This window comes from Ranitomeya variabilis, chromosome 1 (genome assembly GCF_051348905.1).
Source record: "Ranitomeya variabilis isolate aRanVar5 chromosome 1, aRanVar5.hap1, whole genome shotgun sequence".
Classification (NCBI taxonomy): domain Eukaryota; kingdom Metazoa; phylum Chordata; class Amphibia; order Anura; family Dendrobatidae; genus Ranitomeya; species Ranitomeya variabilis.
This window is the reverse complement of record NC_135232.1, coordinates 549,954,449-550,098,627: the sequence shown is the minus strand read 5'-3', so window position 1 is coordinate 550,098,627 and position 144,179 is coordinate 549,954,449. Positions and strand designations below refer to the sequence as shown.

At 48.9% G+C, this 144,179-nt stretch overlaps 1 protein-coding gene across 3 annotated transcripts; it reads right to left on the bottom strand.

Annotated features, from left to right (window-relative positions):
- Positions 1-59,783: 59,783 nt before the first annotated feature.
- On the bottom strand, positions 59,784-119,935 carry PBXIP1 (PBX homeobox interacting protein 1). Of its 3 annotated transcripts, none has more exons than XM_077255616.1 (10): positions 119,752-119,935; positions 102,519-102,609; positions 98,885-99,034; positions 98,679-98,796; positions 68,896-69,108; positions 68,745-68,765; positions 68,587-68,663; positions 66,740-66,865; positions 64,385-65,736; positions 59,784-63,686 (listed from the first exon to the last, which is right to left on the bottom strand). In XM_077255616.1, the coding sequence occupies exons 2-10, from the start codon at positions 102,576-102,578 to the stop codon at positions 62,657-62,659; spliced, it is 3,147 nt and encodes a 1,048-aa protein (XP_077111731.1). In that variant the 5' UTR covers positions 102,579-102,609; positions 119,752-119,935; the 3' UTR covers positions 59,784-62,656. The 3 variants fall into 3 exon arrangements, with proteins under 3 accessions (XP_077111731.1, XP_077111740.1, XP_077111749.1); XM_077255625.1 differs by having other exon boundaries at positions 102,519-102,606; XM_077255634.1 differs by having other exon boundaries at positions 63,544-63,705.
- Between the last annotated feature and the right edge of the window lie 24,244 nt (positions 119,936-144,179).

Genomic DNA, 144,179 nt, shown 5'->3' with positions numbered 1-144,179 from the left:
GTGCGGGAAGTAAGCAGATCAATGCACTCCTAGGTGTGCGGAATCCCCGCAATTCCGCATTTTTAATGAACATGTTGCTTTTTTTTCCGCAATGTGATTTTTTCGCGGAAAAAAATGCAACATTTGCACAAAAAATGTGGAATACACTGTAAATAGGAGGCATATGTTAGCGTTTTTTTCGCGTTTTTATCACGAAAAAATGCGAAAAAAAAACACGAAAAATACTGAATGTGTGCACATGGCCTAAAGTTAGGAAGGTACTGGGAGGAGGGTGTTTCCCAGACAAACCACTGAAAATAGAGAAATGAAACTAAGTGAGCTGCGCCTATCAGATCAGTTGCCCCTGACGGAGGGTTAAGTCTGGGTATGGTGTGCTCGGGTTTAGGAGCCAATTTAGCCTTTCCAAATAGAAATCCAACATGAGCTTCATTGTTATAGTCTATAATCTTCAAATACGCAACAGCTGCAATAGCTTCAGTAGAGGCATCAGAGAATATATGGGCCTCTTTGACTTGTAGCAAGGGATGCTGGAGTGTAACAACGTGGTATGTGGATCTTATCCAGGGCACAAAGAGATTCCCTCCATGACTTCCACTTTAGTTGTTTGTCAGCAGGGAGTGATACATCCCAGTCCTTAAAGGGAAGGTGCTACCAGTTTTCTTGTAGTTTGTTTTTTTGTCAAATTAAGCTTAAAATAGTAAATAAAATGTATTAATGCAATGTTTGCACTGTTTGCAAATATTTCTATATGAAAAATATTATATATATATATATATATATATATACCACTAGCATACCTCCCAACTTTTGAAGATGGGAAAGAGGGTCAAATTTTGCGGCGCGCTTTGCGCGCCGCTGCAAATTTTAGGCCACACCTCTGACCACACCCATTCATAATTAGTCACACCCATAGCCACGTCCCAACCACACCCATTTAGCACTGCTGATCACACTGTTTCATATACAATAGTTCTAAACAAAAAAATATGGCCACACAGTGCTCCATACCGTATAATGACCACACATGATGCCCCATACTGTATAATGGCCACACATGACGCTCCATACTGTATAATGGCCACACATGATGCTCCATACTGTATAATGACTGCACATGATGCTCCATACCGTATAATGGCCGCACATGACGCTCCATACTGTATAATGACTGCACATGATGCTCCATACTGTATAATGACCGCACATGATGCTCCATACTGTATGATGACCGCACATGATGCTCCATACTGTATGCTGGCTGCACATGATGCTGCATACTGTATAATGACCGCACATGATGCTCCATACTGTATAATGACCGCACATGATGCTCCATACTGTATGATGACCACACATGATGCTCCATACTGTATGCTGGCTGCACATGATGCTGCATACTGTATAATGACCGCACATAATGCTCCATACTGTATAATGGCCACAGTTCTCCATACTGTATAATGACATACAGGCACGCAGCTCACACACACGCTCACACACGCACACAGCTCACACACACACGCAGCACACACACAGCTCACACACGCATGCAGCTCACACACATGCAGCATCACACACACAGTATCACACATACACACGCAGCATCACAAACGCAGCTCACAAACACATGCAGCTTTGACACAAATGCATCACATACGCAGCCATCACACACACACACACACAGCCATCACACACACGCAGTCATCACACACACACACGCAGCCATCACACACACACACGCAGCCATCACACACACACACGCAGCCATCACACACACACATGCAGCCATCACACACACACACGCAGCCATCACACACACACGCAGCCATCACACACACGCAGCCATCACACACACACCCAGCCATCACACACACACCCAGCCATCACACACAGACACCCAGCCATCACACACACCAGATACCTCATACACACGACACACAAATGCAGCATCACACACACACAATGACACACACATGCAGTATCAGACACACACACACACATCTCACACACACACACACACACACACAATCTCCTCTGTGTTGCAGGGGCGGCCGATCTGTCCATGTGCAGCTCTTCAGTTTCTCCGGCTGCTCACAGCTCTGCACTGTCCCGGCACCTCCCCCGTCTCTCCTTCTCTGCCGGGATAGCAGATAAGAGCAGGAGAAGCCGGAGCTCCGTGCACACACAGGAGGAAGTGAGTCGCTGACCTCTCATCTTGATCGCTGCTGGCTCTCTGCCTCAGCGTGGCAGCGCAGCGCCGCACAGGGGGCGGGGGGGGGGGGCGTGATCGGTCGGGAGGAGACCCAGCATGTATAAGAAAAAAAAAACAGCCACAAACCTAAGCTACTCAGGTGCCGCCCCCTGCATTGTCCCCGCCCTAGGCACGTAGTGCGGGACATTAGTGTCCCGCCCGGGATCCCGGGGCTGACCGTCAAAATCAGGACAGTCCCGCGGGATCCGGGACGGTTGGGAGGTATGCACTAGGGGGAGCATTTTCCGTTTTAGACATCAAGCAGCTATAGTGAGACTTACCAGCTTTACTGTTAGCTGGAAAATTGGGGCAGTAAATGCTGACATCACCATTTCCCTCCCTTTTTGGGTGGTCTAATATCCCTGGGGCAGAATGAAGAGCAGCATCACAGGGCAGCGCCATTTTGTGTGTGACTGTTCTGTGTTCTGCTATCACCAGCAGTTACTGCATCAGAAGCACAGCTTGTTTACAGAGGAACAGAACACAGTGGACTCAGCAGCGTGGCGGACTGGAGGAAGAGTGAAGAAATGTGGTGTGTATGGAGCAGCCTTAGGCTACTTTCACACTAGCGTTGTACGACGCAATGCATCGTGCCGATGTACGACGCATGCTTTGAAAAAAGAGCACAACGGGGGCAGCGGATGCAGTTTTTCAACGCATCCGCTGCCCCATTGTGATGTCCGGGGAGGAAGGGGCGGAGTTCCGGCTGCGCATGCGCGGTCGGAAATGGCGGACACGATGAACAAAAAAAGTTACATGTAAGGTTTTTTTGTGCCGACGGTCCGCCAAAACATGACGGATGCGACGTGTGGCAATGCGTCGCAATGCGTCGCTAATGCAACCCTATGGAGAAAAAAATGCATCCTGCGGGCAACTTTGCAGGATGTGTTTTTTCTCCAAAACGACGCATTGCGACATGCGTCGTATGACGCTAGTGTGAAAGCAGCCTTATCTGAGCTGTCTGTGACTCATTCATCAGTAAGATAAAAAGGAGATCCAGGTCTGCAGTGAATGGGCAGGCATTGTGGAGGGAGGGGAGAGATACATTGGTATGGCTGAGAGAGACTTATGGGAGAGCGAGACATGTAGAATGATGAGTGAGACATATGGAGCGTGATGGTGAGAGAGATACACATGGAATAGCAGGGGTGAGACACTTGGAGCGTGATGGTGAGAGAGATACACATGGAATAGCAGGGGTGAGACACATGGAGAGTGATGGTAAGAGAGATACCATACCTCCCAACTTTAGGGGAAGGGAAAGAGGGACAAAGTCAGCGGCGCGCGTAGCGCGCCGCGGCAAATTTTAGGCCACACCCATTTCACAACTAGCCACGCCCCAACCACACCCATTTAGCACTTCTGATCACAATGTTTCGTTAACAATAATTATGAACAAAAAAATATGGCCACACACGACGCTCCATACTGTACAATGGCCATTGGCCACATTATGCTCCATACTGTATAATGGCCCCACATGATGCTGCGTACAGTATACTTGCCCCACGTGATGGTCCATACAGTATAATGGCGCCACATGATGCTTTGTACAGTATAATGGCCCCACACGATGCTGGGTATAGTATAATGGCCACACAATGCTGGGTACAGTATAATGGCCCCACACAATGCTGGGTGCAGTATAATGGCCACACATGGTTACCCCACCCCCATCATTGCCTTCTCCATCAGTACACACAAACACCTTTCACCGCGCTCCCTCGCAGCAGCCGGCAGCTTCCACTCCCACGGCGCTGAATGGTGTCATCCAGCTGCGCCGCTGACTGCTGTATCCAGCATTACAGCTCAGTCCCCATAGAATGTAATACAGCACAGCCCCATAGAATATAATGCTGCACAGCCCCCATAGAATGTAACGCAGGCAGGTGGCAGCCCCCATAGAATGTAACGCAGGCAGGTGGCAGCCCCCATAGAATGTAACGCAGGCAGGTGGCAGCCCCCATAGAATGTAACGCAGGCAGGTGGCAGCCCCCATAGAATGTAAGGGGTGCTGCACCAGGTTGGTGGAGAATCCGATGGATGGGTACCAGGGGGAGAGTGGGAGCGGGGTGCGCGCACCATGGGGAGACAAAGTTTAGTTTGTCAGTCCTCCTATGCTGTCAGAGTCTCTGCTGTAACCGCAGCAGGGCAGCGCTGCATGGAGAGGGGGAGAGACACATACATTCACTTACAGTCTGGAGATCCGCTCGCTGCTCCCGCGGTCACACAGACACGGAGTGTCTCACAACTCTGCCCCCGTGCCAGAAACCAGTCCGGGTGCTGCCGCTCTGTCCTCAGAGTCCGCCCACGTCTATAGTTGAGGAGGAAGCCGGAGGCGGGCGGTGAGGCAACTCAAGGGGGCGTGGCTACAACGCAGTCCCAGGGAACGGAACGAACAGCGGGTACTAGGGTTGAGCGACTTTCATTTTTTTAAGATCGAGTAGGGTTTTGGGAAACCCGATTTTGTCCAGAGTCGAGTCGAGTGCAGTCGGCCGATTATCGCTAAAAGTCGGGGATCGACCGAAACACGAAACCCAATGCAAGTCAATGGGGAAGCATAGTCGGCAGTGAGTGGAGGCCAGGAAAACACCTACAGTGCCCATTTTAATGCCAAAAACATCCATTCTTGTTTCTGAAGCTTGCCAATCTTAATTAACTGTATAATAATAGTTGGGCATAGGGAATTGGGGGAAAGTTGTGGGGGGAGTAGGGCTGGCTCAAGTTTTTCGTGGGCCCAGGAAATGCGGACTACGTCACGGCGGTGTTGCAGGGAAAGGTAAGTATTTAAACGTTGCAAGTGCTGTGATCCTGAGCAAGCAGGGGGGGGCCCACTCGTTCGCATTGGCACTGGCACAGGGCCCCTCAAAGTACGGCGGTGTGTTTGCATGGCGGGGGCGCCTCCCACCAGCAGCGACACTTTTGCGTACTCTGAGGGGCCCTGTGCCAGTGACGTCGCCAACGAGTATGCCCCCCCCACCTGATGAAGGAACCTGCACTTTCATCTGCACCTTCCTCTTTGTCCCTGTGTAAGGTGGTATAACATGCGGGAAGGGGAACCTTACTTTCAGCAGGGTCAGATTCTGGCTGTGTAGAGTACAAGGGGAATGTAGTGGTCTAGGTCAATGTACCAGCAGACTCATTTAGCAGTGGCTGGGCAATGGGCAGGATGAGGAGGAAACAGATATAGGGCCAAAGAATAAAGTAGGCTAAATGCAGTTCAAAATTGGTAACAGGACTAAACAGGCGGCATTGCTTTGTTCAGTGGAGTAGCAAACCCAAGAGCAGCAGACACTGTTTCAAGGGCCTAACCACACTAGTAGGCCAAATGCAGTTTAATATCTGATAGTATAGGGCGAAAGCCAGAATGTGGAAGCTCAGCTTTGTTCAGTTGAGGACAACACCAGGGAGGGGCAGACACCTTTAGTAGGCCGGAAAAGCCTATTGCATTTTTTAAAATGGTAATTTGGAGCAGAAGGTTGAAGCTCAGCTTTATTTAGTTGAGGGCAACACCAGGGAGGGGCAGAAGCCGTTAGTAGGCCCTAACCACCATTTTTTTTTTTAAAAAACACTTAATGAGAGCCGGAAGGTTGAAGCTCAGCTTTATTCAGTTGAGGACAACACCAGGCAGGGGCACACAGACAGACACCTTTAGTAGGCCGGAAAAGCCTATTGCATTTTTTAAAATGGTAATTTGGAGCAGAAGGTTGAAGCTCAGCTTTATTTAGTTGAGGGCAACACCAGGGAGGGGCAGAAGCCGTTAGTAGGCCCTAACCACCATTTTGTTTTTTAAAAACCACTTAATGAGAGCCGGAAGGTTGAAGCTCAGCTTTATTCAGTTGAGGACAACACCAGGCAGGGGCACACAGACAGACACCTTTAGTAGGCCGGAAAAGCCTATTGCACTTTTTAAAATGGTAATTTGGAGCAGAAGGTTGAAGCTCAGCTTTATTCAGTTGAGGACAACACCAGGCAGGGGCACACAGACAGACACCTTTAGTAGGCCGGAAAAGCCTATTGCATTTTTTAAAATGGTAATTTGGAGCAGAAGGTTGAAGCTCAGCTTTATTTAGTTGAGGGCAACACCAGGGAGGGGCAGAAGCCGTTAGTAGGCCCTAACCACCATTTTGTTTTTTAAAAACCACTTAATGAGAGCCGGAAGGTTGAAGCTCAGCTTTATTCAGTTGAGGACAACACCAGGCAGGGGCACACAGACAGACACCTTTAGTAGGCCGGAAAAGCCTATTGCATTTTTTAAAATGGTAATTTGGAGCAGAAGGTTGAAGCTCAGCTTTATTCAGTTGAGGACAACACCAGGCAGGGGCACACAGACAGACACCTTTAGTAGGCCGGAAAAGCCTATTGCATTTTTTAAAATGGTAATTTGGAGCAGAAGGTTGAAGCTCAGCTTTATTCAGTTGAGGACAACACCAGGCAGGGGCACACAGACAGACACCTTTAGTAGGCCGGAAAAGCCTATTGCATTTTTTAAAATGGTAATTTGGAGCAGAAGGTTGAAGCTCAGCTTTATTTAGTTGAGGGCAACACCAGGGAGGGGCAGAAGCCGTTAGTAGGCCCTAACCACCATTTTTTTTTTTAAAAACCACTTAATGAGAGCCGGAAGGTTGAAGCTCAGCTTTATTCAGTTGAGGACAACACCAGGCAGGGGCACACAGACAGACACCTTTAGTAGGCCGGAAAAGCCTATTGCATTTTTTAAAATGGTAATTTGGAGCAGAAGGTTGAAGCTCAGCTTTATTTAGTTGAGGGCAACACCAGGGAGGGGCAGAAGCCGTTAGTAGGCCCTAACCACCATTTTGTTTTTTAAAAACCACTTAATGAGAGCCGGAAGGTTGAAGCTCAGCTTTATTCAGTTGAGGACAACACCAGGCAGGGGCACACAGACAGACACCTTTAGTAGGCCGGAAAAGCCTATTGCATTTTTTAAAATGGTAATTTGGAGCAGAAGGTTGAAGCTCAGCTTTATTTAGTTGAGGACAACACCAGGCAGGGGCACACAGACAGACACCTTTAGTAGGCCGGAAAAGCCTATTGCATTTTTTAAAATGGTAATTTGGAGCAGAAGGTTGAAGCTCAGCTTTATTTAGTTGAGGGCAACACCAGGGAGGGGCAGAAGCCGTTAGTAGGCCCTAACCACCATTTTGTTTTTTAAAAACCACTTAATGAGAGCCGGAAGGTTGAAGCTCAGCTTTATTTAGTTGAGGACAACACCAGGCAGGGGCACACAGACAGACACCTTTAGTAGGCCGGAAAAGCCTATTGCATTTTTTAAAATGGTAATTTGGAGCAGAAGGTTGAAGCTCAGCTTTATTTAGTTGAGGGCAACACCAGGGAGGGGCAGAAGCCGTTAGTAGGCCCTAACCACCATTTTTTTTTTTAAAAAACACTTAATGAGAGCCGGAAGGTTGAAGCTCAGCTTTATTCAGTTGAGGACAACACCAGGCAGGGGCACACAGACAGACACCTTTAGTAGGCCGGAAAAGCCTATTGCATTTTTTAAAATGGTAATTTGGAGCAGAAGGTTGAAGCTCAGCTTTATTTAGTTGAGGGCAACACCAGGGAGGGGCAGAAGCCGTTAGTAGGCCCTAACCACCATTTTGTTTTTTAAAAACCACTTAATGAGAGCCGGAAGGTTGAAGCTCAGCTTTATTCAGTTGAGGACAACACCAGGCAGGGGCACACAGACAGACACCTTTAGTAGGCCGGAAAAGCCTATTGCATTTTTTAAAATGGTAATTTGGAGCAGAAGGTTGAAGCTCAGCTTTATTTAGTTGAGGGCAACACCAGGGAGGGGCAGAAGCCGTTAGTAGGCCCTAACCAAAGTTGAAGGCCAAATGCAGTTTAATTTCTGATACTATAGGCCGAAAGCCAGAAGGTGGAAGCTCCGATTTAGACAGTGGAGGACAATTTGAATTAGGGACTGCAGACAGACTTAGTAGGCTGTCCCCTGTGGACCATGCATCCAACACATTAACCCATTGCGCCGTAATGGACACGTAATCTTCCGTGGCCATGCCTACAGGTCCATGCGTCTGTTGTCAGGTGCACCTTTGTACTCACAGATTGCCAGAGTGCATGGACAATGCGGTCTTCTACATGCTGGTGGAGGGTTGGGATGGCTTTTCTCGCAAAAGAAGTGTCGACTGGTTAGCTTGTAGCGTGGTACAGCGTAGTCCATCATGGCCTTATTAATAGTAAATAAAATATATAACTAGGCTCTATGAACTTTTAAATAGGTTCCAGGGGTACACGGGCAGCATTGGTGTGGTCAGTGGAGGAGTATTGCAAGTAGGGGCTGCAGACAGGCTATCAAAGGCCTAAAATAACAAACAGTAGGCACTCATGGCAGTTTTACATCGGTTACATGGATACACAGGCAGGCACTCCAGGCAGCATTGTGGTCAGTGGAGGAGTATTGCAAGTAGGGGTCGCAGACAGGCTATCAAAGGCCTAAAATAACAAACAGTAGGCAGTCATGGCAGTTTTACATCGGTTACATGGATACACAGGCAGGCACTCCAGGCAGCATTGTGGTCAGTGGAGGAGTATTGCAAGTAGGGGCCGCAGACAGGCTATCAAAGGCCTAAAATAACAAACAGTAGGCAGTCATGGCAGTTTTACATCGGTTACATGGATACACAGGCAGGCACTCCAGGCAGCATTGTGGTCAGTGGAGGAGTATTGCAAGTAGGGGCCGCAGACAGGCTATCAAAGGCCTAAAATAACAAACAGTAGGCAGTCATGGCAGTTTTACATCGGTTACATGGATACACAGGCAGGCACTCCAGGCAGCATTGTGGTCAGTGGAGGAGTATTGCAAGTAGGGGCCGCAGACAGGCTATCAAAGGCCTAAAATAACAAACAGTAGGCAGTCATGGCAGTTTTACATCGGTTACATGGATACACAGGCAGGCACTCCAGGCAGCATTGTGGTCAGTGGAGGAGTATTGCAAGTAGGGGCTGCAGACAGGCTATCAAAGGCCTAAAATAACAAACAGTAGGCAGTCATGGCAGTTTTACATCGGTTACATGGATACACAGGCAGGCACTCCAGGCAGCATTGTGGTCAGTGGAGGAGTATTGCAAGTAGGGGCTGCAGACAGGCTATCAAAGGCCTAAAATAACAAACAGTAGGCAGTCATGGCAGTTTTACATCGGTTACATGGATACACAGGCAGGCACTCCAAGCAGCATTGTGGTCAGTGGAGGAGTATTGCAAGTAGGGGCCGCAGACAGGCTATCAAAGGCCTAAAATAACAAACAATAGGCTCATTGCAGTTTTACAGCGGTTACATGGATACACAGGCAGCTAGGTGGTGAGTGGAGGAGTATTTAAAGTAAGGACCGCAGACAGGCTATCAAAGGCCTAACATAACAAACAATAGGCTCATGGCAGTTTTACAGCGGTTACATGGATAGACGGGCAGGCAGCTTGGTGGTGAGTGGAGGAGTATTTAAAGTAGGGACCGCAGACAGGCTATCAAAGGCCTAACATAACAAACAATAGGCTCATGGCAGTTTTACAGCGGTTACATGGATACACGGGCAGGCAGCTTGGTGGTGAGTGGAGGAGTATTTAAAGTAGGGGCCGCAGACAGGCTATCAAAGGCCTAAAATAACAAACAGTAGGCAGTCATGGCAGTTTTACATCGGTTACATGGATACACAGGCAGGCACTCCAGGCAGCATTGTGGTCAGTGGAGGAGTATTGCAAGTAGGGGCCGCAGACAGGCTATCAAAGGCCTAAAATAACAAACAGTAGGCAGTCATGGCAGTTTTACATCGGTTACATGGATACACAGGCAGGCACTCCAGGCAGCATTGTGGTCAGTGGAGGAGTATTGCAAGTAGGGGCCGCAGACAGGCTATCAAAGGCCTAAAATAACAAACAGTAGGCAGTCATGGCAGTTTTACATCGGTTACATGGATACACAGGCAGGCAGCATTGTGGTCAGTGGAGGAGTATTGCAAGTAGGGGCCGCAGACAGGCTATCAAAGGCCTAAAATAACAAACAATAGGCTCATTGCAGTTTTACAGCGGTTACATGGATACACAGGCAGGCACTCCAGGCAGCATTGTGGTCAGTGGAGGAGTATTGCAAGTAGGGGCCGCAGACAGGCTATCAAAGGCCTAAAATAACAAACAATAGGCTCATTGCAGTTTTACAGCGGTTACATGGATACACAGGCAGCTAGGTGGTGAGTGGAGGAGTATTTAAAGTAAGGACCGCAGACAGGCTATCAAAGGCCTAACATAACAAACAATAGGCTCATGGCAGTTTTACAGCGGTTACATGGATAGACGGGCAGGCAGCTTGGTGGTGAGTGGAGGAGTATTTAAAGTAGGGACCGCAGACAGGCTGTCAAAGGCCTAACATAACAAACAATAGGCTCATGGCAGTTTTACAGCGGTTACATGGATACACGGGCAGGCAGCTTGGTGGTGAGTGGAGGAGTATTTAAAGTAGGGACCGCAGACAGGCTTCAAAGGCCTAACATAAGAAAATGGGCTGGCTGTAGGCACTTTATAATTGGTTCCAGGGGTACACGGGCAGCAGTGGTCTGGCCAGTGGAGGACTAGTGGAAGGAGGGACCGCAGACAGGCTTCAAAGGCCTAACATAAAAAAATGGGCTGGCTGTAGGCACTTTATAATTGGTTCCAGGGGTACACGGGCAGCAGTGGTCTGGCCAGTGGAGGACTAGTGGAAGGAGGGACCGCAGACAGGCTTCAAAGGCCTAACATAAAAAAATGGGCTGGCTGTAGGCACTTTATAATTGGTTCCAGGGGTACACGGGCAGCAGTGGTCTGGTCAGTGGAGGACTAGTGGAAGGAGGGACCGCAGACAGGCTTCAAAGGCCTAACATAAAAAAATGGGCTGGCTGTAGGCACTTTATAATTGGTTCCAGGGGTACACGGGCAGCAGTGGTCTGGTCAGTGGAGGACTAGTGGAAGGAGGGACCGCAGACAGGCTTCAAAGGCCTAACATAAAAAAATGGGCTGGCTGTAGGCACTTTATAATTGGTTCCAGGGGTACACGGGCAGCAGTGGTCTGGTCAGTGGAGGACTAGTGGAAGGAGGGACCGCAGACAGGCTTCAAAGGCCTAACATAAAAAAATGGGCTGGCTGTAGGCACTTTATAATTGGTTCCAGGGGTACACGGGCAGCAGTGGTCTGGTCAGTGGAGGACTAGTGGAAGGAGGGACCGCAGACAGGCTTCAAAGGCCTAAAATAACAAACAATAGGCTCATGGCAGTTTTACAGCGGTTACATGGATACACGGGCAGGCAGCTTGGTGGTGAGTGGAGGAGTATTTAAAGTAGGGACCGCAGACAGGCTATCAAAGGCCTAAAATAACAAACAATAGGCTCATGGCAGCTTTACAGCGGTTACATGGATACACAGGCAGCTTGGTGGTGAGTGGAGGAGTAGTGCAAGGAGTGTCTGTCCCAGTACTCCCAAAATATAAATAGATGTTAATGTCTCGCAAAACAACCAAAACAAAAAAAATAGGTGGCATACTTAGGTACAGGGGTGGGCTCATCTACTGAGTTTCTGACATTGTAATTTGGCAGTAACTATTTAATGGTGCCAATATAGGACACAGACACAGAGTACTTTAAGTTGCATCATAGATGTCTACAAATTTGTATTGTCAGTGCCAGACATTGAATGATGTCAGCGAATAGACTAAAGATTGGTGGAGCTGTGCGACATAATTTTGCACGTGGTAGAGCACATTTTGAGCTGGGGTAGGGGGGGAACTCTCTTGAGGCCGGCGGGACCGCCCCAGGGCCCCTCATGTTACAACGGTGTGTCTGACGTTGGGTGCGCACCACCACCGCCAGAGACACTACATTGTACTATGAGGGACCCAGTAGCAATGCCGTCAACCAAAAGCGAGCACACCCACCTCTTCAGACAAACAGCAGTCTCACGGGTGCTTGCGCCAAGTCACGATACCACGGCCCCGTGTGGGGAGTTTGGCCATTTAGGGAGGTGTAAACATGTCGTATGCTGTACAATCAGCTGCAGCAAATTAGACATTAGAAAAGTAATTCACAGGCAAGAGCCTTTCATAGGAAAGCTAGGTGTCGGCCGGGCAAGGTGGGGCAAAAGATTTCGAAATCCAGTTGTGGTTCATTTTAATGAATGTTAGATCGTCAACATTTTGGGTAGCCAGACGAGTCCTTTTTTCGGTTAATATTGAACCTGCAGCACTGAATACTCTTTCTGATAGGACACTTGCTGCCGGGCAAGCAAGCTCCTGCAATGCATATTCTGCCAATTCTGGCCAGGTGTCTAATTTGGAGGCCCAGTAATCAAATGGGAATGACGGTTGAGGGAGAACATCGATAAGGGATGAAAAATAGTTAGTAACCATACTGGACAAATGTTGTCTCCTGTCACTTTCAATTGATGCAGCAGTACCTGTCCTGTCTGCAGTCATAGCAAAATCACTCCACAACCTGGTCAGAAAACCCCTCTGTCCAACGCCACTTCTGATGTGTGCACCCCTAACACTCCTAGTCTGCTGCCCCCTGGAGCTCGTGTGAGAACGATCACGTGCGCTGTGTGCTGGGAATGCCTGAAGCAAATGGTCAACAAGAGTTGATTGTTTGGTTGCTAATATTAGTTCCAAGTTCTCATGTGGCATAATATTTTCCAATTTGCCTTTATAGCGTGGATCAAGGAGGCAGGCCAACCAGTAATCGTCATCGTTCATCATTTTCGTAATGCGTGTGTCCCTTTTTAGGATACGTAAGGCATAATCCGCCATGTGGGCCAAAGTTCCAGTTGTCAAATCTCCGGTTGTGATTGGTTGAGGGGCAGTTGCAGGCAAATCTACGTCACTTGTGTCCCTCAAAAAACCAGAACCCGGCCGTGACACGCAACCAATTTCCTGTGCCCCCGGGAAAGGTTCGGCATTAAAAATATACTCATCCCCATCATCCTCCTCGTCCTCCACCTCCTCTTCGCCCGCTACCTCGTCCTGTACACTGCCCTGACCAGACAATGGCTGACTGTCATCAAGGCTTTCCTCTTCCTCTGGTGCAGACGCCTGCTCCTTTATGTGCGTCAAACTTTGCATCAGCAGACGCATTAGGGGGATGCTCATGCTTATTACGGCGTTGTCTGCACTAACCAGCCGTGTGCATTCCTCAAAACACTGAAGGACTTGACACATGTCTTGTATCTTAGACCACTGCACACCTGACAACTCCATGTCTGCCATCCTACTGCCTGCCCGTGTATCCTCCCACAAATAAATAACAGCACGCCTCTGTTCGCACAGTCTCTGAAGCATGTGCAGTGTTGAGTTCCACCTTGTTGCAACGTCTATGATTAGGCGATGCTGGGGAAGGTTCAAAGACCGCTGATAGGTCTGCATACGGCTGGCGTGTACAGGCGAACGTCGGATATGTGAGCAAAGTGCACGCACTTTGAGGAGCAGGTCGGAGAACCCAGGATAAGTTTTCAATAAGCACTGCACCACCAGGTTTAAGGTGTGAGCCAGGCAAGGAATGTGTTTCAGTTGGGAAAGGGAGATGGCAGCCATGAAATTCCTTCCGTTATCACTCACTACCTTGCCTGCCTCAAGATCTACTGTGCCCAGCCACGACTGCGTTTCTTGTTGCAAGAACTCGGACAGAACTTCCGCGGTGTGTCTGTTGTCGCCCAAACACTTCATAGCCAATACAGCCTGCTGACGCTTGGCAGTAGCTGGCCCATAATGGGACAACTGGTGTGCAACAGTGTCATCTGCCGATGGAGTGGTTGGCAGACTGCGTTCTGTGGAAGAGCTGTAGCTTCTGCAGGAGGACGAGGAGGAGGAGGAGGAGGGGGTGCGAACGCCTACAGCCAACTGTTTCCTAGACCGTGGGCTAGGCACAACTGTCCCTAAATTGATGTCGCCTGTGGACCCTGCATCCACCACATTCACCCAGTGTGCTGTGATGGACACATAACGTCCCTGGCCATGCCTACTGGTCCATGCATCTGTAGTCAGGTGCACCTTTGTACTCACAGATTGCCTGAGTGCATGGACGATGCGCTGTTTAACATGCTGGTGCAGGGCTGGGATGGCTTTTCTGGAAAAAAAGTGTCGACTGGGTAGCTCGTATCGTGGTTCAGCGTACTCCATCAGGGCTTTGAAAGCTTCGCTTTCAACTAACCGGTAGGGCATCATCTCTAACGAGATTAGTCTAGCTATGTGGGCGTTAAAACACTGTGTACGCGGATGCGAGGATAAGTACTTCCTTTTTCTAACCAGAGTCTCATGTAGGGTGAGCTGGACTGGAGAGCTGGAGATCGTGGAACTTTCGGGTGTGCCGGTGTACATGGCAGACTGAGAGACGGTTGGAGACGGTATTGTTTCCGCCGGTGCCCTAGATGCAATATTTCCTCCTACAAAACTGGTGATTCCCTGACCCTGACTGCTTTTGGCTGGCAAAGAAACCTGCACAGATACTGCCGGTGGTGCGGAAAATGGTGGCCTTACAGTGACGGAAGGGATGTTGCATTGCTGACTAGCTTCATTGGCCGAGGGTGCTACAACCTTGAGGGACGTTTGGTAGTTAGTCCAGGCTTGAAAATGCATGGTGGTTAAGTGTCTATGCATGCAACTAGTATTTAGACTTTTCAGATTCTGACCTCTGCTTAAGCTAGTTGAACATTTTTGACAGATGACTTTGCGCTGATCAGTTGGATGTTGTTTAAAAAAATGCCAGACTGCACTCTTCCTAGACTCGGATCCCTTTTCAGGGATTGCAGACTGAGCTTTAACCGGATGGCAACGCTGTGCTCCAACAGGTTTTGGCTTTGACACGCGTTTTGGGCCAGATACGGGCCCGGCAGATGGAACCTGTTGCGATGTTGATGCCTGCTGCGGCCCCTCCTCCACCTCCGCTTCTGAACTACTGCCGCCTGCACCCTGTTCCCCCAATGGCTGCCAATCGGGGTCAATAACTGGGTCATCTATTACCTCCTCTTCGAGCTCGTGTGCAACTTCGTCTGTGTCACTGTGTCGGTCGGTGGTATAGCGTTCGTGGCGGGGCAACATAGTCTCATCAGGGTCTGATTGTGGATCTGTACCCTGAGAGGGCAATGTGGTGGTCTGAGTCAAAGGAGCAGCATAGTACTCTGGCTGTGGCTGTGCATCAGTGCACTCCATGTCAGAATCTACTTGTAATGGGCATGGCCTGTTAAATGTTTCACTTTCTAAGCCAGGGACGGTATGTGTAAAGAGCTCCATGGAGTGACCCGTTGTGTCGCCTGCTGCATCCTTCTCTCTTGTTGTAGTTTTTGCTGAGGAGGACAAGGAAGCGACTTGTCCCTGACCGTGAACATCCACAAGCGACGCGCTGCTTTTACATTTACCAGTTTCTGAAGAGGAGGCAAAAGAGCTAGAGGCTGAGTCTGCAATGTAAGCCAAAACTTGCTGTTGCTGCTCCGCCTTTAAAAGCGGTTTTCCTACTCCCAGAAAAGAGAGCGTTCGAGGCCTTGTGTAGCCTGACGACGAAACTGGCTCCACAGCTCCAGACTTAGGTGGAATATTTTTATCCCCACGACCACCTGATGCTCCACTACCACTACCATCATTACCAGCTGACAATGAACGCCCACGACGACCTCTTGCACCAGACTTCCTCATTGTTTTAAAATCTTAACCAAAGTAACTTTATTTGTTGCTGTCAAACAACTTACACGGTGAGCTATAACTTCAGTATGATTTCAATATCCCTTAACAGGTTGGTGAGACCACAAGGAAAATCAGGCACAATGTTACACACTCTGTTTTCTGTGGCACAAAATCACAGAGATGACACACACGCAGGACTGTCACTCAAGCACTAATGTCAATATTAATCTCCCACCTAATTTTTTTTTTTTTTTTCTCAGGGAGACTTTAGAAACCAAATAATATTAAAAAAAAAAAAAAAAGGCTTTCTATGGCCCACAATTAGAGAGAGAGAGGTGGCACACCCAGGAGTCAAGACTGGCGCACAAGCTGAAAGGGCAATATTACTCTCCCACTGTTTTTTTAAGTTTTTTTTTTATTTCAGGGAGACTTTAGAAACCAAATAATATTAAAAAAAACAAAAAAAAAAATAGCTTTCTATGGCCCACTGAATGAGAGAGAGGTGGCACACCCAGGAGTCAAGACTGGCACACAAGCTGAAAGGGCAATATTACTCTCCCACTGTTTTTTTATGTATTTTTTGTTTTTTAAGGGAGACTTTAGAAACCCAATAATATTTTTTAAAAAAAATAAATAGGCTTTCTATGGCCCACTGAATGAGAGGGAGAGAGGTGGCACACCCAGGAGTCAAGACTGGAACACAAGCTGAAAGGGCAATATTACTCTCCCACTGTTTTTTTATTTATTTTTTTTTTTTTTTCAGGGAGACTTTAGAAACCAAATAATAAGAAAAAAAATAAATAAATAAATAGGCTTTCTATAGCCCACTGAATGAGAGATAGCACACACAGCAGTGGCACACAAGCCCTGACTGAGGCCAATATTTTTCTCCCACTGATTGATGTAGTGTTTTTGTGTTGAGGTAGATTTTAGAACACAAATCAAGGAAAAAAAAAAAAAAATGCTTTCTATGGCCCACTGAATGAGAGAGAGGTGGCACACCCAGGAGTCAAGACTGGCACACAAGCTGAAAGGGCAATATTACTCTCCCACTGTTTTTTTATGTTTTTTTTTTTTTTTCAGGGAGACTTTAGAAACCAAATAATAAGAAAAAAACCAAAAAAAAAAAAAGGCTTTCTATGGCCCACTGAATGAGAGGGAGAGAGGTGGCACACCCAGGAGTCAAGACTGGCACACAAGCTGAAAGGGCAATATTACTCTCCCACTGTTTTTTTATGTATTTTTTGTTTTTTAAGGGAAACTTTAGAAACCCAATAATATTTAAAAAAAAAAATAAATAGGCTTTCTATGGCCCACTGAATGAGAGGGAGAGAGGTGGCACACCCAGGAGTCAAGACTGGCACACAAGCTGAAAGGGCAATATTACTCTCCCACTGTTTTTTTATGTTTTTTTTTTTTTTTCAGGGAGACTTTAGAAACCAAATAATATTAAAAAAACAAAAAAAAAAAATAGCCTTTCTATGGCCCACTGAATGAGAGAGAGAGGTGGCACACCCAGGAGTCAAGACTGGCACACAAGCTGAAAGGGCAATATTACTCTCCCACTGTTTTTTTATGTATTTTTTTTTTTTCAGGGAGACTTTAGAAACCAAATAATATTAAAAAAAACAAAAAAATAAATAGCCTTTCTATGGCCCACTGAATGAGAGAGAGAGGTGGCACACCCAGGAGTCAAGACTGGCACACAAGCTGAAAGGGCAATATTACTCTCCCACTGTTTTTTTAGGTATTTTTTTTTTTTTCAGGGAGACTTTAGAAACCAAATAATATTAAAAAAAAAAAAAAAATAAATAGGCTTTCTATAGCCCACTGAGTGAGAGATGGCACACACAGGAGTCAGGAGTGGCACACAAGCCCTGACTGAGGCCAATATTTTTCTCCCACTGATTGATGTAGTGTTTTTGTGTTGAGGTAGAATTTAGAACACAAATCACGGAAAAAATAAATAGGCTTTCTATGGCCCACTCAGTGAGAGATGGCACACACAGGGATGGCACTGTAGCAGAAATGCCAATCTTAATCTCCCACAAAAAAAAACAAAAAAAAAACAGGGACTGTCCTACAATTACTATCTCCCTGCAGTAATCTAAGCCAGGTATGGCAGGCAGCAATAGGAGTGGACTGATGCACAAATTAAATAAAAAGTGTGGACAAACAAAAAAGATAGCTGTGCAGAAAGGAAGGAACAAGAGGATATGTGCTTTGAAAAAAGCAGTTGGTTTCCACAGTGGCGTACACACAGCAATACAGCTATCACGGAGCCTTCTAGGGTAGCCCAATGAGCTACAGCGCTGAGGGGAAAAAAAAAAAAAAATAGCTTCCACAGTCCCTGCACACCGAAGGTGGTGTTGGACAGTGGAAATCGCTGCAGCACAAGCGGTTTGGTGGTTAGTGGACCCTGCCTAACGCTCTCCCTGCTTCTGACGAAGCGGCAGCAACCTGTCCCTAAGCTCAGATCAGCAGCAGTAAGATGGCGGTCGGCGGGAACGCCCCTTTATAGCCCCTGTGACGCCGCAGACAGCAAGCCAATCACTGCAATGCCCTTCTCTAAGATGGTGGGGACCAGGATCTATGTCATCACGCTGCCCACACTCTGCGTTCACCTTCATTGGCTGAGAAATGGCGCTTTTCGCGTCATTGAAACGCGACTTTGGCGCGAAAGTCGCGTACCGCATGGCCGACAAGCACAGGGGTCGGATCGGGTTTCATGAGACGCCGACTTAGCCAAAAGTCGGCGACTTTTGAAAATGATCGACCCGTTTCGCTCAACCCTAGCGGGTACTAATCGGGCTCTCTCTACGTCCCGGAAGTGGGCGGGGCTTCACCGGCGGCCGCAAATTCGGGATTTTAAATGCCCGAAGCGGGACAGCGGGACCCCGGTGCCAAAGCGGGACTGTCACGCTGAAATCGGGACGGTTGGGAGGTATGGAGATACACATGGAATAGCAGGGGTGAGACACATGGAGCGTGATGGGGAGAGAGATACACATTGAATAGCAGGGGGGAGACACATGGAGCGTGATGGGGAGAGAGATACACATGGAATAGCAGGGGTTAGACACACATGGAGCGTGATGGGGAGAGAGATACACATGGAACAGCAGGGGTGAGACACATGGAGCGTGATGGGGAGAGAGATACACATGGAATAGCAGGGGTGAGACACATGGATCGTGATGGGGAGAGAGATACACATGGAATAGCAGGGGTGAGACACATGGAGCGTGATGGGGAGAGAGATACACATGGAATAGCAGGGGTGAGACACATGGAGAGTGATGGGGAGAGAGATACACATGGAATAGCAGGGGTGAGACACATGGAATAGCAGGGGTGAGACACACGGAGCGTGATGGGGAGAGAGATACACATGGACAGCAGGGGTGAGACACATGGAGCGTGATGGGGAGATACACATAAAATAGCAGGGGTGAGACACATGGAGCATGATGGGGAGAGAGATACACATGGAATAGCAGGGGTGAGACACATGGAGCGTGATGGGGAGATACACATGGAATAGCAGGGGTGATACACATGGAATAGCAGGGGTGAGACACATGGAGCGTGATGGGGAGAGAGATACACATGAAATAGCAGGGGTGAGACACATGGAGCGTGATGGGGAGAGAGATACACATGGAATAGCAGGGGTGAGACACATGGAATAGCAGGGGTGAGACACACGGAGCGTGATGGGGAGAGAGATACACATGGACAGCAAGGGTGAGACACATGGAGCGTGATGGGGAGAGAGATACACATGGAATAGCAGGGGTGAGACACATGGAGCGTGATGGGGAGATACACATGGAATAGCAGGGGTGATACACATGGAGAGTGATGGGGAGAGAGATACACATGAAATAGCAGGGGTGAGACACATGGAGCGTGATGGGGAGAGAGATACACATGGAATAGCAGGGGTGAGACACATGGAGCGTGATGGGGAGATACACATGGAATAGCAGGGGTGAGACACACATGGAATAGCAGGGGTGAGACACATGGAGCGTGATGGGGAGAGAGATACACATGGAATAGCAGGGGTGAGACACACATGGAATAGCAGGGGTGAGACACATGGTGCGTGATGGGGAGAGAGATACACATGGAATAGCAGGGGTGAGACACATGGAGCGTGATGGGGAGAGAGATACACATGGAATAGCAGGGGTGAGACACATGGAGCGTGATGGGGAGAGAGATACACATGCATGGAATAGCAGGGGTGAGACACATGGAGCGTGATGGGGAGAGAGGTACACATGGAATAGCAGGGGTGAGACACTTAGAGCGTGATGGGGAGAGAGATACACATGGAATAGCAGGGGTGAGACACATGGAGCGTGATGGGGAGATACACATGGAATAGCAGGGGTGAGACACACATGGAATAGCAGGGGTGAGACACTTGGAGCGTGATGGGGAGAGAGATACACATGGAATAGCAGGGGTGAGACACATGGAGCGTGATGGGGAGAGATACACATGGAATAGCAGGGGTGAGACACACATGGAATAGCAGGGGTGAGACACTTGGAGCGTGATGGGGAGAGAGATACACATGGAATAGCAGGGGTGAGACACATGGAGCATGATGGGGAGAGAGATACACATGGAATAGCAGGGGTGAGACACATGTAGCATGATGGGGAGAGAGATACACATGGAACAGCAGGGGTGAGACACATGGAGCGTGATGGGGAGAGAGATACACATGGAATAGCAGGGGTTAGACACATATGGAGCGTGATGGGGAGAGAGATACACATGGAACAGCAGGGGTGAGACACATGGAGCGTGATGGGGAGAGAGATTCACATGGAATAGCAAGGGTGAGACACATGGAGCGTGATGGGGAGAGAGATACACATGGAACAGCAGGGGTGAGACACATGGAGCATGATGGGGAGAGAGATACACATGGAATAGCAGGGGTGAGACACATGTAGCATGATGGGGAGAGAGATACACATGGAACAGCAGGGGTGAGACACATGGAGCGTGATGGGGAGAGAGATACACATGGAATAGCAGGGGTTAGACACATATGGAGCGTGATGGGGAGAGAGATACACATGGAACAGCAGGGGTGAGACACATGGAGCGTGATGGGGAGAGAGATTCACATGGAATAGCAAGGGTGAGACACATGGAGCGTGATGGGGAGAGAGATACACATGGAACAGCAGGGGTGAGACACTTGGATGATTTTGATGCGTTTCTGAAGCGTTTTTGGATGCGCGGAATTGCATCAAATCTGCAGTGTTGTGCACAACCAATGTTAGTCAATGGGAAATTGACAATTGTTGTGCACATACTGCGAAAAAATATGCTTGAATTTGCAGGGTTTTATTTTCTGCAGCACGTCAATTCTTTTGCGGATCTGCAGCATTTCTGCACCCATTGACTACCATTGAGTTAGACAAATCCGCAATAAAACTGCAGGTGTAAAAATCTGAGGTATTGCTGCAGAGTTGCGTGCGATAAATGCTGCAGATAGGGAGGAGGAAGAGTGTGTGTGGAGACTTGTGTGTGCGGAGACTGTGAGCTGTGAATATGTGCGTGTCTGTGTGCAGGTGTCCGTGTGTATCTGCGTGTATGTGTGTGCGGGAACAGGGAGTATACTGCTGGTTTATTTTTTTTTCAGGAGACTGAGGGCGTTGCATGGTTAGCTGACTAATAAAGGTGAGAAACTGTAGTGTTTTATTTCATTAAAATACTTTATTCTTGCTGTGTGTTTATTTAACCCCTTAACAACTATAGGATTAGTAATGGATAGGTGTCTTATTGACGCCTCTCCATTACTAAGCCGGCTTGATGTCTTACAATACAAAGGTGATATTAACCCCACAAATATTACCCATATGACACCTCTACAGGGTAGTGGGAAGAGAGAGGCTAAGTGCCGGAATTTCTAATAAACTCTAAGATGCGCCATTTCAGGGGTGGCTTTGATCTGGTGTTTGTAGCCTGGGAAGGGGGGGGTGCAATATCCATGGCCCCTTCTTAGGCCATTAACATCAGCCCGCAGCTGTCTGCATAGCCTTTTCTATTTATTAGAAAAAGGTAAATTGCACGGCACTCCGTATGCTGTGAGGTGCGCGAATAGGGTACCACTCCCAATACTAGAAAAAGAGATTTCTGCACTCTCAAATATCATGCAGAAAAACAAAGTCAGTATTTTATTATTGATCCACTGTTGACAAAAAAATCGTTGACGTTTCGGCCAATACTTAGGCCTTCATCAGAACAGAACTCTAATAAATGAACATAAAAATACAAATCAGTATCATACACAAAGTATCGAGAAGCCACAGCAGTGGAAAGTCATAGAACTAAAGAGAACATAATATCAGAATAACTGAAGTAACTTATATATCGTGAAGTACTAACATAGGCAGATAGTGGGACATCATATACTATAAAAAGCAAAATATGGCCTTAAGCCATACAATAATACGAAAGTATAGCGTCTATAGAATAATAGGAAAGAATCATATCATGATGTATACATATATCATCACATTCATTTGTCTTCAGTGTGCATGGATCGCTTGTACAAGTGTTATCACTAGAAAGAAACATATACATATAAAGTCAATATAGTAAAACACACAGGCACATCAAGCACATTGCACGAAAAGTTCATAGAAATACATTGGGCCCTAATAGAGGATCAGACGCACCAGACGATGTCGCGTAGTGGTGTATGCTGAGTTATAGCACTGAGCGTGTTGGAGAAGATAGCGACATGTGTGAGGCATCAGTATGTCTGTTTAAATAGGAGACCTAGCTCTATACCCAATGCATCTGGCGCCATACGATCGCGAAACCAGAAGTTCTGAACGGTGTGACGTCATCGGAAGTGACGCGGCGGCGGGACCGTGCAGGGGAGAAAAGACTCCTCCATAGACAGCATGTTGCATGCAATGGTGCCGACTCAGTGACTACAACGAGTCACCGGAAATGATGTAATTGACTCCTGTATATTTACAAAAGACTAGGGGAAAAAAAAAGGGGGAGAAAGCTTCCCCAGAGATATGAATGAAGTACATACACAGTTGCGAACCACTACTGAAAAGGGAGATTTGGTGGTAAAATACAGAAAGGATATCTCTAAAGTAAAAATAAGATTCTAGAAAAAAATTATAGAACCAGGTTGGAACCACGAGGATTAAATAGAGATTATGAGATTTCTAGCTTTATTTGAGATACTTTGAGCCTTACCATTCTTATTTTTCTTTTATAGACACGGATTAATTAAGATTGTATGCTGCACTACATGGACAGGTATATTTTTTTCTATAATTTTTTTATATAATTGCTTTATTTCATTTTGATATTTTTTAATTTTTTTTATTATTATCTCTTTTTATTTTTATTTTTTAATTTTCTATTATTGGCTATTATTATTATTTTATTCTAATTTTTTAATAGTTTCTTTATTATTTTTATAATTTCTTAGTGATCTTCATTATTCTATTAGCATTATCTTATTTTTACTTTTTCTAGCCCCTTTGTTCTAAAGGATTCTTTTTGATAATCCCCTTGTTAGTTGCATATTATTAATCATCACCTATTTTTTCCTCTAGGTAAGTCGGCAGCTCTTCATTCATTAGAGATATCCTTTCTGTATTTTACCACCAAATCTCCCTTTTCAGTAGTGGTTCGCAACTGTGTATATGCAGCGCCCCAGAGTCCTGGTCGTTGCAGTGCTGTGGCTCCGCCACTAAGGGGAGCTATGGTGCGTCTGATGGCACTGAAGGAGTTCATCTGATCAGGTATCACAGACACCAATACATTTCACAGTCGGGCCTCCGGGGGGAGCTAAGGGTTCTATTCACTAGGCCACTCCCCACCATAGTGGGTAAACTGGGGGTCAGGCAGGAAGTTAGATCAGAAAGCTGACTGGGTTGGAACCAGGCAACACCTTGTGGCAGAGGGTGTTGTGGGGGAAGATACAGTAGGGTCTCTGTCAGGGGTGGGATCCTGACAGAGGCTTGGCAACTTGAACGAACGTAACTGGACCGTGCCTGCTCAGCATAGCGGCGGTGCCCAAGGAAGGACTAGAAGCGAGATAGATTGTGCTGAGTGAGAAACGAGATCACGCAAAAGGAGAAATACCAGTAGGGGTCGTGCTGTAAGACCGAGGCAACATCCTACTGAGGCGCACTACCGGTGGCCGGAACGCCGAGGGAGTATTATAACATTCAGCTTCAAGCAATACTTCAAACAGCGGCAGGACAGTCAGTCTAAGGCGGGCTGTCTAACTTAAATCACCTATGCAGTCTTGGGGGGCAACTTGTGGAGAGGGGCGACTCTAGGGTCCCGGAAGAGCTCCGAGCCTACCCGTCAAACGGGTGCCGTCCCAACCAGAACACCAGGGAGGGACGGAGAATTAGCAGAACATCATCTAATTGAGTTGTGAGGGAACTTAAGAAACAGACACAACAGTTGTGGGGACTTTCTGTAAGCACAGCAGGGAAGGACCGCAACACATAGTGCTAGAAGGAAGGCACCGATTTCCACCTGTGAAGAGAACTCTGGAGGTGCCATTGGACCGGCCGGACTTGCGCAGCCTGGTGAACCATATTCTGGACTGAGGACCCAGAGATCTTCAGTAAAGAGGTAAAGAGACTGCAACCTGGTGTCCTCGTTATTTACTGCACTGCACCACTACAGCCTCATCACCATCTACATCTGTCACATCATTCACTGTGCGCCCCTCGGCAGGGTCACGGATCGGGCCTAGCCACCGTGACAACCCCAGAGCAGCGACTCAGAGGCCCGGTACCGGGTACCCCTCGGCCCTGCGGCAGTGGGGGCGCTACAACTTGGCGTCACGAACAGGATCTACTTAAGCCTGAAGAATCAGGTCATGTGTGCCTTGGAACTGTGATTTGTTGTGCTTGGACTATACTTTATTACAAAGACTGTGCTGCGCCATTTACCGCCAAAATCCACCGCCATTACAGCGCTGAGGAGAGCGCAGGAGAAGAAGAGGGGCGTGGAGTGGGCGTAGGCAAGCTGAAGAGCGCGAAAAACAATGGCCGCCCAGTCTAAATATTTCTGCACCGTGAGGACGTGTCCGTCAGCAGCAGAGATCCGCCTCCTAATCCTCAATGGAGGGCGGAGACCGAGAAAACGACACCGCCCGCGAAGGAGAGAGCGGGAAAAAGACCAGGAAGTGACCCACGTGGAGGACGCTATGGCCAGCAGCTCCGAACCCGACAGTGGGGTTGAAGTGGAAGTCTCCCCCAACTACCCGGATGAGCATAGCAGCCCGTTCTCCGTGGACAGCACTGAATTTCTGCGGGTCGAGATGGAGAGCCTGATCGACCAACTCCTCCAACTGAGCATGAAGGCCCAGGCTCCACACCAGGCAGCGCCGGAAGAAGGTCCTCAGGCGTTGGATCCTGCACCGTCACCGGAGCAGCCGCTGAGATCCTCGTCGACACCGCCGGAGGAATCTGCCGCGGAGGAGGCCCCTGCATCGGCTGGTGAGTCCGCTGACCCCGTCCCACCGGCCGAGGGCTTACTAGTAGGCCCCGTTGCAGCACCCCCTCTCCCCGGGACCCATAGACTCCAACGCCTGTTACCCTGGGAGGAGGCCACGGGCATGGAACACCGCATGAAGGCCCCGATTGCGCCAACCACCCTGCTGTGTGAAGTCCGTGCGGAGCGCACAGTGTGTCGCTGGATGAACCCAGGCTCTAACCTTATGGGGTTCCCCGGGGTGGAGACCCAGGAAGGGGAGATGGTACAGGCCTTAAGCTGGGAGGAATACCGGGTCCAGCTAGAGCAACAATGGAAAGAGGAAGAGAAGACATACCAGGCCGGGCTGGAGGCTCACCATCAAAAAGACCTGGCGGTTAAAGACCGGGCCCGCAAGGATCCCGCTGCTCAGCAGGCCCCGCGCAGACAAGGCACCGTCATTGACTTTAAGCTTCGTGGAGGTTGGGGCTTTATAAAGGAACCGGGTCTATATGCCGAAGTTTTTGTTAACCGGCGGGATGTAGAGTCACATCTTAGAGAGGGCCACCCAGGCCGGGATCTTTATCCGGGGGATGATGTCGTTTACACCCGGCACCTTGGGGAGAAGGGGTGGTTTGCCCTGAACGTCCACAAGAGGCACAGTTCCATGACCCCCTTGCCTGGGGTGCCTGAAAAGTTGTCCCCCGTGGCCAGGGTGCCCCCTTGTGACCGGCCCACGGTTACCACTGAGACCACCGTGGTCACCCCAACAGGCACCATCGTGAAAACCACGACTTGCCGTGTCATGACCTCCACCGCTGTCGTGGCCACGCAGGCACCTCCTCCAGTGACCAGCGTGTCTACTGCCCGCACCGCTGCAGAACTGAAGACTGTGGGTACACAGACCCCCAGATGGGACGACAGACCCCCTTATGCAGTACCGGGCGGCTCGCAATACCCAAAGGGGTTGCCCCCGCCGGTGCTGCCTCCTGGGTGGTTTTGAGTAGATGTTCCCGTATAATGCTTTAACATGTAAATAGTTAACTGTTTCTCTGCTGTTTTGCTGCTAAGACCCGTCCAGGGTTAACTCTTAAGGGGATCCTTCTGTTGACCCGGGATCCCTATTGTTTTGTTTTTTTTTGTTTGATTTTTCCAAGTTTTTGCACAAAGTTTCCAGAACTGCTGAAATCATGAACAGTGCATGATCCGAACTTCTTGTACATAGTTTGCACCTTATTAAAGGCGCTCCCTACTGGTTTTACTTAAAGAAGGACTCTTTGTGAAGATACCACACTGGAACCTTTGCTGAGTATGGACTGGTAGCTTGAGAAGGCGTGCTACCTCATAGAGACTTGGTCCCCTCTTAAAGGGGATGTTCATTTGTTGCGCTTAAACCGTGATATTGCTTTAAGACTGGAAGCAATAATGTCTTGACCAAAGAAAGTGATGATAATGTTTGTGTGAGTAAGTTATATGTATTTAACTAGTTGATTGTGAAGAAATGCTGATAATGTTCTCTGAAAAGAAAAAGTGAAAGATAGAAGAAAGATGCAGTGGGCCCGTAGGGATAGACGTGATGTCCAGCATGCATGATAGAGAGAAAGATAATGAGAAGGCTTAATGTTCAATAGAAAATGTTTTAATAATGTTGATAGATAGTTAGGATAGAAGGTAAACCCTGAGTCCTCATAGGAGTCATGTAGAGATGGCTCAGTGCTCTTAAACTGAAAGTGTGTTATGTTCTATACTGTGTATAGTAGCTGAAAAGACAGAAGGCTCGGGCTGAAAGGAGCGGTCCTGTAAGAAAGGAGAGGCAGTAGGTCTGGCGCCGATAGGACAGGCGGTCCTGCAGATTTAAAGAAGGAGAATGAAAAAGTTAAATTACCTTATAATGTGATTATAGGAAGGTCTTTAGTGGATTTAGAGTGTATGTCCTTAAAGGCAATGTTAAATTATTGTTTAACAATGTTGCACTTAGTAGAATACCCGGTTGGGTAAGAAAAGTTATTTGTAGCATGTTGCTATGATATTTAACCACGTTTGTAACGTTCAAGTGTCCTTACCTCCCATAAAGGGAAGCCTGTTTAAATATGCTTATTGTTATTACACTCAACAAAATTGTATGTCTTTTTGCTGACTTGTATTGTTGTTTTCTTCCCAGTCCCGGAGTACTGTATTTAACCAGGGGTGAGTGCAGCGCCCCAGAGTCCTGGTCGTTGCAGTGCTGTGGCTCCGCCACTAAGGGGAGCTATGGTGCGTCTGATGGCACTGAAGGAGTTCATCTGATCAGGTATCACAGACACCAATACGTTTCACAGTCGGGCCTCCGGGGGGAGCTAAGGGTTCTATTCACTAGGCCACTCCCCACCATAGTGGGTAAACTGGGGGTCAGGCAGGAAGTTAGATCAGAAAGCTGACTGGGTTGGAACCAGGCAACACCTTGTGGCAGAGGGTGTTGTGGGGGAAGATACAGTAGGGTCTCTGTCAGGGGTGGGATCCTGACAGAGGCTTGGCAACTTGAACGAACGTAACGGGACCGTGCCTGCTCAGCATAGCGGCGGTGCCCAAGGAAGGACTAGAAGCGAGATAGATTGTGCTGAGTGAGAAACGAGATCACGCAAAAGGAGAAATACCAGTAGGGGTCGTGCTGTAAGACCGAGGCAACATCCTACTATGGCGCACTACCGGTGGCCGGAACGCCGAGGGAGTATTATAACATTCAGCTTCAAGCAATACTTCAAACAGCGGCAGGACAGTCAGTCTAAGGCGGGCTGTCTAACTTAAATCACCTATGCAGTCTTGGGGGGCAACTTGTGGAGAGGGGCGACTCTAGGGTCCCGGAAGAGCTCCGAGCCTACCCGTCAAACGGGTGCCGTCCCAACCAGAACACCAGGGAGGGACGGAGAATTAGCAGAACATCATCTAATTGAGTTGTGAGGGAACTTAAGAAACAGACACAACAGTTGTGGGGACTTTCCGTAAGCACAGCAGGGAAGGACCGCAACACATAGCGCTAGAAGGAAGGCACCGATTTCCACCTGTGAAGAGAACTCTGGAGGTGCCATTGGACCGGCCGGACTTGCGCAGCCTGGTGAACCATATTCTGGACTGAGGACCCAGAGATCTTCAGTAAAGAGGTAAAGAGACTGCAACCTGGTGTCCTCGTTATTTACTGCACTGCACCACTACAGCCTCATCACCATCTACATCCGTCACATCATTCACTGTGCGCCCCTCGGCAGGGTCACGGATCGGGCCTAGCCACCGTGACAACCCCAGAGCAGCGACTCAGAGGCCCGGTACCGGGTACCCCTCGGCCCTGCGGCAGTGGGGGCGCTACATATATACAGTCCAGACCAAAAGTTTGGGCAAACCTTATCATATAAAGATTTTTCTGTATTTTCATGACTATGCAAATTGTAAATTCACACTGAAGGCATCAAAACTATGAATTAACACATGTGGAATTATATACTTAACAAAAAAGTGTGAAACAACTGAAATTATGTCTTATATTCTAGGTTCTTCAAAGTAGCCACCTTTTGCTTTGATGACTGCTTTGCACATTCTTGGCATTCTCTTGATGAGCTTCAAGAGGTAGTCACCGGGAATGGTCTTCCACCAATCTTGAAGTTCCCAGAGATGCTTAGCACTTGTTGGCCCTTTTGCCTTCATTCTGTGGTCCAGCTCACCCCAAACCACTGTGAAGGCCTGGTCATCTGGCGTAGCACCCGATCACTCTCCTTCTTGGTCAAATAGCCCTTACACAGCCTGGAGGTGTGTTTGGGGTCATTGTCCTGTTGAAAAATAAATGATGGTCCAACTAAACGCAAACCGGATGCAATAGCATGCCGCTGCAAGATGCTGTGGTAGACATGCTGGTTCAGTATGCCTTCAATTTTGAATAAATCCCCAACAGTGTCACCAGCAAAGCACCCCCACACCATCACACCTCCTCCTCCATGCTTCACGGTGGGAACCAAGCATGTAGAGTCCATCCGTTCACTTTTTCTGCGTCGCACAAAAACACAGTGGTTGGAACCAAAGATGTCAAATTTGGACTCATCAAACCAAAGCACGGATTTCCACTGGACTAATGTCCATTCCATGTGTTCTTTAGCCCAAACAAGTCTCTGCTGCTTGTTGCCTGTCCTTAGCAGTGGTTTCCTAGCAGCTATTATACCATTAAAGCCTGCTGCACAAAGTCTCCTCTTAACAGTTGTTGTAGAGATGTGTCTGCTGCTAGAACTCTGTGTGGCATTGACCTGGTCTCTAATCTGAGCTGCTGCTAACCTGCGATTTCTGAGGCTGGTGACTCGGATAAACTTATCCTCAGAAGCAGAGATGACTCTTGGTCTTCCTTTCCTGGGGCGGTCCTCATGTGAGACAGTTTCTTTGTAGCGCTTGATGGATTTGCAACTGCACTTGGGGACACTTTCAAAGTTTTCCCAAGTTTTCGGACTGACTGACCTTCATTTCTTAAAGCAATGATGGCCACTCGTTTTTCTTTACTTAGCTGCTTTTTTCTTGCCATAATACAAATTCTAACAGTCTATTCAGTAGGACTATCAGCTGTGTATCCACCAGACTTCTGCACAACACAACTGATGGTCCCAACCCCATTTATAAGGCAAGAAATCCCACTTATTAAACGTGACAGGGCAAACCTGTGAAGTGAAAATCATTTCTGGTGACTACCTCTTGAAGCTCATCAAGAGAATGCCAAGAATATGCAAGTAGTCATCAAAGCAAAAGGTGGCTACTTTGAAGAACCTAGAATATAAGACATATTTTCAGTTGTTTCACACTTTTTTGTTAAGTATATAATTCCACATGTGTTAATTCAAAGTTTTGATGCCTTCAGTGTGAATTTACAATTTTCATAGTCATGAAAATACAGAAAAGTCTTTAAATGAGAAGGTGTGTCCAAACTTTTGGTCTGTACTGTACTTCATTCATATCTCAGGGGAAGCTTTCTCCCCCTTTTTTTTCCCCTAGTCCTTTGTAAATATACAGGAGTCAATTACATCACTTCCGGTGAAGCGTTGCAGTCACTGTGAGTCGGCACCATTGCATTCAACATGCTGTTTATGGAGGAGTCTTTTCTCCCCTGCACGGTCCCGCCGCGTCACTTCCGGTGACGTCACACCGTTGAGAACTTCCGGTTTCGCAATCGTATGGCGCCAGATGCATTGGGTATAGAGCTAGGTCTCCTATTTAAACAGACATACTGACGCCTCACACATGTCGCTATCTTCTCCAGCAAGTTCAGTGCTATAACTCAGCATACACCACTACGCAACATCGTCTGGTGAGTCTGATCCTCTACTATTAGGGCCCAATGTATTTCTATGAACTTGCCGTGCAGTGTGCTTGATGTGCCTGTGTGTTTTACTATATTGACTTTATATGTATGTTTCTTTCTAGTGATAACACTTGTACAAGCGATCCATGCACACTGAAGACAAATGAATGTGATGATATATGTATACATCATGATATGATTCTTTCCTATTATTCTATAGACGCTATACTTTCGTATTATTGTATGGCTTAAGGCCATATTTTGCTTTTTATAGTATATGATGTCCCACTATCTGCCTATGTTAGTACTTCACGATATATAAGTTACTTCAGTTATTCTGATATTATGTTCTCTTTAGTTCTATGACTTTCCACTGCTGTGGCTTCTCGATACTTTGTGTATGATACTGATTTGTATTTTTATGTTCATTTATTAGAGTTCTGTTCTGATGAAGGCCTAAGTATTGGCCGAAACGTCAACGATTTTTTTGTCAACAGTGGATCAATAATAAAATACTAACTTTGTTTTTCTGCATGATATTTGAGAGTGCCGAATCTCTTTTATTTTTCTATTTATTAATTATAGGGGGACCCCACATCGTTTTTTTTGGGGTCCCCCTATTTTAATAGCCAGTAAAGGCTAAATATACAGCTGTGGGCTGATATTCATAGCCTGGGAAGATCTATGGGTATTAACCCCTTCCTAGGCTATAAACATCATATAGTTCTCACATAATACCGCCATATAGATCACACATAATGGCTCCATATAGTTCTCATATAATACCATCATATAGATCACACATACCGCCATAGTGTTCTCATATAATACCGCCATATAGTTCTCACATAATACCGCCATACAGATCACACATAATACCGTTATATAGATCACACACAACAACAAAAATTAAGTGTGGTCCCCCTATAATAACCAGCAAAGGTTATGCAAACAGCTGCGGGATATTAATAGCCTAGGAAGGGGCCATGGATATTGCCCCCCAGGCTAAAAACCATCAGCTCTCAGCCGCCCCCGAAATGGCGCATCTATTAGTTGCGTCTTTTCTGGCACTTTGCCCGACTCTTCCCACTTGCCCTGTAGCAGTGGCAAGCTGGTTTCATATTTGTGGGGTTGATGTCACCTTTCTATTGTCAGGTGACATCAAACCCACAGCTTAGTAATGGAGAGGTGTATATAAGACACCTATCCATTACTAATCCTATAGTTGTATTGTAAATAAAGACACAGCTAGAATAAAGTCCTTTCTTAATCTTAATTAAACCATACTTACCGAACGCATAATCCCCGAATCCCTCGTCTCCTGCAACAAAAATAAAATAAACCACAAATATTCCTCACCTGCCCGCCGAGAAAATAATCCATAATGTCCCACGATGATCCTGATCACTTTGAGAGCAGTCACATCAGTGATATGACTGCTCTCAAACACAGCCGGTGATAGACTGACAGGATGAGATTGCCCCCTGCAGTGGATCACTGCGCCGCCGTGAGTATAATGTTTTTTTTTATTTTTATGTCAATGTGTATGTAATGTAACTTTTTTTTTTTCAAACTGTGAGCACAGGTAGCAGCAGATGATACTACTCTCCCATCAGACATAGCCCAATAGGATCAGTAGTCTCATCGGTCCGCGCCTGCTTTTTTACCGCAGGTCAGTCAGCTGCGGAATCACGCTGACATCTGCCAGCATGATCCCGCAGTGCTGTGACCGACAGTACCGGCGGTAGCATTACCGCAGGTGACAGTCACATCTGTGGGGGTCACGCTGACATGTGATAGCATGACCCCCACAGCTCCTGTTATCGCACGCACTGAGCTGTGTATGCAATGGCGAAAGACATGCAGGGGGAGAGGAGTGCATAGGAGGGAGAACGACCCATGGGGAGTGAGACATGCAGGGGGGAGAGGAGGGAGAGCGACCCATGGGGAGTGAGACATGCAGGGGGAGAGGGAGAGCGACCCATGGGGGGAGAGACATGCAGGGGGAGAAAAGTGCATAGGTGCGAGAGCGACCCATGGGGAGTGAGACATGCAGGGGGAGAGGAAGGAGAGCGACCCATGGGGAGTGAGACATGCAGGGGGAGAGCAACCCATGAGGAGTGAGACATGCAGGAGGAAAAGGGACCCATGGGGAGTGAGACATGCAGGGGGGAGAGGAGGGAGAGCGACCCATGGGGAGTGAAACATGTAGGGGGAGAGGGAGAGCGACCCATGGGGAGAGAGACATGCAGGAGGAGAGGAGTGCATAGTAGTGAGAGTGACCCATGGGGAGTGAGACATGCAGGGGGGAGAGGAGGGAGAGCGACCCATGGGGAGACATGCAGGGGAGAGGAGTGCATAGGAGCGAGAGCGACACATGGGGAGTGAGACATGCAGGGGGAGAGGAGCGAGAGCGACCCATGGGGAGTGAGACATGCAGGGGGGAGAGCAACCCATGGGGAGTGAGACATGCAGGGGGAGAGGGACCCATGGGGAGTGAGACATGCAGGGGGAGAGGAGCGACCCATGGGGAGTGATACATGCAGGGGGAGAGCAACGCATGGGGAGTGAGACATGCAGGGGGGAGAGGGACCCATGGGGAGTGAGACTTGCAGGGGGGAGAGGAGGGAGAGCGACCCATGGGGAGTGAGACATGCAGGGGGAGAGGGAGAATGACCCATGGGGAAACATGCGGGGGAGAGGAGTGCATAGCGACCCATGGGGAGTGAAACATGCAGGGGGGAGAGCAACCCATGGGGAGTGAGACATGCAGGGGGAGAGGAGGGAGAGGGACCCATGGGGAGTGAGACATGCAGGGGGGAGAGGGAGAGCGACCTATGGGGAGACATGCGGGGGAGAGGAGTGCATAGGAGCGAGAGCGACCCATGGGGAGTGAGACATGCAGGGGGAGAGGAGCGAGAGCGACCAATGGGGAGTGAGACATGCAGGGGGGAGAGGAGGGAGAGCGACCCATGGAGAGTGAGACATGTAGGGGGAGAGGGAGAGCGACCCATGGGGAGAGAGGCATGCAGGGGGAGAGGAGTGCATAGTAGCGAGAGCGACCCATGGGGAGTGAGACATGCAGGGGGGAGAGGAGGGAGAGCGACCCATGGGGAGACATGCAGGGGAGAGGAGTGCATAGGAGCGCGACCCATGGGGAGTGAGACATGCAGGGGGAGAGGAGCGAGAGCGACCCATGGGGAGTGAGACATGCAGGGGGGAGAGCAACCCATGGGGAGTGAGACATGCAGGGGGAGAGGGACCCATGGGGAGTGAGACATGCAGGGGGAGAGGAGCGACCCATGGGGAGTGATACATGCAGGGGGAGAGCAACGCATGGGGAGTCAGACATGCAGGGGGGAGAGGGACCCATGGGGAGTGAGACTTGCAGGGGGGAGAGGAGGGAGAGCGACCCATGGGGAGTGAGACATGCAGGGGGAGAGGGAGAATGACCCATGGGGAGACATGCGGGGGAGAGGAGTGCATAGCGACCCATGGGGAGTGAAACATGCAGGAGGAGAGGAGTGAAAGCGAGCCATGGGGAGTGAGACATGCAGGGGGGAGAGCAACCCATGGGGAGTGAGACATGCAGGGGGAGAGGAAGGAGAGGGACCCATGGGGAGTGAGACATGCAAGGGGGAGAGCGACCCATGGGGAGTGAGACATGTAAGGGGAGAGGGAGAGCGACCCATGGGGAGAGAGACATGCAGGGGGAGAGGAGTGCATAGTAGCGAGAGCGACCCATGGGGAGTGACACATGCAGGGGGGAGAGGAGGGAGAGCGACCCATAGGGAGTGAGACATGCAGGGGGAGAGCAACCCATGAGGAGTGAGACATGCAGGAGGAAAAGGGACCCATGGGGAGTGAGACATGCAAGGGGGAGAGCGACCCATGGGGAGTGAGACATGTAAGGGGAGAGGGAGAGCGACCCATGGGGAGAGAGACATGCAGGGGGAGAGGAGTGCATAGTAGCGAGAGCGACCCATGGGGAGTGAGACATGCAGGGGGGAGAGGAGGGAGAGCGACCCATGGGGAGACATGCAGGGGAGAGGAGTGCATAGGAGCGAGAGCGACCCATGGGGAGTGAGACATGCAGGGGGAGAGGAGCGAGAGCGACCCATGGGGAGTGAGACATGCAGGGGGGAGAGCAACCCATGGGGAGTGAGACATGCAGGGGGAGAGGGACCCATGGGGAGACATGCAGGGGGGAGAGGGAGAGCGACCTATGGGGAGACATGCGGGGGAGAGGAGTGCATAGGAGCGAGAGGGACCCATGGGTAGTGAGACATGCAGGAGGCGAGGAGCGAGAGCGACCAATGGGGAGTGAGACATGCAGGGGGGAGAGCAACCCATGGGGAGTGAGACATGCAGGGGGGGAGAGGAGGGAGAGGGACCCATGGGGAGTGAGACATGCAGGGGGGAGAGGAGGGAGAGCGACCCATGGGGAGTGAGACATGCAGGGGCAGAGGGAGAGTGACCCATGGGAGACATGCGGGGGAGAGGAGTGCATAGGAGCGAGAGCAACCTATGGGGAGTGAGACATGCACAGGGAGAGGAGCGAGAGCGACCCATGGGGAGTGAGACATGCAGGGGGAGAGCAACCCATGGGGAGTGAGACATGCAGGAGGAAAAGGGACCCATGGGGAGTGAGACTTGCAGGGGGGAGAGGAGGGAGAGCGACCCATGGGGAGTGAGACATGCAGGGGGGAGAGGGAGAGCGACCCATGGGGAGACATGCGGGGGAGAGGAGTGCATAGGAGCGAGAGCGACCCATGGGGAGTGAGACATGCAGGAGGCGAGGAGCGAGAGCGACCAATGGGGAGTGAGACATGCAGGGGGGAGAGCAACCCATGGGGAGTGAGACATGCAGGGGGGGAGAGGAGGGAGAGGGACCCATGGGGAGTGAGACATGCAGGGGGGAGAGGAGGGAGAGCGACCCATGGGGAGTGAGACATGCAGGGGCAGAGGGAGAGTGACCCATGGGAGACATGCGGGGGAGAGGAGTGCATAGGAGCGAGAGCAACCTATGGGGAGTGAGACATGCACAGGGAGAGGAGCGAGAGCGACCCATGGGGAGTGAGACATGCAGGGGGAGAGCAACCCATGGGGAGTGAGACATGCAGGAGGAAAAGGGACCCATGGGGAGTGAGACTTGCAGGGGGGAGAGGAGGGAGAGCGACCCATGGGGAGTGAGACATGCAGGGGGGAGAGGGAGAGCGACCCATGGGGAGACATGCGGGGGAGAGGAGTGCATAGGAGCGAGAGCGACCCATGGGGAGTGAGACATGCAGGGGGAGAGGAGCGAGAGCGACCCATGGGGAGACATGCAAGGGGGAGAGCAACCCATGGGGAGTGAGACATGCAGGGGGGAGAGGGACCCATGGGGAGTGAGACATGCAGGGGGGAGAGGAGGGAGAGCGACCCATGGGGTGTGAAACATGTAGGGGGAGAGGGAGAGCGACCCAAGGTGAGAGAGACATGCAGGGGGAGAGGAGGGAGAGCGATCCATGGGGAGTGAGACATGCAGGGGGAGAGGAGTGCATAGTAGCAAGAGCGAACAGGCACAGGGGGATGGAGAGCACACATGGGGAGAGAGACAGCACCCAAAGGGAGAGAGTCACCTCCAGGGTCACATAGGGAGATATATGGGGGAAGGAACAGGGTGACTGCAGCACAGAGTATTTCAGGAGAGCAGTGTGCTGGTGCAGCGCCCCAGAGTCCTGGTCGTTGCAGTACTGTGGCTCCGCCACTATGGGGAGCTATGGTGCGTCTGATGGCACTGAAGGGGTTCATCTGATCAGGTATCACAGACACCAATACATTTCACAGCCGGGCCTCCAGGGGGAGCTAAGGGTTCTATTCACTAGGCCACTCCCCACGATAGTGGGTAAACTGGGGGTCAGGCAGGAAGTTAGATCAGAAAGCTGACTGGGTTGGAACCAGGCAACACCTTGTGGCAGAGGGTGTTGTAGGGGAAGAGACAGTAGGGTCTCTGTCAGGGGTGGGATCCTGACAGAGGCTTGGCAACTTGAACGAACGTAACGGGACCGTGCCTGCTCAGGATAGCGGCGGTGCCCAAGGAAGGATTAGAAGCGAGATAGATTGTGCTGAGTGAGAAACGAGATCACGCAAAAGGAGAAATACCAGTAGGAGTCGTGCTGTAAGACCGAAGCAACATCTTACTGAGGCGCACTACCGGTGGCCGGAACGCCGAGGGAGTATCATAACATTCAGCTTCAAGCAATACTCCAAACAGCGGCAGGACAGTCAGTCTAAGGCGGGCTGTCTAACTTAAATCACCTATGCAGTCTTGGGGGGCAACTTGTGGAGAGGGGCGACTCTAGGGTCCCGGAAGAGCTCCGAGCCTACCCGTCAAACGGGTGCCGTCCCAACCAGAACACCAGGGAGGGACGGAGGATTAGCAGAACATCATCTAATTGAGTTGTGAGGGAACTTAAGAAACAGACACAACAGTTGTGGGGACTTTCTGTAAGCACAGCAGGGAAGGACCACAACACATAGCGCTAGAAGGAAGGCACCGATTTCCACCTGTGAAGAGAACTCTGGAGGTGCCATTGGACCGGCCGGACTTGCGCAGCCTGGTGAACCGTGTTCTGGACTGAGGACCCAGAGACCTTCAGTAAAGAGGTAAAGAGACTGCAACCTGGTGTCCTCGTTATTTACTGCACTGCACCACCACAGCCTCACCACCACTATCTACATCTATCAGATACTGTGCGCCCTTCGGCAGGGTCACGGACCGGGGCCTAGCCACCGTGACAACCCCAGAGCAGAGACTCAGAGGCCCGGTACCGGGTACCCCTCGACCCTGCGGCAGTGGGGGCGCTCCACTGGCCTATGGGAGATCACAGAAGAGATATATGAGGGAAGGCTATATGATCCCTGCTGTGTGCATGCTACTTCTCTCCTGTTTTGTGACTAACATTCTTGCCATCCCCCTTCCCCCACCTTAATCCCTGTCCTGTCAGCTATCCTGCTCTCTCTCCAGGTGTCAGCTCCCTCTCTGCAGGCTGTGAATGCAGCTTACCGGAGATCACCGGGACTGTGTGTGAGTGGGGAGGCAGAGACAGAGCAGGAGAAGGACACAGGGCAGCATGTGAGCTGGAGCAGAGGATGTCTGCTCAGGACGTGCAGTGCCTGGACTGGAGTACAGAGGAGCACGGAGATAAATCACCCGCACTCCCCACTCTCCATCCTCCGGCTCCAGTGAGCGCTTCTGTCCTGCGATAGAGAGTAAGTGGAGCTGGGCAGATAGCACTGGGCTATAATAAAATGGCGGCCAGTCACACCTACAGCAGTGAGTTGTGCAGCCCACAGAGGCATGCCCAGCTCACTGCTAATGCTGCTGCAATGTTAGAGATAGACCGCCCGCTGGCCCTATTATCTCCTATGTCCATGGGGTGCCGTAATATGACACTGATTGTGTCATGCTACTGCTGTGAACACAAGATGTCAGCCCCCAGTGCCTTCTTTAAACTCATATAACACACGAAATCTGTTTCTCATGCATTCAAAACTTGGTTATAACAGCATGTTATGCTACATTACAGTGATTTTCTAATGATCTATAAATGCGGTACCTTCCCTTTAATAGACTCTGAGAGTTTCAAAGACATACTGATAGGGAATTTAGATTGTGAGCCCCAAAGGGGACAGCGATGATAATGTGTTCAAACTGTAAAGCGCTGCGTAATATGTTAGCGCTATATAAAAAATAAAGATTATTATTATTATTATTATTAATAGAAGCTTGCCTTGTATAGTCAAGGGTGCAACAAACCCGAGTGGACCATATAGACTGTTCATCACTGACAGAACCCCAACGCTTAGTAAATGGTTTTTCTGCACCACTAACCTGAAAGCTGAAGGAGTCCTTTAACAAGTTCCATCTCAAGCCCAGACTTCTCTGTACTGATGGTTTGTCTTGAGCCTAGATCCAAGTCCCTGAATTCTGCGGCATGACCAGTAGGGTGAAAGTTCTTCATGATAGCAGCACTATTGGAGGCAATTTTATGCAATCTTAAATGAGCTTAAGAAAGCATACCTTGTGTCCGTTTGAGCAGATCTATGGCTTCTTCTGGTGTCGGCAGGGATTTGAGACAGTCGTCTACATAGAAGTCCTTTTCAACTAACTGTTGGGCATCCTTCCTGAACTCTGTTTTGCCATCAGAGGCAGTCCTACATAGGCCGTATGTAGCAACTGCAGGAGAAGGACTGTTTCACGAACACGTGCACCTTCATGCAGTATTCAACTATTTCCTTGTCAAGGTCGTTGTCTCTGTGCCACAGAAAACAGATAATTTCTGTGGTCTTGCCGAACGATGAAACAATGGAACATTTGTTCAATGTCAGCAGTAATAGCGACTGGCTCTTTCCTGAATCTCATGAGTACTCCCACCAGGTTATTAGGTTGGGACCAGTGAGAACATCGTTCAGAGATACACCATGATTCTTGGCGCTTGAATCGAACACCACTCTGATTTGTTTAGGTTTTCTCAGATGATAAACTTCAAAACAAGGTAGATACCAGCATTCTTCATTCTCTTGCAAGGGTGAAGCTGGCTCTGAATGGTCATTGTGAAATATCTTGTCCATAAAGGCTACAAAATGGACCTTAATTTCAGGCTTGTTTCTTAATGTTCTCTGCAATGAAGTGAACCTGGATAAGGCCTGTTTTCAGTTGTTAGGAAGCTTGGTCCTTGTAACCTTGAAGGGTAAGAGAGCAACACAGTGGTCAGATTCATTCTTGAAGAATTCATGGTCCATTATTTTAATAAATTCCTTGTCTTCTATGGATAAGGCAATTTTGTTGTCCTCTTGTGTTGTGTGAAACACTGTTCTTCCGAAGTCATCACCATAGGGAGTAGGAATGTTGTCAGGCTCTTGGATGACGTTGGTGAACTTTTCTTTCACTTCATAGTGATGAGAGCATAGTTTGAAGTGAGTTGTGTGACCATTTTGGAGTACATAAGTTTTAAAAGATTTTACTTCGGATGCCTTGTGACTTTTATCCAGACATACATCGCCCACGATTACCCAGCCTAGATCGAGTCTTTGGGCATGTAGAGCATGATCTGGGCCGCTGCATTGTTGGTGCACCTTGTGGACCCTCAGAATGACTCTCTCGAGTAGGATTAGAATATCTGCATTTGTGTCCAGAGGAGGAATCCGGTTAGGTGCCTCAAGTGGGGATGATGAAGCGCAGCGTCTGGAGTGGGAATTTCTTCTGTCATGGTTTGCCTAGGAAGATTAGGTCTGGAGCTGTTGGGGTTAATTTTGGGAGCCTCCCTTTGGTTCCAGTGAGGCTTTTTATAGCCTCTTTGTGGATCTAGGCGTCGTCGGTTATACTTTTGCCCTCAGCTGAGAATGTCGACCCATGTGTGCCTGTGCCTTTGTGCCGGAGTCCTCTTCTGTATGTTGGTTTTCGTCTGGTTTGTTCTCCGTTGTAATTTTGCCTACTGATTCTGTACCTCATCTGCTTCTCTGGTTTCTGACTTCGGCTGTGTTCAAGGGTTTTGCTTCTTGTCTTCTGATTCTGTACTTCCTCGTCCGACCCGGCTTTTCTGACCTCGGCTAGCCCTGACTACCCTTTCCCTGTGTTCTTGCCTCCCTGGTGTCCTATGGTTACCGTTCCCCTCTGAACCTCGGGAATCTGCTGTGCACTCCGCTGTCTCCTCCTGCAGTTTTGGGCTAGGCCCAGCCCCCTTTCCTCATGACCTGCGGTCACGTGATTGCAGGTCCTGTTCCTGCATTCTACTTACTCTCCCAGCAGCTCTGCCTGCACCGTGGCCCTCAGTTCCTGGACATCCTGGATGCCGTCCATCCTGGGGCATCTGTGACTCTGATCTCCCGCAGCTCGGACCGCTCAGGCTCCTGGTGAGTGTTCGCCTGGCCAGTCCTGATATCTTCCCTTTTATCAGGTATCTGATCACATTCAATTAAAGTTGGCAAGGGCATGTGCACGTTCCTTTTGATTGAAGAGACAATGTACCCAGAAGCTCTTCTGCAAGAAGTCTTAATACAACCAGAGCAGATGTTGAGGGTGTATGGAGTCATTTGTCCCTTTATATTAAAGATCTCAAAGAGTTTTGGCTTTGCTAGAGACCTGTTGCTCTGCTCCTCTATTATGGCATACATTCTGGAGGCCTTGTCGTGTTGTCCTTCTGGATAGACATCGACCAGACATACCTTGGCACAGCATTTAAGTCCATTTCCTTCTCCACATACTTCAATACATGAGGAAACAGCAGTTGCACTAGGATCAGGAACTTGTGGCTCCCAGCTATGCTTTTGTGCAGGATTGGATAATGCTGAAGGTTGTGGAGTGTGTGGAGCTGGTGTGGGATGCATAGATGTAACGTGTCTGTCACTACTACCTTCAGTGGATTTAATAACGGCCTTACAGTCCTTAGTAAGGTGGTCTGAGGAGAAGGTGGTCTGAGGAGGCGCAACACTTTTAACATATCCCAAGCTCCTTGAAAGTATCTCTGCGCTCCTGCAAAGTCTTTGCCCTGAGTCCACAACATTTCTTAAGTGGGTGAGGTCTTTTGTGGATAAGGCACATACAGTTAGTCCATAACCTTAGGAGCAACAGCATTAGTTTTAGTGAAGGCGGGTGCTGTAAGTGGAACATCAGTCTTTCTCACGTATACTGTGCCCCTTAACTCTCTACGTTTGGTGGTAATGTTATCATATCTTGTAGATGATGACGATAAAGCTGGTGGCATAGATTCCGTGAAATCAAAGCTGGGATCATTCTTCAGAGTTTGATCACTGCCAAATCTGGAAAAATGTGAAAAGGGAGGAAAACACACATTATGCTGTCTTTTATACCGGGAGCCGTAGTCTGCCCATTTATCCTGCATGCCATATGGCAACTTGGACACTACTGGATTCACGCCATGAGCAGTATCAAGGTAACTCAGTCCTGAAAGTTGTGGGTCTAATTTTGCCAATTCTAATTCCTTTAGCAGGTCGCTCAGGTCTTGAAGTTTTCGGTTGTCTTTGTTAGGCCGGTTTCACATTTGCGGTTGTGTCCGCAGCGTTTCTTCCGCAATTATCCGCATGTGTTGTGTATTCCTATCTTTAACATTAGGGACGCCTAATCTGCGGTTTGGTGCGGTAAACGCTACATGTAGTAATTTTAGAGGCGTCAATTTGCCGCCTAGAAACATGCGGCTGTTAGCGGATGGAATGCAGCAAAAAAACGCATTGCTGTCTATGTGAACGCATGCAGCCGCAAGCACATGCGTTTGCTTGCGCTTGTGAACGCATGCGTTGCACCAGAGAAAAACATGTCTAGACACTAATTAGCCACCCCCCACATACAAGGTGATAAAGGGAGGGAGTGGACATTTGCAGGTCACTACTCAGCAGACAGAGAAGCAGAGCAGACAGACAAAAGCACCTTGGAGGAAACAAGACTGAACAATGTGAGTATATCCTAGCCAATGCCTTTATTTTCTATTTTCTGTCTCTACATGTCCTAATTTCAGCCATTTCTTTCTTTCTGCATGCATCAGAATGTCATCTTCTTCTGATGAGGAGCAACGTCATGGGCCTTCTCAAGTCGAACATGTCAGAGAAGTGAGTACTCAACTCCTCAGATTGGTAAGTATTCACTGTCACATCTACACGTGACAATTTTTTTGTCCTTTTTTGAGAGCACTTCTTCCACTGCGGCAGAGGGTGAGCAGGAGCAGCGGCGTCACGGTCGGGTAGCAAGGCGGCAGCATGTAAGTATACCTGGCTGACTGTTTACTGTATCCTCACTTTAGTATTCTTGAATCTTCCTTTCTTTACTTTCCTCTTTCTTTACATTTTTCTTCTGGACTCCTTTTTCATCTTGACTTTCATTATTCCTGCCATTTCTCAGCCTCTGTTTTCTTTCTTTTCCTTATGTTAATATATCCAACATTAATGTCTTCATTTATTTATTAGGTTCCAGAACGGGATGAGGACCTCATTGACAACGATATCCTCATCTCCTTGGTCCATGAGCGAGTCCCGTTGTGGGACACCCTGGTTCCACAGCACTCGGACAACGTGACGATCCGGCGGCTATGGAATGAGGTGGCCAAAGCGATGTGGGATGGCTGGGACAACGCCCCGACTCGGGTCCGAAATGCATTTTGTAAGTATTGCAATGCAGTGTGAAGCAGCAGAGACTTTGGCCGTGCTCACACAACTGTATGTGATGACACAAACTCTCAGGAGTTTCTGTCATCACACATAGTTGTGTGAGCACGGCCAAAAGTCCATTGTCTAACCGTTATTTTTTGTTTTTTCACCAGTGCTCAAAGTCAAAACACGTTGGCATTCGATGAAGGACCGCTTCAACAAGGACCTGCATCAAGAGAGCCGTGTTTCCAGTGATTCTGGAGCAAGGATCCGAAAGTATAAATACCACCGCATTCTGGCATTTTTAAGACCGGTCCTTGCCCAGAGAACGTAAGTATTTTTCCTGTGTATTAGGTTGTGTTGTCTTGCCATAATCTGTATGTTTCTATTCAACAGGAGTAGGCATTTTTTTAGTTTTTGGTATTAATTTTTTTTTACTTTTTTCACAGCACATGGAGCAGAACTGTTGACCCAGGTTCTGGAGCGGTCCTTCATCAGACAGCCACGGACCCGTCCCAGCCATCCTGCAGCACTGCAGCAAGTGGGCCTGCCACACTAACTGGAGACCAGGAAGCTGGTCTATCAGGTGTTCCCCTTTCACAGTCCTCTGCCCCTTTTTTTGGGCTCCTCCCGGCAGCGGCAGAGGGCATCGGACAGGTCACTCATGCCCGAGTTTTTGGACTTGAGCTCGGTTTTTCACGATGGACTCAAGGCTTTGGTGACCGACTGGATACTGCCATTAGCCATATGAATACACGTATCCAGGAAGCCACCAAAAGCCTTGACCAAGTAAAAGCCGACCTCCAGAGGCCAGCACATCATTTTTTTATCCAAACTGAACAGGGCATGTCAGAACACCTTACTCCTTATCTCAAGCGTAGTGTCATGCAGGCCTGCAATGCTGCTTACGTGCAGGCTATGCAGCAGAGTCGGTATTTTCAGGAGACAGTGGCGGCATATCCATCTGTGCCTACACTGTCATGCCTTACCTCAATGCCGACCTCTGCTGCATACCACTGTACGGCCACCTCCATTCCTAGCACTGCCGGACACCACTACAGCACCACCACCATGCCGAGTGCTGTTGGACAGCCCACCGCCACCATGGTGCTCCACATGGTGCGCCACAACTGCTGCTCCTGCTTGGACTTCCTCCAATGCCGCCACCATGCAGCAGCAGGACCCTGGCATGGCCTTCTGCTCCACCACCACGATGCAGCAGGACCCAGGCATGGCCTTCTGCTCTACCACCACCATGATGCAGCAGGACCCAGGCTTGGCCTTCCGCTCTACGAGCACAATGGACCCTGGCATGGCCTTCCGCTCTATGAGCACTATGGACTCTGATATGGCTGCCCACTCTACGAGCACAATGGACCCTGGCATGGCCTTCCGCTCTACGAGCACTATGGACTCTGCTGGCATGGCTGCACGCTCTACAAGCACTATGGACTCTGGCATGGCTGCACGCTCTACGAGCACTATGGACTCTGGCATGGCTGCACGCTCTACAAGCATAGTGCAGCCGGACCCTGACAGGTCACCCACCACGACCATGCTGCGACAAATGAGCCCACCGAGGCTTCCCAGAACACGTCGATCCCAGAAAGGGAAAAAAAATAGAGAAATGCGTACTATCAGTATTCCTCCCCTCTCACCTCCCAGTGTGTCTGTAATGTCAGGTTTGTCTCACCCTTCCAGTGCGTCTCAGGCCTCTCATGTGTCAAGCCCCATCCCCGCACTACCAGACCCCACTAGTTTAATTGCCCTTTCTCCTGCCACCCCTGCGTCGTCCACACTTAGCCAGGCCTCACAGCTACACACCCCCAATTTCCATCACTCTACCCCAAGCAGGTGCAGTTAAATAAAGAATTTGTTTGTAATAAAATAAATACTATTGTTTTTTGCCCCCAATTATGTGTGGTTAATTGTGTATTTCACCGCCGGCAACACACACCGTGTGCCAAATAAAACACTGCGCCGCACACTTTATTTTATGGCCACATCATAGCTCCAGTGGTTAGCAAGTACAACACTGCAGCTTTGTGTGTCTGTAGTATAGAGATATGAGGTGGGCCAAAAAATGTATACTTGTATTTTCTCCATAATCTCTTCGTTCTGCTAAGGGTACTGTCACACAGTGGCACTTTTGTCGCTACGACGGTACGATCCGTGACGTTCCAGCGATATCCATACGATATCGCTGTGTCTGACACGCAGCAGCGATCAGGGACCCTGCTGAGAATCGTACATCGTAGCAGATCGTTTGGAACTTTCTTTTGTCGCTGGATCTCCCGCTGTCATCGCTGGATCGTTGTGTGTGACAGCGATCCAGCGATGCGTTCGCTTGTAACCAGGGTAAACATCGGGTTACTAAGCGCAGGGCCGCACTTAGTAACCCGATGTTTACCGTGGTTACCAGTGTAAAAGTAAAAAAAAACCAAACAGTACATACTTACATTCCGGTGTCTGTCCCCCGGCGTTCTGCTTCTCTGCACTGTGAGCGCCGGCCAGCCGGAAAGCGAGCACAGCGGTGACGTCACCGCTGTGCTTTCCGGCTGGCGCAGACACAATGCAGAGAAGCAGAACGCCGGGGGACAGACACCGGAATGTAAGTATGTACTGTTTGGTTTTTTTTACTATTACGCTGGTAACCACAGTAAACATCGGGTTACTAAGCGCGGCCCTGCGCTTAGTAACCCGATGTTTACCCTGGTTACCCGGGGCCCTCGGCATCGTTGGTCGCTGGAGAGCTGACTGTGTGACAGCTCCCCAGCGACCACACAACCACGGCCAGGTCGTATCGCTGGTCGTGATCGTTGGTAAATCGTTTAGTGTGACAGTACCCTAAGTCTGTGACTAGTGTTGCAGACTGAAGAGAAAATGGTGGCATTACAATGCAGAACTCTACTCAACAGGTCATGTGTCCAAAAACTAATTAGTTAGGACACCTGACCTGATGAGTAGAGAACTGCCTTGTATAACCTCCATTTTCTCTTCTGTGTACGTAATCTATTTCACACAAAGTGAAGGGACGATGGCGGTCATACAAGGCATATCTATGCTAACCTGGACATGTGTCAGAAATAGTGAATTCATGAGGCGGTTATATGTGCATCATGAATTCATTATTTCTGACACCTGACTTGATGAGTATAGATCTGTTTTGTATTAAACAGTCATCGTCTCTTCAGTCTGCATCCCATGGATACTGCAGAACAGAATCAGGACGTAATGACGTCAACAACCTTACCACTAACAACCTGGCTGCCGTCACACTAGCAGTATTTTACATCAGTATTTGTAAGCCAAAACCAGGAGTGGAACAATTAGAGGAAAAGTATAATATAAACATATTTAGCACTTCTGCATTTATCACCCACTCCTGGTTTTGGCTTACAAATACTGATAAAATACTGACCAAATACTGCTAGTGTGACGGCAGCCTTGGTTTGTAGAGGAAATACATAGGAGACACGGTCAAGATACCAAAAAATAAAGTTTATTAACAACAAATATTAGTAACATTTAAAAAAATAACTGGTACAGCCCAAATCCCAACAGGACATTTACACAACATTGTCCTGCCATGACACAAGTCCAATATCTGAATCAAAAAAGGCAGCAAATTGGTCCCTCATGTGGCTAACTTCAGCAGTTGACCGCAGCGGGTGATGCTGGTAATCTGGCAATGGGTTTCCAACTGGTTCATCCAGTTCAATGTTGGGTCGCTCCTTAGCCATTATGTAATTGTGGAGAACCACACAGGCTTTGACCACCTCATCGACTGTCTCCATATTTAGATTAATGGCTGTTGCAAGAATGCACCATTTTGAGAATCCCAAAGGTACACTCTACTGTTCTTCGGGCCCTGGTCAGTCTGTAGTTAAAGATCCTTTTAGTGTGGTTCAAGTCCCGACTGGCATATGGCTTCAGTAGGTTTTCACACATCTGGAAGGCCTCATCCCCAACCATAACAAATGGCATTGGTGGGCCTTGAGTGTTGGGGAGAGGTCGTGGCAGTGGAAAATTAAAATTTTTGCCATACACACGGCACTCCATATACGAGTTCTTGAAAACCTGGGAATCGTTGCCACAGCCAAAAGCTCCAATGTCCACGGCGATGAAGCGACAGTCCACATCTGCTATTGCCATGAGCACAACAGAAAAATATTTTTTATAGTTGAAGTACTCCGATCCTGTTCAGGCTGGTTTGATAATGCGGATGTGCTTTCCATCCACCGCTCCCAAACAGTTGGGAAAATCGCACACACTCCAGAATTTTTCAGCTATTTCAATCCACATGTCCGGCGGTGGGTAGGGGTATAAACTCATCCCGGAGAACATTCCACAAAGCCCAGCAGGTGTCCGCAACTATTCCGGACAGGGTGAAAATTCTAAGCCGGTATTGGAAGTGGAGGGATGATAAACTCTCTCCAGTTGCCAGAAATCTGAAATAAAATAAATAAAAATAAAAATTACAATCAATTCTATTTATTGTGTTGTTCTGCTAAAGATATAAAGCAAAATACAAAGAATACATGTCAAAACACCCAAAATTAGCACTGGCATTTGACAATTAGAATTGTTATGTACCTTAATGTAACCAGCAGACGTTCCTCTTGTGGAATCGCTCTACGGAGCTGAGTGTCCTGTCTCCGGATGGCTCCTTGGACACGAGCAAGCAAATCCCAGAAAGAGTCTTGTGACATCCTTGTATATTCCGGGAATTTGTCCGGGTTGGCATTAAGCTCGCCATACAGCGTGTGATAGGCTCCACGGCTCTCACATAGTTCGATAATGGGGTGTCGCCAAAAACGCCTACACCGTGTCCTTCTCCATCTTTCGCGATTTCTGTGTTGTTCCCAAGCAAACGCACAGGCAAGAAACAGCTTGATGCTTAAATCCAGCTTGAAATAAAAGCTCTTGTCATTATCCATTCCGAAGTTTAGTCCTGTCTGCTCTTTCTCTGGGTGGATCATGTCTAGGGTTAACTTTGCTCTGCCTCATTCTGGGCTCGGGTTTGCTATTTAGCTCCCAGGTATCCTGAGGGTGGTGTCAGCTATAGCTCTGTCTTTGGTGTGTGAACCTGACTCTGGAAGCTCTTGATTTGTCCTGCTGTGAACCCTGACTTGCCCTGTGTCTGTTATCTCCCCCTGCCTGCCCTTTCCCAGTGTCTCTTTGTTTGTCTGTAGATCTGCTTGACTCCCTGGTTCTGACCTCTTGGCCTGGCGTTTTGACTCCGTTTCAGTTGGTCCCTATTGTACCGTATTTTGCCCGTCCTGACTATCCATTCTGTCTAAATCATTTTGTATTGTAGTGCTATCTTGTGTTCTGACTCGGCTATCCTGACCTCTCTCTCTCACCACTAGGTGGCGTCTGTTCAGCTGCTCTGTGTGTGCAGTCTCGCTTCTCTACCAAGCTCTCCCTGGTGGAGGTTGCGCTGTACTGCACTGCAGCTGCATGACATTATAGCTGACCACACATTTGAAGGGATTTCTGCATTTTTTTTTCCTGCTGTTTGCTATGGATCCGCTCCATACCTTGGCGGATCAAATGGATAGTTAGACAGTTATGATACAAAACCTGTTTGTGGAACAGAGGGCCTTGTCCTCGTCTCATAACCACCTGCAAAGGGAGTTTTCTGATACAGTTAAATCTTTGCACATTGACTGTAAGCATTCTGACACTGTTGATATCTCTTTGCACTCTCCTGAACCTACAGTCAAGCTCCCAGATACCTTCTCTGGGGAGAGGGAGAGATTTTTTACTTTAAAGGAGAGTTGCAAGCTTTTTTTTTCTCTTAGACCCAGATCTTCTGGAGATGAGAGTCAGCGGGTGGGGATAATCATTTCCTTACTGCGGGAGAGACCTCAGTCATGGGCCTTCTTTTTACCTGCTTCTGCCCCTGAACGTTTGTCTGTGGACAGATTCTTTGAGGCTTTGGGACTGATTTATGACGAACCAGACCGGGTCAGGGTAGCAGAGGACATTATCATGAGTCTCTCCCAGAATGAACTCACTGCTGAACAGTATTGTTCTGAGTTTAGGCGGTGGTCCGTTGAGGTGTCTTGGGGTGACTCTGCTCGGAGACGCCTGTTTGAGAGAGGACTTTCAGATCATCTCAAGGATGCGCTAGCCCTTCATACATCACCCAGTTCCCTGGTAGAGGCCATGACCCAGGCCATTTGTATGGACCAGAGGTTACGGGAGAGAAGAATTTTCCAGCGTGAGATTCCTGTTTTGCCTGCCAAGTCTGAGGCGATGTCATTCAAGGAGACAATGGAAGTTGGTGCCACCAATTTCAAGGAGAAGGAAAGGAAACGGCGACATGATGGGAAATTATGTTTTTATTGTGGAGATCCGGGACATTGGAAGAAGGACTGCCCCTCCTGTCCATCGAGTAACAAGCTGCTGAGTCTGGGTGATGGTCTTGGAGGCCATCCAGACTCTAAGGTACCATTTTCATCATTTCAAAAAGTTTTGTTAGAGGTGGAACTGTGTTATGGAGGGGTTTTTGCATCCACTTCAGCGTTTGTGGACTGTGGATCTTCCATGAACTTCATTGACTCTAGTCTGGTGTCCAAGTTAAAGTTAGGGACAGTTAGGCTAGAGGCTCCCATCCATATCATTGCCATTGATAAGACACCATTGGCTCAAAATGTCCTTAAATTTGTCTGTGAGGAGTTCCTCCTCAAGGTGGGGTCCTTGCACCAGGAACGAATTTCATGTTATGTTATGAGTAATCTTCCTGTGGGACTGCTGTTGGGGTTCCCCGGCTGCAGAGGCATAATCCTGTTATAGACTGGGGATCTCGTGATATTGTTAAATGGGGTCCTAATTGTTCCAATGGTTGTCTTTCTGCTGTGTTTGTGTCCGCCATTAGTCCGGAGGGTATTCCGGAGTACCTAAAGGACTTTGGGGACGTGTTCTCCGAAAAAGAGGCTGAGGTCTTACCACCCCATCGTTCTTATGATTGTACTATCAATCTTATTCCGGGTGCTAAATTGCCCAAAGCCCGTTTGTACAATCTTTCTGGCCCGGAACGTATTGCCATGAAAAACTATATCTCTGAAAGTCTTCGCAAAGGTCACATCCGTCCCTCTGTCTCACCTGTGGCCGCGGGATTTTTTTTGTCATGAAGAAAGATGGTGGTTTACGTTCATGCCTCGATTTCCGGGAACTAAATAAAATTACGGTGAGAAATACCTACCCTCTCCTACTCATTCCTGATCTCTATAACCAATTGTCTGGGGCTAAGTGGTTTTCCAAACTGGATCTTAGGGGAGCATATAACCTTATCCGTATTCAGGAGGGGGATGAGTGGAAAACGGCATTTCTCACCTCCGAGGGTCTGTTTGAGAACTTGGTCATGCCCTTCGGTCTCACTAATGTGCCTGCAGTGTTTCAAAATTTCATGGATGTATTTTCTGATTTTATCGGGCGCTTTATGGTTGTATACCTGGATGATATCCTCGTTTTCTCGCCTGACAAGGAATCCCACATTGGTCATTTACGTGCTGTTCTTCTCAGGTTACGGGGAAATTCTCTGTTCGCTAAACCTGAGAAATGTTTGTTTTGTGTCCAGGAGCTTTCTTTTCTGGGAATCATCCTTTCTGCTAATGGGTTTCGGATGGATCCCGGAAAGGTACAGGCCATTGTTGATTGGGTGCAACCCAGAGACCTCAAGGGGTTGCAGCGTTTTCTGGGTTTCGCCAATTATTATCGGAAATTCATTAAGGGGTTTTCTCAGATTGTCAAGCCTCTCACCGATCTCACTCGCAAAGGGGCTGATCTCAAAGTATGGTCATCCTTGGCAGTTGAAGCATTTATTACATTAAAAAAGCGTTTTATGACTGCTCCTGTATTAGTTCAGCCCGATCCATCTGAACCATTCATTGTGGAGGTGGACGCATCAGAGGTGGGAGTAGGGGCGGTGTTGCCTCAGGGACCCATTACTTTGACCAATTTAAGACCATGTGCCTTTTTCTCCCGGAAGTTTTCTTCTGCTGAGAGGAACTATGATGTTGGGAACGGGGAGTTATTGGCCATAAAATTGGCTTTTGAAAAATGGAGGCATTTTTTTTGGGGGGGGGGGGCGTTTCATCGGATCACGGTTATTACTGATCACAAGAACTTGTCTTATATTGAAACCGCCAAACGGTTAACTCCTAGACAGGCTAGGTGGTCGCTTTTTTCCCTCTCGTTTTCATTTTTCTATCACTTTTCGGCCTGGTTCCAAGAATGTCAATGCTGATGCCTTATCTCACAGTTTTGATCCGATATCACCCCCCAAACCTCCTTCCTCCATTCTTCAGCACGGGGTGGTTGTTGCAGGGGTATCCTCTGAATTGGAGCAGGAGATTCGAAAGGCTCAGTCTCTTGCTCCTCCCTCTTTGCCTGACAATAAGCTTTTTGTCCCAGTTCAGTACCGATTGAGGGTTCTCCAGAAGTTCCACGATTCTGCTCTCAGTGGACACCCGGGGATCTCTGCCCCCCGGAAAGCCATCGCTAGGCTGTTTTGGTGGTCCTCCATGACCTCTGATGTCACTGTTTGTGTCTGCTTGTGATACCTGTGCCCGTGCTAAGAGCTCCCATAACCGGCCGGCCGGGGAATTTGTGCCATTGCCAATTCCGGATAGACCTTGGACTCATTTGTCCATGGATTTTATCACAGACCTCCCTTCTTCTAATGGCAAAACTGTAATCTGGGTAGTGGTTGACAGATTCAGTAAACAGGCGCATTTTGTACCTCTGGCAGGATTGCCTAATGCTGAAACATTAGCTAAGCTGTTTCTTGAGCATGTTGTACGGTTGCATGGTGTGCCTTTGAATGTGGTTTCTGATAGAGGGGTAGAATTTGTGTCCAAATTTTGGAGGGCTTTTTGTAAAAAATTGGGTGTTTGTTTGACATTCTCCTCTGCTTACCTGTTATGATCCTTAGTGGTTGAGGATCACAAAATACTCCAGCTAAGTAACAAAACATAGGACAAGCTCTAGAGAGGTGGTAAACTGGACTGACCGCAAATCTGAACCTATCCAACACACTAAAGGTAGCCGGTGAACGTGTCTAAAATCCTAGATGTCTCGAGCCAGCCTGAGGAACTAACTACCCCTAGAGAGAAAGAAAGACCTCACTTGCCTCCAGAGAAATAATCCCCAAAGATATAGAAGCCCCCAACAAATAATAACGGTGAGGTAAGAGGAAGGCACATACACAGGGGTGAAAGCAGATTCAGCAAATGAGGCCCACTAATACTAGATAGCAGAAAATAGAAAAGGGGTCTGTGCGGTCAGTAAAAAACCCTTACAAAATATCCACACTGAGATTTCAAGAACCCCCGCACCAACTAACAGTGTGGGGGGAGAAACTCAGTCCCCTAGAGCAACCAGCAAGCGAGGAAATCACATTTTAGCAAGCTGGACAAGAAACATGATGAATGCTGATAATCAAAAAATAAACAAACAAAAACTTGTCTTGGAGAGACTAAGAGCAAGGTAGTCACAAGGAATCTGAAGAGCACTGAATACATTGAGAGCAGGCAAGGAACTGAGTATCCAGGTGAGCTAAATAGGAAACCAACCAAGGATAACGAACAAGCTGATGCTGCCAACCTGCAGAAAGACAACACTACACAGTACCGCTTGAGACCACTAGAGGGAGCCCAAAAATAGAGTTCACAACACTTACCATCCTGAGACTAACGGTCAGACCAATCAGTCTCTTGAACAGATTTTGAGGTGTCTTGCTACGTCTCGGCAGGATGATTGGTGTTCTTCGTTGCCCCTGGCTGAGTTTGCAGTTAACAATCGGATTAACCAGTCCACGGGCACCTCCCCATTCTTCTGTAACTACGGTTTTCACCCTCATTTTGGTGAATTTTCTAGGCTGGATTCAGGATGTCCAGGGGCTGATACAGCAGTGCAACGATTGGGGGAGGTGTGGAGGGAAGTCCAGAAGAACATTGGAGAGGCTCAGGGCAAACAAACTTTTTGCGCATAAGCGACGGTCTGTGGGACCTATGTTCCTGGTGGGAGATGAAGTGTGGTTGTCTACCAGGAACATTCGTCTCAAGGTTCCTTCGGCTAAGCTAGGTCCAAGGTTTATTGGTCCTTATGAGATCATTGAGGTGATCAATCCAGTTGCCTTTCGCTTACGACTTCCTCCAACGCTTCGGATTCCCAATGTGTTCCATAAGTCCCTTAAGTCATTTTTACCATCCTCTGCTGGGCCTCCATCCCCTCCGCCTCCTGTCTCTGTGGATGGTCAGACCGAGTATGAAGTGGAACAGATTGTAGATTCTCACATGGTCCGTAGTTCTATTCAGTACTTGGTCCATTGGAGGGGTTACGGTCCTGAGGATCGATCTTGGGTCCCGGCACGATCTGTCCATGCTAATCGACTGGTCCGGGCATTTCATGCACGTTATCCTGGAAAACCTGGGGGTCCGGTGGCCCCCCTTGAGAGGAGGGTACTGTCATGATCCATTCCGGAGTTTAGTCCTGTCTGCTCTTTCTCTGGGTGGATCATGTCTAGGGTTAACTTTGCTCTGCCTCATTCTGGGCTCGGGTTTGCTATTTAGCTCCCAGGTATCCTGAGGGTGGTGTCAGCTATAGCTGTCTTTGGTGTGCGAACCTGACTCTGGAAGCTCTTGATTTATCCTGCTGTGAACCCTGACTTGCCCTGTGTCTGTTATCTCCCCCTGCCTGCCCTTTCCCAGTGTCTTTTTGTTTGTCTGTAGATCTGCTTGACTCCCTGGTTCTGACCTCCTGGCTTGGCGTTTTGACTCCGTTTCAGTTTGTCCCTATTGTACCGTATTTTGCCCGTCCTGACTATTCATTCTGTCTAAATCATTTTGTACTGTAGTGCTATCTTGTGTTCTGACTCGGCTATCCTGACCTCTCTCTCTCACCACTAGGTGGCGTCTGTTCAGCTGCTCTGTGTGTGCAGTCTCGCTTCTCTACCAAGCTCCCCCTGGTGGAGGTTGCGCTGTACTGCACTGCAGCTGCATGACAGCTCTCCATCCAAAGATCCATCATGACACAGGATACAGTAGCACACTTAAGATTTCAGCAGTCCTAGGGTCTATATATAGATATCCCATAATACACGCCCTCTGTAGTCCCATTGGCGGTGTCTGGTTATCTAGATTTTTCTCCTGTAAAATTTTCCACCATGTGCACAAAAAATGCAAACGCATGACAAAACGCATGCAAAAGCGGCGTTTTATTAACCGCATGCGTTCCCGTATGCGTCTAAAAAACGCTGCGTTTGTATGTGTTTCTATGCGTTTTTTCCTGCACTTGCGGATGCGGATTAAACGCTGCGGATTCAAATGCAAATGTGAAACTAGCCTTAGTTATTTTTGGGAAGGTTTGCAGTCTCTTAAACAAGGCACACTATGTATTCTGAGCTGCCTTAGGTTTGCTCCAGTATCTCCCATGCTGCAATAAGACCGGCAACTGAATGGTCCAAGTGAACTGTCCTTATTGACTTGATATGCTCCGCTGATTCACGGCCTAACCAGTTAACAAGCAAATCTAGTTATACCTTGCCGGTGAGGTTAAGGTCTTGAATTACTGCTTGAAAGGTCGACTTCCAGGCTCTATAATTTTCGGCATGATCATCAAACTTTGAGAGACTGATGTTTATTAACTCCCTGCCAATCTTGTATCTGGCGAAGTCAGACATGTCCGATCTTCCGGTCATAGTTGCAGGATTAACTTGTAGTATCCCTGGAGAATGTAAGTCCTCTGGCTTATATGACTGAAAGGAATCAGGACGAAATGATGCGGCATGAGGGTTAAGCTGTGGTTTAGTCTCTATAGGGTCTGGTGGCTGCGGCCTAAATTGTGACATCTCTTGGCTTGTGGGTGCGTCCATGTGGGAGAACGGAAGTGGCACTGATATGGGTGTTAAACATCTTAGCACGTAGTGAACAGTGCGATCAGCTGGGTCCTCCACCTCTTCTGGAGCAAGGCAGTACATATCAGCATCTGGACCTAGTGCTTGTTCAAGGACCTTCAGTTTTGCAAAGGTTGTTACTTCTTCCCTTTCTGCTTGGAGTATTTTCAATTGGACCTCCGCAGGAACGGAGCCGTGTCTGTACGAGCCTCAGGAGCCGTGACCTCTCTGTACGAGCTGCAGGAGCCGTGACCTCTGTACGCCGCAGGAGCCGTGACCTCTCTGTACGAGCAGCAGGAGCCGTGACCTCTCTGTACGAGACGCAGGAGCCGTGACCTCTCTGTACGAGACGCAGGAGCCGTGACCTCTCTGTATGAGCCACGACATGCCTGTATAAGCCTTGAATGTATGAACCTGCTGGAGCGGTGACGTGCCTGTATGTGCTGCAGGAGAGGGGATGTGCCTGTATGAGCCGCGGCCCGCGACGTCCCTGTACGAGCCGCAACGTTCTTGTACGAGCCACAGGAGCCGCAACGTTCTTGTACGAGCCACAGGAGCCGTGACATGCCTGTGTGAGCCACAGTAGCTGCGACGTGCCTGTATAAGCTGCAGGAGCTGCGAAATGCCTTTACAAGCCACAGGAGCCGCGACGTACCTGTACGAGCCGCAGGACGTACCTCTACGAGCGGCGACTTGCCTGTACGAGCCGCAGGAGCCGTGACATACCTGTATGAACCACAGGAGCCGTAACCTCTCTGTATGAGCCGCAGGAGCCGTGACCTCTCTGTATGAGCCGCAGGAACCGTGACCTCTGTGTGAGCCGCAGGAGCCGTGACGTGCTTCTATGAGCCGCAGGAGCCATGAATGTATGAACCTGCTGGAGCACATCACATCACATCACACCACATGAGCGGCGACGTGCCTGTACGAGCTGCAGGAGCCGTGACGTGCTTCTATGAGCCGCAGGAGCCATGACTTTGGCTACGTTCACATTTGCGTTGTGCGCCGCAGCGTCGGCGCCGCAACGCACAACGCAAATAAAACCGCAGCAAAACGCATGCACAACGCTGCGTTTTGCGCCGCATGCGTCGTTTTTTTCATTGAATTTGGACGCAGCAAAAATGCAACTTGCTGCGTCCTCTGCGCCCGGACGCGGGCGCCGCAGCGACGCATGCGGCGCAAAACGCAAGTGCGCCGCATGTCCATGCGCCCCCATGTTAAATATAGGGGCGCATGACGCATGCGGCGCCGCTGCGGCGAGGACCGCAAATGTGAACGTAGCCTTTTCTGTACGAGCCGCAGGAGCCGTGACTTCTCTGTACGAGCCGCAGGAGCCGTGACTTCTCTGTACGGCTACGTTCACATTTGCGGTCAGCGCCGCAGCGTCGGGCGCCGCAGCGGCGCCGCATGCGTCATGCGCCCCTATATTTAACATGGGGGCGCATGGACATGCGTTGTGCTGCGTTTAGCGCCGCATGGCCGCAAGCGTTGGACGCAAGAAACGCATCAAGTTGCATTTTTTTTGCGTCCAACTTGCGGCCAAAAACGACGCATGCGGCGCAAAACGCAGCGTTTTAGCGTGCGTTTTGCCGCGTTTTTGTTTGCGTTGTGCGCTGCGGCGCACAACGCAAATGTGAACGTAGCCTAAGAGCCGCAGGAGCCGTGACTTCTCTGTACGAGCCGCAGGAGCCGTGACTTCTCTGTACGAGCCGCAGGAGCCGTGAACTCTCTGTACGAGCCGCAGGAGCCGTGACCTCTCTGTATGAGCCACAGGAGTTGTGACGTGCCAGTACGAGCCATGACGTGCCTGTACGAGCCATGAATGTATGAACCTGCTGGAGTGTTGACGTGCGTGTACGAGCCGCAGGAGTGGCGATGCGCCCGTAGGAGCCGCAGGAGTGGAGACGTGCCTGTACGAGCCTGCTGGAGCAGTGACGTACCTGTACGAGCGGTGACGTGCTCTGTACGAGCCGCAGGAGCCGTGACCTCTCTGTATGAGCCGCAGGAGCCGTGACCTCCCTGTATGAGCCGCAGGAGCCGTGATGTGCCTGTACTAGCCATGACGTGCCTGTACGAGTCATGAATGCATGAACCTGCTGGAGTGTTGCCGTGCGTGTACGAGCCGCAGGAGTGGCGATGCGCCCGTAGGAGCCGCAGGAGTGGAGACGTGCCTGTACGAGCCTGCTGGAGCAGTGACGTACCGCCGCAGGAGCCGTGACCTCCCTGTATGAGCCGCAGGAGCCGTGATGTGCCTGTACTAGCCATGACGTGCCTGTACGAGTCATGAATGCATGAACCTGCTGGAGTGTTGCCGTGCGTGTATGAGCCGCAGCCTCTCTGTATGAGCCGCAGGAGCCGTGACCTCTCTGTATGAGCCGCAGGAGTTGTGACGTGCCTGTACGAGCCATGAATGTGTGAACCTGCTGGAGTGTTGACGTGCGTGTACGAGCCGCAGGAGTGGCAACGTGCCCGTAGGAGCCGCAGGAGCAACGACGTGCCTGTAGAAGCCACAGGAGTGGAGATGTGCCTGTACGAGCCGCAAGAGCCGTGACCTCTCTGTACGAGCCGCAGGAGCCGTGACCTCTCTGTATGAACCGCAGGAGCTGTGACGTGCCTGTACGAGCCATGAATGTATGAACCTGCTGGAGTGTTGACGTGTGTGTACGAGCCGCAGGAGCAACGACGTGCCTGTACGAGCCGCAGGAGCAACGTCGTGCCTGTACGAGCTGCAGAAGTGGAGACGTGCCTGTACAAGCCGGAGGAGCGGTGACGTGCCTGTATGAGCCGCGACGTGCCTGTATGAGCCGCGACGTGCCTGTATGAGCCGCAGGAGCAGTGACATGCCTGAACGAGCCTGCTGGTGCGGTGACGTACCTGTACGAGCCATGACGTTCCTGTATGAGCCGCAACGTGCCTGTACGAGCTGCAGGAGCGCAGACATGCCTGTACAAGCCGCAGGAGCAGTGACGTGCCTGTATGAGCCGTGACGTGGCTGTACGAGCTGCAGGAGCCACGACGTGCCTGTACGAGCCGCAGGAGCGGAAACGTGAATGTACGAACCTGCTGGAGCGGTGACGTGCCTGTACGAGCCACTACGTGCTTGTATGAGCCGCAGGAGCCGTGACGTGCAGCAGGAGCTGCAACGTGCCTGTACGAGCCACGACGTGCCTTTACAAGCTGTAGGAGCCGTGACTTGCCTGTACAAGCCGCAGGAGCGGAAACATGCCTGTACGAGCCGCAGGAGCGAAGTGAATGTATGAACCTGCTGGAGCGGTGACATGCCTGTATGAGCCGCAGGAGTGGTGACGTGCCTGCAAGAGCCGCGTTGTGCTTGTACGAGCCGCAGGAGCGGAGACGTGAATGTATGAACCTGCTGGAGCTGCGACGTGCCGGTACGAGCCGCAGAAGCGGCAACGTGCCTGTATGAGCCGCAGAAGCGGTGACGTGCCTGTACAAGCCTGCTGGAGCGGTGACGTGCCTGTACCAGCCGCAGGGTTCCTGTACCAGCCGCAGGAGCCGCGATGTGCCTGTACGAGCCGCAGGAGCGGAGACATGCCTGTACAAGCCGCAGGAGCGGTGACGTGCCTGTACGAGCCGCGACGTGGCTGTACGAGCCGCGACGTGCCTATATGAGCCGCAGGAGCGGAAACGTGAATGTATGAACCTGCTGGAGTGGTGATGTGCCTGTACGAGCCGCAGGAGTCACGCCGTGCTTGTATGAGCCGCGACGTGCCGCAGGAGCCGCAACGTGCCTGTACGAGCCGCGACGTGCTTGTACAAGCCACAGGAGCGGCAACGTGCCTGTACGAGCCACAGGAGAGGAGACGTGCCTGTACGAGCCGTAGGAGTGGCGACGTGCCTGTACGAGCTGCGACATGTCGGCACGAGCCGCAGGAGCGGTGACATGCCTGTACGAGCCGCGTCGTGCTTGTACGAGCAGCAGGAGCGGAGACGTGCATGTATGAACCTGTTGGAGCGGTGACGTGCCTGTACGAGCCGCGACGTGCCTGTACGAGCCGCAACGTGTCTGTACGAGCCGCAACGTGCCTGTACGAGCTGCAGGAGTGGAGCCGTGAATGTATGAACCTGCTGGAGCGGTGAAGTGCCTGTACGAGCCACGATGTGCCAGTACGAGCCGCAGGAGCAGCGACATGCCTGTAGGAGCGGAGACGTGCCTGTTGTACGGGCCACAGGAGCCGCGACATGCCTGTACGAGCCGCAGGAGTGGAGACGTGTCTGTACGAGTCGCAGGAGTGGTGAGGTGCCTGTACAAGCCGTAGGAACCGTGACGAGCCTGTACGGGTCGCAGGAGCCGCAAAGTGCCTGTATGAGCCGTGACATGCCTGTACGAGCCACAGGAGTGGTGACATGTCTGTACAGGCCGCAGGAGCCGCGACGTGCCTGTACGAGCAGCAGAAGCGAAGACATGCCTGAACGAGCCACGATGTGCCTGTACGAGCCACAGGAGCGAAGAGGTGTCTGTATGAGCCTTTCCTCTCCTGGTTTCGGCTACGTTCACACTGTTGCGTATTTCTGCAGCATCAAACCCTGACCGCCACTGCCCCTAGAACTGAGGGATTAACGGCTGCCACCTCTCCTCGCTTCGGCAACTACTGGTCAACCCTTGTACCAGGGACTCCCAGCCGCCGCCTCTCTTCGTAGTGGAGACTCCTGGCTTCCGCTTCTCCTTGCATTGGTGATAACCAGTTGCCACTGCCCCTCGCAACAAAGACTCCCGGCTACCACTGCCCCTCGCAAGGGAGACTCCCCACCTTCGTCTCTCAGTATACCAAAAATTCCTGGTTGTTCCCACCCCTCGTACTTGGGATGTCTGGCTACCTCCAACCTTAGGACTCGGGACTTCTGGTCACTTCTCATCCCAAGCAACTGCTTGCACTGCCCAGGATGCCGCCCTGTCCTTTTGAATGCCAGCTGAGTGCTCCAACTGTGCATTGGTACACCCACCTCTGCTCACTCTGGAGAGGGCCCCTCTTAGTTTATAATAAAAAAAAAAACTGCAACATTTTACAACTTTTATTTCCAAAATGCATTAGATCAGTGAGAATTAAATTAAAACAGCAAACCACAACAAACACACAAAAAGATAAAAAGCAACCCAGTGAGTGGACGAGAAGAGCAGCGATGACCAGCTCTAAAACAACCGGGAGAGGAGCAGCCATCGGGGCCACATCACCAATACCTGCACAGAGGACAGACTCGGCACCAAGGCTAGAAGAGAAGAAAACACTAGAAGTACAAGTCTACAGCACGGAGAGAGGCAAGAAAAAAGCTCAAAGGTGGGAAAAAAAAAAAAAAAAAAAAGAGGCAGAAAGAAGGAAAGATAGAAGGACAAAGAAAAATAAAACAGGATAGGGATGGAGGTGCGGGAAGAAGTAGACACCAAGGAGAGAAACAATGGACGGAGCAGCCTGAAAAAGGAAAGGATGGAGAGGCGTAAAAGACAGAGAATCACGGAAGTAGAAGACAAAGGAAGAAGCCTGACAGAAGAGGAAAACGGAGTACATAGAAAGGTAGAGGAATAAAGACTGGGATAGCGTTAAGAAAGGAGACGGAAGGAGCAAGATACAGACATTCTTTCAGATCCACCTCTGGCTTTGGCTAACCCCACTTTTCCCGCTGCTGCCTTGTGAGGGTTTGTCCTTGCTGCCAATTTCCCAACTCCATGGCGGAGAGGACTGTGCAGATTTTAGGCATTAGAGGACTGATCAAGCTTCAGGCGATTTTGCTAAATTTATTGGAGAAGGTGTAAAAATATATAAAATGCTAATAAAAAAGACAGCATAGCAGTAATGCGTTACAAATGCACACGGCGTTCTTTGTTAGAGCTGCGGTCATCCACCAATAGACGTACACATTGATCATGTGATGTTCTATCTAAAAACAACTATCTTCAGGTGTGAATAAAATACAGAAAGGACATTTCATTGGATAGAACCCCCCATGCCAATATATGACCCCATAATGACACAAGGAAATGGAGAAAACAAATCGTAAATGATTTTTTCTATAGTGGAACATAAGTTCTTTGCGAGTGTCCAGACCCTTGGGGCTGCAGGTGTTTAGATGGTTCATCCAATCTGCCTTAGTGTCCCAAGGATAGCCTGGCTGGACCCTTCACAAAGCTAAAAGTATCGTGCAGACTAAACAATACCATTGTAGCAGTGACAATGTTTTATACGTAATCAACTGTACATTATGCAACTGTATGTAGTCCGCACCACCGGGAGTGCGAAAGCTCAACTCCCCTAACATCTCACCACGAGTGTGAAAGAGAGCCTCTCCAAATAATCTTACCACCAGGAGTGTGAAAGAGCTCCTCACCAAACAGCTCACCATCAGGAGTGTGAAAGAGCACCTCACCCAATATCTCCAGGGTATCTGCAGTTTTGCGATACTAATCGTTCCAAGTCTCACGCTTCTAGGCATTTTGTCCAGTCACATCATGGCGAGACATCTATGTTTTTCGGGTCAATAAGATAGAAAAGGTTTTCTCCACATTGAAAGGTGGGGACACTGGAAAGCGGCTCGGCGACCATGAGGCATATTGATTTGTTTTCATTTCCATGTGTCATTATGGGGTCATATACTGGCATGGGTGGTTCTATCTAATGAAATGTCCTTTCTGAATTTTATTCACACCTAATGATTGTTGTTTTTAGGTTGATTACGTGATGTTCTATGTGTACGTCTATTGGTGGATGACCACAGCTCTGACAAAGAACGCTGTGTGCGTTTGTAACGCGTTGCTGCTATGATGTCTTTTTATTAGCACTTTATATATTTTTACACCTTCTCCAATAAATTTTGCAAAAATTGCTGGACGCTTGATCAATCCCTTTTTTGCCTCCATTGGATTACATCTAGTCCCATGGATTCGGTGCCTCTAGCGGCCTAGGGGTGGGCTGGTGTTTTTTCTTATTGCATAGTGTGGATTTTAGACAGCCATTCTACTACTTGACAATTTGGGATGATCGGTAAAAATTCCAGAAGAAACCCAAGATCTCTGCCTCCATCTGTGACCTGGACAGCACTTCTATTAATTGGACCTGCATCTGCAGTGAATCTGGAACATCTGTCCCAGTAAGAGCAGTGACTGCCGCTGAAATAATGTGGACCCTTTCCTCTGATAACTGCCTTGGTGACACGATTCATGGCAGTCTACACGTATGAACAGCTTTCATTCATCTACAAACTTAAGGCCAGGAGCACAAGTGATAAACCATATGGACTTCTTTTAGGTTTACATCATGAACGGATTGGCCACTTCTCTGTGGGCCGGATACTGAGCCTCTCCACAATCTGACCCTTCCTAGTCTCCTAACAGGTTACTGGTAAGAACTGCTATTACCCTACTTTCTATTGTCTACATATACAGAAGATCAAAGAGAAAAAAAACACAGCAAAGTTGTAACAAGATGGAAAACTGGAAGGGGACAACCTAAATGTGGAAAGGAGTGCCAAATCCATGCTGAAGGCAGGAGGGGCAAAACCATCAAAAAGTGCAAATGTCCTAAGCAAACCAAATCCTGAAAGACGTCATGTGGTCATAAACAGTAGGAACTATGCAAACGTGAGACTAAAATAGCAATGAGCCACACAAAATCTTCCCGATTCTACCATCTCCTTATCGTAAACACTCCTCACCCCAGACCATGGAAACGGTGGAAAATTGTCTAATACTTCCTGGGGGGATTATGGTGGTCATCGTGCTTCTGGTGGTAGTCCCTTGGTCTTCTCTCATCATCTTATTTGTAGCAGTTACTATGTTTATTCTTGCAATCTCCATGCTTATGGTGGTCTTTGTCATTCTTGCGATAGTCCCTATCCTTCTTGTTTCCATGCTTGTGGTCTTTGTCCCCATCCCTGTCATCTTAATGCTTATGATAATCCCAATCCCTGTCGCCTCCATGCTTATGGTATTTCTCGTGCTTGTTGTAATTTCCATCCCTGACGTTTCCATGCTTATAGGTTTTGTCGTGCTTGTGGTAATCCCCATCCCTGTTGTCGCCATTCTTGTGGTCTTTGCCCTGCTTGTTGTGGTAGTCCCAATGCCGATCCTTGGCCACATCATGTTTTTTAAGGTAATTTCCATGTTTGTCCTTGCAATGGTTCTGGTAATTCTCTTGCCCATTCTCAGGTTCATCATATTTGTAGTGGTAGCCTCTACATCTGCCATCGATTTCATGCTTCTGGTAGTAACTCTTTGAAGGGTAATGTTGACTGTGTCCTTGATAAAATTTGTGATTAGAGTCAGGCTGTCCATGTCTGTGGTCACCATCTCTCCATGGTTTGTGATCATGATGGTCTCCATAACTCTGGGATGACAGATGCCGTTTGTTGTTGTAATCTTTCTCATGTTTCCTAGGCCAGTGTTTACGTTCTATGTCTTCCTTAGATTTATTGGGATTCTTACCTTTATACTTGTAAGAATCCATTTTAAACCCCTCATCAGGATACTTATTCCTCTTGTAAGACTCGGAGTTGTGCTTCTGCCAGTCTCCATCTTCCTCATCTGGTATGTGAAAGTGGCGATCATTGTGTTTGCCAGCACCAGACTTGTGGGGGTATTTGGATTTCTTCTCAGAATGGTGGCCAGTATGATGAAAAGAACCATCGTTCTCAGCATGGTCATTGTATATGGGTGGTCGGTGATGGGTTTTGGGATTGTGTTGCATCTCAAATTTGTGATCAGATTTGTCTTTGTTTGGAGTGTTTGTAGGCCACTTTGTGTGCATTTTCATATGATTGAAATCACAGGAGTCTACATGGTGATCAGTCCTCAAGGGCTGATTTTCCATGAGATGTCGGTCATCGGAAATGTTAAGGGCTTGGCCATAATTCACCAGTTTTCCAGATTGTTTGTGGTGCTTGGTCTTCCACTGCTCATCCTTCTTGGCAAATCTAGAAGAGGAATTAAGACCTAGAAGATGTTATTAGAGGAAGTGCCAGTGACTGGTGACAGAACAAAAGATAATCAGATAATGTACAAGTATTGCTGCCCTCCAACTCATGCTACAAGGGAAAAGGAAGAGGTGGCTGAGCCGGAACGGCTGAAGGTCTCATGACTGAAGATGGCTAAATTAGACAATGTGGAAACGTATTCCCCACTAATGTCTGATTACAAAGGGTTAACTACTCATTAACGTGCTGTGTGCATACTGTCTATGGAGGCATCAAGATGGTGCAGACATGATTCTAGTTAGATAAAAAGGTGGCTTACAGCCACTCCCACATTGGACAATAACAGAGGGCACACAGGCCCAAATAGTGAATGCACCGTTAGAGTCCTAAGTAGCCCATTTGGAAAAACTCAATAGAAGAAAGGCCACGTCCAGTTAAAGTGAAACAATTTTTCAAAGCTCCATTTATTCTGCCTAGATGCATATATGGCAGAACATATGGAGCGTTGAAATTTTTTTTCACCTGAACTGGATGCTGTCTCTTTCTATTATAGGATTCTAACCGAAGTCAAGGGATTGACGACAACCAATATGGCCTCTAAAGACTACCAAATTCCCGTGGGTGCCATAATGGCAGATGTACTGGTTGAAACAGGTACACAGTTAACCACATTTATGGTCATGCGCATATAGACTCACCTTTTCTTGGTGGCAGCTTCACCGAAAAAGCTGATATAGACATATTTTTCAAAGTCGTCCACAATATCATCATCTCCTGTCTCTTTTCTGGCCAGATCCTCCAGGAAATCCTCCACATCATCCACAAAGTCCGTAAAGCGGATCTTGTCGTGGGAGAAGAGAGGACCCTCAAAGAAGCCATCCAGAAGAGGTGTGAGCTCAGGGAGGTGTTGTGACAGTTGGGACTTGGTCAAGAAATTCAGTAGAATCTCCTCAAAGTGCTTCCTCTGCACCGGCTTCAGCTCCACATTGAATAAATCCACACCGTCCTTGCGGGCGCAGTCTTCTAGGCTAGAGCATCCTTCAGGAACCCTGTACTGATGGTCTGAGAGCTTCTTCCAGAACTTGTTATGTTCATGATGCCGATGATCTTTTCCTTTATCGCCACCCTCCCGTCTCTTGTAACTGTCTGTGAAGTCCCTCTGCCCCTTGCGAGGATGGAACCCTTCGCCAGATTCTCCCTGATTATGTCGGTAGTGCGCAGAGTCCTTGCTCTTGTGTTCTCTGGCCTTGTCCTTCCAGTTCTCTCTGTCCTCTGGGACCCCATCTCCAGCTTTCTCCCCCTCCCAATGCCGATGCTTCTTGTCCTGCCAGAGCCTGTCATCCTGCTTTTTGCTTTTCCATTCTTCATGCTGTGACTCTCTGAGGCTCTCTTCCGTCCATCGCTTGCCGTGCTTGTAATGTGGCTTTTTCAAGTCTCCAGGACTGGAGATGTTTGCGGATTTGCCAAACTTGTCCGCCTTCTTCCACTCCTTATGGTGATGGTCCCTTCTTTTTTCTCCCACTTGCTCTGTCCTTCTTTGTGCATGTTCCACATACTTCTTCTCCCACGTTTCGGACCTCTGAGCCTCCATGGCCAGCTTGCTGCTCATCTCCGAGATCCTCTCTCGGAGTAACTTCTCATTCTCACCTTCAGAGCTTTTTGTTACTAGGTTGTCTAGATCTTGTCTAATGGAGGTCACCAGCAGCCGCTGTTTATCCAGTTCTTGCCGCAGCATTTGAGACTCAGCCACTAGGGTCTCCTTCTGAGGTAAAAAGCCTTCAATCTGCCTCCGGAGGGCATCCAGCTCCACCTTCAGCTGGGAATTCTCCACCACCAGAGACTTCTTCTCCATACCGATGCTCTCCATGGCCTCCAGCTTCTGCTGTATGTTCTGCAGCTCCTCCTTAGCGGACAAGTGTGTGGTCTCCTCTTTGAGGAGGGCTTCTTTCAGTCTGATGTTCTCTTTTGTCACTGCTGTATCTTGGGGTCCTGAAGTCACGTTCACCCCATCACTGACAGATAGCAGATCTTCTAACTCCTCTTTCTGCGCCTATAGATGGAAACATAGGGTCACGCAGAGTCCACCATCTACACAAACTCACCAAACTCCTTGGTAATCGACCAATGAGAAGACTCAAAAAATGTCCCTCTCTATTGCATGTACAGGACACACAAGATTTCCATTATGGGGGTAATTACATAATCTGTATCACCTACATTGTCATATGTCCCAGAGCAATTAGTTACAGTGTGTCAGCTGAGCTACAGTGCATGGCAAAGAGGACTGGACTGGAGGATAAGACATGATGTAATGACACGTGATGTAAGAGCAGAATGGTGACTGCAGCTCTGGAGGATAAGACAAGATGTAGTTCAGGTGACAAATGTGATTTGGATGAGACACAAAACTAGGGCTGTGGGGTTGGTAAGCCAAACCTACGACTCCTCAATTTCCGACTCACAGCTCCGACTCCACAACCCCGATCACTACTGAGCATGGATATAAAGTGCAGCACAGATTCATCTCCACCAAAAGCCGAGATCCTGAGATCAGGAACAGAACAACCATTTATAGGACATTTCAGAACTTTCCTAAATTATGAAAACATCTACAGCGCATCCTGCACTGAACTACTGTACCAATTGATTATTTATAATAATTATTTATAGGGAAAGCAGCACTGGAGTCCTGGGTTCAACTAAGGACAACAAAGAGTCCTGGGTTCAAGCCCCACTAAGGACAACAAAGAGTTTGTATGTTCTCTCTGTGTTTGCGTGGGTTTCTCTGGTTTCAGCCACCTTTTGCAGAAGTGACATTCCAAAGACATACTGATAGGGAATTTAGATTGTGAGCCGCAACGGGGACAGCGACGATAATGTGTGCAACCTGTAAAGCGCTGCGGAATATGTTAGCGCTATATAAAAATAAAGATTATTATTATTTATTTTAGGCATGGGAGTCAGTCCATTTTATACCGACTGACTCCACCAAAATGGACACTGACTCCAAAGCCCTGCACATATCAGTGAAGTATATTTTGGACTTCGGTCACCTGGAGCTTGGCTTGCATGTGCCGAATATCCTGGTTTTCCTTAGCAACCTTGTCTAGGAGGCCACTCATAACCTGCAGGCTGCTCGTATCCCCAGTGAACTGGTCCACGTGCTGCTCGATCCACTCCTAGCCGAAGATACGAGGTGAAAGACAATCATACAGAAGCAACAATGAAAATATGTACCGCCTTAGAACACATGCTGAAGCTCCGTACCTGAAAAAGAGGTGGCACACAGGAGCACCGTACCTGAACGCAGGGCGTAGCGCACAGGAGCACCGTAACTGAAGACAGGGGGTGGCACACAGGAGAACAGTACCTGAACACGGGGTGGCACACAGGAGAACCGTACCTGAACACAGGGGGTGGCACACAGGAGAACCGTACCTGAACACAGGGGGTGGCACACAGAAGCACCGTACCTGAACACAGGGGGTGGCACACAGAAGCACCATACCTGAACACAGGGGGTGGCACACAGGAGAACTGTACCAGAACACAGGGGGTGGCACACAGAAGCACCGTACCTGAACACAGGAGCACTGAACCTGAACACAGGGGGTGGCACACAGTAGCACAGTACCTGAACACAGGAGCACCGTACCAGAACACAGGAGGTAACACACAGGAGCACCATACCTGAACATGTTACGCGGTACACAGGAGCACCGTACCTGAACACAGGGAGTGGCAAACAGGAGCATGGTACTTGGACACGGGGTTGCACGCAAGAGCACCATACATGAACACAAGAGGTGACACACAGGAGCACGGTACCTGAACACAGGGGGTGGGACACATGAGCACCATACCTGAACCCAAGAGGTGACACACAGGAGCACCGTAACTAAACACGTGACGCGGCACACAGGAGCACGGTACCTGAACACAGGGAGTGGCACACAGGAGCATGGTACCTGAGCACAGGGTGGCACGTAGGGGCACGGTACCTGAACACAGGGGGTGGCACACAGGAGCACCGTACCTGAACATGCAACGCGGCACACAGTAGCACCGTACCTGAACACAAGAGGTGACACACAGGAGCAGCATACCTGAATACAAGAGGTGAAACAGAGGAGCACCGTATCTGAACACAAGAGGCGGTACAAACGAGCACCGTACCTGAACACAAGAGGTGGCACAAAGGACCACGATACCTGAACACGGGGTGGCACACAGGAGCACGGTCCACAAGAGCACCGTAACAGAACACAAGAGGTGGAACACAGGAGCATCGTACCTGAACACATGATGCGGCAAACAAGAGCACTGTACCTGAACACATGATGCGGCACACAGGAGCACCGTACCTGAACACAGGGGGTGGCACACAGGAGCACCGTATCTGAACACAGGGGGTGGCACACAGGAGCACCGTACCTGAACACAGGAGCATGGTCCACAAGAGCACTGTACCAGAACACAAGAGGTGACACACAGGAGCACCGTACCTGAACACATGATGCGGCACACAGGAGCACCGTGCCTGAACACAGGGGGTGGCACACAGGAGCACCGTACCTGAACACAGGAGCATGGTCCACAAGAGCACCGTACCAGAACATAAGAGGTGACACACAGGAGCACCGTACCTGAACACATAACGCGGCACACAGAAGCACCGTACCTGAAGACAGGGAGTGGCACACAAGAGCATGGTACCTGGACACGGAGCGGCACGCAAGACCACCATAACTGAACATAAAAGGTGACACACAGGAGCACCGTACCTGAATACGCGATGCAGCACACAGGAGCACTGTACCTGAACGCAGGGGGCCACACACAGAAGTACTCTATATAAATATGGATCCCCCTTCAACCCACGTAAGATGGAAACACTCACCTGAATGTCAGAGATGACTTGTAAAGGCTGCTTATCTCCTCCATTCACACTTCGAGACACAACAGTCTGCAGAGGATCTGGGGAGGAAGAACACTCAGATAAGCCTACATCCTACAACCAGCCCTGTACTCACTGGATATGGAGGAGGCTGAACTCACCCTCAGTGTTGAAGATGCTGCCTGCAGATAAGAAAGAGACCATGAGCTACAGATTAGAAACCTGGCCCCCCATTACCCATTCCCAGGATCAGACACGGATTGCTGAATAGATGGGAGGCAGGCAGAAGGGGTAGCTCTGGTCAAATCTTACCGGAGAATACAAGAAGACTAATGCAGATGAGGCCAATGGCTGCAATGAAAAATGCATTGAGGTTCGTGGAAGAGCCAGCATCGGTGTCCTGCTGTACAGCCTCTCTTGCGCAGTCACCAAAAGTGATAGGAGCAACTCCACGGCCCATGCGCTTCCTGAGACCCTCTACATCATCATCACTACTGGAGCAGCTCACTTCTTCCAGATCCCCTCCTGCAGAGGCAGAATATTTGGGGGCATGAGAGACAAGGAGGAACGCAGGTGTCATGAAGAATTATATCTAAGTGATATGGGGGACGGGGATCCTAAGTAGAAGCCATTCTTTAAAACGCCTTGTGTAGGAGGTGGCAGAACGAGCTTATCCTATGTAGGTGCAGTATAAGGCCTTGTGCACACGTTCAGTATTTTTCGCGTTTTTCGCTATAAAAACGCGAAAAAAACGCAAAAAAAACCGCTTACATATGCCTCCCACTATTTTCAGTGTATTCCGCATTTCTTGTGCAAATGTTGCATTTTTTTCCGCGAAAAAGATCGCATCGCGGAAAAAAGAGCAACATGTTCATTAAATTTGCGGTATTGCGGGGATTCCGCACACCTGGGAAAGCATTGATCTGCTTACTTTCCGCATGTGGCTGTGCCCACCATGCGGAAAGTAAGCAGATCATGTGCGGTTGGTACCCAGGGTGGAGGAGAGGAGACTCTCCTCCACGGACAGGGCACCATATAATTGGTAAAAAAAAAAAAAAAGAATTAAAATAAAAAATAGTCTTCCCGCCTCTCAGGTGCACGCTGCCGCTTCCGTTCCTATAGCTGGTGTGTGTGTGAAGGACCTGCGATGACGTCGCGGTCACATGACCGCGATGACGTCGCGGTCACGTGACTGCGACGTCATCGAAGGTCCTGCACACACACACCATCTATAGGAACGGAAGCCGCTGAGGAGATCGGCTGTCTGCAGAAGGTGAGTATAGCCTTTTTTTTTTTTTTTTTTTATTAAACACTATCTTTTACTATTGATGCTGCATAGGCTGCATCTATAGTAAAAAGTTGGTCACACTTGTCAAACACTATGTTTGACAAGTGTGACCAACCTGTCAATCAGTTTTCCAAGCAATGCTACAGATCGCTTGGAAAACTTTAGCATTCTGCAAGCTAATTACGCTTGCAAAATGCTAAAAAAAAACGCGAAAAAAACGGGGAAAAACGCAAAAAAAAGAAATTTCTGCAAGAAATCCTGACGTGTGCACATACCCTAAGGGTATGTGTCCACGTTCAGGATTGCTTCAGGCTTTGGTGAGGATTTTATGCAGGTAAAATCCTGACCAAAAATGCACCTGAGGTCACTGGCAGGTCACCTGCGGTGTTCCTGCGTGTTTTGCTCATTGTAGCAACATGCTGCGTTTTGAAAAAAAAAGCACCGCATGTCTGTTTTCGCGGCAAAAACGCATGCGCTTTTTAACGCATAGTGGAGTCGGGATTTCATTAAATCCCCTCCACTATGCTGTAACATCTGGACGCTGCGTTTTTGACGCTGCGGCTCAGCGCTGCGTCAAAAACGCAGCGTTTCCTGAACGTGGACACATACCCTAACAGTGCCATGCTGTAGTAAGCATTGTGTCAGGAGGGGGCAGCACGAGCCTCTCCTATGTAGGTGCCGTATAACAGTGCCATGCTGTAGTAAGCCTTGTGTCAGGAGGGGGCAGCACGAACCTCTCCTATGTAGGTGCCGTATAACAGTGCCATGCTGTAGTAAGCCTTGTGTCAGGAGGGGGCAGCACGAGCCTCTCCTATGTAGGTGCAGTATAACAGTGCCATGCTGTAGTAAGCATTGTGTCAGGAGGGGGCAGCACGAGCCTCTCCTATGTAGGTGCAGTATAACAGAGCCATGCTGTAGTAAGCCTTGTGTCAGGAGGGGGCAGCACGAACCTCTCCTATGTAGGTGCAGTATAACAGTGCCATGCTGCAGTAAGCCTTGTGTCAGGAGGGGGCAGCACGAGCCTCTCCTATGTAGGTGCAGTATAAAAGAGCCATGCTGTAGTAAGCCTTGTGACAGGAGGGGGCAGCACGAGCCTCTCCTATGTAGGTGCAGTATAACAGTGCCATGCTGCAGTAAGCCTTGTGTCAAGAGGGGGCAGCACGAGCCTCTCCTATGTAGGTGCAGTATAACAGAGCCATGCTGTAGTAAGCCTTGTGACAGGAGGGGGCAGCACGAGCCTCTCCTATGTAGGTGCAGTATAACAGAGCCATGCTGTAGTAAGCCTTGTGTCAGGAGGGGGCAGCACGAGCCTCTCCTATGTAGGTGCAGTATAACAGTGCCATGCTGTAGTAAGCCTTGTGTCAGGAGGGGGCAGCACGAGCCTCTCCTATGTAGGTGCCGTATAACAGAGCCATGCTGTAGTAAGCCTTGTGTCAGGAGGGGGCAGCACGAGCCTCTCCTATGTAGGTGCAGTATAACAGAGCCATGCTGTAGTAAGCCTTGTGTCAGGAGAGGGCAGCACGAGCCTCTCCTATGTAGGTGCAGTATAACAGAGCCATGCTGTAGTAAGCCTTGTGTCAGGAGGGGGCAGCACGAACCTCTCCTATGTAGGTGCCGTATAACAGAGCCATGCTGCAGTAAGCCTTGTGTCAGGAGGGGGCAGCACGAGCCTCTCCTATGTAGGTGCAGTATAACAGTGCCATGCTGTAGTAAGCCTTGTGTAAGGAGGGGGCAGCACGAACCTCTCCTATGTAGGTGCAGTATAACAGAGCCATGCTGTAGTAAGCCTTGTGTCAGGAGGGGGCAGCACGAACCTCTCCTATGTAGGTGCCGTATAACAGTGCCGTGCTGCAGTAAGCCTTGTGTCAGGAGGGGGCAGCACGAGCCTCTCCTATGTAGGTGCAGTATAATAGTGCCGCGCTGTAGTAAGCCTTGTGACAGGAGGGGGCAGCACGAGCCTCTCCTATGTAGGTGCAGTATAATAGTGCCGCGCTGTAGTAAGCCTTGTGACAGGAGGGGGCAGCACGAGCCTCTCCTATGTAGGTGCAGTATAACAGAGCCATGCTGTAGTAAGCCTTGTGTCAGGAGGGGGCAGCACGAGCCTCTCCTATGTAGGTGCAGTATAACAGTGCCATGCTGTAGTAAGCCTTGTGTCAGGAGGGGGCAGCACGAGCCTCTCCTATGTAGGTGCAGTATAACAGAGCCATGCTGTAGTAAGCCTTGTGTCAGGAGGGGGCAGCACGAACCTCTCCTATGTAGGTGCCGTATAACAGAGCCATGCTGCAGTAAGCCTTGTGTCAGGAGGGGGCAGCACGAGCCTCTCCTATGTAGGTGCAGTATAACAGTGCCATGCTGTAGTAAGCCTTGTGTAAGGAGGGGGCAGCACGAGCCTCTCCTATGTAGGTGCCGTATAACAGTGCCATGCTGTAGTAAGCCTTGTGTCAGGAGGGGGCAGCACGAACCTCTCCTATGTAGGTGCCGTATAACAGTGCCCTGCTGCAGTAAGCTTTGTGTCAGGAGGGGGCAGCACGAGCCTCTCCTATGTAGGTGTGTCAAGGTGAAAATATATTTCTTATATATCTTTTTGTACTTTTATACTCTTATACTGTGAAACAATAAGTTTTTCCTATCTGCTAGCTAATGCAAATGTAATTGTATTTAAAGATGGCCGCCAGTGTTCATTTTTCATTTCAGTTTAGAATGTGAAGAGTTAAGTTTATTTCTCTTGAAAAAGATAACTCTGGAATGTGAAGAAAGAAGTAACCATCGAAGATGTCCTGACGAATCAGAGAGAGACTGAGCACTAGATGTATGCTGCTTAAACTCCGCCTAATGCATTCCTTTTTCCTAAACAATAGTACTGTGTATTCAAGAATAAAGTTAGTTGCTGCTCGGCTCCTCACTGAGGTGAACGCAAGAGCATTAGCAAAGATTGAATCAGCTACGTGTCTGAATCATTTCTTTTTCCGGTACCAGAAGTTCTGCGCTCACATTACAATTTGGAATGACTGGTGAATGAGGATAAATTGTCGTTTTACGACCCCGACAATTTTGGCAGCCCAACGGGGGGCGTGGCCAGCGATCCGAGACCCCCTGGACCCATGCCTGGATGTCTGTGGATGATACCCGTAGTGGCTGACCTCGAGGACTGATCACCCTCCGAACACGGTAAGTGGCGATCATGTACACTGTATATGTCACACTTGCTAGTGTCTCAGCCGTTATTGGTTTGTCTGTAGTCTCCTTGGGTCCGGGAGGTGAATGATCGAGTGGTGAGATCAAACGTGATCCTGTGCCACGCTCTGAACCAGCAACTGAGAGACGTCGCATCCTGTGCGACCTCTGTACACCACACCTCCTCCATCGGTCATTGTACTCCATTCAACCATCCTACCCGTGACTATTGTCTAGTAGTGAAGTGGAGTGAAAAATTGTGCCAGTTGTAGATTGTGGGGCAGCTTAGAGAAAGGGATAGGAGACGCAGCCTCTGTGATATTGTACTAACCGGTAATTAAGACGTCCCAAGTGGGGGACCACCAGAATTTTGAGTACAAATAGGTAATTAAGACGCCCCGTATGGAGCCACCAGAAATAGGTAATTAAGACGTCCCGGAACAGGACCACCAGAAACAGGTAATTAAGACGCTCCGTATGGGACCACCAGAATTTTTGTGGAGGGGTCTCATTAGGAGGCTGCCTCCCGACTGTTTGGGATATCGTGGCAGGATAGTCTGTTAATCACTGTTGTTCAGGTTAGGGATGGAAATATTGAGCGCGAGGCTCTTTTTCTTATACGTTGAGCGAGAGGCTCCGTGTTTTTAGAATATCAGTGTTGAAGATCGCTGCCAGTGGTTTTACTGCAGAAAACCATAGTATCCTGGGAGCCAAGCTGCGTATCTTACAGCAAAAGAAGTCTGTGCCCCACAAGTTAGATGAGGATGCCGTGGAAGTCAAGACAATGGTCACGGGAGGGCAAGAGACAGTCAAGAAGCTTATCTGCGAGTTGCGCGAGGCTTAAAGAACAAAGGATGAAAATAGGTTGAGAGGAAGGATCAGAGAATACAGAACCCGTATTTGGTTATAAAATGCCTTTGAACTGTGATCTTACAGAGTGTAAAATGGCCGCCGTGCCACTGATGATGAAAATGCAGTCTCAGCCAGCGCCCTGTAATGGCGGCGGAAAGAGATCTCCAGAAGTGAAGGTGTGTCCTGTTTGTGTTGTGCAGAATCCAATCTGGGTGGAGACCTGCCTTGTGTGTGCGTACGGACCGTCCTTGGGGCTCCGCCCAGACCACGGAGGATTATAGGAAAGTTTTGTAGAAATTTAGTCTGAAAACTGCTGTAATTTGTGACTTTGTAGAGGATACGGAGCTTTGTATCAGTGCTATGTAGTGTAGGGGAGGGGCTGAGCAGACCGCTGCGAGATTTCTTTGTCAGTTCTTCTTCTTCTTTCTCCTTATCTGCGCTACGTGCTGGAGTAAGGGGGGCAAAGAGCTGGGTTTTTGTGTTCTCCCTTCTGTGCTGACTCGCTGAGGAATGCAGTGCTGGATGGGAGGGGCTGTGTGTGCCCCTGCGCGACCTGCTTGCAATTTTTCCCCTCGGTGCTGTGGGCTACAGAAAGGGGGGCAATGTATTGCATTCCAAAGTTTTCTCTGTCCTTGGTTTAGTACACACTGAGAGATTTAAGTACTGTATGAAATTGAAAGTGAAATAGACCTGCCTAGTCTTAGATGAAAACTTGTAAGTAATTGAAAGATTGGTAAAAGGCACCAATATATCCTGGACTGCCGAGAAGTTCTATGGGTGTCTTATGGTAGTATTTAAAGATCTGGGATTCCCATTGTAATAAAAAGCCCATTCATACCTTTTTGTAGTAGATCCGATATTGAAATTTCCACTCCGGATGATGTATTGAAAATAGTAAAAAGTTTCCAAAATAATTTAGCCCAGCAAGAAAGGCAGGGGTTAAATCACTAGCCGTAGTGATTCTTGCTCGCTCACTGGCCCCCACCGCTGCAGCTGCGAGGTCAGTGTTTCTTATCTCCATGTAACAGACTCCAGCTTCTGCCCCCTCCTATCGTACATGTGAGTCCAGCTTCACACTCCAATACGCCTTTAACCCTGTATAGGAATCTAACTCCCTCCCTAGCCCCATGTCAATTTTCAGACCAAGAGCTTGCTTTAATCGGTGTAAATGCCAGACCTCCCAGCCCGGAAAGGCCTCTACATCTCCTCTTCCCGTGAAACCTTCACACTTACAAGGCCAGACTTTCTAGGAATCTGAAGTTTGGTTCCCCTGTCATTCACGCTACTATATCACACCTCAGGAATCCCAGGTTCTTTTCTCAGTAGGGTATGGGGACATAATTACCCACCAGGTAGGAGCCATAGTGAACCCAGCTAACTCTACCCTGTCACATAGAGGTTGTTTGGCTCAACAGATAGCTAGAAAAAGGAAGCCCAGTTATAGCCCAAGAGTGTCAGGCCTACCTTGCCGCTCATGGCCCCTTGCATCCAGGAGACGCTATGTCCACCCAAAGAGGGAATTTGCCCTGTGATATAGTGTTACACATTGCAGGCCCCGTATATGATTGCAAGACACCCGAGCACTGCCGTACAGTATTGCAGACAGAGCTCACCTGCAGGACATGCTACAGGTGTGCTGATTCAGCTTCATGGAGACAAACAGAGATCTGTTGTTTATTACAGCGGCCGCCAGGATAAAGTGGCAAGAGGGAAGTTTCTCATGTGTTTGGGCTGTGTTGTCTGTCCAGCTATTGCTACACAAATCTTCAGAGATTGTTTTGGATTATCCACTGATGGTCCACACCCTACACAATGTATATAGTATCCTTAACCAAGTACAACCTAGCCACATGTCCATGGCTGGACAGCTGCGACTTCGGTGTGCTATTCTCATGCCTACTAATGTGACTTTGAAAAGGTGCACTGTCCTGAACCCCGCTACTCTTCACCTAGTTCCCCTGGATCCAAAGGGGGGAGGAGTAGGTGACATAAGGAGTAGGTGACATGAGCAAGGACACTCTTTTTCTTTCTAGAATGGATCCAGAGGAACAAGATTAGGTTTCCAAACCACATGATTGTCTAGAATTGATGTCTCAGGAAACGGCTGGTTTCTAGTGTGCCTATTCTAATGCTGATTTTGAGCTTTTTGTAGATGGATCCCGTCACCAAGATGACCGAGGACGCTACTGTACCAGATATGCTGTGGTCTCAGAACATGAGGTAATCAAGGCAGAGTCAATGCCAGCTCATATGTCTGCACAAGAAGCAGAAGCTCAAGGCGCTTACAGAAGCGTGCAAACTAGCAGAAGGTAAGACTGTAAATATCTACACTGATTGTAGGTATGCTTTTGGCATTGCACACGATTATGGGCCTATCTGGAGAGCCAGGGCTTTCCTGACAGCAAATGGCCACCCCTTTAAACATGCTGAGGCAGTCCAGCAACTTATGAATGCACTACAGTTTCCCACCCAATCAGGCATCATAAAGGTAAAGGCACATACCAAAGGCACTGATGGACGGACAAAAGGGTAACGCACTGGCAGACCAGGCTGCCAAGAAAGCAGCAAGCACTCCTGTAGCCTCTCAAGTACATCACCTAGACACCCCACCATCTCCACTTGTGTTGAAAGACATCTTAGCCCAGTTACAAGAACAGGCAAGTAAGGAGGAGAAAAATAGGTGGCAAAAGATAGGGGCTTGCTCTGATACCGTCACTGGACTATGGGGGAGGGGTGAAAAGGTCTGCCTACCACAGGTACTGTACCCAATGATGGCACAGGTTCTGCACGGGAATGTGCACCACTCGAAGACGGCCATGTGTGACACCCTACAGAAACAATGGATTGCCCCCGGGTTTTCCACCTGCGCAGAAAGGCAGGTACAGAGCTGCATGATATGTGCCACACATAATCAGGGTAGGACAGTGAAAACTCCATCCAAACACACTCCCCGGCCCCTTTAACCAATTCCAGAGACTGCAGATTGATTATATTCAGTTACCCAGGGTAGGGACGTATGAGTATGTGTTGGTCTGCATTGATTTATTTTCAGGTTGGCCAGAAGCCTACCCAGTTGCCAAAGCTACGGCTAAGACAACGGTGAAGAAATTGATGGCTGAGATCATATGCAGGTATGGAGTTCCTGAAGTCATTGAAAGCGATCAGGGTTCCCATTTTGCTGGAGAGATCATGTCAGAGGTAATTGCAGCACTGGGGGTAAGTCAAGCATTGCATAGTCCATACCATCCGCAGAGCAGTGGAAAAGTGGAGAGACTAAATGGAAGTCTTAAGTTTAAAATCCAGAAGGCAATGACAGAGACTGGTAAACCATGGACAGAATGCCTTCCTCTAGCTTTGTTTTCAGTAAGATATACCCCAAACAGGAAGACAGGACTGTCACCGTATAAGATTCTGTTTGGCAGGAGCCCCAATCTTGAATGTTTCTTTCCACAACAGTTGTAGCTCAAGTACCAGGACTTGACTAGCTATGTGCAGGCCTTACATGGACACCTTGCCAAAGTGCATTTAACTGTCTTCAGTTCTCTTCCAGACCCAGACAAGGTTCCTGAACACCATCCCTTTGTGCCAGGAGACCTGGTGTATGTGAAAAAGTTTGTGGGCAGAGATTGTCTTCATCCGAGATTTGAAGGACTTCACACGGTGATCCTGGTCACCCCCACTGCAGTAAAACTTGAAGGAAAGAGCACCCGGATCCACGCCTCACATTGTAAAAGAGACCGAACCAGTGTTTAGTCACAGTAGTGACTGAAGGGAAATGTTGCTGTTGTTTTTGATCCTGGAAATGGGGGCCATCCTCGCCCCTACCTTCTCGGCCCCTAATGTAAATGAAAATACTAAGGTCCCACTATTCTCTGGGTAAACCTGACAGCCCCGGTGAATATCTGACGATTTGATTTCTGTGATGTAGTCAAGTGCCTTGAGACTGGACGGGTGGTAGAGAGGATCATCCAGTTTTATATATGTGTTACCAGAAATGACAACAATAACTGTTATTATTAGACAGATGCTGCCTGGAATACGGGAGATGATTGGGGATATAAACCTAGTGAAGCCATGTTCCCAAGGATGGGACGGGTAGGAGTCTTCGTGGGAGAATGCATCTAACAGCCCTTCTGCAACCACTTAGGGGCTGTAAATGGGGTAAAAGCTGTCACCCCCTCCTCCTAAATCTTGAAAGCCCCCAATCTGCTGACCTGCAGACATTTGTACTGGGAAGGCATTATAATTATGTATTTAGTAGTGGATACCATGGGAATTTAGGCCATATACAGCTCCAGGATATTAGCTTCAGACCAACCAAAGCCCCTGTTACCAGTACAGCTAAGACAGGCCCAGGTGAGCGTTTGAAGAATGTAGTCAATGAAGTGATACCCATTCCAGGTCTCAGTTGGCAAGAGGTTTTCTCCATAGAAACACAAACAGCCCCAAGGAAAAAAATCTATGGTTAGAATGGGTGAGATATAATGTAAGAGTCCAGAATATCTTTGTAGGATGTATTGCTTGTGCTGCTGCGAATACACACCTATACACACATGCATTGCTTTTTCCTGATGACGACACCACTGCCTGTGTCATGAATCTGCTGAAAGGTTTGAAGCCCACTGATTGCCCAGATTATGTCCCACTATTTCATAAGGAACCCAAACTAAAGGTTCCAGGAGAAAGTAACCGTATTAGCTGACAATTACACCTGCTATAATTCCCACGACACCACAGGTACACTAGTAGGGATCTTCAAGACAGGTTTCTGCAAAGGGAACAGTTCTCTAGATACTGATTTGCTAATTAAATATACACAATATATGTACACCAAAGATACCTGATGAACCTACAGAAAGAGGAGAAGCCTTGATCAGCGCCACATGAGTTATGAAGAAGATCCACTAATATATATTGATACCATTGGAGTGCCAAGGGGAGGTGCCTGACCAGTTTTAAAGCCCAGAACCAGATTTATGCCGGCATTGCTTCTATAATCCCACAGGTGCAGATTAATAAAAATGTTGAATGGATCAAATATATATATTACAGTGAACAAAGATTTGTCAATTATAGCTGTGATGCCTTCCAGGGTATAGTTGAGGATTTGGGCCCTAACACTTGTATGACCCGTGCTGCAACCCGACCTAAGAGAATTACACTGAATCCTGTCCAGACAACATCACATGCAGTGATATAAGAAGCTGACACAGGATTGTGGTTGGTGGATAGTGGGGACATTAACTTTTAGGAGTAGGCTGACAGTAATCCTTTTGGGAAGGAGCTGTAGACCAGCATGTCATGTCGCCCCCACCACCAGAGAACCAACCACATCAGGTAGGGTAAGACAGATACAGGAGTATTATCCCTGGAGGCCCACTGACTAGCTAGCTACGCAAAAACAATTGGCTGACCCTGAGAACCAACCCTTCTCATTCTACAGACAAATAATGACCATATGATAGATGTATAAATCCACCTAGGCAGGCCTAGGTAGTTAGTGAGCACAAAAACAGGTGACGTGCTAGGACGCAAATTAAGATTTTCTACAAATGTGACAAAGGAGAGAGTGTAGAGCTATACTTTGGACGGTTACAGCTGAAATGGGAAGACATGGGGTACAGTCCCATAAACCCACTTGATGTTAAAGTATTGGTAAATACATTCATTGACGGTATGACCAAAGACTTACGAGACGAAATATAGACAGCCAGACCTGAATGGCGAAATGTAGATCCGAAAGACCTGAAGGTTTCTAAAGAAGTTGAACAAATTAGGACAATAAGACGATGTGTCATGTATGCTGGAATAGACACATCTTTCTTCTCCAGTTGGTTAGGTGGGATCGAGGGATTCCTTCAACAAGCTTGTTTAGTACTGATTGCCCTCCTTGTAATTGGATCGATAATCCTCTGTTGTGTTATTCCCTTGTACAAAAAGGTTATTGCCAAAGCAACTCCGACTGACACCTTCCTCAATCAAGAAGTAGACCCACCAGAGTACGATGGTACTGATCCAGGGGAGATCCCGAAGTATATTCCTCTCAAGAGAGTAGACAAAACCCCCCATTCTCAGATGATGCTAAGAGATTTAGTTTAGGGACAGTGGGAGAACTCCATGTGAGGTTAGTGAAGGGTTCAGCTGCCTGGAGGCCTCTCGCTAGGGGAGAGTTTCTGAGGTGTCTGGATGAAGAAATCCACCTCCCCTTTTCCCATCACATGGACAGTCTCGAAGGATCTTTCTTTAAGGGAAAAACTTAGTGTTTAGGGGGGATTGTCAAGGTGAAAATATATTTCTTATATATCTTTTTGTACTTTTATACTCTTATACTGTGAAACAATAAGTTTTTCCTATCTGCTAGATAATGCAAATGTAATTGTATTTAAAGATGGCCGCCAGTGTTCATTTTTCATTTCAGTTTAGAATGTGAAGAGTTAAGTTTATTTCTCTTGAAAAAGATAACTCTGGAATGTGAAGAAAGAAGTAACCATCGAAGATGTCCTGACGAATCAGAGAGAGACTGAGCACTAGATGTATGCTGCTTAAACTCCGCCTAATGCATTCCTTTTTCCTAAACAATAGTACTGTGTATTCAAGAATAAAGTTAGTTGCTGCTCGGCTCCTCACTGAGGTGAACGCAAGAGCATTAGCAAAGATTGAATCAGCTACGTGTCTGAATCATTTCTTTTTCCGGTACCAGAAGTTCTGCGCTCACATTACAATTTGGAATGACTGGTGAATGAGGATAAATTGTCGTTTTACGACCCCGACAGGTGCAGTATAACAGTGCCATGCTGTAGTAAGCCTTGTGACAGGAGAGGGCAGCACGAACCTCTCCTATGTAGGTGCAGTATAACAGTGCCATGCTGTAGGGAGCCTTGTGTCAGGAGGGGGCAGCACGAGCCTCTCCTATGTAGGTGCAGTATAACAGAGCCATGCTGTAGTAAGCCTTGTGTCAGGAGGGGACAGCACGAGCCTCTCCTATGTAGGTGCCGTATAACAGAGCCATGCTGTAGTAAGCCTTGTGTCAGGAGGGGGCAGCACGAGCCTCTCCTATGTAGGTGCCGTATAACAGAGCCATGCTGTAGTAAGCCTTGTGTCAGGAGGGGGCAGCACGAGCCTCTCCTATGTAGGTGCCGTATAACAGTGCCGTGCTGTAGTAAGCATTGTGTCAGGAGGGGGCAGCACGAGCCTCTCCTATGTAGGTGCAGTATAACAGAGCCATGCTGTAGTAAGCCTTGTGTCAGGAGGGGGCAGCACGAGCCTCTCCTATGTAGGTGCAGTATAACAGAGCCATGCTGTAGTAAGCCTTGTGTCAGGAGGGGGCAGCACGAGCCTCTCCTATGTAGGTGCAGTATAACAGAGCCATGCTGTAGTAAGCCTTGTGTCAGGAGGGGGCAGCACGAGCCTCTCCTATGTAGGTGCAGTATAACAGAGCCATGCTGTAGTAAGCCTTGTGTCAGGAGAGGGCAGCACGAGCCTCTCCTATGTAGGTGCCTTATAACAGAGCCATGCTGTAGTAAGCCTTGTGTCAGGAGGGGGCAGCACGAGCCTCTCCTATGTAGGTGCAATATAACAGAGCCATGCTGCAGTAAGCCTTGTGTCAGGAGGGGGCAGCACGAGCCTCTCCTATGTAGGTGCAGTATAACAGTGCCATGCTGCAGTAAGCCTTGTGTCAGGAGGGGGCAGCACAAGCCTCTCCTATGTAGGTGCAGTATAACAGTGCCGTGCTGTAGTAAGCCTTGTGTCACGAGGGGGCAGCACGAGCCTCTCCTATGTAGGTGCAGTATAACACAGCCATGCTGTAGTAAGCCTTGTGTCAGGAGGGGGCAGCATGAGCCTCTCCTATGTGGGTGCAGTATAACAGTGCCATGCTGTAGTAAGCCTAAAGGGGCAGAACGGCGTACTGGGACCCGCACCTGACCCTGCCACAATAATGGGGCCCTGGCTTTCCCTTATCTCAGGGGTACCTATGATGGTTAGGAGGCGTGAGCCGCCAGCGTATCCCTGTCTCCTGAGTTTACCCTATCAGGGGCCCCCTCTCCCCCCAAAAGGAGGTGGACTGCACCAGTGTAACTATAACAAACCACAGGGTAAACAGACAAGGTAACTAAGGCTACTTTCACACTAGCGTTTACCTGATCTGCGGCAGGCTGCGGTCTTCCTCCGTGAAGCCCCGCCCTCGGCCGCTAGCTCCGCCTACTTCTGCATGCGGCCTGCATGCGACCTCCGTACCTATCTTTAACATTAGGTACGCAGGTCGTGCGGCTGTATGCGGATGCTGCCGCATGCGTCGTTTTGACGATGCGGCGACCAGCGTAGGATGCAGCCTGTAGCATTTTTTTTTTCCGCATCGTCAAGACGACGCATGCGGCAGCATCCGCATACAGCCGCACGACCTGCGTACCTAATGTTAAAGATAGGTACGGAGGTCGCATGCGGGGCGCATGCAGAAGTAAGCGGAGCTAGCGGCGGAGGTGCGGCCGAGGGCGGGGCTTCACAGAGGAAGTCCGCAGCCTGCCGCAGATCAGGTAAACGCTAGTGTGAAAGTAGCCTAAAAGTCTCAAACTCACCAAATGCTCACACAACCACAGAGGAAACACAGAGAAGGGAAGAGAAGGAATAAACTAGGAAGGAAAACAGGTTTTACATGCAACCAAAACAGCAGACACCAATCTCTGTAAATAAACCTCCAACTCCAACACTACGCTCCTTCAACCTTCAAGCCAGGCAGTAGAACTGATCACTGACAATAGCTGAAGTCAGGACTGGGTCTATATAGAGGATCAGATTACAAGATCCACTTCAGCTGAGAGACCCAGCTCTCAGCAACTCAGCAATAAGGTTAACTCCTGCACTGCTAGCACAAAGCAGCCAGGTTAGAATACAGGTGAAGAGCTTCTGTTCACTGTGTGTGAACGAGGCCCAGAGCGCTGCGGTTCTCTGGAACCTCTCTGTCGCGGAAGCCCCGTGACACCTTGTGTCAGGAGGGGTGTGGTGAAATATGTGTATATATATCTATATGTGTGTAGTGGCCTATGTCTAGGGTTATATGTGTGACTAGTGATGAAGTAACATCTGTCCTGAAGGCAAGTCGCACCTAGGTGTTAATAGGTACTTCCTTGGGACGAGTAGGAATTGTGTCTCCATATCTCACCAGGAGGTCTAGCTAAGGCCAAGAAGAAAAGGAACATTTGGCACCTTCTAGGTCTTGGAGGGGAGATGCTAATTGCGGCCGGAGGGCAGCTATTCCTGAGAACCTTTTCACACGTATCTCAAGAGAAAATAATGTATTCATTGGGGGTGCGGCCGTGGCCCAATCAAACAGGCAGCAGTTATGATATTGACCTGAGGGGCCGGTGTTGTGAAATTGGATTTTGGGCTCCCCCGGTGGCCACTGGTGGAATTGAACTGGTGTGCATCATCCCCTCTGTTCACCTGTTTCCATCAGGATGTGGGAGTCGCTATTTAGCCTTGCTCCTCTGTCACTTCCATGCCGGTCAACATTGTAATCAGAAGCCTTTCTGTGCATGTTCCTGCTGCTAGACAACTCCCAGCTAAGTTGGACTTTAGTCCTTGTTTGTTTTTGCATTTTGTTCCAGTTCACAGCTGTAGTTTCGTTTTGGTGTTTTGATAGGGTTTTCAGCTGACCATGAAAGTGCCCTTTCTGTCTTCCTGCTATCTAGTAAGCGGACCTCAATTTTGCTAAACCTATTTTCATACTACGTTTGTCATTTCATCTAAAATCACCGCCAATATATGTGGGGGCCTCTGTCTGCCTTTCGGGGAAATTTCTCTAGAGGTGAGCCAAGACTATATTTTCCTCTGCCAGGATTAGTTAGTCCTCCGGCCGGCGCTGGGCGTCTAGGGATAAAACGCAGGCAACGCTACCCGGCTACTGTTAGTTGTGCGGCAGGTTTAGTTCATGGTCAGTTTAGTTTCCATCCTTCCAAGAGCTAGTTCTTATGTTTGCTGGGCTATGTTCTCTTGCCATTGAGAACCATAACAGTTTGACCGGCCCCGAAGGGTTAAATTAATTGACAGAGAAAGGAGAGAAAAGAGAAGTCTGCTGAAGATTTTTTTTTTTTTTTTTTCCCTTCAGTTCTGAGTGTGCTTGTAGTTGAATCTCTTGCAAGTCTGCCTATATTGCAGCCTTTCTCTCTCTCTCTCCTTCTAATCCTGGAATGGCTCTGTGTTCACCTGTTTAAAATGGATATTCAGAGTTTAGCTGCAGGTTTGAATAATCTCACCACGAAAGTTCAAAATTTACAAGATTTTGTTGTTCAGGTTCCTATATCTGAACCTAGAATTCCTTTGCCTGAATTTTTCTCGGGGAATAGATCTTGCTTTCAAAATTTCAAAAATAATTGCAAGTTGTTTTTGTCCCTGAAATCTCGCTCTGCTGGAGATCCTGCTCAGCAGGTCAGGATTGTGATTTCCTTGCTCCGGGGCGACCCTCAGGATTGGGCTTTTGCATTGGCTCCAGGGGATCCTGCGTTGCTCGATGTGGATGCGTTTTTTCTGGCCTTGGGGTTGCTTTATGAGGAACCTCAGTTAGAACTTCAGGCGGAAAAGGCCTTGATGTCCCTATCTCAGGGGCAAGACGAAGCTGAAATATACTGCCAGAAATTCCGTAAATGGGCTGTGCTTACTCAGTGGAATGAGTGCGCCCTGGCGGCGAATTTCAGAGAGGGTCTCTCTGATGCCATTAAGGATGTTATGGTGGGGTTCCCTGTGCCTGCGGGTCTGAATGAGTCCATGACAATGGCTATCCAGATCGATAGGCGTCTGCGGGAGCGCAAACCTGTGCACCATTTGGCGGTGTCTACTGAGAAGACGCCAGAGAATATGCAATGTGATAGAATTCTGTCCAGAAGTGAACGGCAGAATTTTAGACGAAAAAATGGGTTGTGCTTCTATTGCGGTGATTCAACTCATGTTATATCAGCATGCTCTAAGCGTACTAAGAAGCTTGATAAGTCTGTTTCAATTGGCACTTTACAGTCTAAGTTTATTCTATCTGTGACCCTGATTTGTTCTTTATCATCTATTACCGCGGATGCCTATGTCGACTCTGGCGCCGCTTTGAGTCTTATGGATTGGTCCTTTGCCAAACGCTGTGGGTATGATTTGGAGCCTCTTGAAACTCCTATACCCCTGAAGGGGATTGACTCCACCCCATTGGCTAGCAATAAACCACAATACTGGACACAAGTAACTATGCGGATTAATCCGGATCACCAGGAGATTATTCGCTTTCTTGTGCTGTATAACCTACATGATGTGTTGGTGCTTGGATTGCCATGGCTGCAATCTCATAACCCAGTCCTTGACTGGAAAGCTATGTCTGTGTTAAGCTGGGGATGTAAGGGGACGCATGGGGACGTACCTGTGGTTTCCATTTCATCATCTATTCCCTCTGAGATTCCTGAATTCTTGACTGAATATCGTGACGTTTTTGAAGAACCTAAGCTTGGTTCATTACCTCCGCACCGGGAGTGCGATTGTGCCATAGATTTGATTCCGGGTAGTAAATACCCTAAGGGTCGTTTATTTAATCTGTCTGTGCCTGAACATGCTGCTATGCGAGAATATATAAAGGAGTCCTTGGAAAAGGGACATATTCGTCCTTCGTCATCTCCCTTAGGAGCCGGTTTTTTCTTTGTGGCTAAGAAAGATGGCTCTTTGAGGCCGTGTATTGATTATCGGCTTTTGAATAAAATCACGGTTAAATATCAATATCCGTTGCCACTGCTGACTGATTTGTTTGCTCGCATAAAGGGGGCCAAGTGGTTCTCTAAGATAGATCTCCGTGGGGCGTATAATTTGGTGCGAATTAAGCAGGGGGATGAGTGGAAAACCGCATTTAATACGCCCGAGGGCCACTTTGAGTATTTGGTGATGCCTTTTGGTCTTTCAAATGCCCCTTCAGTCTTTCAGTCCTTTATGCATGACATTTTCCGTGATTATTTGGATAAATTTATGATTGTGTATCTGGATGATATTTTGATTTTTTCGGATGACTGGGACTCTCATGTCCAGCAGGTCAGGAGGGTTTTTCAGGTTTTGCGGTCTAATTCCTTGTGTGTGAAGGGTTCTAAATGCGTTTTTGGGGTTCAAAAGATTTCCTTTTTGGGATATATTTTTTCCCCCTCTTCCATCGAGATGGATCCTGTCAAGGTTCAGGCTATTTGTGATTGGACGCAACCCTCTTCTCTTAAGAGTCTTCAGAAATTTTTGGGCTTTGCTAACTTTTATCGTCGATTTATTGCTGGTTTTTCTGATGTTGTTAAACCATTGACTGATTTGACTAAGAAGGGTGCTGATGTTGCTGATTGGTCCCCTGCTGCTGTGGAGGCCTTTCGGGAGCTTAAGCGCCGCTTTTCTTCCGCCCCTGTGTTGCGTCAGCCTGATGTTGCTCTTCCTTTTCAGGTTGAGGTCGACGCTTCTGAAATCGGAGCTGGGGCGGTTTTGTCGCAGAGAAGTTCCGATTGCTCCGTGATGAGACCTTGTGCTTTTTTCTCGCGTAAATTTTCGCCCGCCGAGCGGAATTATGATGTTGGGAATCGGGAGCTTTTGGCCATGAAGTGGGCTTTTGAGGAGTGGCGTCATTGGCTTGAGGGGGCTAGACATCAGGTGGTGGTATTGACTGACCACAAAAATCTAATTTATCTTGAGTCCGCCAGACGCCTGAATCCTAGACAGGCGCGCTGGTCGTTGTTTTTCTCTCGGTTTAATTTTGTGGTGTCCTACCTGCCGGGTTCTAAGAATGTTAAGGCGGATGCCCTTTCTAGGAGTTTTGAGCCTGACTCCCCTGGTAATTCTGAACCTACAGGTATCCTTAAGGATGGAGTGATATTGTCTGCCGTTTCTCCAGACCTGCGGCGGGCCTTGCAGGAGTTTCAGGTGGATAGACCTGATCGTTGCCCACCTGGTAGACTGTTTGTTCCTGATGATTGGACCAGTAAAGTCATTTCTGAGGTTCATTCTTCTGCGTTGGCAGGTCATCCTGGAATCTTTGGTACCAGGGATTTGGTGGCAAGGTCCTTCTGGTGGCCTTCCCTGTCTCGAGATGTGCGAGGCTTCGTGCAGTCTTGTGACGTTTGTGCTCGGGCCAAGCCTTGTTGTTCTCGGGCTAGTGGATTGTTGTTGCCCTTGCCTATCCCGAAGAGGCCCTGGACGCACATCTCGATGGATTTTATTTCGGATCTTCCTGTTTCTCAGAAGATGTCTGTCATCTGGGTGGTGTGTGACCGTTTCTCTAAGATGGTCCATTTGGTTCCCCTGCCTAAGTTGCCTTCTTCTTCCGAGTTGGTTCCTCTGTTTTTTCAAAATGTGGTCCGTTTGCATGGTATTCCGGAGAATATCGTTTCTGACAGAGGTACCCAATTCGTGTCTAGATTTTGGCGAGCATTCTGTGCTAGGATGGGCATAGATTTGTCTTTCTCGTCTGCTTTCCATCCTCAGACTAATGGCCAGACCGAGCGGACGAATCAGACCTTGGAGACATATTTGAGGTGTTTTGTGTCTGCAGATCAGGATGATTGGGTTGCTTTTTTGCCTTTAGCGGAGTTTGCCCTCAATAATCGGGCCAGCTCTGCCACCTTGGTGTCTCCCTTTTTCTGTAATTCGGGGTTTCATCCTCGATTTTCTTCTGGTCAGGTGGAATCTTCGGATTGTCCTGGAGTGGATGCTGTGGTGGAGAGGTTGCATCAGATTTGGGGGCAGGTAGTGGACAATTTGAAGTTGTCCCAGGAGAAGACTCAGCTTTTTGCCAACTGCCGGCGTCAGGTTGGTCCTCGGCTTTGTGTTGGGGACTTGGTGTGGTTGTCTTCTCGTTTTGTCCCTATGAGGGTTTCTTCTCCCAAGTTTAAGCCTCGGTTCATCGGCCCGTACAAGATATTGGAGATTCTTAACCCTGTGTCCTTCCGTTTGGACCTCCCTGCATCTTTTTCTATTCATAATGTTTTTCATCGGTCATTATTGCGCAGGTATGAGGTACCGGTTGTGCCTTCCGTTGAGCCTCCTGCTCCGGTGTTGGTTGAGGGCGAGTTGGAGTACGTTGTGGAAAAAATCTTGGACTCCCGTGTTTCCAGACGGAAACTCCAGTATCTGGTCAAATGGAAGGGATACGGTAAGGAGGATAATTCTTGGGTGACTGCCTCTGATGTTCATGCCTCCGATCTGGTCCGTGCCTTTCATAGGGCTCATCCTGATCGCCCTGGTGGTTCTGGTGAGGGTTCGGTGCCCCCTCCTTGAGGGGGGGGTACTGTTGTGAAATTGGATTTTGGGCTCCCCCGGTGGCCACTGGTGGAATTGAACTGGTGTGCATCATCCCCTCTGTTCACCTGTTTCCATCAGGATGTGGGAGTCGCTATTTAGCCTTGCTCCTCTGTCACTTCCATGCCGGTCAACATTGTAATCAGAAGCCTTTCTGTGCATGTTCCTGCTGCTAGACAACTCCCAGCTAAGTTGGACTTTAGTCCTTGTTTGTTTTTGCATTTTGTTCCAGTTCACAGCTGTAGTTTCGTTTCTGTGTCTGGAAAGCTCTTGTGATCTGAAATTGCCACTCTGATGTTATGAGTTAATACTAGAGTCTTAAAGTAATTTCAGGATGGTGTTTTGATAGGGTTTTCAGCTGACCATGAAAGTGCCCTTTCTGTCTTCCTGCTATCTAGTAAGCGGACCTCAATTTTGCTAAACCTATTTTCATACTACGTTTGTCATTTCATCTAAAATCACCGCCAATATATGTGGGGGCCTCTGTCTGCCTTTCGGGGAAATTTCTCTAGAGGTGAGCCAGGACTATATTTTTCTCTGCCAGGATTAGTTAGTCCTCCGGCCGGCGCTGGGCGTCTAGGGATAAAACGCAGGCAACGCTACCCGGCTACTGTTAGTTGTGCGGCAGGTTTAGTTCATGGTCAGTTTAGTTTCCATCCTTCCAAGAGCTAGTTCTTATGTTTGCTGGGCTATGTTCTCTTGCCATTGAGAACCATAACAGGCCGGTCTAGAAACCTGACCTCCAAACCAAAGTTATAAATTTAGGCTGCAGACAGAGAATTGTGTTCACATGTGAGGGCAGCCTGAGAAGCTGGTGTGTTCCACCAACTCCATTCACCCCCCCTCAGGGAGCAGAAAGCAACTACCAGTTAGATAATTTCTGTAAATTTCTCCTGTTTATTTTATACTGCTTTGCATAAGTTGTATGTCTTTTTATTATCATATTTTTATACCTTTTTCTTATTGTAAGCATTGACCCTTTTGTTATTAAAGTATAAAACTATAACAAGTTGAACCTTGAATGTTCTAAAAGAATCCATAGCCTAAGGTGTGTGAGCCTTGTGAGTGATAGACATATTTTTATTAGTATTATTATTTCTGGGACTCATCGCCCATGTATTCGATGAGTGGTGGCAGCGTGTATGAGCGGGTGTGTGGCCTGGGTCGGTGTGTGATTTATGCTCCCATTACAGCATAGGACAGAGGTTGAATGCTGGACTGAGAGTGGGGAGATAGATTAACCATTGCAGGCAGAACCCCAAGTCACGTGTGAGAGCAGGCACGTGACGAATAAGTGACATCACGGAGAAGGGATCCGTGACAATGTGCAATACAACATTGCTATGCTGTAGTAAGCCTTGTGTCAGGAGGGGGCAGCACGAGCCTCTCCTATGTAGGTGCAGTATAACAGAGCCATGCTGTAGTAAGCCTTGTGACAGGAGGGGGCAGCACAAGCCTCTCCTATGTAGGTGCAGTATGACAGAGCCATGCTGTAGTAAGCATTGTGTCAGGAGGGGGCAGCACGAGCCTCTCCTATGTAGGTGCAGTATAACAAAGCCATGCTGTAGTAAGCCTTGTGTCAGGAGGGGGCAGCACGAGCCTCTCCTATGTAGGTGCAGTATAACAGTGCCATGCTGTAGGGAGCCTTGTGTCAGGAGGGGGCAGCACGAGCCTCTCCTATGTAGGTGCAGTATAACAAAGCCATGCTGTAGTAAGCCTTGTGTCAGGAGGGGGCAGCACGAGCCTCTCCTATGTAGGTGCCGTATAACAGAGCCATGCTGTAGTAAGCCTTGTGTCAGGAGGGGGCAGCACGAGCCTCTCCTATGTACGTGCAGTATAACAGTGCCATGCTGTAGTAAGCCTTGTGTCAGGAGGGGGCAGCACGAGCCTCTCCTATGTAGGTGCCGTATAACAGTGCCATGCTGTAGTAAGCCTTGTGTCAGGAGGGGGCAGCACGAACCTCTCCTATGTAGGTGCAGTATAACAGAGCCATGCTGTAGTAAGCCTTGTGTAAGGAGGGGGCAGCACGAGCCTCTCCTATGTAGGTGCAGTATAACAGAGCCATGCTGTAGTAAGCCTTGTGTCAGGAGAGGGCAGCACGAGCCTCTCCTATGTAGGTGCCGTATAACAGAGCCATGCTGTAGTAAGCCTTGTGTCAGGAGGGGGCAGCACGAGCCTCTCCTATGTAGGTGCCGTATAACAGAGCCATGCTGTAGTAAGCCTTGTGTCAGGAGGGGGCAGCACGAACCTCTCCTATGTAGGTGCAGTATAACAGAGCCATGCTGTAGTAAGCCTTGTGTCAGGAGAGGGCAGCACGAACCTCTCCTATGTAGGTGCAGTATAACAGAGCCATGCTGTAGTAAGCCTTGTGTCAGGAGGGGGCAGCACGAGCCTCTCCTATGTAGGTGCAGTATAACAGAGCCATGCTGTAGTAAGCCTTGTGTCAGGAGGGGGCAGCACGAGCCTCTCCTATGTAGGTGCAGTATAACAGAGCCATGCTGTAGTAAGCCTTGTGTCAGGAGGGGGCAGCACGAGCCTCTCCTATGTAGGTGCAGTATAACAGAGCCATGCTGTAGTAAGCCTTGTGTCAGGAGGGGGCAGCACGAGCCTCTCCTATGTAGGTGCAGTATAACAGAGCCATGCTGTAGTAAGCCTTGTGTCAGGAGGGGGCAGCACGAACCTCTCCTATGTAGGTGCCGTATAACAGAGCCATGCTGTAGTAAGCCTTGTGTCAGGAGAGGGCAGCACGAGCCTCTCCTATGTAGGTGCAGTATAACAGAGCCATGCTGTAGTAAGCCTTGTGTCAGGAGGGGGCAGCACGAGCCTCTCCTATGTAGGTGCAGTATAACAGAGCCATGCTGTAGTAAGCCTTGTGTCAGGAGGGGGCAGCACGAACCTCTCCTATGTAGGTGCAGTATAACAGTGCCGTGCTGTAGTAAGCCTTGTGACAGGAGGGGGCAGCACGAGCCTCTCCTATGTAGGTGCAGTATAACAGAGCCATGCTGTAGTAAGCCTTGTGTCAGGAGGGGGCAGCACGAGCCTCTCCTATGTAGGTGCAGTATAACAGAGCCATGCTGTAGTAAGCCTTGTGACAGGAGGGGGCAGCACGAACCTCTCCTATGTAGGTGCAGTATAACAGAGCCATGCTGTAGTAAACCTTGTGTCAGGAGGGGGCAGCACGAGCCTCTCCTATGTAGGTGCCGTATAACAGAGCCATGCTGTAGTAAGCCTTGTGTCAGGAGAGGGCAGCACGAGCCTCTCCTATGTAGGTGCAGTATAACAGAGCCATGCTGTAGTAAGCCTTGTGTCAGGAGGGGGCAGCACGAGCCTCTCCTATGTAGGTGCAGTATAACAGAGCCATGCTGTAGTAAGCCTTGTGTCAGGAGGGGGCAGCACGAGCCTCTCCTGTGTAGGTGCAGTATAACAGTGCCATGCTGTAGTAAGCCTTGTGTCAGGAGGGGGCAGCACGAGCCTCTCCTATGTAGGTGCCGTATAACAGAGCCATGCTGTAGTAAGCCTTGTGTCAGGAGGGGGCAGCACGAGCCTCTCCTATGTACGTGCAGTATAACAGAGCCATGCTGTAGTAAGCCTTGTGTCAGGAGGGGGCAGCACGAGCCTCTCCTATGTAGGTGCAGTATAACACAGCCATGCTGTAGTAAGCCTTGTGACAGGAGGGGGCAGCACGAGCCTCTCCTATGTAGGTGCAGTATAACAGTGCCATGCTGTAGTAAGCCTTGTGTCAGGAGGGGGCAGCACGAGCCTCTCCTATGTAGGTGCAGTATAACAGTGCCATGCTGTAGTAAGCCTTGTGACAGGAGGGGGCAGCACGAGCCTCTCCTATGTAGGTGCAGTATAACAGTGCCATGCTGTAGTAAGCCTTGTGTCAGGAGGGGGCAGCACGAGCCTCTCCTATGTAGGTGCCGTATAACAGAGCCATGCTGTAGTAAGCCTTGTGTCAGGAGGGGGCAGCACGAGCCTCTCCTATGTAGGTGCAGTATAACAGAGCCATGCTGTAGTAAGCCTTGTGACAGGAGGGGGCAGCACGAGCCTCTCCTATGTAGGTGCAGTATAACAGTGCCATGCTGTAGTAAGCCTTGTGTCAGGAGGGGGCAGCACGAGCCTCTCCTATGTAGGTGCCGTATAACAGAGCCATGCTGTAGTAAGCCTTGTGTCAGGAGGGGGCAGCACGAGCCTCTCCTATGTAGGTGCAGTATAACAGAGCCATGCTGTAGTAAGCCTTGTGTCAGGAGGGGGCAGCACGAGCCTCTCCTATGTAGGTGCCGTATAACAGAGCCATGCTGTAGTAAGCCTTGTGTCAGGAGGGGGCAGCACGAGCCTCTCCTATGTAGGTGCAGTATAACAGAGCCATGCTGTAGTAAGCCTTGTGTCAGGAGGGGGCAGCACGAGCCTCTCCTATGTAGGTGCAGTATAACAGAGCCATGCTGTAGTAAGCCTTGTGTCAGGAGGGGGCAGCACGAGCCTCTCCTATGTAGGTGCAGTATAACAGAGCCATGCTGTAGTAAGCCTTGTGTCAGGAGGGGGCAGCACGAACCTCTCCTATGTAGGTGCAGTATAACAGAGCCATGCTGTAGTAAGCCTTGTGTCAGGAGGGGGCAGCACGAGCCTCTCCTATGTAGGTGCAGTATAACAGAGCCATGCTGTAGTAAGCCTTGTGACAGGAGGGGGCAGCACGAGCCTCTCCTATGTAGGTGCAGTATAACAGAGCCATGCTGTAGTAAGCCTTGTGTCAGGAGGGGGCAGCACGAACCTCTCCTATGTAGGTGCCGTATAACAGAGACATGCTGTAGTAAGCCTTGTGTCAGGAGGGGGCAGCACGAGCCTCTCCTATGTAGGTGCAGTATAACAGTGCCATGCTGTAGTAAGCCTTGTGTCAGGAGAGGGCAGCACAAGCCTCTCCTATGTAGGTGCAGTATAACAGAGCCATGCTGTAGTAAGCCTTGTGTCAGGAGGGGGCAGCACGAGCCTCTCCTATGTAGGTGCAGTATAACAGAGCCATGCTGTAGTAAGCCTTGTGTCAGGAGGGGGCAGCACGAGCCTCTCCTATGTAGGTGCAGTATAACAGAGCCATGCTGTAGTAAGCATTGTGTCAGGAGAGGGCAGCACGAGCCTCTCCTATGTAGGTGCAGTATAACAGAGCCATGCTGTAGTAAGCCTTGTGTCAGGAGGGGGCAGCACGAACCTCTCCTATGTAGGTGCAGTATAACAGTGCCGTGCTGTAGTAAGCCTTGTGTCAGGAGGGGGCAGCACGAACCTCTCCTATGTAGGTGCAGTATAACAGTGCCATGCTGCAGTAAGCCTTGTGTCAGGAGAGGGCAGCACGAGCCTCTCCTATGTAGGTGCAGTATAACAGAGCCATGCTGTAGTAAGCCTTGTGTCAGGAGGGGGCAGCACGAACCTCTCCTATGTAGGTGCAGTATAACAGTGCCATGCTGTAGTAAGCCTTGTGACAGGAGGGGGCAGCACGAGCCTCTCCTATGTAGGTGCAGTATAACAGAGCCATGCTGTAGTAAGCCTTGTGTCAGGAGGGGGCAGCACGAGCCTCTCCTATGTAGGTGCAGTATAACAGAGCCATGCTGTAGTAAGCCTTGTGACAGGAGGGGGCAGCACGAACCTCTCCTATGTAGGTGCAGTATAACAGAGCCATGCTGTAGTAAGCCTTGTGTCAGGAGGGGGCAGCACGAGCCTCTCCTATGTAGGTGCAGTATAACATTGCCATGCTGTAGTAAGCCTTGTGTCAGGAGGGGGCAGCACGAGCCTCTCCTATGTAGGTGCAGTATAACAGAGCCATGCTGTAGTAAGCCTTGTGTCAGGAGGGGGCAGCACGAGCCTCTCCTATGTAGGTGCCGTATAACAGAGCCATGCTGTAGTAAGCCTTGTGTCAGGAGAGGGCAGCACGAGCCTCTCCTATGTAGGTGCAGTATAACAGAGCCATGCTGTAGTAAGCCTTGTGTCAGGAGGGGGCAGCACGAGCCTCTCCTATGTAGGTGCAGTATAACAGAGCCATGCTGTAGTAAGCCTTGTGTCAGGAGGGGGCAGCACGAGCCTCTCCTGTGTAGGTGCAGTATAACAGTGCCATGCTGTAGTAAGCCTTGTGTCAGGAGGGGGCAGCACGAGCCTCTCCTATGTAGGTGCAGTATAACAGAGCCATGCTGTAGTAAGCCTTGTGTCAGGAGGGGGCAGCACGAGCCTCTCCTATGTAGGTGCAGTATAACAGAGCCATGCTGTAGTAAGCCTTGTGTCAGGAGGGGGCAGCACGAGCCTCTCCTGTGTAGGTGCAGTATAACAGTGCCATGCTGTAGTAAGCCTTGTGTCAGGAGGGGGCAGCACGAGCCTCTCCTGTGTAGGTGCAGTATAACAGTGCCATGCTGTAGTAAGCCTTGTGTCAGGAGGGGGCAGCACGAGCCTCTCCTATGTAGGTGCAGTATAACACAGCCATGCTGTAGTAAGCCTTGTGTCAGGAGAGGGCAGCACGAGCCTCTCCTATGTAGGTGCAGTATAACAGTGCCATGCTGTAGTAAGCCTTGTGTCAGGAGGGGGCAGCACGAGCCTCTCCTATGTAGGTGCAGTATAACAGAGCCATGCTGTAGTAAGCCTTGTGTCAGGAGGGGGCAGCACGAGCCTCTCCTATGTAGGTGCAGTATAACAGAGCCATGCTGTAGTAAGCATTGTGTCAGGAGGGGGCAGCACGAGCCTCTCCTATGTAGGTGCAGTATAACAGAGCCATGCTGTAGTAAGCCTTGTGTCAGGAGGGGGCAGCACGAACCTCTCCTATGTAGGTGCAGTATAACAGAGCCATGCTGTAGTAAGCCTTGTGTCAGGAGGGGGCAGCACGAGCCTCTCCTATGTAGGTGCAGTATAACAGTGCCATGCTGTAGTAAGCCTTGTGTCAGGAGGGGGCAGCACGAGCCTCTCCTATGTAGGTGCCGTATAACAGAGCCATGCTGTAGTAAGCCTTGTGTCAGGAGGGGGCAGCACGAGCCTCTCCTATGTAGGTGCAGTATAACAGAGCCATGCTGTAGTAAGCCTTGTGACAGGAGGGGGCAGCACGAGCCTCTCCTATGTAGGTGCAGTATAACACAGCCATGCTGTAGTAAGCCTTGTGTCAGGAGGGGGCAGCACGAGCCTCTCCTATGTAGGTGCAGTATAACAGTGCCATGCTGTAGTAAGCCTTGTGTCAGGAGGGGGCAGCACGAGCCTCTCCTATGTAGGTGCAGTATAACAGAGCCATGCTGTAGTAAGCCTTGTGTCAGGAGGGGGCAGCACGAGCCTCTCCTATGTAGGTGCAGTATAACAGAGCCATGCTGTAGTAAGCCTTGTGTCAGGAGGGGGCAGCACGAACCTCTCCTATGTAGGTGCAGTATAACAGAGCCATGCTGTAGTAAGCCTTGTGTCAGGAGGGGGCAGCACGAGCCTCTCCTATGTAGGTGCAGTATAACAGTGCCATGCTGTAGTAAGCCTTGTGTCAGGAGGGGGCAGCACGAGCCTCTCCTATGTAGGTGCCGTATAACAGAGCCATGCTGTAGTAAGCCTTGTGTCAGGAGGGGGCAGCACGAGCCTCTCCTATGTAGGTGCAGTATAACAGAGCCATGCTGTAGTAAGCCTTGTGACAGGAGGGGGCAGCACGAGCCTCTCCTATGTAGGTGCAGTATAACACAGCCATGCTGTAGTAAGCCTTGTGTCAGGAGGGGGCAGCACGAGCCTCTCCTATGTAGGTGCAGTATAACAGTGCCATGCTGTAGTAAGCCTTGTGTCAGGAGGGGGCAGCACGAGCCTCTCCTATGTAGGTGCAGTATAACAGAGCCATGCTGTAGTAAGCCTTGTGTCAGGAGGGGGCAGCACGAGCCTCTCCTATGTAGGTGCAGTATAACAGAGCCATGCTGTAGTAAGCCTTGTGTCAGGAGGGGGCAGCACGAACCTCTCCTATGTAGGTGCAGTATAACAGTGCCGCGCTGTAGAAAGCCTTGTGACAGGAGGGGGCAGCACGAGCCTCTCCTATGTAGGTGCAGTATAACAGTGGCATGCTGTAGTAAGCCTTGTGTCAGGAGGGGGCAGCACGAGCCTCTCCTATGTAGGTGCAGTATAACAGAGCCATGCTGTAGTAAGCCTTGTGTCAGGAGGGGGCAGCACGAGCCTCTCCTATGTAGGTGCAGTATAACAGAGCCATGCTGTAGTAAGCCTTGTGTCAGGAGGGGGCAGCACGAGCCTCTCCTATGTAGGTGCAGTATAACAGAGCCATGCTGTAGTAAGCCTTGTGTCAGGAGGGGGCAGCACGAGCCTCTCCTATGTAGGTGCAGTATAACAGAGCCATGCTGCAGTAAGCCTTGTGTCAGGAGTGGGCAGCACGAGCCTCTCCTATGTAGGTGCAGTATAACAGAGCCATGCTGTAGTAAGCCTTGTGTCAGGAGGGGGCAGCACGAGCCTCTCCTATGTAGGTGCAGTATAACAGAGCCATGCTGTAGTAAGCCTTGTGTCAGGAGGGGGCAGCACAAGCCTCTCCTATGTAGGTGCAGTATAACAGAGCCATGCTGTAGTAAGCCTTGTGTCAGGAGGGGGCAGCACGAGCCTCTCCTATGTAGGTGCCGTATAACAGTGCCATGCTGTAGTAAGCCTTGTGTCAGGAGGGGGCAGCACGAGCCTCTCCTATGTAGGTGCAGTATAACAGAGCCATGCTGTAGTAAGCCTTGTGTCAGGAGGGGGCAGCACGAGCCTCTCCTATGTAGGTGCAGTATAACAGAGCCATGCTGTAGTAAGCCTTGTGTCAGGAGGGGGCAGCACGAGCCTCTCCTATGTAGGTGCAGTATAACAGTGCCATGCTGTAGTAAGCCTTGTGTCAGGAGGGGGCAGCACGAACCTCTCCTATGTAGGTGCCGTATAACAGAGCCATGCTGCAGTAAGCCTTGTGTCAGGAGGGGGCAGCACGAGCCTCTCCTATGTAGGTGCAGTATAACAGTGCCATGCTGTAGTAAGCCTTGTGTAAGGAGGGGGCAGCACGAACCTCTCCTATGTAGGTGCAGTATAACAGAGCCATTCTGCAGTAAGCCTTGTGTCAGGAGGGGGCAGCACGAGCCTCTCCTATGTAGGTGCAGTATAACAGAGCCATGCTGTAGTAAGCCTTGTGTCAGGAGGGGGCAGCACGAATCTCTCCTATGTAGGTGCAGTATAACAGAGCCATGCTGTAGTAAGCATTGTGTCAGGAGGGGGCAGCACGAACCTCTCCTATGTAGGTGCCGTATAACAGAGCCATGCTGTAGTAAGCCTTGTGTCAGGAGGGGGCAGCACGAGCCTCTCCTATGTAGGTGCAGTATAACAGAGCCATGCTGTAGTAAGCCTTGTGTCAGGAGGGGGCAGCACGAACCTCTCCTATGTAGGTGCAGTATAACAGAGCCATGCTGTAGTAAGCATTGTGTCAGGAGGGGGCAGCACGAACCTCTCCTATGTAGGTGCCGTATAACAGAGCCATGCTGTAGTAAGCCTTGTGTCAGGAGGGGGCAGCATGAGCCCCTCCTATGTAGGTGCAGTATAAGGGTATGTTCACACAGGACTTTTTTGCTGCTTTTTTTTATGCTAATTTTCAGCTGCTTTTTACAGTACCAGTAAAGCCTATGAGATTTCAGAAATCTCATGCACACACGTTGGTTTTTTGTTTGATCAGTATTTTCTGCTTTGCTGCTTTTTTTGGACATAGGGCATGTCACTTCTTTCAGCGTTTTTGCTGCGTTTTTGCAGCGTTTTTTCACCCATTGACTTGAATGGGTGATGAAAAAAACGCTGCAAAAACGCTGAAAAAACGCATGTAGCATTATTTGCTGCGTTTTTTGTGCAGAAAATCATGGCCAGCAGGAAGTGATCTCACAGCCAAGAGCTTAGGGGTGTGGTTAGTGAGGTGTGAAGAACCATTGTGAGCCATTGTGAGGTGTGAAGAGCCATTGTGAGGTGTCCTGATTGTGATCTATTGTGAGTGAGTTCCAGGTAGTAAGGTGTGAAGAGCCATTGTGAGCCATTGTGAGGTGTGAAGAGCCATTGTGAGGTGTCCTGATTGTGATCTATTGTGAGGGAGTTCCTGAAAGTGAGGTGTGAGGAGTCATTGTGAGCCATTGTGAGGTGTGAAGAGCCATTGTGAGGTGTCCTGATTGTGATCTATTGTGAGGGAGTTCCTGGTAGTAAGGTGTGAAGAGCCATTGTGAGGTGTGAAGAGCCATTGTGAGGTGTCCTAGCAGCTGAAAATTGGCATAAAAAAAGCAGCAAAAATCTGCAGCAAAAATCTGCAGCAAAAAAGTCCTGTGTGAACGTACCCAAAAAACGCACCAAATACGCACCAAAATAACGCACCTAAATTAGCATAAAAAAAGCAGCAAAAAAAAGCAGCAAAAAAGTCCTGTGTGAACGTACCCTAACAGAGCCATGGGGCAGAGTTAGAGGTGGAGACATTCTAATGAGTGGCATGCCAGTCCACTGGTCAGAGGGTTGTCACTGCGCTTACCCACTGTGCGTGAACCTCTCGTGGCCCCTGTATCTGGAGCTGGCACCTGCTCTTCACCCGACCTCTGGGGCTCCTCAGTGCATGGCTCCTCCTGGTGTGTGGGGCTCTCTGCAAGCTCCTGGGAGACAGAATCACTGCCTTATATACTGGCACAACTATGACTAACATAGCGCCACGGCTCCCTTGGTCGGTTAGGGGAGGCTTACCGTGCTGGGCTTCACATCAGGCGGCTGAAAGGTCTCTTCATTGTCCGGGTCAGTTTCGGCAGACGAGTGGTGACCAGACAGGTGCCCCCTAAACGGCTCCTCACCTGCAGCCCCGTCCTCCTCCGCTCCCACTGTCTCCACTGGGAAACTCTGCAGGAACAGAAGCAATAATCACCGGGCTGCCATGCAAGCACTGGCCAGAAGAGAGGGACGACTACTGGACGCCATCCAGCATGGAGCACACTGCACCCACCCAAATTATGAGGAGCACCGCCAACGAAGGAGAAGGGGGTCTGGTCAGGCAACCAGAGCGGAATGTGAAATAGCTGACAACAGGGAGAAATAGCAGATGGAGGAGACAGAAGTTGGTGCAGTGTGCCCTTATACATCTGCTCACTTCCCAGCTTTGGTGTTATCTTCCATTATTACAGTGGTGGGGGGGAAATAGCTGCTACGGGGGGGGGGGGGGGGGGGGGGGCACATGACTACAGCATTCACAGCCCGCACTCAGCAATTTTATCTGACACAGCGCTATATATAGTACATATAGAAGACTGCCAGAAGTGGGGGTCCCGAGGACAGTATCACTCCAGGGGACAGCGTAGCTGCCAATATCACCAGATTGTGAGCTTCTAGGGACAGCGTGACTGTCGATATGACCAGACTGAGCTCAGGGGGACAGTGTCACTGGGGATATCACCAGACTGTGAGCTTCCGGGGACAGCGTCATTGGGGATATCACCACACTATGAGAAATGGGGGACAGCATCACTTGGGATATCACCAGACTGTGAGCTCTAAGGGACAGCGGCACTGGGGATATCGTCACCGCCAATATAACCAGACTGTGAGCTCCTGGGAACAGTGTCACTGGGGATACTGGGGACAGCGTCACTACCGATATCACCTGACTGTGAGCTCCAGGAATAAAGTCACAGCCGATATCACCAGACTAAGCTCCGGGGACAGAGTCACTGCTAGTATCACCAGACTGTGAGCTCCGGGGGACAGCATCACTGGGGATATCACCAGACTGTGAGCTACTTGGGACAGTGTCGCTGACAATATCACCAGACTGTGAGCTCCCAGGAACAGAGTCATTCCCGATATCACTAAAGTGTGAGCTCCGGGGGACAGCAACACTAGGGATATCACCGGACTGTGACCTCCCGGGAACAGCATCACAGTCAATGTCATCAGACTGAGGTCTGGGGGACAGCGTCACTGGGGATATCACCAGACTGTGTGCTCCCGGGAACAGTGTCACTGCCCATATCCCCAGACTGTGAGCTCCTGGGAACAGCTTCACTGGGGATACTGGGGACAGTGTCACTACCGATATCACCTGACTGTGAGCTCCAGGAATAAAGTCACAGCCGATATCACCAGACTGAGCTCCGGGGACAGAGTCACTGCTAGTATCACCAGACTGTGAGCTCCGGGGGACAGCATCACTGGGGATATCACCAGACTGTGAGCTACTTGGGACAGTGTCGCTGACAATATCACCAGACTGTGAGCTCCCAGGAACAGAGTCATTCCCGATATCACTAAAGTGTGAGCTCCGGGGGACAGCAACACTAGGGATATCACCGGACTGTGACCTCCCGGGAACAGCATCACAGTCAATGTCATCAGACTGAGGTCCAGGGGACAGGGTCACTGGGGATAATGAAGAAAGGAGCAGCATCCGTATCCAGGTGAAAAAATAAAGTCTTTATTCTGCCATTACAAGATGCAACGTTTCGGCCGGCAACCAGCCTTTATCAAGCTGGTTGCCGGCCGAAACGTTGCATCTTGTAATGGCAGAATAAAGACTTTATTTTTTCACCTGGATACGGATGCTGCTCCTTTCTTCATTATTTCTGTGAGTATTGGTCCAGTTGGATTCATGGACTGTGGAGCGCGCACCGTGAACACCTGAGTGCTGTTGGTCAAATTATCTTTTATAGGGTCACTGGGGATATCACCAGACTGTGTGCTCCCAGGAACAGTGTCACTGCCCATATCACCAGACTGTGAGCTCCGGGGACAGCATCACTGCCGATATCATAAGATTGTGAGCTCCCGGGGGACAGTGTCACTGGGGATATCACTAGACTACGAGCTCTGGGGACAGTGTCACTGCTGGTATCACCAGACTGTGAGCTCCAGGGGACAGCGTCACTGGGGATGTCACCAGAATGTGAGCTCCGAGGGACAGCGTCATTGGGGTTATCACCAAACTGTGAGCTCTGGTGAGACAGCATCACTGGGGATATCACTAGACTGTGAGCTCTGGGGGGACAGCGTCACTGGGGTTATCACCAGACTGTGAGCTCTGGGGGACAGTGTCACTGGGGGTATCACCAGACTGTGAGCTCCCGGAAACAGAGTCACTGGGGATATCACCAGACTGTGAGCTCCCAGGAACAGCGTCACTGGGGATATCACCAGACTGTGAGCTCCTGGGAACAGTGTCACTGCCCATATCACCAGACTGTGAGCTCCTGGGAACAGCTTCACTGGGGATACTGGGGACAGTGTCACTACCGATATCACCTGACTGTGAGCTCCAGGAATAAAGTCACAGCCGATATCACCAGACTGAGCTCCGGGGACAGTGTCACTGGGGGTATCACCAGACTGTGAGCTCCCGGAAACAGCGTTACTGGGGATATCACCAGACTGTGAGCTCCCAGGAACAGCGTCACTGGGGATATCACCAGACTGTGAGCTCCCGGGAACAGCGTCACTGCCCATATCACCAGACTGTGAGCTCTGGGGGACAGTGTCACTGGGGATATCACCGGTCTGAGTTCCCGGGAACAGCACCACTGTCAATGTCACTAGACTGTGAGCTCCGGTATACAGCGTCACTTGGGATATCACCAGACTGTGAGCTTCCAGGAAGTGTCACTGCCGATATCTCCAGACTGTGAGCTCCGGGGGACAGTGTCACTGGGGATATCACCAGACTGTGAGCTCCCGGAAACAGCGTTACTGGGGATATCACCAGACTGTGAGCTCCCAGGAACAGCGTCACTGGGGATATCACCAGACTGTGAGCTCCCGGGAACAGCGTCACTGCCCATATCACCAGACTGTGAGCTCTGGGGGACAGTGTCACTGGGGATATCACCGGTCTGAGTTCCTGGGAACAGCACCACTGTCAATGTCACTAGACTGTGAGCTCCGGTATACAGCGTCACTTGGGATATCACCAGACTGTGAGCTTCCAGGAAGTGTCACTGCCGATATCTCCAGACTGTGAGCTCCGCGGGACAGTGTCACTAGGGATAACACCAGATTGTGAGCTCCCAGGAAGTGTCACTGCCACTATCTCCAGACTGTGAGCTCGGGGGATAGCGTCACTAGGGATATCACCAGATTGTGAGCTTTGGGAAACAGCATCATTGCTGATATCACCAGACAGCAAGCTCCTGGGAACAGCGTCACTTTGGATATCACCAGACTGAGCTTCCAGGGACAGTATCACTGGGGATATTACTAGACTGTGAGCTCCCGGAGGACAGCGTCACTGCCAATATCACCAGACTGTGAGCTCCGGAGGACAGCGTCATTGCCAATATAACCAGAATGTCAGCACTATCATTGAACACAGGACATTATCACAGAGGGATTCTTCTCTTACCTCCTCATTGGGAATCACCCAATTATTTTCCGAGTCGCAGCCTTCGTGACCCTCCGACATCCTTCACCCCAATATGGAAGCAACAGCCCTGCTGAGAATGAACAACATGAAACTCCTGGCCATCACCACCCTCCCCCATCATCCTCCAGTAGTGATGTTGTGTGGACCCCCGGACTATGTATCTCCATGTACAGCTAGCAGAAATTATGAAGAACTAAGAATGTACCCCATCTTTTAATTGCTAACAGGCAGCTAACCTGCTTGCTGATAGTTTCCAGGAAGAAATACACTTAGGCTAGGTTCACATTGCGTTAGGGCAATCCGTTAAGCGCATAGCGCTAGCGGATTGCGCTAACGCAATGTTTCTCTAGGGTCCGCGTTCGCTGTCCCCGCTAGCGCAGGTCCCCGATCTGCGCTAGCGAGGACTGGACCTCGGAAGCACTTCACAAAAGTCACAAAAGAACGGCACATCGCTAGCGCGTGCCGAAAATGGCATGCGCTAGCGATGCGCTACAGGGAAAAAATCACATTGCTGTCAATGGGTGCGCTAACGGACCCGTTGCACGGCGTTAATTGCGACAATTTCTCCGTTCAACGCAGTCCGTTAGCGTTAACCCATTAACGCAATGTGAACCTAGCCTTATTGCCACCCTCACTGAGTTACAGCTCATCGTAGGTAAGACTTACACTAGTGTGATGATGCCAGCGCGATGACTGTGACCCCATTATTCTTCTATTTACTGGACCCAGAGAATTCGCCTCCTTTGTTAATGATTTATCTCACTTGTAAATTCATCCAAATGAGCTGAGGGCAGAGCGATGTATGTGCAAACGTTACAGAACACGGAGCAGCGTGGCAGCAGCCTGCACAGACGAAGGCGAGCAGGTGATTCTACACCACAATACATACCACATGACACCAGGATCAGGACAGACTCCAACATGAAGAGAGCTGGATAGTAGGGCACCCAAGTATACAAAGGACTCAGGGACATAGCCTCACATGGCTCTTGGCTAACGATCAATACGCAATTCTACTGCTGTCCTTCAGTGTTTATCTCAGTTGTAATAATGGGAGCACACGACAGCTGCTCCAGACCCGCAATCATCAACTGAAAATGCCACCGTCCAAAACACTCAACATGTGGAGGTGACACAGACAGGAACACTGGCAGGCCAAGGCTGGAACCATCAACAGGGCTAACACAGCATTATGATGAGGTCAACCCACCAACACATTGAGCAACCCATCATCACGAGGCCAACAAAACAAGACTATCCAATCTTTACAGTAGTCAACTCACAAGCACAAATCCAACCCATCATCACAAGACCAACTCACCAACGAAACAAGGCGAACCCATCTTCTCAAGGCCAACCTATCATCACGAGGCCAATTCACCAACACAACACGGCCAATACATCATCACAGAGAGCATTCCATCATCACAAAGCCAACTCACCACATCACAGAACATCCCTAGAGCACAATGAGAGAAGCTCACCACTACGGACACCATCCCAAAAACACAAGGGTAGACTATCTTCACAATGACACCAGTACATCACCACAAGGCGACCCAATGATAGAAATGCGCTGGTGCCCTTACATAAGTCTCCTTCCTCCTCTCGGAAGGGACGCTGGCGTGTCCACTTACCCTCCCGTGCTGCTCTGTTCCCCACAGCATCTGCTTCCTCCCAGGACCTGCACATGTCTTAAAAGGGGCAGCGCGTGTGCTTCTGTTATGCCCGTGCCTCTGAGGGGCCCCCGCTCTCTCTGCTCCCCAGCACCTTGCCACGGTCTCTGGCCTTCCTCCTGCTCCCTGGCGTGCGGCCAGCACTTCCTCGAGTATGGTGCCAAGGGCGCTCTCCCCGTCTCTTAAAGAGACAGCACACATTTTTTAAAATATGCTATTAAAGGGAACCTGTCACCCCCAAAAACGATTGAAGGTGAGCTAAGTCCACTGGCATCAGGGGCTTATCTACAGCATTCTGTAGTGCTGTAGATAAGCCCACGATGTATCCTGAAAGACGAGAAAAAGAGGTTAGTTTATACTCACCCAGGGTCGGTCCCGCTGCGGTCCGGTCCGATGGGCGTCGCGGTCCGGGGCCTCCTATCTTCTTACGATGACGTCCTCTTCTTCTTCCTGCCGCGGCTCCGGCGCAGGCGTACTTTGTCTGCCCTGTTGAGGGCAGAGCAAAGTACTGCAGTGCGCAGGGAAAGGTCAGAGAGGCCCGATGCCTGCGCACTGCAGTATGTTGCTCTGCCCTCAACAGGGCAGACAAAGTACGACTGCGCCGGAGCCGCAGCGTGAAGACAAGAAGAAAACTTCATCCTATGAAGGGTTCTCTGAAAAATGCCCACAGGAAAAATGCCCACAGGAAAATTGCCCACACGGAAAATTCCCCACACGGAAAATTGCCAATTGCAGCATCACAAAGTTTCAGATCTATGTTATTTGAGGTGAAAGGTGAGGATGTTCACATGATGTGTGATCAACTTGTGATTTAGGGTATGTGCACACGTCCGGATTTCTTGCAGAAATTTCCTGAAGAAAAACGGAAATTTTCTGCAAGAAATCCGCATTTTTTTTTTGTGTGTTTTTTTCCCGTTTTTTTTAGCATTCTGCAAGCGTAATTAGCTTGCAGAATGCTAAAGTTTTCCAAGCGATCTGTAGCATCGCTTGGAAAACTGACTGTAAAGTTGGTCACACTTGTCAAACATACTGTTTGACAAGTGTGACCAACTTGTTACTATAGATGCTGCTTATGCAGCATCTATAGTAAAAGATAGAATGTTTAAAAATAATAAAAAAAATAAAAAATGGTTATACTCACCCAGACGATCTCCACAGCGGCGTCCGTTCCTATAGATGCCGGTGTGGTTCAGGACCTGTGATGACCTCGCGGCTTGTGATTGGTCGCGTGAGTCACATGAGCGGTCACGCGACCAATCACAAGACAGTGACGTCATCACAGGTCCTGAACCACACCATCTATAGGAACCGAAGAGAGAGGATGCACCAGAGAGGCGGGAACACTTCGGGGGCCATCAGAGGGTGAGTATAGGACTATTTTTTATTTTAATTCTTTTTTTTTGACCAATTATATGGTGCCCAGTCCGTGGAGGAGAGTCTCCTCTCCTCCACCCTGGGTACCAACCGCACATAATCTGCTTACTTCCCGCATGGTGTGCACAGCCCCGTGCGGGAAGTAAGCAGATCAATGCACTCCTAGGTGTGCGGAATCCCCGCAATTCCGCATTTTTAATGAACATGTTGCTTATTTTCCGCGATGCGATTTTTTCGCGAAAAAAATTGCAACATTTGCACAAAAAATGCGGAATACCCTGTAAATAATAGGAGGCATATGTAAGCGTTTTTTTCGCGTTTTTATCACGTTTTTATAGCGAAAAAAACGCGAAAAATCCTGAACGTGTGCACATGGCCTTACAGCTGACCTAGTGCAAAACTGCAAACATGCTGAAGACCTGTGGTTTGTAGCAGTCTGTCATTATCAGCAATAGCTAGATCTAGACTGCTCTCCTCTCACTGATTCTGCCTTACTCCTCCCATCAGCCCAGAACAGCAGCACATGCAGGAACAGCAGCAGTGTGATCCAGAGGAGCCATGGCTGCTATCAGGACTCACAAAAGAATCACTGTATTATCTGCGGAGTTACATGGGACTGCAGGTCAGATCTAATACATTATCATCTCAGTGGGTGCCCACCAAAAGCAGGGTGCTGCTGGCAGAGATAGATGGTCCTGGAAGCCCAGAAGGCACCGCAGAAAGGTGAGAGTCAGAATCTGTCAGAGGAGCGGAAGTGCCATAGCAGCGCCGCTCTCCCATTGACTTCAGTGGCAGTGAATCTGGCGCCTGCACTTCCTTCCCTGTCCACTTATGGCTACCAAGAGTAAGAGTGAATAGATCCTACGTAGCTGTGTATCATACAGATATACTGCAGGTGCAGGCAGACATAGGATGGAAGGAAATGCAGAGTAGATTTGAATAAGGGTCTCTCGGCCCAGACACACCACAATGAGAGTGGAATAAGGGTCTCTAGGCCCAGACACAGCACAATGAGCGCGGAATAAGGGTCTCTAGGCCCAGACACACCACAATGAGAGTGGAATAAGGGTCTCTAGGCCCAGACACAGCACACTGAATGGAATAAGGGTCTCTAGGCCCAGACACACCACAATGAGAGTGGAATAAGGGTCTCTAGGCCCAGACACACCACAATGAGAGTGGAATAAGGGTCTCTAGGCCCAGACACAGCACAATGAGCATGGAAAAGGGTCTCTAGGCCCAGACAGAGCACAATGAGAGTGGAATAAGGGTCTCTAGGCCCAGACACACCACAATGAGAGTGGAATAAGGGTCTCTAGGCCCAGACACAGCACAATGAGCATGGAAAAGGGTCTCTAGGCCCAGACAGAGCACAATGAGAGTGGAATAAGGGTCTCTAGGCCCAGACACACCACAATGAGAGTGGAATAAGGGTCTCTAGGCCCAGACACACCACAATGAGAGTGGAATAAGGGTCTCTAGGCCCATACACAGCACAATGAGAGTGGAATAAGATTGTCTAGGCCCTGACACACCACAATGAGAGTGGAATAAGGGTCTCTAGGCCCAGACACACCACAATGAGCGTGGAATAAGGGTCTCTAGGACCAGACACAGCACAATGAGAGTGGAATAAGATTGTCTAGGCCCTGACACACCACAATGAGAGTGGAATAAGGGTCTCTAGGCCCAGACACAGCACAATGAGCGTGGAATAAGGGTCTCTAGGACCAGACACAGCACAATGAGAGTGGAATAAGGGTCTATAGGCTCAGGCACACCACAATGAGAGTGGAATAAGGGTCTCTAGGCCCAGACACCACAATGAGAGTGGAATAAGGGTCTCTAGGCCCAGACACCACAATGAGAGTGGAATAAGGGTCTCTAGGCCCAGACACCACAATGAGAGTGGAATAAGGGTCTCTAGGCCCAGACACACCACAATGAGAGTGGAATAAGGGTCCCCAGGCCCAGACACACCACAATGAAAGTGGAATAAGGATCTCTAGGCCCAGACACACCACAATGAGAGTGGAATAAGGGTCTCCAGGCCCAGACACACCACAATGAGAGTGGAATAAGGGTCTCCAGGCCCAGACACACCACAATGAGAGTGGAATAAGGGTCTCCAGGCCCAGACACACCACAATGAGAGTGGAATAAGGGTCTCCAGGCCCAGACACACCACAATGAGAGTGGAATAAGGGTCTCCAGGCCCAGACACACCACAATGAGAGTGGAATAAGGGTCTCCAGGCCCAGACACACCACAATGAGAGTGGAATAAGGGTCTCTAGGCCCAGACACACCACAATGAGAGTGGAATAAGGGTCTCTAGGCCCAGACACACCACAATGAGAGTGGAATAAGGGTATCTAGGCCCAGACACACCACAATGAGAGTGGAATAAGGGTCTCTAGGCCCAGAGACACCACAATGAGAGTGGAATAACGGTCTCTAGGCCCATACACAGCACAATGAGAGTGGAATAAGGGTCTATAGGCCCAGAGACACCACAATGAGAGTGGAATAAGGGTCTCTAGGCCCATACACACCACACAGAGTGGAATAAGGGTCTCTAGGCCCATACACAGAACACGGAGTGAAATAAGGGTCTCTAGGCCCAGACACACCACAATGAAAGTGGAATAAGGGTCTCTAGGCCCATACACAGCACACAGAGTGGAATAAGGGTCTCTAGGCCCAGACACACCACACAGAGTGGAATAAGGGTCTCTAGGCCCAGACACACAATGAGAGTGGAATAAGGGTCTCTAGGCCCAGACACAGCACAATGAGAGTGGAATAAGGGTCTCTAGGCCCAGACACAGCACAATGAGAGTGGAATAAGGGTCTCTAGGCCCAGACACACAATGAGAGTGGAATAAGGGTCTCTAGGCCCAGAGGCACCACAATGAGAGTGGAATAAGGGTCTCTAGGCCCAGACACACAATGAGAGTGGAATATGGGTCTCTAGGCCCAGAGGCACCACAATGAGAGTGGAATAAGGGTCTCTAGGACCAGACACCACAATGAGAGTGGAATAAGGGTCTCTAGGCCCAGACACCACAATGAGAGTGGAATAAGGGTCTCTAGGCCCAGACACAGCACACTGAGAGTGGAATAAGGGTCTCTAGGCCCAGACACACCACAATGAGAGTGGAATAAGGGTCTCTAGGCCCAGACACACCACAATGAGAGTGGAATAAGGGTCTCTAGGCCCAGACACACAGAGTGGAATAAGGGGTCTCTAGGCCCAGACACACCACAATGAGAGTGGAATAAGGGTCTCTAGGCCCAGACACACAGAGTGGAATAAGGGTCTCTAGGCCCAGACACACCACAATGAGAGTGGAATAAGGGTCTCTAGGCCCAGACACACCACAATGAGAGTGGAATAAGGGTTTCTAGGCCCAGACACACCACAATGAGAGTGGAATAAGGGTCTCTAGGCCCAGACACACCACAATGAGAGTGGAATAAGGGTCTCTAGGCCCACACACAAAACAACGAGAGTAGAATTATTGTTAGCACAGTGGAATGACAACTCCTAAGTACAGAATCCGGACTCTGGGACTAGGGATGAGTGAACCAAACCTGTAGAACCTGGAGAAGTAAACTGGGCCCAGAGACCTTTGTTGAAATCCATTCTGCACTTTCTTTGCTGCCTGTGTTGTGTTGTGCTGTATTGTATTTCAATGGAGCCCATGGAAGTCAAGGACAATCACCCAACAGTTAATTATTTGCAGGTGTGCAATGATTGTTTAATAAACGTAAGTTATTGTTGTTATTAGAACTCCTTAATAAACTGTTCTTAATAAACTTGTTGGTATTTTTTTATGTGGGAAATTTTCGCCGACATTCTTCTGTGCTGCAGAGCATCTCGCCTATAATTCTATACTATTCTCTGTTCTGCAGAGCATCTCACGTATACCTGCATACTATCCCCCTGTCCTGCAGAGCATTTAACCTATAGATCTTTGCTATTCTCTATCCTGCAGGGCAACTCACCTATAATTCTATATTATTCTTCTGCCCTGCAGAGCATCTCACGTATATCTGCATAATATCCCCTTGTTCTGCAGAGCATTTAACCTATATCTCTTTGCTATTCTCTGTCCTGCAGAGCTTCTCACCTATAATTTTATATTATTCTTCTGCCCTGCAGAGCATCTCACCTATAATTATATATTATTCTTCTGCCCTGCAGAGCATCTCATGTATACATGCATATACAATCCCCCTGTCCTACAGAGCATTTAACCTATAATTCAGCCTGTGGGCAATTTTCTGTGGGCATTCTTCACCTTGCACCTCAAATATCATGGATCTGAAACTTTGTGATGCTGCAATTGGCAATTTTACGTGTGGGCAATTTACCATGTGGGCAATTTTCCACGTGGGCAATTTTCTGGTCACCCCTATGAAGATGGGAGGCCCCGGACCGGACCGCGAAGCCCATTGGATTGGATCGCCCGCCCAGGCAAGTATAATCTAACCTCTTTTACTCATCTTTCAGGAAACATCGGGGGCTTATCTACAGCATTACAGAATGCTGTAGATAAGCCCCTGATGCCGGTAGGCTTAGCTCACCTTCGAATCTAGGGGTGACAGGTTCCCTTTAACCAATCATGTTATGCTTTGTGTTACTTCTGGACCCTCTGCCATTGGGAGGGCGCCGGAGCAACAAATGATTCTTGCAGCTAATTTTCAGTTTAGTGTTCCGTTTGCTCTTAGGCAAGGCACAGCAGGGCTGAGTCCTCCTTGTATACGGCTAATACTGTTTATCTCCTCAGTCTACTGGTGCCTCCTTACTCGGAACCTGGAACGATGCCTGCACTGTCTCTACTACTGCTACCTGGTCCAGCCGTTCTACTAACCCAGACTCAGGACCATGACAGTATTGCCTGAGCCAGCTCCGTCCCTTGCTTACGCTACCAGTAATCCGACTACTACTACTACTCTGTTATCCCTGCCTGAATATCTGCACTGCTGGGCCAGCTTCAACATGACCGGGCTCTGTAAGTAGCACCTGGGTCCCCTGGGCATTCCATTCTAACCCTGTTCGAGGGGTTTTACTACGGGTGTCTGGGGCTCGCATAGTTACGCCCCCTGCAGTTATCTCGGTACGTGGTCCCGTGGTTCCACAACATTGAAATAAACGAATGTGCACTGCAACACCTGTGCCTCCACTTTCATTCGTTACAGCTTCTAAAAATGTCCCCAGCCAATGGCTGGGAAACATCAGGTGTTTAAGGCATCCCCTATAGGGAGTTCCTTTACCTATTCTAGTTCATTCGTGTCATACACGTCAGTCTAAGTAGTAAGGTCCCTGTTGCCGTGCTCCCAGATTCTGATACAGTCCACCCTGTCTGTACCCGATTCTGCCTGCCCTCCTGATCCAATCCGTCCTGTCTGAACCCGCTTCTGATCCCGTCCTGCTCATTTCAAGTCCTGACCCTGGCTCGTCTGGTTCGCACCTGTTAGGCCGCTTTCACATTTGCGGTTGTGTCCGCAGCGTTTCTTCCGCAAATATCCGCATGCGTTGTGTATTCCTATATTTAACATTATCGACGCATGCATTTTTGTTTGTTCGCGTTTTGCCGCGTTTGACGACGCATGCGTCGTCCAGTCGTCTGCGTCTTGGCGTGGAAATGCAACATGTAGTAATTTTTAGAGGCGTCAATTTGCCGCCTGGAAACGTATGCGGCTGATTGCGCAAGGTTCGCGCCAAAAAAACGCATTGCAGTCTATGTAAACGCATGCGTTTTTCAGCACATGCGTTTGGTTGCGTTTGCCGACGCATGCGTCTCAATTGAGAAAAACATGTCTAGACACTGATAAGCCACCCCCCACATACAAGGTGATAAAGGGAGGGAGTGGACATTTGCAGGTCACTACTCATCAGACTGTCTTGCAGACTAGACGCCTCACAAACCCTTGGAGCAGCAAACAAGCAAACAAGCCTCTGAACTATGTGAGTATATCCTATCCAATGCATTTCTTTTCTATATTCTGTCTCTACATGTCCTAATTTCTGCCATTTCTTTCTTTCTGCACGCATCAGAATGTCTTCTTCTTCTTCTGATGAGGAAACGCCTGGGCCTGCACAAGGGGAACATGTCAGCGAAGGGAGTATTCACCTCCTCTGATTGGTAAGTATTCACTGTCACATCTACACATATGACAATGTATATTTTCCTTTTTTCAGACAACTTCTTCTACAGCGGAAGAGACTGGGCAGGAGCAGCGTAGTCACGGTCGGGTGGCACGGCGGCATCGTGTAAGTATACCTGGCTGACTGTTTATTGTATCCTCACTTTACAATTCTTGAATCTTCATTTCTTTCTACTTCTCTCTTTCTTTCCCTTTTGCTTCAGCACCAGTGGGTTTTTTTATTTCAATATTCATGCCATTCCTCTGATTCTGTTTTCTGTCTTCCTTATGTGAATGTCTCCAATATTAATGTCCTTTTTGTTTTTAGGTTCCAGAAGGGGATGAGGACCTCATAGAGAATGAACACCTCATCTCCCTGGTCCATGAGCGAGTCCCATTGTGGGATACCCGGGATCCACTGCACGCCAACAACGTGACGATCCAGAGGCTTTGGAATGAGGTGGCCACAGCGTTGTGGGATGGCTGGGCCAATGCCCCAGCTCGGGTCCGTTCTGCATTTGGCAAGTATCGCAATGCAGTGTGATGCAGTCAATACCTTGGCCATGCTCACACAACTGTGTATGATTAGAGAAAGTCATAACTTTTTCACAGCACACACAGTTGTGTGACCACGGTCAAAAGACCATTGTCCTAACTATTATGTTTTGTTTTGTCAACAGTGTCAAAAGTCAGAACACGTTGGCGATCGATGAAGGACCGCTTCAACAAGGACCTGCGCCAAGACAGCCGGCTTCCAAGTGGTTCTGGAGCAAGGATACGAAAATACAAGTACCACCGCATCCTTGCGTTTTTGAGACCGGTCCTTGCACGAAGAACGTAAGTATATTGGTTAAAAAAGAAAAAAAAAAGTTTTGTATAATGCTAGCATTTTTGGGTCACTATTTTGAACCAGTATTTGGAATCCGAAACCATGAGTGATTGATATATGCAGAAGTGGGGCCCGTGTTCTTTGAATACTTTTCCTCACATAGTTCCACTCCAGGTTTTGGCTTACCAATACCGATTGGAAATACTGATCAAATACTGACAGTGTGACGGCAGCCTACACAACAGATCTATAGTCATCAAGTCAGGTGTCAGAAATAATGAATTCATGATGCAAATGGCTCCTGAATTCATTGTTCCTGACACTTGGCCTGGTGAGTATAGATGTGCCTTGTATGACCTCCATCGTCCATTTGATTATACATGTGGCTTGTATAGAGATATGGCTTGTATCGCCTCCATCGTCTCTTCATATTTTACATCAGTATTTTTAATCCAAAACAAGGAGTGGTTGATGCATGCAGAAGTTGAGCATGTGGTTTTATGAAACTTGTCTTCCTACTGTTGTACTCCTGGCTTGCAAATTCTGATGTAAAATTCACTCCAAATAGTGCTAGTGTGACCTTTCCCTATCTGAAGGTTTATATAACTCTGGAGTTATCTTTTTGTAAATGTTTTGTATTAATTTTTTTTTTTCACAGCACTTGGAGCTCCACTGTTGGCCCAGGTTTTGGAGCGGTCCTTCATCAGTCAGCCACGGACCCGTCCCAGCCATCCTCCAGCGCTGCAGCAAGTGGGCCAGCCACACAACCTGGAGACCAGGAAGCTGGTCCATCAGGTGTTCCCCTTCCCCAGTCCTCTGCCTCTAGCCAATTTTTTATGGGCTCCTCCCGGCAGCGGCAGAGGGCCGCGGACAGGTCACTCATGCCCGAGGTTTTGCACTTGAGCTCGGTCTTCCACGAGGGACTCAAGGCGATGGGTGACCGACTGGATACTGCCATTAGTCATATGAGCACACGTATCCAGGAGGTTACCACAGCCCTTGCCCAAGTGAAAGCCGACCTCCAGAGGCCAGCACATCATTTTCTTAATCAGATAGAACAGGGCATGTCGGAACACCTTAGTCCCGATCTCCAGATTACTGTTATGCAGGCCTGCAATGCTGCTTACGTGCAGGCTATGCAGCAGAGTCGGTATTTTCAGCAGACAGTGGGGGCATTTCCACCAGTGCCCACACTGTCACGCTTTACGTCAATGCAGACATCTGCTGCATACCACTGCACGGCCACCTCCATTCCAAACACTGCCGGACCGTATTATAGCACCACCACCATGCCCAGTGAAGTGGGTCAGCCAACCGCCACCACCATGACAACTGCTGCTCCAGCTTGGGCCTCCACCACTGCCACCACCATGCTGTCGCCGCAGGACCCTGCCCTGGCGTTCCCCGCCACCACCGCAAGAGTGCCGTTGCCGGACCCTGCCCTGGCGTTCCCCGCCACCACCACAAGAGTGCCGTTGCCGGACCCTGCCCTGGCGTTCCCCGCCACCACCACAAGAGTGCCGTTGCCGGACCCTGCCCTGGCGTTCCCCCGCCACCACCACAAGAGTGCCGTTGCCGGACCCTGCCCTGGCGTTCCCCCGCCACCACAAGACTGCCGTTGCCGGACCCTGCCCTGGCAGTCCCCGCCACCACCACAAGAGTGCCGTTGCCGGACCCTGCCCTGGCGGTCCCCGCCACCACAACAACTAACCCGCGCCAACCAAAGAAAGGGAAAGGCAAAACAAAGCAAAAAAAACCCCATAGCTATCCCTCCCCCCTCACCTCCCAATGTGTCTGTAATGTCTGGTTTGTCTCACCCTTCCAGTGTGTCTCAGCCCTCTCATGTGTCTAGCCCAATCCCTGAATTTCCTGACCCCAGCAGTCTTATAGTGCCTTCTCCTGCCACCCCTATGTCTGCTACAATAAGCCAGACCTCACAGCTCGACACCCCACAATATCGGCACTCAACCCCAAGCAGGCGCAGTTAATTTTTTTTTTGTTTGTTAGTGTTTAATAAACCTGTGTTTTGCCCCAATAAGGTTTGGTTAATTGTGTATTTCGCCGCCGTCAACACACACCGTGCGCCAATAACAAAAAATGCATCAAACACTTTATTGGGGCCACCTCCAATCTCCAGTACTTATTTAGCAGAACACTGAAGCTTGGTGTGTGTTTGGTTGAGAGATATGAGGTTGACCCCAAAAATAACAATTGTATTTTCTCCAAAAACACTTCTTTCTGTTTACTCCATGACTTTTTGTCGCCCACAGAAGACAAAATGGTGGTAATACACAGCACAACTATATTCAACAGGTCGTGTCTTATCAGAATCATTATTTATGACCCCTCACCTGCTGATTTGAGAAATGCATTGTATTAACCTCCATTTTATCTTCTTGGTACATTACATATATTTCACAGAAAGTGAAGGGACAATGTACGTCATACATGGCATATCTATACTCACCCGGACAAGTGTCAGGAAAAATGAATTCAAGAGCCATTTGCATCATGAATTCATTATTTCTGACACCTGACTTGATGACTATAGATCTGTGGTGTAGGCTGCCGTCACACTGTCAGTATTTGCTCAGTATTTCACAGCACTATTTGTAAGCCAAAACCAGGAGTGGAACTATGTGAGGAAAAGTTCAATAAAACACATATGCACCACTTCAGCATTTCACTACCACTCCTGCTTTTGGCTTACAAATACTGATGTTAACTACTGGGCAAATACTGCGACAATAACAGCCATCGTCTATACAGTCTGCGGCAAATAGCTACTGGTGAACCATGACAGGACGCAATGACGTCAACAACCTAAGCCCAAAAACCCAAAGTGGTTTGTTAAGGAAATAGATAGGAGACATGGTGAAGAAAGTAAAACACAATTATTTTATTAGAAAAAACATTAACATTTCAAACATAACTTTACAGACCCGAAGCCAGCAGTACATTTACACCATATTGTCCTGCCATGGCACACGTCCAATCTCAGAATCAAAAAAGGCAGCAAATTGGTCCCGCATGTGGCCTACTTCAACTGTCGACCGCAGCGGGTGATGACGGTAATCAGGCAAAGGGTTTGCAACAGGTTCATCAAGTTCTATGGTGGGTCGCTCCTTAGCCAGAATGAAATTGTGGAGAACCACACAGGCTTTAACCACCTCATCCACTGTCTCCATTTTTAGATTTATGGCAGTTGCTAGAATGCGCCATTTGGACACCATAATCCCAAAGGCACACTCTACTGTTCTGCGGGCCCTGGTTAGTCTGTAGTTATAGATCCGTTTTGTGCGGCTCAAGTCCCGACTTGAATAGGGCTTCAGGAGATTTTCACTCATCTGAAAGGCCTCATCCCCAACCATTACAAATGGCAGCGGTGGGCCTTGAGTGTAGGGGAGTGGTCGTGGCTGTGGGAAATTAAAATTTTTGCCATACACACGTCGGCCCATATCAGAGTTTTTAAAAGTCTGTGAATCGTTGCCACGGCCAAAAGCACCAATGTCCACAGCAATGAAACGACAGTCCGCATCAGCTATTGCCATGAGAACTACTGAAAAATATTTCTTGTAGTTGAAGAACTGTGATCGCGTTCTGGCTGGTTTGATGATCCGGATGTGCTTCCCATCCACCGCACCCAAACAGTTGGGAAAATCACAAACAGTACAAAATTTTTCCGCAATTTCCTTCCACATGTCCTCCGTGGGTATGGGTTTAAATTCCTCATGGAGAATGGTCCATAAAGCCTGGCAGGTGTCAAAAACAATTCCCGACAGCGTGGAAATTCCAAGGCGGTACTGGAAATGAAGGGATGACAAGCTCTCTCCAGTTGCTAGAAATCTGTAGAAAGAATAAATAATTTAAAAAAATGCCAAAAAATACATGTCAGACCTGCAAAAATTATGGCTAGCTTTTGTTTAGAATTATTACGTACCTTAAGGTAACCAGGAGACGTTCCTCTGGTGGAATGGCTCTACGGAGCTGTGTGTCCTGTCTCCGGATGGCTCCTTGGACGCGATCAAGCAAATCCCGGAAAGAGTCTTGTGACATCCTGGTATATTCCGGGAATTTGTCCGGGTTGTCATTGAGCTCGCCATAGAGGGTGTGATATGCCCCACGGCTCTCCCGCAGTTCTACAATGGGGTGTTGCCAAAACCGCCTACGCCTTGTCCTTCTCTGTCTTTCCCGGTTTCGGTGTTGCTCCCAAGCAAACGCACACGCCAGAAAAATCTTGATGCTTAGATCCAGTTTGAAGTAAAAGCTATCCATGTGAAGATCCATCTTGTCACAGGATACAGGAGCAAAATCTGAAGATTTCAGCTGTCCTAGGGTCTATATATAGATATCCCATAATACACGCCCTCTGTAGTCCCATTGGCTGTTTCTTGTGCTCTAGATTTTTCTCCTGAAAATTTTTTCAACATGCGCACAAAAAACGCAAACGTATGGAAAACGCAAGAAAAAGCATGTAAACGCAGCGTTTTAATGACGCATGCGGTAACCGCATGCGGTTTTAAAACGTAGCACTTACACGCATTTTCTTGCGTTTTTCGTGTCCTTGCGTTTGCGGATTAAACGCTGCAGATTAAAACGCAAATGTGAAAGTAGCCTTACCGCTTTCCTAATCCGTCTAGTCTGAACCAGTTTCCTGTAACTTGTCCGGTCTGTTCCAGTTCCTGTCCCGTCTACCAGGCGTGCAGTATCCATCCTCCTGCTATCCAATACCTGGCCGTCATGACTCTCCCAGTCCATCCCTGCTTCCCTACACCTATTAGGGGGTCAGCTGCTGCAGCTCCAGGGTCTGTCCTGGAGTGGCACCTGGCATCCCTCTAGGTCCAATTCTACACTCTAGTGAAGAACCAAGTGGTCACTTAGTTACGATTCTCCAGGCTCTCCTCGGATGGCGGCACAGTGGTTCCACAACCACGTGCGTTATACCCAACTTCACAACAAAACCAATGCATTATCATAAAGTCAACCCATCTGTGACGACACAGCATTTTATCTATTTTCAGTAAGCCAGAAGGAATAGATCTATATGTTGACTTTTGAATGTGTGTGTTTCTTTCTGGTTGGTCAAGAAGACACAGGCTTTTGTTCATTTAAGCCTGTAATATTGACTTGAAATTTGACATTTGATGTAACATATTGTGCCATTATCCTGGATGACTGAGACGCAGGATAACTGAACAATGATGTTTGCGGATACATTGAATACACATTGTCTAGGCCAGCTAGCGTGGTAACTTGCTAAACAGAGGAAAGACTATGCAAATAGATTAAATAATTAAAGAATCCTAGTTGATCTAGTCACCATTCTTCCCCTTTACCTTTGGATGCTGGTTTGAATGACAGTTGTTAGGCTGGTTTCACACTTGCGTTTTGATCTGCAGCGTTTTAGCGCTAAAAACGCATGCGTTTTTTTTTTTCTATACTTAACATTAAAAAACGCATGCGTTTTTTAGCATGCGTTTTGACGCGTTTTCGGCAACGCATGCGTTTTGACGCGTGCGTTTAGTTGCAGAAATGCAACCTGTAGTAATTTCTAGCGGTGTTTTTTTGCCGCAAAAAAACGCATGCGTTTATTCGCAGCAAAAAAATGTATAGCTGTCTATGTAAACGCATGCGTTTTTAAGCACATGCGTTTGCTTGCGTTAAAAATGCATGCGTTTTTATAGAAAAACACAAGAAAACAAGAAAAAACAAGAAAACCCTAACCCTAACCCTAAACACAAGAAAAAACAAGAAAACCCTAACCCTAACACTAGGGTTACTAGGGATCCTAACCCTAACCCTAAGGTTAGGATCCCTAGTAACCCTAGGGATCCTAACCCTAACCCTCGGGATCCTAACCCTAACCCTCGGGATCCTAACCCTAACCCTTAGGGTTAGGATCCTAACCCTTAGGGTTAGGATCCCTAGGGTTAGGGCTAGGGTTAGGATCCCTAGGGTTAGGGTTAGGATCCCTAGGGTTAGGGTTAGGGTTAGGGTCCCTAGGGTTACTAGGGATCCTAACCCTAGCTATTTCTGTTTATAGTGGGTTTTCTAGTTGATTTTGATGATTGGCAGCTGTCACACACTTCTCAGCATGCGTTTAAAAAACGCAAACGCAGGAAAAACGCATGTAAACGCGGCAAAACGCCGCGGTTTTTTTTCTGCATGCAAAAACGCATGCGTCTAAAAAACGCAGCGTTTAAACGCGTTTACATGTGTTTTTTCACCACATGCGTTTTTTTTTTTAAAACGCTGCAGATAAAAACGCAAGTGTGAAACCAGCCTTAACTATGAAAAGAGGATATATGCGCCTCTGTAAAAGATATCTCCACATACAGAAATACATCCAAACAACCATAGACTTTCTACAGGACACAGCCAAGACATCTAGGCTCCATCATGAGGGACACAGATTTGTCATTCTACAGGATGCCAGCTTAAGGGCCCACGTCCCCGGCTGAAAGAAAACAGATCTGTTCCATTGACCATCACTGAACCATAATAATAATAATATTAATAATAATAATAATTATTATTATTTTATTTATATAGCGCCAACATATTCCGCAGCGCTTTACAACTTATAGAGGGGACTTGTACAGACAATACATTACAGCATAACAGAAATCACAGTTCAAAACAGATACCAGAAGGAATGAGGGCCCTGCTCGCAAGCTTACAAACTATGAGGAAAAGGGGAGACACGAGAGGTGGATGGTAACAATTGCTTTAGTTATTTGGACCAGCCATAGTGTAAGGCTCGGGTGTTCATGTAAAGCTGCATGAACCAGTTAACTGCCTAAGTATGTAGCAATACAGACACAGAGGCTATTAACTGCATAAAGTGTATGAGAACACGATGCAAGGAACCTGATTATGTGTTTGTTTTTTTTTTATTAGGCCACACAGGGATAGTTAGGTTAATGCGTTGAGGCGGTAGGCCAGAACAAATGCGTTTTTAGGGCACGCTTAAAACTGTGGGGATTGGGGATTAATCGTATTAACTTAGGTAGTGCATTCCATGGCCCCCTCGCCTCTGTCCCACGGGGAGTATGTGGCCTCCTCACCTCCGTTCACAAGGGATTCCGTGGCCTCCTCACCTCTGTCCTTGACCCCAAGGGAGTCTGTAGCCCCCTGACCTCTGTCCTGTGGCCCCCGGGAATTCTGTGGCCCCTCACCTCTGTCCTGTAGCCCCCGGAGCTCCAGTGTCCGCCTCCGTCGCCCTCAGAGTCTCAGTTCCTCTTCTTTACGATTCCGTCACTTTCCTCCAACTTCTGCAGCCGCAGACCCTGAAACACATGACCCCACCGGACCAATCGCTAATAGCCAGAGAGCAACAAGTTACCATGGGGCGGATCTGCCACCCCTCTAGCAACCTCACAGGAAGATGATTAACCCTGCACGTGCCAGAAGTAAGTCACAGCGACAGGTGGATGCCAGCTGCAGATGCTGCCGAGCGGGAGAGAGGAGTGGACAGTGCCGGGCGGCATGATGGGAGTGTGGTAGTATCAGGCTTGCATGTTCCTCTATTGCGCTTAACGTTATCCTCCTTCCCTTCACATGCAGAGCTCCGGGGTCAGGGATGATGGGAGTAGTGATACATTGTGTGATAAGATAATAGATTGTGAGCTCCGGGGTCAGGGATGATGGGAGTAGTGATACATTGTGTGATAAGATAATAGATTGTGAGCTCCGGGGTCAGGGATGATGGGAGTAGTGATACATTGTGTGATAAGATAATAGATTGTGAGCTCCGGGGTCAGGGATGATGGGAGTAGTGATACATTGTGTGATAGGAGATTAGATTGTGAGCTCCGGGGTCAGGGATGATGGGAGTAGTGATACATTGTGTGATAAGATAATAGATTGTGAGCTCCGGGGTCAGGGATGATGGGAGTAGTGATACATTGTGTGATAAGATAATAGATTGTGAGCTCCGGGGTCAGGGATGATGGGAGTAGTGATACATTGTGTGATAGGAGATTAGATTGTGAGCTCCGGGATCAGGGATGATGGGAGTAGTGATACATTGTGTGATAGGAGATTAGATTGTGAGCTCCGGGGTCAGGGATGATGGGAGTAGTGATACATTGTGTGATAAGATAATAGATTGTGAGCTCCGGGGTCAGGGATGATGGGAGTAGTGATACATTGTGTGATAAGATAATAGATTGTGAGCTCCGGGGTCAGGGATGATGGGAGTAGTGATACATTGTGTGATAAGATAATAGATTGTGAGCTCCGGGGTCAGGGATGATGGGAGTAGTGATACATTGTGTGATAAGATAATAGATTGTGAGCTCCGGGGTCAGGGATGATGGGAGTAGTGATACATTGTGTGATAGGAGATTAGATTGTGAGCTCCGGGATCAGGGATGATGGGAGTAGTGATACATTGTGTGATAGGAGATTAGATTGTGAGCTCCGGGGTCAGGGATGATGGGAGTAGTGATACATTGTGTGATAAGATAATAGATTGTGAGCTCCGGGGTCAGGGATGATGGGAGTAGTGATACATTGTGTGATAGGAGATTAGATTGTGAGCTCCGGGGTCAGGGATGATGGGAGTAGTGATACATTGTGTGATAGGAGATTAGATTGTGAGCTCCGGGATCAGGGATGATGGGAGTAGTGATACATTGTGTGATAAGATAATAGATTGTGAGCTCCGGGGTCAGGGATGATGGGAGTAGTGATACATTGTGTGATAAGATAATAGATTGTGAGCTCCGGGGTCAGGGGTGATGGGAGTAGTGATACATTGTGTGATAAGATAATAGATTGTGAGCTCCGGGGTCAGGGATGATGGGAGTAGTGATACACTGTGTGATAGGAGATTAGATTGTGAGCTCTGGGGTCAGGGGTGATGGGAGTAGTAATACATTGTGTGATAGGAGATTAGATTGTGAGCTCCGGGGTCAGGGATGATGGGAGTAGTGATACACTGTGTGATAGGAGATTAGATTGTGAGCTCCGGGGTCAGGGATGATGGGAGTAGTGATACATTGTGTGATAAGATAATAGATTGTGAGCTCCGGGGTCAGGGATGATGGGAGTAGTGATACATTGTGTGATAAGATAATAGATTGTGAGCTCCGGGGTCAGGGATGATGGGAGTAGTGATACATTGTGTGATAGGAGATTAGATTGTGAGCTCTGGGGTCAGGGGTGATGGGAGTAGTAATACATTGTGTGATAGGAGATTAGATTGTGAGCTCCGGGGTCAGGGATGATGGGAGTAGTGATACACTGTGTGATAGGAGATTAGATTGTGAGCTCCGGGGTCAGGGATGATGGGAGTAGTGATACATTGTGTGATAAGATAATAGATTGTGAGCTCCGGGGTCAGGGATGATGGGAGTAGTGATACATTGTGTGATAAGATAATAGATTGTGAGCTCCGGGGTCAGGGATGATGGGAGTAGTGATACATTGTGTGATAAGATAATAGATTGTGAGCTCCGGGGTCAGGGATGATGGGAGTAGTGATACATTGTGTGATAAGATAATAGATTGTGAGCTCCGGGGTCAGGGATGATGGGAGTAGTGATACATTGTGTGATAAGATAATAGATTGTGAGCTCCGGGGTCAGGGATGATGGGAGTAGTGATACATTGTGTGATAGGAGATTAGATTGTGAGCTCTGGGGTCAGGGATGATGGGAGTAGTGATACATTGTGTGATAAGATAATAGATTGTGAGCATCCGGGGTCAGGGATGATGGGAGTAGTGATACATTGTGTGATAAGATAATAGATTGTGAGCTCCGGGATCAGGGATGATGGGAGTAGTGATACATTGTGTGATAAGATAATAGATTGTGAGCTCCGGGGTCAGGGATGATGGGAGTAGTGATACATTGTGTGATAAGATAATAGATTGTGAGCTCCGGGGTCAGGGATGATGGGAGTAGTGATACATTGTGTGATAAGATAATAGATTGTGAGCTCCGGGGTCAGGGATGATGGGAGTAGTGATACATTGTGTGATAGGAGATTAGATTGTGAGCTCCGGGGTCAGGGATGATGGGAGTAGTGATACATTGTGTGATAAGATAATAGATTGTGAGCTCCGGGGTCAGGGATGATGGGAGTAGTGATACATTGTGTGATAAGATAATAGATTGTGAGCTCCGGGGTCAGGGATGATGGGAGTAGTGATACATTGTGTGATAAGATAATAGATTGTGAGCTCCGGGGTCAGGGATGATGGGAGTAGTGATACATTGTGTGATAGGAGATTAGATTGTGAGCTCCGGGATCAGGGATGATGGGAGTAGTGATACATTGTGTGATAGGAGATTAGATTGTGAGCTCCGGGGTCAGGGATGATGGGAGTAGTGATACATTGTGTGATAAGATAATAGATTGTGAGCTCCGGGGTCAGGGATGATGGGAGTAGTGATACATTGTGTGATAAGATAATAGATTGTGAGCTCCGGGGTCAGGGATGATGGGAGTAGTGATACATTGTGTGATAAGATAATAGATTGTGAGCTCCGGGGTCAGGGATGATGGGAGTAGTGATACATTGTGTGATAAGATAATAGATTGTGAGCTCCGGGGTCAGGGATGATGGGAGTAGTGATACATTGTGTGATAGGAGATTAGATTGTGAGCTCCGGGATCAGGGATGATGGGAGTAGTGATACATTGTGTGATAGGAGATTAGATTGTGAGCTCCGGGGTCAGGGATGATGGGAGTAGTGATACATTGTGTGATAAGATAATAGATTGTGAGCTCCGGGGTCAGGGATGATGGGAGTAGTGATACATTGTGTGATAAGATAATAGATTGTGAGCTCCGGGGTCAGGGATGATGGGAGTAGTGATACATTGTGTGATAAGATAATAGATTGTGAGCTCCGGGGTCAGGGATGATGGGAGTAGTGATACATTGTGTGATAAGATAATAGATTGTGAGCTCCGGGGTCAGGGATGATGGGAGTAGTGATACATTGTGTGATAAGATAATAGATTGTGAGCTCCGGGGTCAGGGATGATGGGAGTAGTGATACATTGTGTGATAGGAGATTAGATTGTGAGCTCCGGGATCAGGGATGATGGGAGTAGTGATACATTGTGTGATAGGAGATTAGATTGTGAGCTCCGGGGTCAGGGATGATGGGAGTAGTGATACATTGTGTGATAAGATAATAGATTGTGAGCTCCGGGGTCAGGGATGATGGGAGTAGTGATACATTGTGTGATAGGAGATTAGATTGTGAGCTCCGGGATCAGGGATGATGGGAGTAGTGATACATTGTGTGATAAGATAATAGATTGTGAGCTCCGGGGTCAGGGATGATGGGAGTAGTGATACACTGTGTGATAGGAGATTAGATTGTGAGCTCCGGGGTCAGGGGTGATGGGAGTAGTGATACATTGTGTGATAGGAGATTAGATTGTGAGCTCCGGGGTCAGGGATGATGGGAGTAGTGATACATTGTGTGATAAGATAATAGATTGTGAGCTCCGGGGTCAGGGATGATGGGAGTAGTGATACATTGTGTGATAAGATAATAGATTGTGAGCTCCGGGGTCAGGGATGATGGGAGTAGTGATACATTGTGTGATAGGAGATTAGATTGTGAGCTCCGGGATCAGGGATGATGGGAGTAGTGATACATTGTGTGATAGGAGATTAGATTGTGAGCTCCGGGGTCAGGGATGATGGGAGTAGTGATACATTGTGTGATAAGATAATAGATTGTGAGCTCCGGGGTCAGGGATGATGGGAGTAGTGATACATTGTGTGATAGGAGATTAGATTGTGAGCTCCGGGGTCAGGGATGATGGGAGTAGTGATACATTGTGTGATAGGAGATTAGATTGTGAGCTCCGGGATCAGGGATGATGGGAGTAGTGATACATTGTGTGATAAGATAATAGATTGTGAGCTCCGGGGTCAGGGATGATGGGAGTAGTGATACATTGTGTGATAAGATAATAGATTGTGAGCTCCGGGGTCAGGGGTGATGGGAGTAGTGATACATTGTGTGATAAGATAATAGATTGTGAGCTCCGGGGTCAGGGATGATGGGAGTAGTGATACACTGTGTGATAGGAGATTAGATTGTGAGCTCTGGGGTCAGGGGTGATGGGAGTAGTAATACATTGTGTGATAGGAGATTAGATTGTGAGCTCCGGGGTCAGGGATGATGGGAGTAGTGATACACTGTGTGATAGGAGATTAGATTGTGAGCTCCGGGGTCAGGGATGATGGGAGTAGTGATACATTGTGTGATAAGATAATAGATTGTGAGCTCCGGGGTCAGGGATGATGGGAGTAGTGATACATTGTGTGATAAGATAATAGATTGTGAGCTCCGGGGTCAGGGATGATGGGAGTAGTGATACATTGTGTGATAGGAGATTAGATTGTGAGCTCTGGGGTCAGGGGTGATGGGAGTAGTAATACATTGTGTGATAGGAGATTAGATTGTGAGCTCCGGGGTCAGGGATGATGGGAGTAGTGATACACTGTGTGATAGGAGATTAGATTGTGAGCTCCGGGGTCAGGGATGATGGGAGTAGTGATACATTGTGTGATAAGATAATAGATTGTGAGCTCCGGGGTCAGGGATGATGGGAGTAGTGATACATTGTGTGATAAGATAATAGATTGTGAGCTCCGGGGTCAGGGATGATGGGAGTAGTGATACATTGTGTGATAAGATAATAGATTGTGAGCTCCGGGGTCAGGGATGATGGGAGTAGTGATACATTGTGTGATAAGATAATAGATTGTGAGCTCCGGGGTCAGGGATGATGGGAGTAGTGATACATTGTGTGATAAGATAATAGATTGTGAGCTCCGGGATCAGGGATGATGGGAGTAGTGATACATTGTGTGATAAGATAATAGATTGTGAGCTCCGGGGTCAGGGATGATGGGAGTAGTGATACATTGTGTGATAAGATAATAGATTGTGAGCTCCGGGGTCAGGGATGATGGGAGTAGTGATACATTGTGTGATAAGATAATAGATTGTGAGCTCCGGGGTCAGGGATGATGGGAGTAGTGATACATTGTGTGATAGGAGATTAGATTGTGAGCTCCGGGGTCAGGGATGATGGGAGTAGTGATACATTGTGTGATAAGATAATAGATTGTGAGCTCCGGGGTCAGGGATGATGGGAGTAGTGATACATTGTGTGATAAGATAATAGATTGTGAGCTCCGGGGTCAGGGATGATGGGAGTAGTGATACATTGTGTGATAGGAGATTAGATTGTGAGCTCCGGGATCAGGGATGATGGGAGTAGTGATACATTGTGTGATAGGAGATTAGATTGTGAGCTCCGGGGTCAGGGATGATGGGAGTAGTGATACATTGTGTGATAAGATAATAGATTGTGAGCTCCGGGGTCAGGGATGATGGGAGTAGTGATACATTGTGTGATAAGATAATAGATTGTGAGCTCCGGGGTCAGGGATGATGGGAGTAGTGATACATTGTGTGATAAGATAATAGATTGTGAGCTCCGGGGTCAGGGATGATGGGAGTAGTGATACATTGTGTGATAAGATAATAGATTGTGAGCTCCGGGGTCAGGGATGATGGGAGTAGTGATACATTGTGTGATAAGATAATAGATTGTGAGCTCCGGGGTCAGGGATGATGGGAGTAGTGATACATTGTGTGATAGGAGATTAGATTGTGAGCTCCGGGATCAGGGATGATGGGAGTAGTGATACATTGTGTGATAGGAGATTAGATTGTGAGCTCCGGGGTCAGGGATGATGGGAGTAGTGATACATTGTGTGATAAGATAATAGATTGTGAGCTCCGGGGTCAGGGATGATGGGAGTAGTGATACATTGTGTGATAGGAGATTAGATTGTGAGCTCCGGGATCAGGGATGATGGGAGTAGTGATACATTGTGTGATAAGATAATAGATTGTGAGCTCCGGGGTCAGGGATGATGGGAGTAGTGATACACTGTGTGATAGGAGATTAGATTGTGAGCTCCGGGGTCAGGGGTGATGGGAGTAGTGATACATTGTGTGATAGGAGATTAGATTGTGAGCTCCGGGGTCAGGGGTGATGGGAGTAGTGATACACTGTGTGATAGGAGATTAGATTGTGAGCTCCGGGGTCAGGGATGATGGGAGTAGTGATACATTGTGTGATAAGATAATAGATTGTGAGCTCCGGGGTCAGGGATAATGGGAGTAGTGATACATTGTGTGATAGGAGATTAGATTGTGAGCTCTGGGGTCAGGGGTGATGGGAGTAGTGATACATTGTGTGATAAGATAATAGATTGTGAGCTCCGGGGTCAGGGATGATGGGAGTAGTGATACATTGTGTGATAGGAGATTAGATTGTGAGCTCCGGGGTCAGGGATGATGGGAGTAGTGATACACTGTGTGATAGGAGATTAGATTGTGAGCTCCGGGGTCAGGGATGATGGGAGTAGTGATACATTGTGTGATAAGATAATAGATTGTGAGCTCCGGGGTCAGGGATGATGGGAGTAGTGATACACTGTGTGATAGGAGATTAGATTGTGAGCTCCGGGGTCAGGGATGATGGGAGTAGTGATACATTGTGTGATAGGAGATTAGATTGTGAGCTCTGGGGTCAGGGGTGATGGGAGTAGTAATACATTGTGTGATAGGAGATTAGATTGTGAGCTCTGGGGTCAGGGATGATGGGAGTAGTGATACACTGTGTGATAGGAGATTAGATTGTGAGCTCCGGGGGATCAGGGATGATGGGAGTAGTGATACACTGTGTGATAGGAGATTAGATTGTGAGCTCTGGGGTCAGGGATGATGGGAGTAGTGATACACTGTGTGATAGGAAATTAGATTGTGAGCTCTGGGGGATCAGGGATGATGGGAGTAGTGATACACTGTGTGATAGGAGATTAGATTGTGAGCTCCGGGGTCAGGGATGATGGGAGTAGTGATACACTGTGTGATAGGAGATTAGATTGTGAGCTCCGGGGTCAGGGATGATGGGAGTAGTGATACATTGTGTGATAGGAGATTAGATTGTGAGCTCTGGGGTCAGGGATGATGGGAGTAGTGATACACTGTGTGATAGGAGATTAGATTGTGAGCTCTGGGGTCAGGGATGATGGGAGTAGTGATACACTGTGTGATAGGAGATTAGATTGTGAGCTCCGGGGTCAGGGATGATGGGAGTAGTGATACATTGTGTGATAGGAGATTAGATTGTGAGCTCTGGGGTCAGGGATGATGGGAGTAGTGATGCACTGTGTGATAGGAGATTAGATTGTGAGCTCTGGGGTCAGGGATGATGGGAGTAGTGATACACTGTGTGATAGGAAATTAGATTGTGAGCTCTGGGGGATCAGGGATGATGGGCAGCACGGTGGCTTAGTGGTTAGCACTGCAGCCTTGCAGCGCTGGAGTCCTGGGTTCAAATCCCACCAAGGACAACATCTGCAAAGAGTTTGTATGTTCTCTCCGTGTTTGCGTGGGTTTCCTCCGGGTACTCCGGTTTCCTCCCACATTCCAAAGACATACTGATAGGGAATTTAGATTGTGAGCCCCATTGGGGACAGCGATGATAATGTGTGCAAAGCTGTAAAGCGCTGTGGAATATGTTAGCGCTATATAAAAATAAAGATTATTATTATTATTATTATAGGAGATTAGATTGTGAGCTCCGGGGTCAGGGATGATGGGAGTAGTGATACATTGTGTGATAGGAGATTAGAGTGTGAGCTCCGGGGTCAGGGATAATGGGAGTAGTGATACATTGTGTGATAGGAGATTAGATTGTGAGCTCCGGGGTCAGGGATGATGGGAGTAGTGATACATTGTGTGATAGGAGATTAGAGTGTGAGCTCCGGGGTCAGGGATAATGGGAGTAGTGATACATTGTGTGATAGGAGATTAGATTGTGAGCTCCGGGGTCAGGGATGATGGGAGTAGTGATACACTGTGTGATAGATTAGATCGTCAGCTCCAGGGTCGGGGATGATGGGAGTAGTGGTGCACTCTGGGGGGACACTCTCCTGTTTGGTACAGTTGGTATAGGAGTATGGTCGCCCTGGTGCCGCTATGGGCACACCTGCACGGGGCCATGCTGGGACCTGTAGTTCCCCACACTAGGGGTGCACATAGCAGGCAGTGGTTGTTGTGGGGACACGGGCAGGACATCAGTGTTACACAGCTCTAGACTGTCCATGAATAGGGGGTCGTGAGGCAGCATCAGAGCAGAGCTGCATACTAAATACCGGCCAGCGACAGCTATTAATACTCGGCAGGACGGACGCTGCTATTTATGGCCCCGCTCAGCTGTCATTTACACATGGCTTAAAGGGCCCGACCGCTACAATTCCTTACCTTCCCCAATTCCTCTGCTTGTTGATATCGCAGCTGCTTGGCTCAGGATGGTGCTTTTCATTCACTGACAATAAGCAGAGATCTTGAGAACAGTTTCTTGAAGGATGAAGGAACCCAGACTGACGCTCTTCAGTGTCTCCCTTACAGCTGGGATGGGGAACCTCCGAGACACAATGCCCTGTTCTCCGTCCGCAGGGCAGATTCCCAGGTACCACAGTGCTTGGGCTGGTGGCTGCAGTTGCCATCTCATGACCCTTTCACTTCTCCTTACAACGCAAGCATTTATACATAGCGTTCACTACAGAACACTGCCGTGCATGCACTGAAGGGTTACGTCCTGACGCCAGCCATTACTAGGACATTCATTGTGGGCAGTTAGTCCCACCGACGACAGCAACTGCCCCAGAATTTCCTGTGTGATGTATATACAGCAGCCCCGGCATCTCCTGTGTGATGTATATACAGCAGCACAGGCATCTCCTGTGTGATGTATATACAGCCGCCCCAGCATCTCCTGTGTGATGTATATACTGCAGCCCTGGATCTCCTGTGTGATGTATACACTGCAGCCCCAGCATCTCCTGTATTATGTATATACAGCAGCATCGGCATCTACTGTGTGATGTACAGCACAGACCAAGAGTTTGGACACACCTTCTTCATTTAAAGATTTTTCTGTATTTTCATGACTATGAAAATTGTACATTCACACTGAAGGCATCAAAACTATGAATTAACACATGTGGAATTATATACTGAACAAAAAAGTGTGAATCAACTGAAATTATGTCTTATATTCTAGGTTCTTCAAAGTAGCCACCTTTTGCTTATACTGCATGAGCCCCACAGCCTCCCTATATATACAGCATGAGCCCCACACAGCCTCCCCATATACTGCATGAGCCCCACACAGCCTCCCTATACACACTCCATGAGCCCCCCACACAGCCTCCCTATACACAGTATGAGCCCCACACAGCGTCCCTATATACTGCATGAGCCCTACACAGCCTCCCTATATACACAGCATGATCCCCACACAGCCTCCCCATATACTGCATGAGCCCCACACAGCCTCCCTATATACAGTGCATGAGACCCGCAGCCTCCTTATATACACTGCATGGGCCCCACACAGCCTCCCTATATACACTGCATGAACCCCACACAGCCTCTCTATATACACTGCATGAGCCCCACACCGCCTCTCGATATACACTGCATGAGCCCCACAGCCTCCCTATATACACTGCATGAGCCCCACACAGCCTCCCTATATACACTGCATGAGCCCCACACAGCCTCCCTTTATACACTGCATGAGCCCCACACAGCCTCCCCTATATACACTGCATGAGCCCCACACATCCTCCCTATATACACTGCATGAGCCCAACAGCCTCCATACACACTGCATGAGCCCACACAGCCTCCCTATATACACTGCATGTCGCCCCCATAGCCTCCCCATGTGCAGAATGTTGCCTCGATATGCAGCACCATGTTCAGCATGTTGCCCCCATATGCAGCACCATGTGCAGCATGTCACCCCCATATGCAGCATATCACCTCCATATGCGGCACCATATGCAGTATGTCACCTCCATATGCAGCACCATGTCACCCCCATATGCAGCACCATGTGCAACATGTCACCCCCATGTGCAGCACCATGTCACCCCCATGTGCAGCACCATGTCATCCCCATGTGCAGCATGACACCCCCATAGCCTCCCCATGCCCACCCAAACATCCCACACACATGGGGAAAAAAATAACACCACATACTCGCATAGGTCCCGTTCCCCGGCGCTTTTCTTCCCTCTCTGCCTCTGGTGCGCTGACTCTCCGCAGTACACAGCTGACGCGATAAAATGACGTCATCGTGTCAGCTGTTTCACACGCTGATTGGTGGAGGAAGTGGCCGGAGGCCCCTCCACCAAATAAGTGCACAGATGGAGACAGAGAGCTGGTGGGCACAGTGCGACCTGTTGACCTCGTTTCCAGTCCCACGGCTGTCTTAGTCTGCGGGCTGGACTGAGACAGCCAATTTGGGTTTGGATCATTACCAGTAGTTGGAGGCACAGTTCACTGTATATTCTGCCCTTTTTCAAATCAGAACGCCTCCCTCCACTAAGCTCTGAGCCATATCGGTGACATCAGGGTTAGCAAGTTTCTTTCATCATTACTTTTTATCTAAGGGTATGTCTCCACGTTCAGGATTGCATCAGGATTTGGTCAGGATTTTCCATCAGTATTTGTAAGCCAAAACCAGGAGTGGGTGATAAATGCAGAAGTGGTGCATATGCTTCTATTATACTTTTCCTCTGATTGTTCCACTCCTGGTTTTGGCTTACAAATACTGATGGAAAATCCTGACCAAATCCTGATGCAATCCTGAACGTGGAGACATACCCTTATATACAAAGCTGAATGTGTGTGTGTATGTCTGGGATTGGCATCTGCACCGTCGCAGCTACAGCCACAAAATTTTGCACAGTCACACGTCTGGACCCTTAGAGCGTCATAGGCTATGTTGTGAGGCAAAATTTTAATCCCGCGCGTTCCAATTCACCAAACAATTTTGCCCCTATCTACATAATGGGGAAAAAGTGAAAGGAAAAGTGTTGGAGGCAAATTGACAGCTGCCAGATGTGAACAAGGGGGACTTAAAGAATGAGAGCGATGGCACCAAAGAATATATTGTACAGTTGCTAAGGTGGGGCCCCGACATGGGATACTCACCACACACGGGGATATGAACACACACAAAATGCGCCACACCCTACCACGTGCTTGAACACATACAGTATATCACCCTCAGCACACATTTCACCACACATACACCAACCTCGCCACATAAAAGTCAAAACACAAAAGTCGCCGCGCAAAACTCGCCACATGCAAAACTAGGCTCACGCAAAACTCGCCACACGTGCAAAACTCACCTCATGGAAAACTCGCCACATGCAAAACTTGCACACGCGGAAAAATTGCCACATGCACAAAAGTTGCTACACATGCAAAAGTTGCCTCACACAAGACTTGCACATACTCAAAACGCACCACACATAAAACTCGCCACACGCAAAACTTGCTGCACACAACTCGCTGCACACAACTTGCTACACTAACCTGTCACATGCAACTCGACACACAAAAAGTTGCTACCCGCATGTCGCCACACGAAACTCATCTCACAAAAGTCACTACATGCATGTCGCCACATGCAACTCAACACACACAACGTGACACATGAAACTCGCCCTAAAACACACACAAGTCTGGTGTTATCCTTCAAAAATAAAAATCTGATTAATAAGCAAACTACAAGAGCAACAAATGTACCATATAGGAAATACGGCAGCTATCAGTCACATGACCTGTCTATTATGTGTATGTGTGAGCTAATATATACTGCCAGGGGGGAGGGCTTCCTGTTGGCTGGGGATTTATCAGGCTGCCAATTTAGCTAACACTGAGGTAAAAATACTGAGCAAATAACGTGTGAACAAGGTCTAATACAGGAGGAGATGACACACAGATATATACTATATACAGGAGGAGATGACACAGGTATATACTATATACATGGGAGATGACACACACATATACTATATACAGGGGAGATGACATACAGGTACATACTATATACAGTGGAGACGACACACGGGTATATACTATATACAGGGGAGACGACACACAGGTATATACTATATACAGGGGAGATGACACACAGGTATATACTATATACAGGAGGAGATGACACACAGGTATATACTATATACAGGAGATGACACACAGGTATATACTATATACAGGGGAGATGACACACAGATATATACTATATACAGGAGGAGATGACACACAGGTATATACTATATACAGGAGATGTCATACAGGTACATACTATATACAGGGGAGATGACACACAGGTATATACTATATACAGGAAGAGATGACACAGGTATAAACTATACAGGGGAGATGACACACATATATACTATATACAGGAGGAGATGACACACAGATATATACTATATACAGGAGCAGATGACACACAGGTATATACTATATACAGGAGGAGATGACACATAGGTATATACTATATACAGGAGGAGATGACATACAGGTACATACTATATACAGGAGGAGATGACACACAGGTATATACTATATACAGTAGATGACTTACATGTATATACTATATAAAAGAGGAGATGACACAGGTATATAGAGGAGATGACATACAGCAGGTTTATACTATATACAGGGGTGATGACATACAGGTATATACTATATACAGGAGATGACATACAGGTATATACTATATATAGGAGATGACGTACAGGTATATTGTATATACAGAAGAGATGACATACAGGTATATACTATATACAGGAGGAGATGACATATAGGTATATACAATATACAGGAGAAGATGACATACAGCAGGTATATACTATTTACAGGGGAGATGACATACATGTATATACTATATACAGGAGATGACATACAGGTGTATACTATACATATAAGGGAGATGACAAACATGTATATACTGGGGAAAATGAGAGGTGTGAGGTAAAAATGAGGGGTGTGAGGTGAAAATGAAAAGGTGTGAGTGCAAAATGAGAGGAGTGAGGGAAAATAGTGGAGTGATCGGAAAATGACAGATGTGAGGTCGAAATGAAAAGTGTTAGGGGGGAATGAGAGGAGGGGGAAAATGAGAGGTGTAAGGGAGAAAATGAGAGATGTGAGGGGGAAAATGAGAGGCGTGATGGGAAAATAAGAGAAGTGAGATGCTATAACTAACCACAGATATTTACTATGCCCAGGCTACGCCGGGCTCTTCAGCTAGTTATATATAAAATTGTATATTCTGTATTGTTTTGTTCCCATTTTGTATCATCTTGTATATTTTTATAAACACTGCCTATCTTTCTGGATTGAATATAAAATGTAATAGTTCTGTTCCTCTTGCTCTGTAAACCGCACCCTGAAGCCAAACACTACCTGTACCAGGTGTCCAATCAGCCTGTGTAAACAATTGGTGGTGGCAGCTAGTAGTTACTTTGTTACTGCGGAGCTTGCAGTGACCGTACCGGGGTGTACAGTACAGACCTAAAGTTTGGACACACCTTCTCATTTAAAATTTGTCTGCATTTTCATGACTATGAAAATTGTACATTCACACTGAAGGCATCAAAACTATGAATTAACACATGTGGAATTATATCTATAATATAACGCTGGGAGCGTCACTCTGTCCGAAGCCTCTATAGACTGCGCAAGCGCAAGCGCCGGCGCAGTCTGGACCGCACAGAGCGACGCTCCCAGGAGATCGCGGTATGCGTAAGCGCTGAACGCACACCGCGATCTCCACCGGACAAGCAGGGACGAGCCAGGAGGCGGAGGGTGAGTATACTTACCTGACCCGTTCCACCGACGCGCTTCCGGGCCGTGACTGTCCCCCTGCTCCCGGAATCGGCGCCTGCGCAGTCCGCGCTTTCCGGCGCCATTTTCTTGAAGACACATTGCAGTGTCTTCAAGAAAATGGCGCCGGAAAACGCGGACTGCGCAGGCGCCGACTCCGGGAGCAGGACCAAGAAAATGGCCGCACCCAGCACAGCCGCCGCGCCCAGCACAGCCACGCACAGCCGCCCACAGCAACGCACAGCCGCCGCACCCAGCACAGCCGACCATAGCCGCCCACTGCCACGCACAGGCGCCCACAGCCATGCACAGCCGCCCGCCGCACCCAGCACAGCCGCCGCACCCAGCACAGCTGCCCACAGCCACGCACAGCCACCCATAGCCACGCACAGCCGCCGCACCCAGCACAGCCGACCACAGCCACGCACAGCCGCCGCACCCAGCACAGCCGCCCACAGCCACCCACAGCCGCCGCACTCAGCACAGCCACCCACAGCCGCCGCACCCAGCACAGCCACCCACAGCCGCCGCACCCAGCACAGCCGCCGCACCCAGCACATCCGCCGCACCCAGCACAGCCATGCACAGCCGCCACAGCCACGCACAGCCGCCTACAGCCACGCACAGCCGCCGCACCCAGCACAGCCTCCCACAGCCGCCCACAGCCACGCACAGCCGCCCACAGCCACGGACAGCCGCCGCACCCAGCACAGCCGCCGCACCCAGCACAGCCGCCCACAGCCACGCACAGCCGCCCACAGCCACGCACAGCCGCCGCACCCAGCACAGCCACGCACAGCCGCCCACAGCCGCCGCACCCAGCACAGCCGCCCACAGCCACGCACAACCGCTGCACCCAGCACAGCCACCCACAGCCGCCGCACCCAGCACAGCCGCCGCACCCAGCACAGCCGCCGCACCCAGCACACCCACGCACAGCCGCCACAGCCACGCACAGCCGCCACAGCCACGCACAGCCTCCGCACCCAGCACAGCCGCCCACAGCCACGCACAGCCGCCTACAGCCACGGACAGCCGCCGCACCCAGCACAGCCACCCACAGCCGCCGCACCCAGCACAGCCGCCGCACCCAGCACATCCGCCGCACCCAGCACAGCCATGCACAGCCGCCACAGCCACGCACAGCCGCCTACAGCCACGCACAGCCGCCGCACCCAGCACAGCCGCCCACAGCCACGCACAGCCACGGACAGCCGCCGCACCCAGCACAGCCGCCCACAGCCACGCACAGCCGCCCACAGCCACGCACAGCCGCCGCACCCAGCACAGCCACGCACAGCCGCCCACAGCCGCCGCACCCAGCACAGCCGCCCACAGCCACGCACAACCGCTGCTCCCAGCACAGCCACCCACAGCCGCCGCACCCAGCACAGCCGCCGCACCCAGCACATCTGCCGCACCGAGCACAGCCACGCACAGCCGCCACAGCCACGCACAGCCGCCACAGCCACGCACAGCCTCCGCACCCAGCACAGCCACGCACAGCCGCCCACAGCCACGCACAGCCGCCTACAGCCACGGACAGCCGCCGCACCCAGCACAGCCACCGCACCCAGCACAGCCGCCGCACCCAGCACAGCCGCCCACAGCCACGCACAGCCGCCGCACCCAGCACAGCCACGCACAGCCTCCCACAGCCACGCACAGCCGCCTACAGCCACGCACAGCCGCTGCACCCAGCACAGCCACCGCACCCAGCACAGCCGTCCACAGCTGCCGCACCCAGCACAGCCGCCCGCACCCAGCACAGCCACGTCACATACAGCCGCCCGCACTCAGCACAGCCACATACAGCCGCCCGCACTCAGCACAGCCGCCCGCACTCAGCACAGCTGCCCGCACTGATGGGGGCGCAGGATGGAGCAGCACGTGATAGGATGGGGGCGCAGGATGGGAGCACATGACAGCATGGGGATGAGGATGGAGCAGCACATGACACGGTGGAGTGGCACATGACAGGATGGGGGCGCAGGATGGAGCAGCACATGACACGGTGGAGCAGCACATGACAGGATGGAGGCGCAGGATGGAGCAGCACATGACACGGTGGAGCAGCACATGACAGGATGGGGATGCAGGATGGAGCAGCACATGACACGGTGGAGCAGCACATGACAGGATGGGGGCGCAGGATGGAGCAGCACATGACACGGTGGAGCAGCACATGACAGGATGGGGGCGCAGGATGGAGCAGCATATGACAGGATGGGAGCAGCACATACCAGGATGGAGACCATATTCCAATATAAATGCTCGCCACCCGGGCGTAGAACGGGTTCAATAGCTAGTACTTAATAAAAAAATATGAAACAACTGAAATTATGTCTTATATTCTAGGTTCTTCAAAGTAGCCACCTTTAGCTTTGATGACTGCTTTGCACACTCTTGGCATTCTCTTGATGAGCTTCAAGAGGTAGTCACCGGGAATAGTTTTCACTTCATAGGTGTGCCCTGTCAGGTTTAATAAGTGGGATTTCTTGCGTTATAAATGGTGTTGGGACCATCAGTTGTGTTGTGCAGATGTCTGGTGGATACACAGCTGATAGTCCTACTGAATAGACTGTTAGAATTTGTATTATGGCAAGAAAAAAGCAGCTAAGTAAAGAAAAACAAGTGGCCATCATTACTTTAACCCCTTTACCCCCAAGGGTGGTTTGCATGTTAATGACTGGGCCAATTTTTACAATTCTGACCACTGTACTTTTATGAGGTTATAACTCTGGAATCCTTCAACGGATCCCGGTGATTCTGACATTGTTTTCTCGAGACATATTGTACTTCATGGTAGTGGTAACATTTCTTTGATATTACCTGCGTTTATTTGGAAAAAAACGGAAATTTGGCAAAAATTTTGAAAATTTCGCAATATTCCAACTTTTAATTTTTATGCAATTAAATCACAGAGATATGTCACACAAAATACTTAATAAGTAACATTTCCCTCATGTCTACTTTACATCAGCACAATTTTGGAACCAAAATTTTTTTTTGTTAGGCTGGTTTCACATTTGCGGTTGTGTCCGCAGCGTTTCTTCCGCAAATATCCGCCTGCGTTGTGTATTCCTATATTTAACATTAGGGACGCATGCGTTTTTGATTGTTCGCGTTTTGCCGCGTTTGACGACGCATGCGTCGTTTCGTCGTTTGCAGCTTGGCGCGGAAATGCAACATAGTAATTTTTAGAGGCGTCAATTTGCCGCCTGGAAACGCATGCGGTCGATTGCGCAAGGATTGCGGCAAAAAAACCGCATTGCTGTCTATATGAACGCATGGACATTTGCAGGTCACTACTCAGCAGACACTGAAGCAGACGAGACACATGCTACATCTTGGAGGAAAACAAGACACTGAACAATGTACGTGTATATCCTAGCCTATGCCTTTATTTTCTATTTTCTGTCTCTACATGTCCTAATTTCTTGAATTTCTTTCTTTCTACATGCATCAGAATGTCATTGAGGTGAGTACTTGCCTCGTCAGATTGGTAAGTATTCTCTGTCACATCTACACATATGACAATTTGAATTTTTCATTTTTTTAGAGCTCTTCCTCAACTGCGACACAGACTGGGCAGGAGCAGCGGACTCAAGGTCGGGTGGAAAGACGGCAGCGGGTACGTATAAAAGGCTGACTGTTTACTGTATCCTCAGTGTAATATTCTTGAATCTTCTTTTCTTTCCATTCCTATTTCTTAACTTTTTTCTTCTGGAATCCTTTTGTATGTTGACTTTCCTATTCATGCCATTTCTCAGCTTCTTTTTTTCCTTATGTTAACCCCTTCATTACCCAGCCTATTTTGACCTTAATGACCTGGCCGTTTTTTGCAATTCTGACCAGTGTCCCTTTATGAGGTAATAACTCAGGAACGCTTCAACGGATCCTAGCGATTCTGAGATTGTTTTTTCGTGACATATTGGGCTTCATGTTAGTGGTAAATTTAGGTCGATAATTTCTGAGTTTATTTGTGAAAAAAACGGAAATTTGGCGAAAATTTTGAAAATTTCGCAATTTTCACAATTTTAATTTTTATTCTGTTAAACCAGAGAGCTACGTGACACAAAATAGTTAATAAATAACATTTCCCACATGTCTACTTTACATCAGCACAATTTTGGAAACAAATTTTTTTTTTGCTAGGAAGTTATAAGGGTTCAAATTTGACCAGTGATTTCTCATTTTTACAACAAAATTTACAAAACCATTTTTTTTAGGGACCACCTCACATTTGAAGTCAGTTTGAGGGGTCTATATGGCAGAAAATACCCAAAAGTGACACCAATCTAAAAACTGCACCCCTCAAGGTGCTCAAAACCACATTCAAGAAGTTTATTAACCCTTCAGGTGTTTCACAGCAGCAGAAGCAACATGGAAGGAAAAAAATGAACATTTAACTTTTTAGTCACAAAAATTTTCTTTTAGCAACAATTTTTTTATTTTCCCAAGGGTAAAAGGAGAAACTGGACCACGAACGTTGTTGTCCAATTTGTCCTGAGTATGCCAATACCTCATATGTGGGGGTAAACCACTGTTTGGGCGCACGGCAGGGCTCAGAAGGGAAGGAGCGCCATTTGACTTTTTGAATGAAAAATTGGCTCCAATCTTTAGCGGACACCATGTCGCGTTTGGAGAGCCCCCGTGTGCCTAAACATTGGAGCTCCCCCACAAATGACCCCATTTTGGAAACTAGACCCCCCAAGGAACTTATCTAGAAGCATAGTGAGCACTTTAAACCCCCAGGTGCTTCACAAATTGATCCGTAAAAATGAAAAAGTACTTTTTTTTCACAAAAAAATTCTTTTAGCCTCAATTTTTTCATTTTCACATGGGCAACAGGATAAAATGGATCCTAAAATTTGTTGGCCAATTTCTCCTGATTACACCGATACCTCACATGTGGGGGTAAACCACTGTTTGGGCACATGGTAAGGCTCGGAAGGGAAGGAGCGCCATTTGACTTTTTGAATGAAAAATTATCTGCATCATTAGCGGACACCATGTCGCGTTTGGAAAGCCCCTGTGTGCCTAAACATTGGAGCTCCCCCACAAGTGACCCCATTTTGGAAACTAGACCCCCCAAGGAACTTATCTAGATGCATAGTGAGCACTTTAAACCCCCAGGTGCTTCACAGAAGTTTATAACGCAGAGCCGTGAAAATAAAAAATAATTTTTCTTTCCTCAAAAATGATTTTTAGCCCGGAATTTTTAATTTTCCCAAGGGTAACAGGAGAAATTGGACCCCAAATGTTGTTGTCCAGTTTGTCCTGAGTACGATGATACCCCATATGTGGGGGTAAACCACTGTTTGGGCGCACGGCAGGGCTCGGAAGGGAAGGCATGCCATTTGGCTTTTTGAATGGAAAATAAGCTCCAATCATTAGCGGACACGATGTTGCGTTTGGAGAGCCCCTGTGTGCCTAAACACTGGAGCTCCCCCACAAGTGACCCCATTTTGGAAACTAGACCTCCCAAGGAGCTAATCTAGATGTGTGGTGAGCACTTTGAACCCCCAAGTGCTTCACAGAAGTTTATAACGCAGAGCCATGAAAATAAAAAATAATTTTTCTTTTCTCCAAAATGATTTTTTTAGCCCACAATTTTTTTTTTTCCAAGGGTAACAGGAGAAATTGGACCCCAAAAGTTGTTGTCCAGTTTCTCCTGAGTACGCTGATACCCCATATGTGGGGGTAAACCACTGTTCGGGCACACGTCGGGGTTCGGAAGGAAGTAGTGACGTTTTGAAATGCAGACTTTGATGGAATGGTCTGCGGGCGTCACATTGCATTTGCAGAGCCCCTGATGTGGCTAAACAGTAGAAACTCCCCACAAGTGACACCATTTTGGAAACTAGACCCCCAAGGGAACTTATCTAGATGTGTAGTGAGCACTTTGAACCCCCAAGTGCTTCACAGTAGTTTATAACGCAGAGCCGTGAAAATAATAAATGTGTTTTCTTTCCTCAAAAATGATGTTTTAGCAAGCAATTTTTTATTTTCTCAAGGGTAACAGGAGAAATTGGACCCCAAGAGTTGTTGCCCAGTTTGTCCTGAGTACGCCGATACCCCATATGTGGGGGTAAACCACTGTTTGGGCACAAGTCGGGGCTCGGAAGGGAAGTAGTGACGTTTTGAAATGCAGACTTTGATGGAGTGGTCTGCGGGCGTCACATTCCATTTGCAGAGTCTCTGATGTGCCTAAACAGTAGAAACCCCCCACAAGTGACCCCATTTTGGAAACTAGACCCCCCAAGGAATTTATCTAGATGTGTAGTGAGCACTTAGAACCCCCAAGTGCTTCATAGAAGTTTACAACGCAGAGCCGTGAAAATAACAAATAATTTTTAATTCCTCAAAAATTATGTTTTAGCAAGCAATTTTTTATTTTCACAAGAGTAACAGGAGAAATTGGACCCCAATAGTTGTTGTCCAGTTTGTCCTGAGTACGCTGGTACCCCATATGTGGGGGTAAACCACTGTTTGGGCACACGTCGGGGCTCAGAAGGGAAGCAGTGACGTTTTGAAATGCAGATTTTGATGGAATGGTCTGCGGGTGTCACGTTGCATTTGCAGAGCCCCTGATGTGCCTAAAGAGTAGAAACCCCCACAAGTGACCCCATTTTGGAAACTAGACCCCCCCAAGGAACTTATCTAGATGTGTGGTGAGCACTTTGAACCCCCAAGTGCTTCACAGAAGTTTATTACGCAGAGCCGTGAAAATAAAAAAATAATTTTTCATTCCTCTAAAATTATGTTTTAGCAAGCAACAAATTTTTATTTTCGCAAGGGTAACAGGAGAAATTGGACCCCAATAATTGTTGCCCAGTTTGTTCTGAGTATGCTGGTACCCCATATGTGGGGATAAACCACTGTTTGGGCGCACGTCGGGGCTCGGAAGGGAGGGAGCACCATTTGACTTTTTGAACGCAAGATTGGCTGGAATCAATGGTGGCGCCATGTTGCGTTTGGAGACCCCTGATGTGCCTAAACAGTGGAAACCCCTCAATTCTAACTCCAACACTAACCCCAACACACTCCAAACCTTAATCCCAACTCTTGATATAACCCTAACCCCAATACACCCCTAACCACAACCCTAACCCCAACACACCCCTAACCATAACCCTAACCACAAGCCTAATCTTAACCCTATTTCCAACCCTAGCCCTAATTCCAACCCTAACCCTAAGGCTATGTGCCCACATTGCGGATTCGTATGAGATTTTTCCGCACCATTTTTGAAAAATCCGCAGGTAAAAGGCACTGCGTTTTACCTGCGCATTTACTGCGGATTTCCAGTGTTTTTGTGCAGATTTCACCTGCGGATTCCTATTGAGGAGCAGGTGTAAAACGGAATCCGCACAAAAAATTGACATGCTGCGGAAAATACAACACAGCGTTTCCGCGCGGTATTTTCCGCACCACGGGCACAGCGGATTTGGTTTTCAGTAGGTTTACATGGTACTGTAAACCTGATGGAAAACTGCTACGAATCCGCAGCGGCCAATCCGCTGCGGATCCACAGCCAAATCCGCACCATGTGTGCACAGTCTAATGTAACCCTAAGGCCATGTGCACACGCTGCGGATTTTGCTGCGGATCCGCAGTGGATTTGACGCTGCGGATCCGCAGCAGTTTTCCCAAAGTTTACAGTACCATGTAAACCTATGGGAAAAAAAAAACCCGCTGTGCACATGCTGCGGAAAAATCAGCGCGGAAATGCAGCGGATTATTTTCCGCAGCATGTCAATTCTTTCTGCGGATTCCTCAGCGGTTTTCATCCTGCACCATTAGGAAAGTGCAGTTGAAAACCCGCAGAGGAATCTGCAGAAGAAACCGCGAGAAAATCCGCAGTGAAAACCGCAGTGGTTTTGCACCGCGGATTTTCCAAATCCGCTGCGGAAAAATCCGCAGCAGAATCCGCAACGTGTGCACATGGCCTAACCCTAACCCTAAAACCCTAACCCTAACCCTAAAACCCTATCCCTAACCCTAACCGTAGTGGGGTAAGAAAAAAAAAAAATATATATATATTTTCTTTATTTTTATTATTGTCCCTACCTATGGGGGTGATAAAGGTGGGGTTAATTTACTATTTTTTTTATTTTGATCACTGTGATAGGTTTTATCACAGTGATCAAAATGTACTTGGAACGAATCTGCCGGCCGGCAGATTCGGAGGGCGCACTGCGCATGCGCCCGCCATTTTGGAAGATGGCGGCTCCCATGAAGAAGACGGACGGAACTCTGGATGTGCCTTCGGACCGGCCGGTCTCAGCCAGCCCTGTTAGCAGTGCTCTGGATGGTGGATGCCGAAGCCTTCAGTAAAAAGGTAAAGAGACTGCAACCCTGTGTCCTCGTCATTTACTGCGACCTACACCATCACCTACACCTTTAATCGGGCGCCCCTTAGCAGGGCCACGGACCGGGTCGGGCCACCGTGACAGATTCGGAGGGCGCACTGCGCATGCGCCCGCCATTTTGGAAGATGGCGGCTCCCATGAAGAAGACGGACGGACACCGCGAGGCTCGGTAAGTATGAGGGGGGGGGATCGGAGCACGGGGGGGGGGATCGGAGCACGGGGGGGATCGGAGCACGGGGGGGATCGGAGCACAGGGGGGGATCGGAGCACAGGGGGGGGATCGGAGCACAGGGGGGGGATCGGAGCACAGGGGGATCGGAGCACGGGGGGGTGGATCGAAGCACGGGTGGAGCGGGCAGGCGGACGGAGGGGAGTACGGGGCAGAAAGGAGGACTGGGGAGGCGATCGGTGACGATGGGGGGGGGGGGCAGATTAGGTTTTCCAGCCATGGCCGATGATATTGCAGCATCGGCCATGGCTGGATTGTAATATTTCACCATTTTCATAGGTGAAATATTACAAATCGCTCTGATTGGCAGTTTCACTTTCAACAGCCAATCAGAGCGATCGTAGCCACGGGGGGGGTGAAGCCACCCCCCCTGGGCTGAAGTACCACTCCCCCTGTAGCCGGCGGCCGGAACGCCGAGGAAGTAATAGGCTCTACGCATTACTTTGAACTACGGCAGAGCAGTTAACTTTAGGTTGGCTGTCTCACCTTTACACCTAATGAAGACAACGGAGGCAATTGTGGGAGAGGGGCGTCTCTAGGGTCCCTATAAAATAACTCCAGGCCTACCCAGTCATACGGGTGCGTCCTATCCATATCATCTCGGGGACAGAGAGAAAGAACAGAAACATACACGACAGTTGTGAGGACTATCCCGTGGTGCTCAGCAGGGAGGTACCACAACACCCAGGCGCTAGTAGGAAGGCTACTGATTTCCACCTGCAAAGGGAACTCTGGATGTGCCTTCGGACCGGCCGGTCTCAGCCAGCCCTGTTAGCAGTGCTCTGGATGGTGGATGCCGAAGCCTTCAGTAAAAAGGTAAAGAGACTGCAACCCTGTGTCCTCGTCATTTACTGCGACCTACACCATCACCTACACCTTTAATCGGGCGCCCCTTAGCAGGGCCACGGACCGGGTCGGGCCACCGTGACAGATTCGGAGGGCGCACTGCGCATGCGCCCGCCATTTTGGAAGATGGCGGCTCCCATGAAGAAGACGGATGGACACCGCGAGGCTCGGTAAGTATGAGGGGGGGGGATCGGAGCACGGGGGGGGGGATCGGAGCACGGGGGGGATCGGAGCACGGGGGGGATCGGAGCACAGGGGGGGGATCGGAGCACAGGGGGGGGATCGGAGCACAGGGGGATCGGAGCACGGGGGGGTGGATCGAAGCACGGGTGGAGCGGGCAGGCGGACGGAGGGGAGTACGGGGCAGAAAGGAGGACTGGGGAGGC

What these genes read in the sequence shown, in the direction of transcription:
- PBXIP1 (XM_077255616.1), bottom strand. Translation starts at nt 102,578, where the DNA reads ATGTCGGAGGGTCACGAAGGCTGCGACTCGGAAAATAATTGGGTGATT. An exon ending in GGGTGATTCCCAATGAGGAG is followed by an intron (nt 99,035 to 102,518) that starts GTAAGAGAAGAA and finishes CTGTTCCTGCAG; the next exon opens with AGTTTCCCAGTGGAGACAGT. An exon ending in AAGTCATCTCTGACATTCAG is followed by an intron (nt 66,866 to 68,586) that starts GTGAGTGTTTCC and finishes ATCTTCGGCTAG; the next exon opens with GAGTGGATCGAGCAGCACGT.